The sequence below is a fragment of the Brienomyrus brachyistius genome, chromosome 8, assembly GCF_023856365.1.
Source record: "Brienomyrus brachyistius isolate T26 chromosome 8, BBRACH_0.4, whole genome shotgun sequence".
Taxonomy (NCBI): domain Eukaryota; kingdom Metazoa; phylum Chordata; class Actinopteri; order Osteoglossiformes; family Mormyridae; genus Brienomyrus; species Brienomyrus brachyistius.
The window spans coordinates 78,275-222,453 of record NC_064540.1 but is presented as its reverse complement, the minus strand read 5'-3'; the positions used below and the strand labels follow the sequence as shown (position 1 = coordinate 222,453).

Below are 144,179 nucleotides of genomic sequence, written 5' to 3'. Positions count from 1 at the left end.
TCTGTGATGCCTGACGATTTCACGTCACTCGGTAGCAATGAGCAAACCGACAGTTTGTTAGACAAATCAGGCCGGCAGCCTCGCTACCTGTGCAACACGGAGAGGTGTCCTTCCTCACCAGCGCGACACTGAAATAACAAGTCTGAGAGAGGCTGGTTTTGCATGTAGACATACAGTCAGAATCTGAAACTATGTAGCATCTTCACACCTCCAGAGCCACCAATCTGTCAATAGAAACTTTGCTTTTTTTTTTCATTCTCACTTAGCTTTTTTAAGTCCTCCTTGGGGATTTGTTACTTATTTGTTTGTTAAAACCAAAAATCAGTAATTCCACAAATGTCTTCATTTTATTGCCTTCAGTCAGTGTTAATTTTGAAAAAAAGACAATTGAAACATTAGTGGTTCCTCACAAAATGTTAACAGTTACAAAAATATCTGTCCACAATTCCTGTTTCTCAATATATGGGAAGAGACGTGTGAATATTTGTCTGCTGCCTTATTCTATATTTCAGCATTTCCCAATCTGGTCCTCGGGGACCCACAGAGAGTCCATGTTTTTGCAATACGAAAGATTACTGACAATTTTTGTTTCAAGACTGTGTATCTGTGGTTAACCTTTGTGCTTTTAGAGTTACCGTTCAGTGCTAAGAAAGTGTCTTTGGTCTTCCTGTCATTTGTCGATTTATGCTTTGATAAACGGACCCTCACATTCACCCATGAGTGCAAATCTGTCGTTAACAGTGTCTCTTATGTTATTCCTGCCCTTTTCCTTTTTGATTTACTTTGGCGCCTGATTGCATATGTCCTCCCTTCGGCCATGTCCATCATTTTGAGCGTCCTAATGCACATATATATTTGTTAAAATTTCCTGGCCTAATTCTGGACACACATTATCTTCATTTCTTGATTAGCAAGTCTCTTCTTCTGCCAACAGTGGTTAAATTGCTCCTCTTATGGACCTGTGTCTTCGTGTCTCTGTGTGTGGGTGTCTGTGTATGCTGTGGGGATGTGTGTATGGTGTATGTGCATGGCTGAGAGGTGTGTTTGCGGGGTGTCTGTGTGGATGGTGGGGGCCTGGGTTCGGGGCTTGCTGCTCCGTCCTGGGTGCGGTTGGTCTCCTGGGCACGGTTGCTGGCCCCTTTCTTTGGGGTGGTGGTGGCCCGGGGGGGGGGGCTCAGGCTTCTAGTTGTTCCTCACAAAATGTTAACAGTTACAAAAATATCTGTCCACAATTCCTGGACAGGACAGGGGGGGGGGGGGGGGAGACATACTGTCATGCCCGGCTCGTCCGCTCCTCGTGTGTGCCACGCCCCCAGATTGTCCACATGTGTGCCACGCCCCCTTATTGTCCACGTGTGTGCCCGCCCCCAGATTGTCCACATGTGTGCCACGCCCCCTGATTGTCCACGTGTGCTTCCCCGATCTTGCCCAGCTGTGTCCGATTATTTTTGCCCAGTCTCGTCTATTTCAGTCCGTGTCTTGCCCTGGTTTCTTGTCCATCATTGATGTTAGTTAGTCTTAGTGCTGTCTGCTCCGTCCCGATCCGAATAAATCCCCGTTTTCCCCGTACTTTGCCTGCTTCCTGCCCGCTTGTCAGCCCGTGCGCTCACCCGGCGAACTCTGACACATACTAGCAACTGTCATATGATAAATGAAACACGCTTTGTTTTTGTGTATGATCTTATTTCATTACATGTGCAGCAATGTAAAATCTATATTAATATTTGGTTAATGTATCTATAATACATTATAATGGTCAGTATAAGAATTGGTAAAGCATTCCAGCTTTTTCTAGCTAACGTGGCGCCCTAGGCGAGCATGACCGCTGGCGCCCCACATCTGAGAGAAAGTAAAATTGGCTGGCAAATCAGTGCCGCCTCAGAGGTTGGCGCCCTAGGCGAGCGCCTATGTTGCGTATAGGATTGACCGGCCCTAGTCATAAGGCATTATTGTATTGTAGTGACTACAATACTTAATAACTTCCAGTGAAGCTCTCATCTATAATGCACTATAGATGTCTTCATAACACAATACAAACCATAATTCTTATATGTATAAGTAACAATCATTATATGACAGTTTCAAACTTTACAATTGTATAATCTTATAATGCTTGTTATTAATGTACATTAAAACTGTTAAGGTTTGTTAAGATGTTATGGCATACATACATGCTGAATGTCCTACAAATGCATTATGAAGGTTTACTGAATGTTCTATGAATGCATAATGGATGCATTATGAAGGTGCAGTTATTTATAACCATGTTTATAACTTTATGCTTTATATATATATATATATATATATATATATATATATATATATACTGTGTATATATATATATACACACACTGTGTGTATATATATATATACACACACTGTGTGTATATATATATATATATAGCTTTATGAATGTGTTCATTGATTCTTATAGACATGACATTCATAGAGAGTGTTATCTAATATTTTTTTACCTAAAGTTACTTAAAATTAGTGCAACCGTTTCAGTCAGTTGAAGGAGGTTAGGGAAATTTTGGATTTTTCCCTCTGATTTTCATTTATTGTATTTTGTTCAATGCGCATCGTGTTTAATATGAATAAATTGATCAAATTAGATGGTGTCTCTGGATTGATTTGTGAAATGCAAATAGAGGAAGTTCATCAAATAAAATCCTATTGCTAAAGACCTTCAGATAAAAAATCTGATGACTAACAGGTATTAAAAATGTAAGTAAAATTGTGACATATTTTGTTTTTCAGGCAGGGAAGGGACTCTTTCGAAATACCAGATCGCATTAAAATATAATTACTTTGAAATTAAAAGGAATCCTTCAGCCCCTGCAGTGTGAGATTATGTGCAAACAAAGGAGGCTGTTTGAAGGAGAAACATTCTCCAGAAAAAATGGAAACGCATGTTCTGTGTTTTTCCACCACCCCTCCCTTTAAATGCTGCGACTGAAACTCATTTTGAACAAAAAGCCCCATAATCCAGGCCTTTTCGGAGAAGGTCCACCTGGTGCTGGATATGGGCAGCAGGGAAATGGGCAAAACGGAAGATGCTGCACTCAGATGAGAAGAAGACGGCTTTTGAGTTTCCTGGGCCATGCTGTGTTAGCAGTGCTAATGCTGCAACCGTGTCTCAGCTCAAATTTTGTTAATTCCACCTGAAGCTGTTTTTTTAGAGGATGAGCACAAAGTATAGGAAACATCGCAAACCATGCTGTGGAAGAGGTTCTCCTCTGACAACTGTACCTCTTATGGTTTTAAAAATCACTCAAGGATTTTACAACTATATATATTTACATTTAAAATGTGCCTGTAACGTGGCACATAGTTTCATTGTAATTCTCACTCTTGAAAAGGTTAACAGAACCTGAAACTGAAAATAGTTACAGTGTGGAACAGCTAATCCTCATTTATTGTTTGTGATTATTCAAGCCTTTGTCCTTGCATGTGTTTTAATACTTGAAAAATGCCTTCACAAATGATTTCACAAGAATGAAACTAAACAAACAAAAAGAAACAAACTGTGTTTTGATAAAATGAATTAATAAAACACTTTTTCGATGTATTGAAACCTGCCCGTATGTGTACCAGTCTGTCACCATTGAACTTTCATTTCCTTGGACATGCATTGAAACAAATTACACAGAAAATAATAATTGCCATTATCTAAATTCTTTTGTATTCACATAGATTAAGACTTAACATTTATGCTGTCATGTGTTTACTGATTAATTAATGCTTACGCTTTGCCAAGAGTAATTTTCTTCCAACGGTAATTCTGCATGGGGCAATTAATCATCCTAAAAGTAATCAGCATAGTCACAGAAAACATAAAGCAATGCCCCCCCCCCCCCCCCCCCAAGTCTACTGGATCTGTTTCCAAATACGAATAAATATTAGTTAAGGCTGCTTGATGTAGCAAAATATTGCATGTATGACTAATGATTCTGCTCATTTGCGACAATTGGACTGCATGGGGTGACATGCGGTTGCACTCGCAAAAAGCCACATGCACCGCATGCACCATGTGTCCGGAGATGTTGACACACGAGCTGCTAAGTCGGTACGCATGCGAGGTAAAGCTGCTGAAGCATTATTACATTGACCTTGCACTCAAAAGTGGGAAATCTTTACTACCACGCTAAGAAAAAAGATAAGCTAACAAGAATGACAAATGTGCAATAATGTCAAGATTCAGCAGCTGTCTTTTTTGGTAACTGCGCAGATAAGCTGTGCACTGCAGAACTGGGCCATTTCCTCTTGCAGGTTCTTCTGCTGTTTTCATTGTGGCGAGTGAACAGCACATATCAGTGATGTAAGTGGATGTTAGTTGTAAGGTGTTTTTCAGGTCCAGACCAGTATTATTCTCATCTTCCGGCGGTGGGGGCCTGATACAGTCACAGGGCCAGGTAGACGCACTACACACAAAGTCAGAGGAAGGCAATATACTAAAAAATAAAGACTTTGATGCTATTTTTGTCACAAGTGGGTGTCAGAAGATAAATGTCAGGGGCTTCAGAATTCAGCATTGAGAAAAATGGCTGTTCTGTGTTACATGTAAACGTCTGCTGGCAGTGGATACTCATTTCTTTGAAGAATGTGCATCAAAATTGCACATCTCCACTGAAGTATATGCATGTTTGTCCGAACATTTTACTTTTTAATAATGTAATATATTCTGCAGCAGCTGTATACTAAAATATCAGTAAAATGTACGAGATACATGATTAAGATTAAAGCCATCTTTTACATCATTTTGTGCAGAAACCAGTCAATTAGGTAAATATTATCAGAAAGTTGTTAGGAAAAGGGGTTAGAACAATCTGTTCCACCGAAAACACCTCTACCAACTGGTTTTAATGTAAAACATTTTCCCAGATGTATAATAAATTATATAAACCATTTCTCAAAACTACTTGTCCAGTTCCTGTTCACAATATGGTGGAATGAGATGGACTTCAAAGCCCATGATATTTCCTTGAGTGATATGAATCATCCATCCTTTCATCAATTTTCCAACTGTTTATACTGCAGGGGGCAGCACAGAGGGGCACATCCTCAATGGGATGCCAGTTATTACATGTCATAAAAAGAAATGCACTTCATACAGTGACATCCATTTTTATTCATACCCACGAAAAGGTTAACAAAATAAAGTAAAATGTAATGACCCAATAATGGACATGACAGATAAAGCATTTTGTCAGTATTTTTTGTTATACGAGCAATGTTTTACTGTAAGTGCATTTTCCTTGAGTACCTGGATCACAATAGCTCACCTGTGCTATACTGTGGAGCTTAAAGATAATAGTTTACTCTCCAGTAGGTCATACACATTCGAAACCTGTTCTGAGGCAACTGACCTCTGCAGATACGACGATGAATATAAAGAAAATGAGATTTCAAAAAGTAAATGTGTCTCTTTCAACTCTTGAGTAACTCTTGAGTTAATATTAAGGTTGTCGTGAATTTGGTAGGTGCTGCCAGGTTGAGGATACAAGTTGCTGTTCTTAACATCTGACAGATGGCTTGAGAAGCTAATGGAAAATCCAAAATACTAGAGCAACGACAAGAGAATATCCGAAACAATCTGGTATCTGGGGCTTCCAAAGCCAATATTAAACATCGACTCCATGACAGGAGACATGAATTCACTAAATCACATCATTAAAATAATAATGATAATACTAACAATGATTATAACTGTTTGTTACAGCTTGATGAGGCATATTTGATCTCTTTGTTCATGCATTCTAATATTTTGTTTGGCATTGAAAGGATAAGGCATATGTTGGTGCAAGCCCCACACCTCCTGTGGAATATGGTCATGTTTCCCTGTGTTTCGGGTTATTATTCGAGGATCCTGGGGCCCTGTGGAAATAGAGGTGGAATAAAACATTGCATGAAGTACCTGGGTATTTTGGCCAAACATCCCGCTCTGCTTGCCATGGAATGAGTTGGTCGTAGTGACACTTAATACAAGCAACCATGTGGTACAGCCAATAGTATAGAAGACAACGAATAGCGAAAGGTCTGTAATTGAGCCAGGAGGAATAGAATAATCTGGTGTGGGGGCTCAGTGGGCAGCCCTGTGGTTTCATGCCTCTAGCTGGGGGGGGGGTCTGATCCCCTTTCCTGGTTCTGCATGTGTTTGCATGGACAGTTCTGCATGTCTAGGGTCCTGAGAGGCAATAATCTGAGGCAGCTGTGCATTGGGCACAAGACAGTTTGATGGCATGCAAAGCCAAGCCTAAAACGTAAGCTACAGCATCTGAAGTGCAGTTTGGTTTTCACACAACCCTCAAAATGCATTTCTGGCTTTTACAAAGGTGAACATTTCCAAATCAGCGGATTTTTTCATTGGAATACACCTTCATTTGTATGTTATAGCTGGGAATAGTGCAGAATACCTTATGAAGTGATCTGACGGGCAGGTGACAGAGCTATATAATCAAATGGGGAAAAAAAAAATCTGTCCAAACTTTATTTTTCTTCACTTGCATTCTGTAACCTACAGACTACCAAGGGAGTTTTTTTTTTCTTTTTTCTTTTTTTGTGGGGGGGGGGGGGGGGTTGGTCAAAGTAATATTGATTTTTCATGCTGTTAGCTCACATAATAGAACATTTCCTCAAAGGACAATTGCAGGGATGAAGGCGCACACAGCAATTGATTTTGCCGCTAAACATAGCCTGAGAGATTTTTTTACATTTTTTTTTTATTTTGGAAAACATTTCACAATATGTTGTCTATGACTGGGAAAGCAGAGACTATCAGAAAATATCACGTCCTGACATTTGCATTTTACATTGAGGAGAGGTGATAAAAGCAGTAGCTAAGCTTCAGTCATTTTACGGAAAACCATTGCAGGGGCAGCACATTCATAATTTCCAGCTTCCTCTCACCGTGCAAAACCTTGTGGTGAAGTGGTGAGCATGTGATGTGAGTGTATGTGACAGTGTTCCTTGTGATGGAATGGAATCCTATCCAGGATGTACCCCAGCCTTGTGCCCAGTGCATTCTGGGATATGCAACCACCCTCACCTCAACAATGTATTTTATAAATGGTTCATATCAGTACGCATAATTTATAATTAATATCATGCCAATGTTAAGTTTATAACAAGGGTGTTGCTCCTCAGTATATGGATTCTCTACCTAAATTTTATGTATTTTGTTAAAAATATCCAAAGCATACCTACTTGTGAGAAATGACCCATAATACACTCAAAGACATGTAGATGACATGTGCATGTGACTCGTGAACTATTTCATTCTCTGGCTGATGTTTTCATTTTAGGGCTTTTCACCATCTCGGTAGCTTCTCCAATCTCCCTCACATCACCCACAAAAATGTGCACACATTTTTTTTTGTGACGAACACTGTGATACCTGTTACGTGAAATGAAAATAAAGGCGTTTTATTCTGTTATGTTCTATTCAAAATGCTAAAACCTTTCTCACTAAACCTAAAATGAATATATTTATTATTATCAATTGTTGCAGTTATACATTCGTAAACATACCCGCTGATCCTTATAAGTACTTATAACTATCTCTGTAATAGTAGAAATACTACTATTCAGGGTATTAGATCGGTAACTAAATACATTTTAATGGTGCTGTCTGTAAGTCGGTGCCATTAACAGTCAGAGCTACGATGGACCCCTTGGCTTGGGATCCATTCTAGTCACGCAGAACTAAACCTTTCTGACGTTTTTCCAACACTGGAATGAACTGTCAAAATAGAGGGAGTGAATGTGGTCCTCTCTCTTCACGTCACGCACAGACCAGGTCTTCAGAAACACCATTTGTTTGTATAACAGAAGTGTAACAGATAGAAATGTAATTTATTGTAATGGAAACAAAGAAATGTGGAAAAACTCATTTTTTATGTTTAAAAAGCTAAATTTAAAACACTTAGCAGAATTCCCATAAACTCTCCCTGACAACAGCTTAAAAACTAACTGACAAATGCCTAAAAACTAAAACAATATGAAAACAATGCTACACACTGGTAAAACCAGGGTTGGTGTCATGGGGGGCATTTGTGGGCCATAACACCCCCCCCCCAAAAGCCCCCCACCAAGGACACTGCCTTTTATTTTATTTAAATGACCCCACACCTCGGGCCCACCAAGATTCTGATTTATTCTGGCACCGACTCTGAGTAGAGCACACAAGTCCAGTCTTGTCTTAATTTTGCAGAAGTTTGTACACCACTAATTTATAAACCACAGGTATTACAGATATAGTCACTAAATATAAATTATATTAAATTCTATAAGTTATATTAACTTCTTTTAAAACTATGCTTCAGCTATTTAAGTCTATTTTAAATGACTCTTCCTTAGTATAGTGCCATGGTGAATCTATCCCTGGAAACACGGGGCACGGGACCCCATAGAAGTGATGTCAGTCAATCACCAGGCACACACCCCCATCAAGCCCCCAGCCCTGGAGGTGTGAGGTACCGACTGTGATGCCACCCCATCAAGCAACCATTCTACAAAAACTGCATGAATAAACTGGATGCATAACAGATCCCTAGGCGATGATAACTCTTAGGAATTATTTATTCACATCAATGTAGAGGAGTTACAGTAATGAGCGTCTTTAAAGATAGGTACATTTACAACTACACTGCAAGAGTAGGAGCACTACAGACATTAAGCACAATGCTTGATTGATTAAGTTGTGGCATAAATTTAATGAAATAGTTATCATCCCAGCAAAGAGACATGCTTCGTGTAACTGGGTATACAAAAACACGAAGTGTTTGACTCTATAATTAGTGCTCATCACCGTAAGAAAAATGACAGAACATAAAATAATGATTTTTTTTCTCCCCGAACATATATATGGGAACGTGTAACATTATTATTTCGGGTTTGTCTGTCTTTCACATTCTGCCGCCAGTTTTTTAAAGAAACAAACTGTAATTGTGCTGTAATTGTCCACATATAACAGTTTTCAACACTTATGGCAGTTAGTGATGGTACAGTATATGTGTTCTGCATTAATGATAACAGGATTAAAAACAGCAATGTTAACTAAGAGAAGCATTAATCGGCAACCTTTTAACTGTACTGTATTGTCTCTTTCAGTGACAAGTGTGCACAGAAACATGCTGCACTCAGGGGGTTAAATGCAATGGGTTAACTAACCTTTGATTAATAAAATTTTAAACTACCAACAGCCCCACCCAGGCCCCTGACTGTGTTAATGTGCCTCTGGCTGCACTGTTGCCCATTAGATATCACAATTTGCCCAGCTAAGGCAAGGGTCTCACTGGATGCTACCGTGGCTTCACACTTCCGGGGTTTGTAGCTTGTTGCCCACCCTTTTCCCACCAGGGACGGGCAATTCAGGTCCAGACCAAGATTTTGGTTCAGCATAAAGAGTCACAGAATACTCAACTGTCTAGGTGAAACGAAAATTTGGTTTGGACTTCTACTCTCTGTACCTGAACTACCCACCCCTGATTCCTACCCCATTCTGTTGAGTGTGGATTTCGCATGCTCCGCCCCCCTTGACCTGCGTGTCCTCCAAGTGCTCCACTTTTCTCCCACCATCCAAAAACATGCAGCGAATGGGTGTCCCGAAATTGCCCTTATTATTAGAGGAACTAACATCTTGTTCAGGACTTCCCCTTCCCTGTGCTGCCTGGGGTCCTGACACGCTAACCCTGACCCCATCCTAAGTGCTTTTAGAAGATAAATGGATACTTAGTCCATGGGTGCAGGGGCTACAGACTGTTCAAACCTCCACTCCTACCTAATTAAATCAGTTCTGCAACCATCATCTCTATGAAATAATGCCTGTACAATGACCAGATAAGTGCATGTGTATTGTTCTGTACATATTTAGCAGGTAAACAAATTTCATTTAATCGCTTAATCCCCCTTTAAACTAGATTATATCCACTCACCACAAACATCTAAAACAGTAAAGCTACAATAGGAACACATCCAGAACGAAGGGCTTTAAATGTCTAATGTCATATGCCTGCTTTTAATGGTCCTAATCTAGAATTAGAATCAATGTCTCCTTTATCCGTAAGGCAGATGCGGGTGACATCAAGACATGACTCTAAGGCTGCCATAATGCTGCTTATTTAGATAACTAAATACCGTTATCTAAATAAACATGCAGTCGCTGCATTATGTAAACCCATAAGTGAACTTGAAATGACCATATGCTCAGTGTGCTCCTTGTAGGTTGATATTTGTAAACAAAGCTTCCCTGTACTGTCTTCATAAATGGATTCAGATTTGAGCTATTTATTTTGGTTACGCTAACCCTACAATAATCGCAGCTCTGTGAATTCTCTGGTAATTGAAGCACAACGAATATTATTGCAATATGTTTTGCTTTAAATCTATTGCAACATTTTAAAGTAACTGACATTATATATAGGACAATAGATTTATGTTGGAATTGTTTTGATTTCCTTTCCCTAAGTGCATGGTGCAATAATTCAGTTTAGAACATCCATCCATCTTAAAAGCGCCTGTTATAGTCTGGGTCATGGGGGAGCCTGCAGCGTATCCCAAGAAGCAAAGGGCACAAAGCGTAGAGTCATTGAGGAAGGGATGGCAGCCAGTTTGCCTGCATTTTCAAATAGCAGCAATCCGGAGACTCAGTTCATAGATCAGTGCTGAGTTCCAGTCCACCACAGTCAAGCCCAAGTCAAGACTGTATTTTTAACTAATCAAGTCCAAGTGAAGACCAAGTCAAAGAGGGGACAAGTCAGTCCCTTACCGGAGCTGGGTAGCTGAGTCCGACACAAGGTGGTTCATTACCGGAGCTGGGTAGCTGAGTCCAACACAAGGTGGTTCATTACCATAAAAATATAATATACTGAGGTATAATGTATGGACAGTATAATGGTATGAAAAATTACTACTATTATTACTAGTATTAGATACTGTATCACCCACAAGCCTAAACTGACCCTGTTCATCAATTGTCACTAGTCTTCTCTAAAACCTTTAAACATAATTGAACACACACTGACATGGTCTGAATTTCGGACATGAAGATTAATAAAATACTGCAGTATTTATTTTTCTAACACATTGGCTAACTAGCTGGATAGCTATCACTAGATTACTATGTTAAGCAAATTTTGGCTGGTAAAATAGCTAACCATTAGCCCTGGACAAACTGAGAGAACTAGCATTTGCCTACATGCTATATTTATGTTTCCTTTCCGAATGCTGATAGAAATTGAAAGACCTGCCAACCACCTCAGTAATCAATGTGGTATTTGCACTTCACATTGTACTTCTTTTTACCTGATGTCTTGCACACAACCTTCTTATGGATCATGTACACAGAGCGAATAATTGCTTACTTGGCAGACATGATGAGGTGCATGAGTGGGCGTGTGTATCTTCTAAAGACAAGGACACTATTATAAAAAACTGGGGGAGAGGAGGTGCTATATCTGCATGCAGGCTACAGACAAGCACTACGGACTCGGGAAGATTTCTCGAGTCAAAGTTGTTCGAGTCTAGACCAAGTGAAAATTCACCTGAGTGCGTGGCAAGACCGAGAAAGTGAAATCATCAACAAAACGATCTACAGAGCTGAAGCTGGGGTTGATCACTGTTAATGGCGCAGATCTGAATGGTATTTATTCCACTCAAGCGTTTAGCAACATCCAAAGAGTGTCGCACTTAAGTGTTATGGGTGACGTTTTGCTGTCTGAATTAAGAGTAGGGAGGCCTTGACAAGGTCGCTGTGTATAAGGCAGCCTCAAGATGCCATTCGAGCAACAGACACGAGAAAGCAAATCAATAATGGATACAGAGCGCCACAAAAGGAGCTAGCTGAACATTTGTATTATTAGAAGTAGTACAGCATACAGCTCCGTGTATTATTATCTTAATCAGAAATAACAGTACAAACGGCCACTTAAAATGCACTTGCCTTCAAGGAAATATGTATAAAACTGTACATAACTAAATTTTATTACTAAAATATTTCTGCACCTCTTTCAATACAACTTTACGTTTAACATTTTAGTTACATTTCTTTGTTATTATTTATTCTGGTTGATCTTCTCTGTGTCGTGAAGGGAACTTAAACGACCAGGCAAGTACAGTACTGTAACGTCTCCCGTCCTAATGTAATAATCTCAGTAAATAGTCTAGTGAATCATCAGCAGGACTGCGAAGAAGAGTGTGAAAAATGCCCTACCGGAACTGTGATACACTGTGAATTTAAGCGAAAGGTAAAACATACACCGAAAGGGCGGGCTTGGGGAAAATTTGCTGTAATGCAAACGTAAACATCCATCTGTCTTCCACAGGCACTTATCCAGTACAGGACCTATGGAGAGCCTGGAGTCTATTAAAGGCATCCCAGGGCACAAGGCAGGAGAAACCATGGCACTCAACGTAGACCATACATTTACAGCAAAACCACTAGTTCATGTACCTGCTTTTGAGTTGTGGGAGGACATCCGGACAATTTCCACATATACACAAAATCAACAGGATTTGAACCGCCACCTTTGGAGGTGTACGGTTAGGCTCCCCAAAGAGTAATTATTATGTTATGGTTCTAACTGCAAATAATCATAGTCTATTCACTAATTGAGTGAATAGTAATTCACTTCTAGTCTGAACTCTCATGTTGTCTCAAGCCTGCTAAATAGACATTTCCATATTCCATCTAAACTAGGCTAAATTTACACTTTTTGTAATATTTCAACAAGAAATGATACCAACATTTACTCTGGAAGTCTTCCAGACCCAAGCATCTTAATCATTTTAAAATTCATTAGATTTTGCCTGAATACTGTAAATAAATTCATAATTAGGACAAAATAAGAATAAATTAATATTTAAGATGTTTCATTTGCCATATACAACATATGCACTGGAATACTGACTCATCCAGTCACATGGAGCACAAAGAACAAGTAAATATCTTAAATAAGTTTTAGAAAGAACTACTACAGAATTACTTTCAAAAAATATGTAACCAGCACATACTACCCTGGCTCCAGCAACGACTGAATCTGGTCAGCAGACATCTAATGAATCTCAGAAATCAATACAGCAGGAATGGCCTGCACAGCAACCAAACCAACGTCCTTGACAACCAGAATACAAAGGTATACAATCAGGATACTGAACTAAGGACTCAAGCCCCTAGCTAAAGAAACCAATGAAAATGTAATCTGACCTTTCCTTGACAACAAAAATTTTTAAACCTCTCATTTCATCTTTTCACACTGATTTTCCTAGTGAAGGTCATGGTGGCAGCATGCCAAGCAGGTCAGACCAAACCTTCCATACAAAATCCACAGTCTGTAGCTTGTCTAGGGGATCCCACACTTTCCCAAGTCAACTGGGAGGAATAGCTCTAGGCCTGACCTGAAGGTTCTGCCCAATGGAACATAAACGGAACAACTCCCTTAGGACCCGACCAGGTAGCATCCTTATAAGGTGCCCAAGCAACCTCAAGTAACTCCTCCCGATCCAAAGGAGCATTGGCTCTGCTTGAAGATCCCTCCAGATCTCCAAACTCAGAACGCAACTGCTAGAACATTTAGGCCCTTTGTACTTGCAGCTTTGCTGTTTTGGTCTTTACCCATAGCTCACGACCATATATGAGGATAGTTAAATAGATTGAGGAGAAAACCACAAGCTTTGCCTGATGACTTCTCCTGCTTCGCCACCACAGACCTGGGCTGAGTTTCCTGAAACCTTCTTGACGGTACGTTCTTCCCTCTTTTAACAGAGAACTTATGAACAACACAGGCGTTAAGAAGGCTTCGGGAAACTATCCCCTGCTCATTATCCGCAAAATTTCCACCATGAAACCAATCTGTTTGTCCTTCACTGTTCTATCTTGCCACCACTTGGGAACAAGATCCCAAGGTACTTGAACTTCTTCACTGCAGGCAGCCTCTTCCCCTCACCTGAAAGCAGCAGTCCAGCCTTTTATAGAACAGTACCAAAGCCTCATCCTTCCTACTGAGCACTGAACTGCTGAGTTGCTTGCTGGAGATTCTGGTTGGATGGGGCCACAGGTACCAAATCATTTGCCAATGACATCACCTCCAGCCTGCAGACCTCATGTCCATCCCCAAGAGCTGCACCTTGATATCCTGAATGTGGAAATCATGGACAAGAATGAAGATAAGACACGTTTACTAGAAGCCCAGGCCCAGTTACTTCATCCCTCTGTCCCTCTGTCAAATATGTGGTCACAGCTGAAAAAGACAATTTAACATTATCACAATTTTTGTAATGTATTTACTAAAGGGGAAAAAAGGAAATAACAGGTGTTCGGGCCCTGAGGTGGACTGGCGCTCCGTCCTGGGGTATTTTCCGCCTCGTGCCCCCTGTGTTCGGGCCCTGAGGTGGACTGGTGCTCCGTCCTGGGGTATTTTCCGCCTAGTGCCCCCTGTGTTCGGGCCCTGAGGTGGATTGGCGCTCCGTCCTGGGGTATTTTCCACCTCTTGCCCCTTGTGTTCGGGCCCTGAGGTGGAATGGCACTCCGTCCTGGGGTATTTTCCACCTCTTGCCCCTTGTGTTCGAGTCCTGAGGTGGATTGGCGCTCCGTCCTGGGGTATTTTCCGCCTCGTGCCCCTTGTGTTCGGGCCCTGAGGTGGACTGGCGCTCCGTCCTGGGGTATTTTCCGCCTCGTGCCCCTTGTTTTAGGGCCCTGAGGTGGATTGGCGCTCCGTCCTGGGGTATTTTCCGCCTCGTGCCCCTTGTTTTAGGGCCCTGAGGTGGATTGGCGCTCCGTCCTGGGGTATTTTCCGCCTCGTGCCCCTTGTTTTAGGGCCCTGAGGTGGATTGGCGCTCCGTCCTGGGGTATTTTCCGCCTCGTGCCCCTTGTTTTAGGGCCCTGAGGTGGATTGGCGCTCCGTCCTGGGGTATTTTCCGCCTCGTGCCCCTTGTGTTCGGGCCCTGAGGTGGACTGGCGCTCCGTCCTGGGGTATTTTCCGCCTAGTGCCCCTTGTGTTCGGGCCCTGAGGTGGATTGGCGCTCCGTCCTGGGGTATTTTCCGCCTCGTGCCCCTTGTGTTCGGGCCCTGAGGTGGACTGGCGCTCCGTCCTGGGGTATTTTCCGCCTAGTGCCCCTTGTGTTCGGGCCCTGAGGTGGACTGGCGCTCCGTCCTGGGGTATTTTCCACCTAGTGCCCCCTGTGTTCGGGCCCTGAGGTGGACTGGCGCTCCGTCCTGGGGTATTTTCCGCCTAGTGCCCCTTGTGTTCGGGCCCTAAGGTGGATTGGCGCTCCGTCCTGGGGTATTTTCCGCCTAGTGCCCCTTGTGTTCGGGCCCTGAGGTGGATTGGCGCTCCGTCCTGGGGTATTTTCTGCCTAGTGCCCCTTGTGTTCGGGCCCTGAGGTGGATTGGCGCTCCATCCTGGGGTATTTTCCGCCTAGTGCCCCCTGTGTTCGGGCCCTGAGGTGGACTGGCACTCCGCCCTGGGGTATTTTCCGCCTCGTGCCTCTTGTTTCCAGGATAGGCTCTGGACCCAAGCAGTACAGAAAATGAATGAAAGAATGAATTAATTCTAAGCTATGCTTTTCGACCATAGTACTTCTTCTGTAAATATCCAAAAATAAAAGTGGATGAAAGGAGTTTTGTTTGACAGATATGTTCATTTGATTAACCTGTGTAGCCCTGTACAGCCCTTCCTGCAAGCATATTTAAAATGATTTAAACTCCAGCGGAGGGTCTGTTTGAATCAAAAGACGGAGTACCATAATATCGCAAGAGTATCACTAGAAATTTATGCCAAAGAGGACTAAGCCTACACTAGGGGGCCTGATTTCAATGAAAATGAATGTGAATACATTTTTCGAAAATAAGTGTACATTTACTTTAGTGTGTGTGGGAGGGGCTAAAGAACATTTTAAGTGGATAAAACCCCCCATGAGACGACAGGGATGCTCACTGAACACGCACACCACACACGCTAATGTTTTCCTGTCATTTTCACGTCCCTGTTGCTGAGATCATTGTCTCAATCCTGGATCAGTTACAGACCTTTTACTATTTGCCGTCTCCTTCTGTACTATTGACTGCGCCATATGGCTGCTTGTATTGAATTTCATTGTATAGCACAACTCACTTTTCTTATCCGAAAACCTTTTTTTTTTTTTTCTCAAGAATGCTTTGTATCAAAACTGCCACTGAACATTACCATAATCCATCCATCCAACTTCCAACCTCTCACTCAGCCTAGGATCCCGGGGACCCTGGGTCTTCCCTGGGCAGTGCCGAACAACCTCTTGTGTTTTACACAAGATATATCTATGTATACTGCCAGTTTTTGAGTACCATAAATTTTCACTATCACAGTAACTACTGACATTTCTTTGGAGGTTAGAGCCAATCCACTGCATTAAAACGGATCTGCGAGAAGGCCAAAAGCTGGGAAAAGGGGATGAATCCAGAATGAAACGACTATATTTCTGTTGAATTAGCCAGCCGTGATTGAGTGCGCCAGTGTGCTTGTACATGCGCACTCTGTGTGTATTAAAGAGCACGGAAATTAACCAGGAAGCAAAACAGAGCCAGGCAGAATGCATTTAAATTTGCATAAGTGTCTCTCTCCTTTTTTTTTTTTTTACTACAAACAAATGCAATAAAGGGCACTGGTATTTTTGTTTTTCAGCAGGATGTTATCCTTCCAGACCCAAACAGACCCTTCTCTGTATAATGTGTAAAACCTGACGCGCTGTTGAACGCGAATGAATGTGGTTTATTCTGCCATTAAGCTGCGACTATTCCTGCCTCAAATGTCGCTTTCATATGAAGCCTAATGGTTGGAGCTGAAAGTGGTCTGCGTATAGAACGGGTCCCCATACTGTGTGCCACTCGTCACTGTGCTTAAATGTCATTTTTCTTTTTGCATTTTTCCACAAATCCACATAGTCGCGGTTCAAACGTACATATGTATAGTTTTCGTCATCGCATTTATTCAGCTTTTTTCTTTTTTTTTTGAGTACAACGATTACAAGAAAAATACCGGGTAACTTGCTCAGGGAAATGACATTTAATCCTGCAATTAAGCGAGATTTCACTTTTATTAGTTTATATTACATTTGCGTTTGCTTTCACCTTTTATGTAAAAGTGAAACATTACAGACGGGACATTTCGGTAACTGCATCATTTTTTTTGAGGGTGACGCACAACATACTAAATCTGATGTACGTTTCACTTTGTAGTGTAAGGAAGTGACTTGACGATAGCCCCTTTACGAAAGCTCTGAACGGTATTAGTTATATTAAAAAGGCTAATCACAATTATCCTGCTTTGAGTTACGGGAGTAAAGCAATAATGCATTATATTCTTAATCTTATCCTAATATATTGTCCTTATTAAATAACAACGTTAGTTTTCTGTGTTTATTTTGAGATTTTTATATTATCCCTGTTTCATTGACTGAGAAAGAAAAGCTTCTTTTCCATTTGTCAGCGTTCGTATTTGCTTTTTTTCGTCGTAGATTTTCCCTAGCATTTGATAAAGAAAACATGACGTGGAAATGTCAATGGAAATATGAGTAGTAATGTTTGGACAGATTTAATTTTCAGCATATTTAAATAAATGCTTTGCTTACACAGATGTTGATTTGAATAAATATTTTAGAAGAAATCTGTGTTAAAATATAAATAAATAAAATTCAAGGGTCTGATAATCGCTGATTAAGCGGGAAAATATTGCATATATGATAAATTGATTATCGATTTTCTGAATATCCATGAAAAAAACAAGCTTAAATTAAAGAAAGAAAACACTGCGCTCTTTTCAAACCAGCCTCCCTCTCAGTTCAAATAAATCCCATCATCTCCATGACAACAGTTGTGCTGGTAACATGGAAACATATTAATGTAAAACCATGGCAACGTTTTCCAATTGAATTAAGCAGCACCTGTGCACATTTCAGAGGAAGATAAAAGACAAACAGTACTTTCAGTTGGTAACGAACAGCTGTGTGTTTCAGACAGAAAATCCATGGTTGTGTCCTTCATGCGACTTGTTTTTTGTCTCTATAAAAATAAAAACCGCAAAATGTAAACGTGTCTACAAACGTACTTTTTACAAGATGATAAACCTAATGCTTTTAGAATTGTTATTATTCACATCGTGATAATCGTTCCATGTTTAGCCTACTCTATTTGAAATGCAGTTCAAAAACCTCAAAACAAAAGGTTACAGCAACTTCTATTAAAATATCCAGGAGATTAGTAATAAACTCATGCATTATAATGCATTTGCATTGCTTCACAATTCGTAGTACTAATGCAGCACAGTTCCAGTGATTTTATATTATTAAAGTGATGAACAAAAATATTTTGCATGAAAGAATACTTCATGAAACTGTAATTCATACATCTAAGTAAAAACAGGCGGTCTTGTTACATTATTTGGTACATTATTTCTGATAACCTGTGGAATTATTCTTTCATGATTATTTCAAATCAGAGGGAAAAAAAATCACAGATGTAAACATATACATTTTTCTTTTCCCCTTTATCTTATTACAAGTGATGATCCAATCAGTGTTCTTTTGTTTGCTGGATGAGCCATTCAGAAGATAGGGAACAGAGGGAAGGGTGTGATTCTGTTGAACCATAGTGTATTTCCTTCATATTTGTGCTACCAGGGTAAAGGATTTGAAATATTTGCAATCAAGAGCTTATATAGACTGGAAAATAAATGTAGTCTTAAGATTTTATGTTTTTACCGCCGGCCCCATTTTCTTCCATCTACATACAATTTGATCACGACACTTGGAGTGTCAGAAAGGGAAAGAGGTGATTTACGCAGTATTTGGCAGGGTTCCTTTAATGCGTTAGATAACTTTTTCCTTTGCGGATTTGCGTAACTTTGAGAACAGCAGACCAATTAGTTTCCGCTAAGTTTAGTTCCGCTAATTGTAAATCTGCTAACATTTTTTTCATTGGTAAAGTGACGCTCAAAAACGTTTGTAAACCTTAAAATCATAGATATTTGTTCCAGTCTGTTGTGAGCGTGCCTTTGTGTTGTAGTACTCGAGACCGGTCTTGGTCTCGAGACCGCTTTTTTGCGGTGTTGGTCTTGTCTCGGAATCGACTTTATATTGACTTGGTCTTGTCTCTGACACATAGAGGACTCCAGGTTTTATTTCAAGACCAGTCATGACCACTCATCAAAACGCCTCAATATTTATCGTGATATCCATCTCTTTGTTAACCCTTAGAACCCGCCAAATATTGGTAACACTTTACTTAAAGCAGTCATTATATTGCATTATACATACCTTCATAATGAATTATAATACAGTCATAGAGTATTATAACCACGGTTTCTGATGGACAGATGTATAGCCCAATAAAGAGCTGAGACCTTCTTTCCTAGTTCCAAGTAAATGGTTTGCAGTCCCCAAGCAGCATCAGTGAGGGCAGAATGTCATCATGGGCCAGAAAATAGGGCTTCTCTGATAAAAAGGCTCATATCTCACAAACAGAATATCACCAAAAGAAAATTTCTGCCCATGTTTATTACGGAGACTCTGCAGAATCCAACAATACCCAGTTGGGTAAGTCCTAAATATCCACTGGTAATCACTCTATTCCCACAGATGGGACTCCAGTACTAAATAGGCAAAACCTTTAGCTCTCTATGTATGTTTCAGAGCCAAAAACCAAACCAAAGCTAAATTCATATAATAAAAGTTAGTGGTTATTCTTAGTGTCACGCCCAGCTCGTATGATCCTCGTGTGTGCCACGCCCCCCTGATTATCCTCGTGTGCTTCCCCGATCGTACCCAGCTGTGTCTTGTTATTTTGATCTGTCCTGTCTATTTCAGTCCCTGTCTTGCCTCAGTTGATTGTCTGTCATTGATGTTAGTTATCATCTGATGTCTCCAGTCCTTAGTCGTCTGAGTAAACCCCTTTATTCCCCGACTTTGGCCTTCCTGCCTGATCCTTGCCTGCCTGCCTATCCGTGCGCCTTACCCACGTTCAGCGATCGTGACAGTTAGCTTCCAGTAATTTTATGTATTTATTTTTTTGTAGTTTATCGGTTTAACGCCAGCGTTAAACTTTGGAGTTAGAGGATTAGCGGTTATTGCGGCTAACTTTTTGGTTATCTGTGGCCATCACTGGATTTAAGTCGCAGTTATCCATCCATCTTCCAATGGCTGATCCAATACAGGGTCATGAACCTAGACCTCCGGAAAAGAACAGCAAAAATGGTAGGGGAACAGGCTGGATAGGATATCTACTGCAGAGCACACGCATTGAGACACAATAGGCAGAGATGCCTGTCCACCAACCTGCATGTTTTTAGATTATGGGAGGAAGCAGGATTTTCCAGAGGATGTCCATGCAAACACAGCCGAACATACAAACTCCAAACACACAGAGGTGAAATTTGAGCCCTGCCTCATATCACCCTTAAAATAGTGCTAATTGAAATGATGGATTGATTATAAGGCAAAGCCTGTTCGCCAAAAAACTACAAACTAAAATGAGCATAGTTTAATAAGGAACATAAAATGGGTTACACAGCTTTTAATGGACATGGTTTTACCTCTGAGCCATTACATGTTCTAGCACTACACAGTAAATAAAGTTACAATTACAACTATAATGAACAATGAAAGACAGCTTTCACAGAGACTCTCTCATCATTTAAAATGCAAAGAATCCAGTCGCAGATATCGCTGATCATTTAATATACCAGTGGATGAGGATTCTTTAAATGTTTATGTTTTAAAACTCAGAATTTCCATGTCATTTCAAAATGTTTGTCTGTGGAAGTTATAAAATATTTTATTTAGAAAAGTAGGAATAATAAACTGGCCAGAAAGTGCCCAAGATGAAAGTGCCCCAGCTCCTGCTTATTTTTCCATGTCGTAGCTTCTCCTCTTTCCCACGCCGCTTGTCCTTCTGCTTCAGGGCCCATAACAGAATTCCAGGATAGAGGAAGGGCAAGTTTTTGTTTGGTTCTTTTTTGTAATTTTAGGTTCTTCATGTCAGTGGCACCTCTGATCATTCTTAATAGGATTGTATCATTACCCCTTAGCGGCCAACCAATCAAAATTACCCAATCATGTTATGTTGCCTTACATTTAAAATGTAGCTCAGCTTATACTAGCAGTCCAAAGGCATATCGGTCCCTGATGATAGGCTGTCATCATGGCCTTATGCCTTATAATATCTAGAATAGTCTGCAGCAACCCCCCCCCCCCCCCCCCCCAGTAATATCTAGAAAAGTCTCCAGCAAGCCCCCCCCAACCGGGGTAAGTGGTTGGAAGATTGATGATTAGTTGATTACATTTTCTTAATGTCATTTTTATTGTCATTTTCTACACAAATGTCCTCAATTTTATTCCAGATCATACATTTAAATGTTTACGAACGCATAATTTGATCAGACCATCGCCGTTTATCACGAGGTGCATTTCTGTGCATTTCGACAAGCCGATTATTTATAATTACTAATAAGACCGGATGTCACTGTAGGGAAGCTGCAGTAAATATAACACTGATCACATCGCTATAATTGCCAAGTTTGTATGTGTGTGTACAAGTGGCAAACAAATATGATTACTGTGAGGCCACAGAATTCACATTGTCACATTGGTGTGCCGGACCTAAGGATGTGTTCAGTGCTGTTGGTATTTTCTCCTACTAGCCATTGTGTCATAAAATACAACCAACTCTGCAGCTTCAGGCATGATTATAGGAAGGGAAAATGTCTTTTGTGTTGTAAAGTTTTATAGCATACAGTAGTAGTAATGTAGATAAAGAAAGGAAATCTGAAATCACAGTGCAGGAAGTGCTCTTTGTCCCGTCCATAAAGTCAGTCCATTTAAAACTGAATTACCGCACGAAGTACAAGTGTCCATGTAAGGACCCCTTTGATACATTTCAAAGGAATGAAAGTTTTGTGTGTTGTGTGCTAGCTGTTGGTTTGAAATGGGCTGCGTTGTCCGTGTCACCAGTTCATGTTAAAAGTGAACCGATTTCAAGAGAAGGAAAAGCAGTTGGCACCCTTGAGCTCTTCAATGGCCAGCAAATATTCCAGTTCTAAACCTTCTGCATTGTTACACCAAGGTTGACAGACACACATTTTACAGTTTTGCTCAAAATCTTAATGGACGTGCATCTAATCACCAGAGGGACACTTCAGTCAAAGCTGGCTTGAAATGATAGTGCAGATAAATCATTTGGAATAGACAGTTCTGTTCTATCATGTTGTGGTGTTGCATAAATGAAGGACTGAATACATCAGGCAATTAATAAAATACAATTCTGGTTTAAGAATGTAATTATCTGAAGTGAAACATGAATAAAGCAGTAAAACTTAATTACAGGCCTTCAGATTTTGAAGCACTGATTTTTGAAATGACAGCCTTGGGTGAGAACTGATAAAAATAGTATATTAGAAAAATATTTTTTAAATAGTGTGTCTGCAATTTATATAACCAGTAGGATAAGTGGTTATAGAATATGGATACATTTCTGGTTGAGTGTGAATTCTCCTTCTGTGAGCATGTTTTGTTTATGGTTCCATTCAATGACTTCAGGCTATTGAGCCTTATGAACTGAGGGAATGTTGAATAGAGACCCAGGTGTTGTTGGGTAACCTTGGGTGTCCTTGGCTTTCAACATAGCAGTGTTATGCTTCTTTCCTCCATTGTACTCTACGTTGTCAATTAAACCAAGTATGGATGTCACTGGCAAGCTACACAGACAAGTAAATGTAAAATTTTCAGTGTTCTCAGCATGTTATAATTATAAGAAAACATAAAAGTAAGCATTTCCTGAGATGGACTGGGATCCTGTCCAGAGTGGCTTCTGTCTTGTTCCCTGTGCTTGCTGTGATAAGATTCAGATTCAGTGCAACCCTGGACTGGATAATTAGTAATGGAAAATGGAATTGTGGGTGACAAAACCCCCCCCATGAATTGTCACCTTATTGTGGTGGCGGGTGCCCCTATGATCCTAGAAGCTATGTTGTCAGGGCAGGGTCTGCCGAGGCAAATTGGTCCTAAGTGAGTGGCCAGACTAAGTATGGTCAAAATTGATGCCTATGACAAAGAAAATCAAGGAGGATGTTTCCTTGCCCAGATTGGTGAGACCAGCCCCCCCCCCCGGAAGGAGCTCGTATGTGAGGGCCTCATGGCTGGTGGGATAGGAACCTGAGCTGGTGTGGATGGTAGGGATATAGTAACTAGATATAGTCGGGCTCACCTTAACGTACGGCTCGAGCTCTGGAACCAAATTCCTGGAGAATAGTTGCACTCGACTCCACTCTGGAGTTGCCCATGGTGATAGGCACTGGGCAAGTGTGCTTCTACTTATAGCCCCCCTGGTTTGGTGCCAGTGTGTCGGAGTTTACGCCCGTGACCGCGAATGTCACCTTTGTGTCGGAGGACGGGCTCTGATGGTTGTTTGTGAGTATGCGTCAAACACCAGTTCAGAGTATCTGGCCTTCTTGGAGGCCTTGGAGGAGGTCCATTGTTCTGCGATAATGATAGTAAAACCTGGAAGGGTGTGATTGGGAGGAACGGCCTGCCTGATCGGAATCCGAGCAGTGATGGATTATTGGACTTCTGAGGAGCTGTGGCCGTGTGGATGTTGGTGCCTGTTGCGGTGGAAATCCCCGAACCGAGTGGTGGACATCAGCGATAAAGGGAGCCGTCAGGCTGAAGATAGAGTCCTTCCGAATTTAGTTAGCTTGGGGGGGGCTCCTTCAGCAGCAGACAGGTATCGGCAGGCCAAGCGCAAACAGCTCGGGCAGTCGCTGGGGTAAACACTAGGGTGTGGGAGGAGTTAGTTGAGGCTACTGAGAAGGACGATATTGAGTTTCAACCATGTGATTTGCTCTGTGGAGGAGCAGGGACCTTGCGTTAATAAGTAGGTAAACCTAATATACCTAATAATGGCCACTGAATGTCTGTTACATATGAATGTCTAATGTACTGGCTAGTTGGCATTTTCCTTCAGGTCATGTCATATGTAATAGCTGTATCAGTTATGTTTTTGCAGAAAACAACTGTAGAGGATAAATGCATGAATGTTTGTACAGTGATTCCATTCACTACTAAAATCCTGTGCGCATATTTAATTTTCTGTGTCACTGACAGGCTAGAGTTACATGGGTTGTGTAATTTTTGCTTGACATTATGCTTCAGAATCCTGAATGACTTGCATTACAATGCTGCACAAAACCGTCAATATCTGCTCTGATACCTGATATAAAACACATATTTTTCATTACACTAGCAGTATTCTGAAAGCTTACATCTGCTGATATTCAATATTATTCTGTTTAAGTCTCATTTTGGATGAGCCAGCAATCGACTAAATAATGGTCTTTCAAGCAGGAATGCTGTGTGCACTGGTGAACTAGCCACTTCATGACCCCACCTCTCCGGCCTTCTTGTTCCAGGCTGGCTGGCTGCCACTTTGTCTCAAAAGGGCCAAAGAATTGGTGGAAGTAGCGTGGACAGGAGGTAGACAAAAACATATGAACTGAAGTAGGTGCTTAGGTAACTTTTAACTGGGTTTACTGGAATTTATTGACTGGTCATTGTGAATAGCCACCAAAGGACCAGTGAAGTTCTCTTTCCTGAATTTATAATACGCAAGTTGACTGAGGTGATTAAGTTTAGATATGAATTTGAGCAGCTGATACTTTCAGTGCTCTCCTGTGAGCATTCACTACACACGAGTGTAAATATAGCAGGCAATTTTGTTGGAGCTACTGTAAATGGAAATAAATTTAAAATGCATAGCATTTTTTTTGCTAAAATAAAATAAAATAAAAGAGCAGCCATGTAAAATTTTTGTCTTTATAGTATATATAAAAGTACCAAATTTAAATAATCACAGCCCCATATTTCGTATGCAGATAGATGGATGGATATTTATATATTATTAATTGATGAGTAGTACTGTACTATTGTCCTGATTTGGGTGTGTAGCCAGTTAATCATTCAACCAGCAAGCTGCTGTCATTTATGTAGCTACAAAAGAGCTTCAGAAGTTTCCCTTACCACAGACAGCAGAGATCTTACCAGCAACAAAATGGCTGCCAGCCCCCTATTTAATCCCTGAATTATGAGGCACTCGTCCTGGGTAGTCATTGACAGCAATCGCTGATGCTATCTGCTGCCCAGAATGACCTTTATGATAAATATACCCACTGAATGACTTCCAAGTCCTTTAACAAAGGGGTGGACATTCCTGGCTGGTACACATGGTCCATTTAGCAAAGAAGCGTCATGATGAAGTCACGTGAATTCATTAGATTAATTAAGAAGCCGCAGGCTGTAGTGCTTCTGAAAGAAGAGATGCAACCTATCCTTCCAAAGGAAATGTGCAGGGAAATCTGAATGTAATAAAGGGAATAAGAAAAGCAACTCATCAAAGGTAACCCTAGATAGGTCATGAATGATAGTATTATATGAAGGTGTAACCAAGTTGTTATTGATATATTCAAAATAAACATATGGACCAACTTGATGTTGCATCTTCACACCTCCTGTTTCATGCCTGATGATAAAATTTGTCCAATAATTCAGCCCATCCACCTTCTATAGCCATTTATCCAGTAGGGGTCCTGATCAGCCTGAAGCTTATCCTAGGAAGTGCAGGACGTTAAACATCCTGGGCGGGATGCCAGTCCATGGATGGACACACATTCATACTATGAACAATTTAGAGACACCGATTCACTTAGCCTGAACTTGAACTGCTGAAGGAAACTGAGGCACCCAGGAAAAAACCTACATGAGGCAGTAGAGCATGCAGATTCTACAAGTACACATGCAGCATGACCAGGAACCAAACTGCCAGGCCTGGAGGTATGACGATACAGGACTTCATGCCCAAACTTCCAATCTATTAACTAAAATCACCGCGATCAGCCTTAAAGGTCCGTTAAACGTCGCTGCCTTAACTTTTTCCTTCAAGATATTGACTTTATTAAGCTGCCCGGATGGAAACACGGCAGATATCTGAAGGTATTTTACACTTTTCCCCCACAATAATAGCAGCAGGACAGGACAAGGGAATGACTGTCATTGTAGGCTGAACCCAGAAAGATCTATTTTCAGCACTCATTTGATAATAAAAACAGAATTTCAGAACCACTAAGCTCTAAGGGTTTACAAGATTAGTTAAAGTGTTGGACTGATCAGCTATAATAATATTACAGGGACATTGAACAAAGGTACATTTGATGTTGATACTGCTGAAGGTTCTTCAGCATCCACTTTCCATCTTATTTTCTTTCTTTGCAGAACTGGACATTTTAATACACTGATGGATGTGGATTAAATGTTTGTTATACATTATGATATCAAGAATATTTTTTTTCAGGCATTTTTAAGATTGAATGAGATTGCATGGGGTATTACTGACCCCCAAAATCTAATTTGCTTTCTGTCTAATCTAAAATATTTATATGAAATTTAATTTTATTCAAAGGGTCCTCTAATTTGTGTATAATGCAATCTTGGATATTTGATTTCATTCATGTTAAGGAACTTTTGTGGTTTAATCCAAACAAGTTCAAAGTGCTAGCCTTGTACAGCAAGTTTTCCACACAGCAGTTCAGCGTATTGTAATGTTTAGGTCAAACAAAGACTAAATTGAGACATTCCTACATGAAATAAATATTACCATCAGCGTTTAGGAACAAAGCAGAAATGAGATGCAAACTGTCTAACAATAAGCAGTCAAATATAGTTTAAAAGTCAATAAATTTATAATCATTAATATATACTCGGTAAGAGAATGTTGTTAGGCAGCTGGTAAAATGAAACTTAAGTGGGGCTGTTTGCAAAATGATTTTATATTAATTCATTTTTTTCAACATGTTTTCACCAGATTCAGTCACCTTTGTTTTGAACTTTTGTCTCCTTTCATTACACTAATCGTACCCTTCAAGCAGAATTTCTGATTATTTACATTTTCTTTATTTTTGTTACGTTTGCCTTCCTCTGACCTACTTCCGTTAATGGTCTCTTTTTTTCCCATCGGAGTACCAGTTATATTTTAAAACTCATAGGTTAGGTTTTGCCAGAGTAGAAAAATGGCAAAAACATGTACGAAAAACACGTATGAATGATTAAGAAAGGGGCATTAAAGGGACGTCCTGTGATTGTTTCTTAAAGGGACGCTGTATCTGAGCGGCTGGACCGATGCCACTGCCAGCAGTGATTTCCTCCCTAATACTGTCAGATGCAATTAAACCTAGGAAACTAGCCAGGAAGTCAGCTACAAGCAGCTTCCTCAGCCCCAGCATGCATATTAACTTTCATGAACAGTCCACAGAGCTTTTTTTTTTGACCATCGGAAGGATTGACAGGAAAAGCCTAAAATTAATAAAAACTACATATAGCCAAAGCTATATATAAGATTTTAACATTAAAAACACTTTAATTACTCCTACATCAATTTGAAAAAAAGTAACTACTTTAGATTGATCATTAAAGTTAACTAAGTTAACTTAATTTCTGTGCAATTCAGCCACTTTTTTGTACATTATTCTACAAGCCATGATATAAATGCCTGTTATGTCATGACGGGGCCATCATACATTGAGGAAATGCAGAAAATTCATGTCGTCTTTTGTCGTTTCCATGATTGGGGAGGTGGGTGGTGACCAGCCTGTCTTGATCGGACTCGCCAAAAGAAAGTGCTGCTTCAGCAGGTGGGTCCACATTTCTGCTGACAGCGAGCCAAACTGGGAAGACCCCCATCTATTGAAAGTTTTGAAAGTATTAATTTAATTAAAGTATTGTGAGATCTTAGGACCCCCATGCTATTCAAGCACTATAATGTTATAATATTTGATCTGGTTGCCTCCATGTTCTTTCATTCGCAGAGGAATTTCCCCCGTCTCGCTATTTGGTGGGTAAAAGGCTTTCAGCAATGAAGTTATAGTATTTCCTGTTGTGTTGACTTTCTTGCATGACATGTACTGGCATCCTGTCCAGTGTGTACCCCTGTATTGTACCCTATGTTTCCCAGGATAGGTTTCAGATTCACCCATGACCCCGATGAAGATGAGTGGTTAGAATATGTACGAATGAATCTCACTCATGAAACACTGAATGATGCTTTGCTGGTCTGCTTCTTGGGATGATCAGCATTTTTTTCCCGGCAAAGATTGTTCCATATCTACCTCACCTCCAACACACAAAGCGGGGAAAAAAGAAGACATCATCCTTACTATTATGTGTGAGTGACGGCTGAAGCAGCTAGGAATGCAATTTCCCACCAGAAATAGAAAAATATACGACTGAACAACCAGCCACTTTCTCACAGCGCCGTCCAGCAGAGAAAACTTTAGTTATTTTACCACAAAAGAAAGAACTATTATATAAACAGCAGAAATGACCACTGATCCTGTTAACTTTCTGTTTCTTATATCACATGAAACTAGTTGTGCAGTATTTACATGTTATTTCTTTGAATAGGCATCACGTGGAAGCGCATAAAAAGTTCCGCTTTTTATGTATAAACTGTGAACTGTGAGAATGAGAAACAGAAAGTTCCAGAGCCAGGGATTCATGTCAGCCTGATCCAATTCACTGATCTCATCCTCTGCCTCAGTGGCTGCTGTCCAAGAACCAGATCACTCCAGATCAACAATCCATTTTCAGCTGTGATCTGGAAAACTGCATGTTTGAATGTTTATATATATTATACTCTAGATGCTTTTTAATGGTTTTTTTTCATTCCCTTTAGCGACTGTGCTCTACTGTTATGCAACAGCTTACTTGCCAGAAGACATTATATCAGTTCAGCTTTGACTGACTGATTAAATGAGCTGTACATTAGATGCCATTATCTGGCAATCTATCATGCAGATTACCTCTGGTATAACTAGTACATATTCATTTTTCGGGTATAACTCATGATGCATGAATCCTTGATAAGTGCAGATTAAGCTTTCTAGCATATAGGACTATGACGCTCCCATAAAGGAGATGAAGAAAAATCTGTGGTTTTCCATCCACCGCAGATAAAAGTAACAATGTATAATTGGAGCACATTTAGTTAGATTTCTCCTTGATGCAGTACAACATGCAACTGAAATGGGAAGTAATGATATATAACTGTAAAATCTATAACTCTGTGGTTGTGTGTGTGTCATTGTCTGTCCTGCAATGGATTGGAAATCTCATACATGGTGTCCATTGCCTAAAACCTAGTCACATAATCACAAGTTCGTTTCAATAACGCATGACAGTACAATGTTATTAGCACTATAATAATGTTTTAAACTGATATCCATTCTCACCCCTATTAAAAAATATTATATATTGCACATAGTGGTCACATAGAGAATACTTTATTTCATAATAACCTTTTTGTAAGAAAACCTACAGCGTCGTGTTTTGAAAAGTGCTACGTGCCTTTTGTTTCCCTGTGCACCTATGCAGTATGAAGTTTTGTGAGGTATAAAGGTTTGGGCTTTGGAAACAGGCAACCTCTGTGACTTTCCCTGTAATTGCTTCTGTGACCTCATGAAACCCCTGTGATATCCAGTCAAATTTCTACCATGCAGGACATTTACCAATCCCATGTTAACGCAGTTGTAATCATGAAGGGTCTATGGGCAGAGACCCAGAGTAATGCCGCAGTCCAATGATATTTAACACAGAAAAGAGAAAATGGAATATTATGTTGTGTCAATGGATTGGGTGATCCGTGTGGGGAATTGGCAGAAGATTAAAAACATCTGAAACTATATTGTGACATCATCTTAATGTCAAGGGCTAAATAAAAGTCTTGATATTGAGAGTCTGAGTGTTTTTTTTTTTTCCTTACGAAATGTGTTTCTGACTCTTGGTCCAACACTGCAAGCAATGATTTCAAGCTTGACTTCAATCCATAAAAGATTTGAATATTCATGAATTAGTATATGAGTATTTTAATCAACGTTCAAATCAATTCGATGTCTTAAAACTAGCTCAAAAATTCAAGACATACCAATGGAGCAGCCGTGCATTGAGATTTTTGTGACTTGCTGCGTCTTTGTTGGTCTGTAGCATCTACTGGTGATAAACAATAAGATGAAATCATACTGCATGTTGGTAAGATGATGTCAAGGCAAATATGGAGAGTAGAGTACAATGCACCTACATTCGCAGAACATTTATCGCTGTCAACTAGGACCATTTGTGGAAAAAATATATAAGTACATGAAACCACATGGAAACGACTCAGTGCTGTTCCAGGGATCTGGTTTGCTGTTACGCAAATGTCTGTACAGTACATCAATTATTCTTGTTCTTGTGACAGCAATCATATTACAGAATCTTGTTCCATGGTTTATTTTACCCTTAGACCAATGTAATAAGCCACCTGCATTTGAAGTCACTGGGTATATTTGAATAACTCCTATATTTAACATACATGTGGTTACATAAAGAAAACACCTGTTGTTGCATATGTATGACAACGAAAGACAGATTAAAAACATCATCAAAGGCTTATTCAATATAGTAGCTCGAGGAGACCAGATCATCTACTACAACAAAAAAAATGCCGAGTGCATGGCAAGCTGTAAATGAGAACTGCGCGTGGTGATAAAATTGATCGCTTTTCACAATTTAGTAAGTTAGAAATCAAAGACAGCTCTCTATTTAGACAGATGCTGTGGAATTGTGGGAACTAATGACTCTACAGCCAGTTTAGTGACTCAACACAACTAACAAAAAAAAACTCAGCGACTCAACCTGACTGCTTCTTTATTGCTAATGACTTGAATCATCTTCAGTCACATCATTCACATTCTAATAAACAGCTGTCAGTGTAAAAGAGTGCATTCTGCAATTCTTCGCCCTTCTGTATTAAATAAAATGATATTCCATCGCAAATTGCACACTGCGGTAATCCATAATGTGGATGGAACATCTCTGCATAGTACTGCATTTGTGAATAATGAATTTGCAATAAAATTGCAATCAGAGCACTTAGTCTCCAGTTTGAATGCGAGCTTTAGTGTGAGTTGATTTGTTTAGAACATTCCAAAGAAAAATGAGAGGGAGCTGAAGTCACAGGGAGCAGGTGCTGCCAAAATGGGTGGAGGACAGCAAACGGGTGACTGAATCCAGGAGCAACGTGCTTTACTGCACGAGGGACTGTTTTGACACTGTGTTGCTCTTTGTAGCTATGCTAGAGACTCAGTTATCACTTAGAATGAAAGGTCACTTCATGGGTAATATTAAAGGGGGTGCCAATTTTACTACTTTTGCTTTTGTAAATGATTGCCTCATTATTTATAAATGTGCTCGCAAATGAGTCTTTCAGTAATGGAGAAATATTTCTACAGCTTAAACGTTGTTGTTAGGCAGTGAGGCACCAAAATGATAATGTGTCACAGGGGCCAAATGGCACCTCTCACATTTTTATAAAATTGTACGTAAGTCTGCACATGCAAATGCTTGCCTTGTGACAAAGAAGGTCACCCATGCAGGCGCACAAGCTGCAGGTGCAAGAAAATGCAACGCTTCCGTATAATGTTACTGAGAACGCGTGATGTTATCAGCAAAGATCTCCTGCTTATAAAGCAGAACAAAAGTGCAAGTTGAATACTTTCAGTGTTTCAGTACTTGACATGGGGATTGCACAGCTCAACCTAAATCACCCCCTGCTATTTTACAACCCTCCAGAGTTCAGGGGTAACTCAGCAAGACCGTAGATTTGGGTTTCGATGGTGGGGACATGTCTCTATTAATATTGTGGGAGCATCGTGTGCTTGGGGGGGGGGGGGGGGTGTTTGGGACTCATTTGGTCCCTACTGATGTTGAAACCTAACGAGGCATCTTCAGAGCTTTTTCAGGGGTTTAAGCAAAGGTTTACAGAGGCCTATATCAAAAACTCTGACGATCGTTCTACTTCTTCCATGACGCGGGTAATTTGGGGGCCCTAGGCAGTTCCTGTTCTGCCTCCAGCTAGAGCCAGCTCTGGGCATCTCTGTGTTAAGTAGCACAGCAGCATTGTGCTGTTGTTAACAGAGGTGAGATGGGGTTATTCTGAAGGCCTGAACTTGGAACAGACCAGAACCAGACAAAGATGGTCAACAGTCAAACATCCTCATGTGGCCCAAAGGATTTTTTTAATGCCAGGGATGAGCTTGAAACTGCTCTCTTACTGGTCAGTCACTGGGAGCTCAGCCGAGCAGCACTGTGTGTAAGTTGGCTGTTTGACAGGTGTGTGCTTCTGATACATTATGTACTGCATAAACACCATGGAAGATCGATGGATGGAAAACAAATGTTATTCAGACACGCAATTTATTTTAGAACCTATAATAATAAATTATAGTAATAGATGATGCATTTCAGTGTTTCTCTTTTGTATTTTTCTGCCTCCTGCTCAGCTTTTCTTACAAATGCTCATGGGGATACAATGTTAGAAGAAAGTTTAGTTTGAATCAGTCAGATGAAATCACATGTTTCCAGAAAGCAAAACATTTTCATTTGGGTTCAGCTTTTAAAACCTAATTTTATTACTTAAAAATCTTCCAATTTGGGGCAAGATAAAATCCCCCCGTTAGATGGCTTTACACTACATCCATCCATCCATCCATCCATCCATCCTCCAAACCACTTATCTGCCTGGGTCTCAGGGGGTCCAAGAGCCTATGCCATCACAGGTCACACTTTTTAGCAACTCCAATTAGCCCAGCATGTCTTTGGATGGGGGGGGGGGGGGGGGGGGGGGAACCAGAGAACTTGGAGGACTCCCTCACCATTGCAGTGAACATGAATTACTTGCAACAACTATTGGATTATCAGAGATGAACTCCCAAATCTCACCGAAGGCAAATTCCCCCCCCCCCCCCCAACTCAACATTTTTTACTGCATATACAGTAAGAAATATGTTTCAAATTCAATTAACCCTGATATTCAAGACATCCAGCCTTCAGGTTTTTGAAGGTTTGTCGCATCATGTGTGCATACAATGAAATTCTTGTTTGCTTCCTGCAGAACACAATGATTAATACAGCCCAATAAATGCAAGATAAGTACAACGGCCAGTGATAAATAACAATGTACAACAAATGACAGAAAGTAACACCACTGTCATGCATATAATATAAAACTTTCATGACTAAATTATTAATTTTATTATATCAAGCAGAATTTTATGTGAAGAAAACAATGTACATAATTTAAATATGAATATTGTAAATATGCAATAAACATATTTATTGAAGCAGGACTGCTGACATGTCGCATAAATAAAAAATGGAAAATTTGCTCATTTGTTTCACTAACTGAAAGCATTTTGGTTTGTATTCTGTCCATATTGTCTGCTTGACAACCAGCAAATGTTGATGTTCACATATTATTGGAAGATTATGGTTCTGTAAAACCATCCATTCCTAAAATGCACGCCATTGGCTTACAAAAAATCCAATGAATTTTGAAGTATTTGAATCCGCTAGTATTCATAACAGTACCAGTGATTATATTTATGACATCATACAATCTTGGAAAGTTGTTTACATGTAGATGAGAGCCTCTAGCTTTCTGTCTTTCTCACTTTGACAATTTAGCTTGACATGAAAAAATGTTCAGTTAAGCCTCTTATGCCAAGTCCTAGGCCTGCTGGTTAATCTGTTAAGGTTACTTCTTTTAGATATGAAAGAGAACTCCTAAAGAAATTAAACCAACTTTGAAATCCAGTTAGTTTTTATTGCTTTTCTTTACTCAATTTCTGTTAGACCAGCACTCCCATTACTTTGGGTAACACGAGGAAAGACGTATTTCTGGGTGATTGTATTATGCAGGAGGCAACTTGCCTCTTTTCAGGGGTAAGAGCACTATCATCTGAGAGATGGAAACAATTTCCATTAGCTAATTGATACTATATGCCGCACTTGTATATTGCTAAGACCTGCTAAGATGTGAGCTATGTAGACTGCTTTGTTCCACTAATGCAGTTCATAAATATTCACTGTTTTATCAAAGTAACATCTGAGGTTCCCCTGCCCCATTTGGTTTAATATCACAAAAAATGCAATGTAGCTTCATGTTATCACCAGTCCATATGTATACACACACACACACACACACACACACTCATGCACACATGTCAGGTAAACATATCCTTATGAAAACCTCTCATTAATTTCTATGAGAAAAATACTAACGTTAACTATGACCACCCTAACCCTACCCAACCCTAACCATAACCAGTAACCAAGCAAAATTATACAAGAGTTTTTGCATTTTTAGTTTTTTCATTGCAGTCACAGATTTTTATTAAATTGAGCTGAAACGGGTATTTCTCATGTTGTAGAGACATTGTTTCCCCATAAGGTAAGGAATACCCGCTCACACACACAAACACACACACACACACACACACACACACACACACATAAGCATGCACATACATGTCGGGTAAACATATCTTTGTGGGGACCGCTCATTCACACACGCACACACACACACAGGTATATCTTTGTGGGGACTCTCCATTCATTTCTATGAGGAAAACTCTAATCCCAAGATGATGACCTTAACCCCTACCCAGCCCTAACCTTAACCATAAGTAACCAAACTAAATATGAAACTTTTTTTTACTAGCATTTTTACTTTTTTGATTACAATCACAGATCTTTGTGGAGACCCAAAAAATGGTTTTTGTTACATTGTTGGGGACATTTGCTACCTACAATGTAATATAGACCTGATCCACACACACGCACACACACACACACACACACACACACACACACACACACACACTGCACATTCACTGATCAGTCATAACATTAAAACCACTGACAGGTCAACTGAAAAACACTGATTATCTCATTAAAATGGCACCTATCAGGGGTACCATTATATATTAGGCAAGTGAATAGTCAGTTCTTAGAGTTGATATGTTCAAAGCAGGAAAAATGGACAAGTGAAGATCTGATCGACTTTGACAAAAGACCCAATTGTGAAGGTTAGACGACTGGGTCAGAGCATCACTTCAAAGGGGATCTTGTGGGGTGTTCCTAGTATCCAGTGGTCAGTTCCGTCCAAAAAGTGGTCCAAGGAAGGCCAACCGGTGAACCAGCAATGGATTGATGGGAGTCCAAGGATCATTGATGCACATGAAGAGTGAAGACTAGCCTGTCCGAGAGCAGAAATGCTGAAAGAGTTAATGCTGGCAAAGAGGTGTCAGAACACAGTGCGTCACAGCTTGGTGCTTGTGGGGCTGCGTAGCTGCAGACTGATCAGAGTGTCCATGCTGACCCTTGTCCACCGCCGAAATCGCCTAAAATGGGCATGTGAGTCTCAGAACTGGACCGTGGGCCAGCGGCAGAAGCCGGCCTGGTCTGCGTAGTCATATTTTCTGTTACATCATGTGGACGACATTGTGAGTCTGTGTCATTTACCTGGGGAGGAGATGGCACCAGGATGCACTATGGGAAGAGGGCAAGCCGGCGGAGGCGGTGTGATGCTCTGGGCAATGTTCTGCTGGGAAACCTTGGGTCCTGGCCTTCATGTGGATGTTACTTTGACACGTACCACCTACCTAAACATTACTGCAGACTAAGTATACCCCTTCTTGACAATGGTATTACCTGATGGCAAAACTTCTTTCAGCAGGATAATGTGCCCAGCCATGCTGCAAAAATTGTTCATGAGATGTGCTGGACAAACCAGTCAAGTCCATAGAGGCCACGCCTTGCATCTCGTAAGACTGAAAGGATCTGTTGCTAACATCTAGGTGCCAGATGCTATAGGGCACCTTCAGAGGTCTCGTGGAGTCCACGCCTCAGAGGGTCACAGCTGTTCTGACGGCACATGGGGAACCTACACAATATTAGGCAGGTGGTTTTAATGTTGTGGCTGATCGGAGAACATTATAAAGTTTCGCCTAACTAGTACTTGGTGGGACCCACTTTCGCCTGCAAAATCGCTTCAATGGTTCATGAGTCGTGCATTGAGAGAAGCCATTCTGTACACCATTGTGCTGAGCTGTAATATTTGCACTTGTGTCCTTCCTATTTGCTTTAATTGGTCTGGCTATTCTTCTCTTATGCCTCTAATTAACAAGGTGTTTTTGGCCACAGATCCGTTCCTGACTTTTTTTTTGTCCATCACACCGTTCTCTATGAACTCGAGTCAATGAATTATATGAAAAATCCCAGGAGGGGGGCTGTTTCTGAGATACAGGAATCACCAACATCTGGCACCAGCAATCACACCACGTTAAAAGTCACTTAGATCATGTCTTAGCCATTCTAATGTTAAGTCAAACAGTAACTGAACCTCTTGACCCTGTCTGCTTGCTGTATATATTGAGTTGCCGTCACACGATTCACTATTTAGAGGAGCAGACTGTTTGCATTACAAACAGGTGTACCTAATAAACTGGCCACTGTATGATCGTCTGTATTACAAGCTGACTCAATCAACCGTTTACTGGCAATTTCACTCAAACCGTGTCTTGATTGTACCATGTTAGTCCAAACACATAAATATCAGATTTCAGATTGCTTTACAATAATTTAAATGTTGATGAAACTATTTCATTTACCAAGGGTCATTTCACCCAGTGAAAATGTTTGTTTTCAAATCTGTCTTTTTTTAAATGCGAAACAGCAACGTTGAATTTACGACTATCGGTAACAATGGATGGATTGTTCTGGAATTCCCCCAAGAAAATCTATGCCATGTGTTCCGTCTGCCTTTTTCAAAAAAAAAGAAAAATATATGACAGAGAAAGTGTATTTCGGTTCGAACTCCAGAAAGGAAAATACAGTCAGTACAAAACTGGGCAGCTAATTACAGTTTTGAGTGGGATCAGCCAAAGGGTCTGGGGGACTTTTTGATTGGCAGTTGTTTCAATACACGATTGTCTCAGAAGCAGCAAGGAAACACATTCTCAGCTTTTAAAGGTGGGCGGCACAGTGAAGTTAGTCCAGGTTCAAGTGCAATAGTGCCGCACTTTAAGGCTTCTTTGCTAAAGCATCCATTTTATTCATAACAGTCCTGCAAAAAAGCCAGTGAAGAGTCTGAACTTCCAACAATCACGCAGCCCAGATATTTTTTCCAAGCAGGCAGTTGTCTTATGAATAATTAATACTATATGAATGCTGTACAATCAGTTGCCGCTGTCAAGCAATGTATATGCTTGGAATGTTACGAATATGTCATCCGTACTAATAATTTTTTTCAACTTCAATTTGAAATTTAAATTTGTGCTTGATTTGAACTCTCCTGTCAAATAAGTCATCTAAAAGTTCCTCTAGACATTAGCATATCTTGTAAAGATCATTGGATTCTGTCTGCCCCTGTGGAATATGACCTGTGACCTCAGAGTGAGCTCAAGGGTCAAGTCTTAACCAAAGTGATTACTGGTTTGTCGAACAAGGCACGCCCCCCGCCCCATAGTAACATCAGACTGCAGAAGGTTCACTTGTGCTTCTGTGATACTGGAGACAGTGTTGCCAGGGTTACAAGATCTCTCTTGAGTTCTATTCTGGCTTACTCTTCAGATGACATAATTATACTGAAATAATTACTTAAAATAAAAGATGAACTAAATACATTCAAATGGAAAAGCTGTATTCTGACTAGCAGTGGGTCAATTAACCTGGCACCATCTAACCCATACAGCTGCACAGACAAAATGGAGTCATTTCTGTTTCGTCAGAAGGCGAAAATATTATGGCAGACAGAAGCGCATACGAGAAGATAGCAGGTAGTGGTTCTCTCATCCTTTCTTTCTGTTACTTTGAAGTCAGCTTGCCTTCTACTCCTTAATTTTCTCTGGTGCTTCAAAAGTGCAATTTGTTGTGTAGGAGTACAGGATCCAAGCCTTATATACTGGCTCGGTATGAACAGTGAACCAGTGTAAGTCGGCCTCTCTGCTTTCTTTCAAATACACGTGCTTGATGACTGTCACCCATTAACCAGAAAATGCTACTGATTTTAAAAACAGATGAAGACACTTTCCTCCTAGAAGATACACTTCCTCTGAATTGTCCTTCATAATGGGGAGCATGGAGCTTCAATGTCCAGCACTATAGCCCCATACTAATTGAATTGGGGGGTTTAAATCCGGCCGAGGGTGTAGATTTGAGTATGAATGGCAGGGACTGTGGGAATACCGTGTGTGCTTGTGGGGGGGATTTGGCTTGGGGGGGCGGGAGACCTATGCCCTTGGTCTCCTTTCCCCTGGTCTCCTGGTCCCTGTGCCAGTATGGATGCATAAACTCCCCCCGGTTTGGGGTTTCTCTGCTTATCTGGTCACTTGCAGAAATCCAAAGACTTGCAGTTATATGAATAGGCACAATAACACAGAAGAGACTTTGATATTGGGTGTGGGGGGGTGGACACAATAATTTAATTACAAAGGTCTGTTTACTGGGGGGATGAATGAAGCCTAACATCGCTCAGAACACCTCCACACCTCCCCCTCATCCCTTGCGGTTCCTACACTAAGGCATATTGAAATTGCCAGTAGTGTGTACCTTGTGATGGACCAGCACCTTCTGGAGATAGTTCCCCGGCCTTGTGTCCTATGCTGCCTGGTATGGGCCCCTTTACAGACAGATTATTGATGAAATGACTCCTGATATTGCTCACTTCCCTCTTCCACAACAATAGCTCTGCAAGACTGGATGGAGAAGGATTTGGAGATCTTCCCAAATAACTGACTATGGTCTTCAGAAAAACATAAAAATTAAGCACTTCTCAACAAACACAGAAGAAAGAAAAGGAGGTGGAGTGTTTAGGCCTTGTGGCCAGCAAAGCACTATCAAATTTACTTCCTGTCTTTTTCAGTTACGTTGTGTGAAAGTAGAATATAACACACAGCCTGGAAACACTGCTTCTCATTATGGGCGGTTGGCTGTATCTCAGATCATATGAAAGGTCATGTTTGTTATATGTGCCTTTAACATGTGTTAACAAACTGATGTCTGTAAATTGCCCATCGTGCATGACAGACCCCTTCTGACATCCCACCCACCGTGTCTCAAGCCATAAGCTCTCGTCGAGAGGCTCCAGACTCATCACAGTCCCTGTAATACGAAAGCAGGATAGAAAACGCATGGATGGATGGACTTATACACGTGTTGACAAATATATGTTCTGTATGTTTCTAAGGTCATCAAAAATACACCGTTTCCAAAAAGGTTATCATTAAAAGACTCGGACAATCTGGAGCAATCTCTGCACGCAAGGGACAGAGCCGAAAACCAATACTGGACAGCCGTGATCTTTGGGTCCTCAGGCAGCACTGCATAAAAAAACTGACATGATTCTATAGTGGAAATCACTGCATGGGCTCAGGAACACTTCCAAAAACCGTTGTCTGTGAACACAGTTCATCACTGCATCCACAACTGCAGGATGAAACTGTACCGTGTAGAGAAGGAACCATATGTACAGTAAACATGATTCCAAAATGCTGCTGACTTCTCAGCGCCCAAGCTCATTTAAGGTGGATTGAGGCAAAATACGGTCCGATGAATCAAAATTTCAAATTCTTTTTAGAAATCATGGCCGCTGCATCCTCTGGGCGAAAAAAGAGAGGGACCATCCAACTGGTTATCAGCGGATAGTTCAAAAGCCAGCATCCGTGATGGTATGGGGGTGCATTAGTGCCCATGGCTTGGGTAGCTTGCACATTTGGGAAGGGAACTATTAATGCAGAATGATGTGTACAGGCTTTGGAGTAACACATGCTGCCATCCAGACAATGTCTTTTTCAGGGAAGGCCTTGTACATTTCAGCAAGGCAATGAAAAATCGCATTCTGTCTGTATTACAGCAGCCAGCAGCATGGCCCCGTAGTAGAAGAGTCTTGACCCTCTCACAACTTTTTTAAAATATGTTGCAGGCATCGAATTCCAATTGAGCACATATTTGTCATAAAACAATAACATTTCTCATTTTCAACATTTATTCTGTTGTCTTTGTTCTATTTTCAATTAAATATGGGTTTATAAGATTGGTAAATCATTGCATTCTGTATTTATTTACATTTTACACAACGTCCCGTTTTTTTTTGTACATACAAATGACATTCACTGTAACACAAGCGTGTCTCGGTGGCAGACGGTGAACTTGGCTCTGGCTTCTCAAGATCAGTGCCGGAAGAGCAGATCCCGAAACCAGCCAGCCAATCAGATCCCGAAACCAGCCAGCCAATCAGATCCCGAAACCAGCCAGCCAATCAGATTCCGAAACCAGCCAGCCAATCAGATCCTGAAACCAGCCAGCCAACGTGACAAAGCTTTGGGCACAACGACCTTGGTGCCAGAATTTGGTCTGAGCACAGGTCTTCATTCACACCGAAGAAAATGCATCCCTCCAATCATGCATCCACCCGCTACAGATCAGCAACGATGCTTCGTTTCATTTAACATTCAGGGAATTCTGGGTCTCTCATGCTAGTCACATTATGGAGGGAGTTTTTTTTGTTTTGTGTGTGAGGCACAGTGAACTGCAAGTATTATGTCACTGCCTTAATGTCTCATACATTTTTTTTTAAAAACCCATAATTCAATATGGGAAGTGATTTTCTGAATTTTCTGTCCTGAATCAATGACGTGCCCAGAAGAAGAATGTGAGCCTCCGCAGGCTTACACTGAAATCCTTTAAATAAACAGGCAGTTAAGGTTCAGGATTAGGCACTCATCTGGTTCTGGCTGAGCAGACGGGTGGGGAGGGGTCGGGGTAATATAATTAGATTAAAACTGGTTACAAAGGGTAATGGCAAACATTCCCAAGGCGGCCACCATATACGAAAACATGAAATGGGTACATAGTGAATAGGACCAAATTACTTCCAATATTTTCAGATTAAAGGCGCACATCGGCAGAGTGACTCATTCAGTATGAACAACGTTAGAAAATTGCAGAATTTTTGTCGACGCACCAAAAACAACTGGCAGCCTCGCTGTTTATAACGTTTGGATCAAAGTGTATTTCTGCTTTATTGTTTTTTTTTTAAATAAGGCAGTTAAGTGCTGTTATTAGATCGATAAGTTTAATGAACACTGAACATGAGCATCTTAAAATTTAGCTACAAAAAAAAAAAAACATTTATTTAGTTGAAAAACAAAGAAAAAAATGATCAGGACAGCAAATACAATATCACGACAATATCGTGCAGTACACAGGTACCAATAAGGTTGTTGCGGACAGTATTTTATTAACATTTTTTCCCCTATGAAACTTATGGTATGTTGAGTGCCATTTTCTCATGATGTTGCATTGAAAAAAATCATACATGTTTCTTGTGTCATCAAAAACTAGAGAATGTCAGCATGAGCTAGTATCCGCAGCATATAAGACACTTAGCGTCTCTTAGCGTAATTAGCATCTCTTCTTTAGTTGTAGTAATCATTAGCATTCGGCATGTGTGTGTTTTTGTCAGTGCTGCGGGGCTCTAGAATAGGAGAACTGCACAAGCACTACACATTCCATTCCTATGAAGCCACCCCACATACCAAGCCAACGGTTAACCCTACACTCCCCCCTCTGCAGCAGGACTGCCATGGCGCAACCCCCCAGCATAGCTGCAAAGGTCCAGAGAGGAGTCGGCCTTTGACGTTTGCTGAAATGAATCTCACAGGTAAAAGCTATAGTATTAACGCGACCAAGAATTGCAACCTTGGATGACAATGACAATTAGCTACATGCACTAAGAGATGACATTTCTGTAGCAGTGACAGATTCCCGTTCTTAGTGGTACAGCCACGAAAGATACACGTATTCCTTGTTTAATTTCCTAAAGCCATGAAATATCAGTGAAAATACTGAAATACTCTGGATTATTAGAATACAATAGTTGTTTTTGGGTGAAACATGCAGTTACTTGTGGCATATTAGAGATATTATATACAAGATTATTATATTAAAGTTGTGTTTGCGTGAGGGTTAAAAGCGAACGTTTTGTATATGTTTCGATGATCTTTCACTTGACTGTTCAGATGTAAGTATAGCTTTCAAGAATATTGAATCAAAACTGATATTTTTGAAAACAGTGCCACATTATCCAAATGTAAGATAGACAAAACACAGCATGTTCACCACAAGATGTTGCATGATGATTTGGATTTTGTGGCATCTACACAACCCAGTGCTTTATTTCTTTTGAGAATCTGCTAGAAAAAAAAAAAAAGATTGACTCAATGAAATATGATAATTTGCGCGTTAACATGCTATCTGACAAAGATTTTATTTTATGAATTTCTAAACCCAGCACAGTGGGGGTAGCTGAAGCTTATTTCTCTGTGTGCAGATTTTAAACGTAATCTCTCATACCTCAAAATACATAATTTCCTGTTCCCCCAACACTCTGCCATTATCCTGTAGCTAAAAATGACTTTACAATAGTTCCTTGTATTATACGGTGAAACTCAGAAAAAGCCGTTGTTCCCATAAAGTACGCTGCCCAATAAATCATCTGCAGACATCGCACATATCCGACACAAATGTACCGATGCATTATCTGTGCAGTTATTAGTCATTGTTATTGTTTTGCAATAAACATGTTTTTTTTTTTATGTTCATGTGACTGGGTTCTCATTGTTCTATGAGGGCCCTTGGTTCACGGGACAATTCCAGCTAGTGTACTGGAGCAGAGACCCGCATGTCGCAGTCTCCCACTTAATGGAAACGTGGAACGGAAATGGAAACTGTCTCCTTCATCTTTTTACTGGAATATGTGAATGTGGTGACTCACACCCAGAACCCCAATATCTTACATGGGTTACACGTCCCCTTTTTAATTTTCATTGCGGCGACAATCAGTTAACTGTATTTTAACACATCAGTGCTGGAACAGACTACTGGAGTGGGCTTAGGTCTTATAAACAAGTCGCCGGTAGATTTGACCACAGTAACGCTACGAAATCTTTACACTGCAGTCCAAGAACCAAATGCAGCCACACTTTTATTAATAAATACCATACTTTAATTGCAGTCCAAAAAAGCCTTCTAACACAACATTGCTTATTTTAATAATGGTAATGCTGATTTTATCTATCGATATGACAATGGGACCATGATTCCATGAAACCCATGTCCTCTTTCTGTCCACCTGTCTTGCATATTACTTCTGCAGTCACACTGTGTTTGCAAGTGATCCCAAGAACCAAAACCAACCTAAACTGCATATTCTCAAACATCACAAGGAAGCCAAATTGACTGGAGGAAACAGAGGGAGAAGGTGTAAACTACACGCACGCATGGACACGCACACACACACACAAGTTTGTAATTATATCTTTGCGGGGACCCTCCTTTTTTCCTCTGCGGAAAACTCTAACCCCAACATGACGACCTTAACCCCTATCCAGCCCTTACTGTAACCATAAGTAACCAAACAAAATATGAGACTCTTATATTAACATTTTTACTTTTTTGATTGCATTCACAAATCTCTGTGGGAACCTGAAAAAAAATGGTCCCCACAATGTAAAAATAACACTGATAATGGTAATCATCATGAGCAAATGGAACTTAACATACCGTAATGGTAATATAAACCTAATGCACACACACATACACACACACACACACACAGATAGAGTCAGCGATCAAACCCTCAGCCCTGCAGGTGTGATGGTACAGCACTATTTATTCCCTGAGACACTGTGTCCTGTTTCATTTACACCATTCTCTTGGATTCATTTTTCCATTCATTTTGAGTATTTATGCATGGAAATAATGTAATTCAATGTTTTTTCCTTAATCTACTGCTCCCTTCCCAGTGAAGTGGACATTTGACTTTCACTGAAAATAAGTGCCATGGTGAATATCAGCATTTTCTTTTTACATTCGGGCCACAAAGCCGAATGGAAGGTAATTGCCAGTTACAATAAGCCAAAAACTAGGGTACAAGTAACAAAGTCACCCTTAATGTTCTTGGCAGAAAAACTCCGGAACTCAGAAAGATTATTGCTTGGATGCTAAGCGTTGATGTACAACTTCAGCATTATCAGCACCAGATATAGCATTACATTTCACACCACTTACTGCGTAATTTGCCATTATTATTTATCCTTGCAAATAATACCTGTTTAAAATTGTTGAATTTTAAATGATTTTAAATCAGTGTGCGAGGGGTTTTTCCTGTACTGATGAGTGAGACCATCTAAACACATAAAAATCACTTTTATTATTTATTATTTTTAAAAGCTATCCAGTGGACTTAAGAGCAAGCCTGTAGAGATATATTTGTAACTAAGCTGTTCTCGCGTTGCCTGTGATTTAACAGCACAGGTTTAATGTAAACAGGAAGCACAGACCAATCACAAGGTCCTGTTTTGCAGTGGTCAGCAGTCTGGCCCTAAGCACCTCTTTATTTTGATTGATAAACACATGTTTCTTTTGGGTTGCATTTCACCATTTAAAATGGAACGAAAATGATGGGGAGAGTCAAAATGATGACCTAAGCAGAAGAGCACTGTATCCAGTCTAAAATTACTGAAGAAGTGTTACTTGAAGCACTTAAAGTAACTGAACTCCAACCACAACATCTGAATTGGTCGAAAACTTTGCAAGCATGCCTCTATTCACAAATTGTGAAGCAAAACAGATCTGACAGTATGCCATATAATGAAAGGAACAGTAACCTATCAAACCAGTACCCTTGCTCAAAATATTAAGCAAACAGTGACACAACTGGCTAACAGATGGATTGTGAGAGGCAATCATCAGACAGCAGGAAACATGACTGATCAGTAAGGAAGCCGGATTGATCCTGGAGAACATTGTTTAATGGACTGCATTTATATAGCACTTTCCTACTCCTATGAGTAGTCACAGTTCTGTACATTTCAGGCCTCACATTCACACACCCATTCATACACCGGTGGCAGAGGCTGCCATGCAAGGTGCCAACCTGCACACAGAGAGCAATTTGCGGTTCAGAGTCTTGCTCAAGGACACTTTGATGGGGTCAGGAGGAACCAGGGCTCAAACCTGCAACCCTCCGGTTGCCAAACAATAGCACTACCGGCTACGCCTCCATCTACATTTTGTAAATAACAGACTCTGCAAAGACCTAGCACATGGTCAAACGTAATGTACGATTTTCACAGCGCTGGATGCTGGATTTTTTATATAAATTCTTAAGGCACATTAAAAAACTAAATTGCTTTTAAATATGAATGATGTAACTGGCCCAGCTTTTTATCATGGTTCTTTCCCTCCTAGTGGAATCAGTTCTTAAAACATAACAAATGAGATTATGTCTGTTTGCAGTATTCATTTGGCCTTTTGCTCACAATTATGACAGCATGGTGAGTCCCTACATATCATTTTGCAGGCTCTCTAAACGAGGGCACCCAAAGTCCCAAAATGGCTAATTTGGGGAAAGGGAAATTTGTCTAGCTAAGCCAAAAAATTGGCATGCATGGAAGGAAGCTCACTAGAGAAAGAGAGCAAGCACTCAAGGAGATGCCATAACAGCACTAACAGGATTGCTGAAAGAAGGGAACCCGAAAATGAAGAACTGGTCTGGTGCCAGGAAAGAATTGAAGCATTTATTCAGTTGGAAAGAACATTAGCATCTGCCCCTGCACTGAAATTGCCACACATGGGAAACCCTTTCCATTTGTGGTGCTTGGTAGGTAATCTCCTTCATCACTAGGACAAAGAGTCCCAGAAAGTTCCTCCTATGGAGCGATGGCCTAGAATCCCAGACGAATGTCTAATTCTATAAAAGGACAACACCACCATGTGACGATGGGCTGAAAAGACCAGGCTGTGAATATACTACATATCCTTTAGTAAAACTGATCAACTCCACCACCATCAGAAGCCATTCCTGGTACCTGAAAAGCAAAACAGAACATTTCCGACAGTAGTTTAAGACACAAGAACTAATGCAGCATCCTTCTTGGCTGAAGAAGGCAGGATGACTGGCTACTGATTCTGCCTAGAACTGGTCACAGAAGCAGATGAAGACCCCTTATTGGATGAGATGAGTTTGAACCATGACGGAGTTACAGTCGCATAACAAGCTGTGGTTGATGAACCACATGATACTGTGGCCCATGGAAAAAGGCCTAAAACAGGAAGTCTGCTGGCTGAGTCTTGTGCCTTGTTTATTGCTTTGGAGTTATCAGGACAAAAAAAATACTCAAAGGTTCTATCAAAAACTGCTATGCATATAGAGTGGTGTACAGTTCCAGACAACAGCAGATGCAAAGGGGAATCATTATAACAGCAGGGACACTAATTAGACATGCAAGTTATGCGATGATGCTGATTGTCACATACAAGTTATATTATTACAGTACAGTAATAGCAGATCTGTCAAGGTACTGTACCAGTCAAAAGTATGGACACACTAAGCTGTCTACAAAGGAGAGCGACAATGTCACATGACCTGGCCACCTGACCTAAATACAGCAGAAATGGGTTTGTAGGACTGAATGAAAAGCAGCCAACGAGTGTTCATACAATGGGTGCATATATCTGGGATCTGCTTCAGGATAGCTGGAAAAGCACCCCAGGAGGCCACCTCATGAAACTGGTGCAGAAAAGAAAGTAGAATCGGTCAGTCCCTGGATCAGTTGGGGTTAATTTGCCGTCCACTGGATTTGAACAGGCAACCTTCCGAGTCCCAACCCAGAGAGCTGCCCACCCCAACAATTGATTTTTTTTTTTGTTTAATAATTTTTGGTCAGTGTTTAGTCTCATTCATGTTATGTTATATTTTTTATGTCTTTATAATTATTCTAAAATGTAGTGAGTAGTGCAAAGAAACCTTTCCACAAGTAAGTGTCTCCAAAGTTTTGACTGGTATTGTATAACCAGCATAAATAATAGTAAAGAACCTAAAGAAGCAGGAAAAAGACATTCTATACCAGTGGTTCTCCTGCTCGGTCCTCAGGCCCCACTGCCCTGCTTGTTTTCCAGCTCTCCCTGCCCTGCACACTGCTGATTACCTGGATCAGGTGTGTTCAGTCAATCAGAAGCTGAAAGACAGCTGGGACTCGTGTGTGGGACTCGTGACCCCATAAAGCCCCCAGGACAGACAAAGCCGCTCTGAAAGAAGACATACTGATGCCCCAACCCCTGTTAGAAGAGCCATCAACAAAATTTGGTGATCAGCGGTCATTGTTGACACACCACAGCACACAACAACGAAATGTGTCCTCTGCATTTAAGCCATGTGTGACACAGCAGGGGGAATTCAGTGCCCGGGGAGCAGTACATGGGGGCAGGACCTTGCTGGTCGGGGATTCGAACCAGCAATATTTCAATTGCAAGTGCATTTCCCTAAATATTAAGCCACCACTGCCCACAAATCCACTGAGGGGTGAGTTAAATGGGATTACAGAAGTTATACCAATTGCTCTCACAATGTACCATAAAGAAAGACACAACAGACCTCCATCAATTACTGGCACACTGGCGAACGTTTATGAATACAGACAAACTTCTACATAGCATATAGAACTACCCAGTGGTGGATAGTTCAGGTCCAGAAAGTAAAAATCCAAACCAAGGTTTTGCTTCAACCAACCCTTTGAGTCCTCTGACAATGGGACTGCAATTAATGATGGATTTGGGATTTGATCCAATAATTCTTTAATACCCCACAGAGAACCTATTTTTTCATTGCCTGTAATAAACAATTTTTCATATATACAGAAACATCCCTTTCAGACAGTTTCCTCTTGCGCCCACAGTTACTCCTGTTGGCTTTTGTCCGTCCTTCGTGGTGATGTGCTGGCATTAGCCTGGGCACCATGGTTCTCTATACACCCCAAAGCCTTGCTGTCCTGGTCACAGATACGGCAGGGAAATGCGCACCAACAATCTGTCCACTTTTGAACTCTGATAAGTCTCCCGTTATGTATGGATTGCATGCACGGCTGTGCTATTGCTCTGCTAATTCAACCTTCACACTCTGCTCTTACTGATGGAATGTGCGATCAAAGAAGATTGGCCACCAGGTGGCAAATATATAGGCAGGAAAACCTCAAATACCATTTTGGCCAGTTTCAGTTTATTCCATTTGTTTCAGTTTCATTGTCCAACCCCTGTATGCACATGCAGGGAGGCGGAGCTTCCTTTAAGGACATTTTATAGTTTTCATAACATTTTGCCAGTTGAGCAAAAATAGGCCAATTTATGTGTACAAATGCTACATGTGCACAGTTTTTCCGTTCTTAAAATATAGCTATTTAAAACAAACGTTTGGTCATTAATACTGTATTCTGATGTTGCTATGAGGATGAAGGACTCACCAGGCCAGCTCTATTATGGGCCGGGGCATTGACAAGTAAAGGTAAACCTTGCGATGCTGAGAGCTGGTGAACATGGGTAACTTCCTTCACAGATGTCTGTGAAGTTCTTCTTGACCTATCATCATTGATTCTCGTTGGTTCACAGGGTCACTCTTCCTGAAAAGGGGTCATCAATGGGGGTAAAAACAAATAAATAAAGTAGAATCACTTCATTCTTCCTAAAAGCATTTCGTAATACTGCCCTGCATTGGCATCCCATTCAGGGTGTGTCTCGGCCATGCATCCTGTACTATTCCAGGCCCTTCTATGCTTGATCAGGATAAGTGATTAAAAGATGGATGGATGGAGTACTACCCTGTTATAATGTAAAATGCTTCTAATCTGTTTTTTTGTATTTATGTGCCCAGGGAAGATGGCCTAGAATTATAGTTTGGACAATCCAATCACGTTATTGTTTATATATGTTTTTCAGTTATATAGTTCACAATAAACTTAGCATTTCTTTTTCCTGATAGTTCTAAGACTAGGCAGGATTGTTCTTGGAACTGATGAGTTGGCTAATTGTTATTGGCTAGGATAAGTATTGATATGCCTTAGCAACAGATATGTATGAATGAGTGTGCCAATAAGAATTAGGAGCTCAGAGCGTATATTTGATGTCAAATAACCCGAATCCCTATTAGTCAAGAAGTTTGATCCCGAGCCTTCACAGTAATTGAATTGCATTATTAAAAGAGAGACATTTGCGGCTGAAATTGATTTTAAAATTTGTCAAGACAGCCAATGAAAGTGCATCCCTCGCGACTGTTTCAGCTTAGTTTTGTGCATCAAATTATTTATACTTCCTCAACAACTATATATACATTGTTAACTCCACATCAAACTCACACTGAATCCACTTAGATGGTTTCATGCCAACATTGTCTTATAATGTACTTTTGATTCGATTTACTGTCAGATACAGCCGAAAGTTTAAAAAAAAAAAATCTAGAGAGTGGAGGGTTGAAGATAAATGAAAACAATGGAATCTAGAAACTGCGCTGCACGTGCATGTAGTTCCGGCGTAACAGTAATGAGACTAAACGGCTTTGTTCAGCATTCTGCAAAACTGTGAGCGTCAAGATATCCGAAATTATTCATCGCAGTATTAGAGACAAAAGTTCTTAAGGAAAAAACAAAGGCAAAAAAAATAATAATAAATTGGAGAATGTCAAAATAGCTGAAAAATGCATGTGCAATAAAGAAAGAATTATATTTAAAAAAATCTCATGTTGAAATTCCACAACGAGAAGTTCCAAGAAGCTTGAAACCCGAGATGTTAGCGTTTGCAGGTGATCAGTACAAAACGTTGTATGCTTGTGTTGCTGTATTGTTAATGAAGTCGAAATAACTTAATGATTTTCTGTGTCTGAAGTCTTACGTGTACACCAATTCTACATTAATAATGATGTTTATACCGCTGCGGAAATACATACTGTAGATGAAGACATAGGATAAACAATACCGTGCAAATAATTCATATTTTAAACGAAACGGTTCTTTTATATGACGCATAATCGCATATGATTGCAATCTGAAAGTGATTGCTACTTGAAACTATGTTATTGTAGTACAATTTCTGAATAGCTGGTCTGACGAACGTCATTACATTTGCGGCAACTGCATTTGAAAAGAATCATTAGCATTTAGGTGACATAAAGAAACCATCACGGATATACATGCTCGATTCGTGCTGGTTTCAGATGGCGCTTCCCCGGCTAGGTACAGTCCCGGAATAATGTGAATCTCCCATTAAGGTGGACTTGCTCCCGGTGCAGCCCGGTGGCGCCCCTCCCCCTCCGTCTTTCTGTTCCTCCCTGTTATCAGTAGAGGTCGCATGGCATCGAGCATGGAAAGGAACAAGCCGAAGTGTAACTCCAGCTGAACGCATGGATATAAACACTCCTACATGACAAAGCAGACAGGGGACAGCGGGAAAATAAAAAACAAGACATGACCTGTCCGCAATGACTAGGGTATACGGTCCACCATATGGAACGGCAAAGTTAAAACTTAGATGTAGCTAACTTACTTTATTCGAGACTTATATTGTTACTGAGTGCATTTTAAAAAAACATTTTAATTTTCTGGGGAAAAAGAAAACAATTTAAAAAGGAATATGAATGCAAATATGCCAGTCAATTGAGCATCACTCGGTGCAAACCTGCTGGTGCTGAAATTAGACCGCGAACGGATGTGAGTAAAGGGTGCACTGAAAGACTCAACCCCCTTTTTCTTTCTATCCTTCTGTTTCTTTTTTTCGCTTAAACAATAGAGAGAGCGAGCTACATGCACTGAATCTGCTTTCATGCCGTCAGTCTTACGGACTCTGAGATGGACGTGAGATTTTATCCGGCAACACCTTCTACCGTGGGTTCATGTTCATTACCAACTGATTCAAGTTGCCTGAGCTCTTTGGACTATTACCACTGCAACAAGGTAATTAGGAAATAGCCGAGCTGCTGTTTTTTTTTTTTTAATTGCGCCGCGAGTTTTCTCTTTCCAAGCTGCCTGACGTCCTGCCGTTTATTTTCGTTATTATTATTACTATCATTAGTATCATGACTGTTTTAATAAACTATGTGTGTGACAATATGTCAGTACTCGTGCATGCAACGTTTGCTCAGTCCTATGCTGTCGATCGCGTCTGACATCGGAACCGAACTAAACTGCGAAGTGACGCTGAATGAGCCGGAACAGCGCGAGCTGTTTATGCGCGGATGAGGGACTGCGATGCGTTTCTCGGACCGATTGCAATTCCAACGAATATAAAAATGCCCGGAAACACTGGGCTGGGGTGTCGCTACATTCAGAAAATAATTAGTTTGTAGGTGGAACCTCTCGGGAGAAAATGCTGAGTGGAGTAACCGCCTTCTTTAAACAGTGTTTTTTTTCCGAAACGTTGTGAAAATACAAGGATCAGGTACAAGTTGCACAGCTTAACAGTTTTAGGTAAAACAAAACTCCCACTAATACAGTTGCAGGGTTTTAGTTTATGCGCTGTGTGGCATTTCCCTGTATGTGACCGATCGACGATTCAGTCACTTGTAGCGCACTTTACACGTGTAGCTAAAACGCATGTTTGAATCAAAAAGTTAGGTGCTTAACGTGATGTTTCCCTGCTCTTATTATACAGCCTGAACAGTTTATATAAACGCTTTGCTGTTTCTGAGTCAGTATCATGAAGTGAACGACATTATTTCTCAACCCTTATCGGACTTTAGATGCACATAAATGTCATGTGCAGCTCTGATTTCCGCAGATGCAATGGTGGTTTCCAGATTCTAAGAACATTTTATGCATTTAGCCTTACAGAAATGTGACTGATATTTTAAGAAATGTTCAATCATAGAGTTTACTCTTAATCTTATGTGGCATAAATTAGCACCGGGTTCCATTTCCTGTCAGCGGCTCAAAACAACTGGCTACTTTAGTTTACTTTTTAGGAATCGGAGCGAATCGTTAGCACCTCCCAGCTCCTCAAGGACAATGACAGAGACGCCGGCGACGTATCATGTAGCCCATCTAGGCATAATATACCATCTTTCCAATCTGAGTACGTAATGAAACGAGCCATGAGTTCACGCCGTAGTGAAAACGGGTCAGGTTACGTGGATGAGCTGCTAAACTTGTAGACTGGAATTCACGTGTGTATTTGTGAATGTTACGCCTTTGTCGAATTTTTTTCGGGTTTTTTTTTTTAATTACTTTTTATTTAAGATCTTACTGCTTAGGCGTTACTCCTCACGTACATGACTCGCTTTAGACTTACACACTAAAATCCCTCGGCCACTATAGTACTTTTTCCCACGTGTCTGATGTTATGCTCCTGCTTTGCGGATGATCCGCTCCAGGTCAGTTTGCGGAGCTTATTATTTATGTAAAATGGTGGGCGAACATATTGATTTTGCTTGTAGCTTCGTGTTTACTGGCCGGGATCCGCCCGACGGGTCCGAAGCTCCGTGCGGCTGCACCTGTCGTCCGTCCCATTTAATCTTTTTTATGAGTTTAATTTTGGACTGTAATAACTTTAAGAAAATAGTCTAATAAACAAATGTAAAGGTAAGATGGTGGTATCTTTTGACAATGCCCCCAGAAAATGGCAAACTTAGCGCTTACGTCTATTACAAATACTTTTATGCTATTCTTGCGCTACGGGATAGGAACGTAGGCCCAGACTCGGTAAGTGAGATTAATACTGAAATTCAGGAAATGAAATTATTTTAAAAAGGTTTTAGGTTATTAATATCTTAATAGTAAACTAACAGTGTAACGTATATTAGCGTATGATTTCCAGTTATACTACGGATACATATAGCAGTTACATAATTCATAAAGCACTATTTTTATCAATACTGACATGATTAAAATCGATTTAAATGTACAGTATGACATAATGCGTTAGTTGGGTGAGATTACGTTCCGTGCAACACGAACTTTATGCAGCTCAAGTTAAATAGAGGGACGGAGTTACGCTGCTTGAGGCGTCCTGCCGCTGTATGTGCGCATGCGTACAGACCGTAATTTTCTATGGCGGTAGGTTGCGGGAGCAATTATATCTGTCTTTTTCACTGCGCAACGGGATAAAAAAGCAGTTTGCGCCTACATTAAACATGCGAAGTGATGTGATTTTTGGACGTTAGGGAAAACCATGGTTTTGTTTTTCTTTAAACACAAAGTACACTGCATTTTCTAACTTTTACGCATTCTAGTTAATAATACTTTTTTTGCCCGCATTGCTCGGCATGCATTCGTGTTTTTATTTTTCTGTTATGGAATGAAACGTGTGCAGTTCGTATTAGTAACATAACAAGGAACAAATTATTTTTATAACAGGATAATTTCAGATGGCATTATGGAAAGAAATACTGCAGTTGTTTTCTGAGGGCATGTCTGTTGAACATGAAGAGATGCTGTGATGTTTTTAGGTCGTGAAGCACAATGTCTGTGTTGGCCTGAGAGAATACATGAAGAATTTTCCTTACCGTGTAAGCCATTAATGACACCTTTGTTGAAAAAGGGTCAGAGCTTTGTGAATGAAATATCTTAAACTTTTAATTTACCGTTTGGATCTGTGTGTCATTTATATAACATGACTCACTAAATCATGCTGGATTAAGTGCTCATCGTCAGGACCAACATTTTCTGAATTATAGAAGTCTTGTACTTCTTTTTTAACTACTGTATGTCAGAGAATGAGCAGTCAAAGACTGATTTAATTGCAAAGACAGTAACGGTGATTTCTGAGCACTGAGGCTGCTAATGGGAGATGCATTATTTCCATTATTTGATCAAACACTCTTTGAGGTAACGAAAAAGTATGTAGATACATTCCCTGTGTAATGTATTCCAATTTGACTATTCTGAAAGTAAATAATGATAAATGCATTTTTTGAAATGTTGTTAGAACATGTCACAAGGAATGGGCCTTGCATGAGTTTAATGTGTTAGCATGTTGACATTGGAGTATCATCAGGTTGTAAAATAGCTCAAAAATAGGCGCATAGTACAAATACTTAAACTGTGATTCATGGCTGCAGTTACGCTTTTTATTTTTTGTGCATTAGACCACAAGCGTGATCTGGTTATTCAGCTTTCATCACTTTACAGACAACTAAAAAAGAAAATACAGTATTTATTGTACTTATGAAACATCTGGCTAGCAATACTTTGTGTGTGGTTGGGTTAATAAAGCCTTTCTCTTTTCCTGCCTTCGATGGCCAAGCATCTGTGTTCCACCCTTTGTAGCTACCCGTCTTAAGAGCTGGCTACCATACAAAATAGCCTGCGATGATTTTTCAGTCTTGCGTTACAATAAATCAAAGCGTATATTCATTTTCAGTTGTGGTATAGCTGGCGGTACTTGTACCTGAACCTGAACCTGGAAGAATTGTTTTGCTCTGCAGATAGTAGCTAGCTAATTATTGTTTTGTGCGCACTAACCTTTAGATTATATTGTAGTTATTATAGTAACTTGCCACATTTGCACAAGTCTTTCTGTATCTTAAAATGAAACATTTCTTAGAATTGCTAAGCTGTGAGATTTGGAAGTTTAAACAATGTTAAAGCAATAACTAGGATTTTGTATTTTATATGAAATGTCTCCAGAGTCAATACTTATTCACAAGTTATACAGAAGTGCACATGGTAAGGTTTTGTTGTGTAAGGCTCCCACTGATAAAAAAAAGGTACATTTTGTTCTATTGATGCGTTGTTTTGTAAGATTCGAGTGCAAGAGTTTGATGTGTGCATACTGAATAATCTTGAGGTTCCTGTTGGTTAACTTATTCAGAAGTTGTGGGAGATAAGGAGGCCTCGGACTCAGTATGAAGATGTGTGTCATGTCGCAGTGGCTTGGCAGACCCAAACGCATGATGCCCTTGAGCTTCATGATGAGGCTGTGCGTGAAAGGAGGGAGGGACGTTGTCGATTGCATGACGCGGCCTTTACAGGACGAGGGGTCTCTAGTTTTCTTTTACAGCGAGAGCAACTTTTACGAAGAAGATCGGGGAACTGTGGGAATAAGTTAGTGGCAGTATAAGTTATTTTCCTTCAGCGTTTACTCTGCAGTGCGCTGGGACAGTGAAATAACCATGTATCCGCAAAATACAAAAAGAAAATCCATTTCTAGTAAGTTATGCAGACTACAAATCGTCTCCCTGCTAGCTGCTAGTAGCTTGTGGTCTATGCATTGATGACCACTTTTGTACAGTTACGTTACAGGGTCTTTAGTCGTCTGCTTATTACGATACGATATGTTTGTACTGGTTTTTACTCTTTGAGAATTTCTAGGTACTTAGTACTCATTGCATGTAGAATTTTTTTTTATTTGTTGAACGGAGACATTGCTCACCTGTATGTATTTTTGCTTGTATGTGTGTTTTTTTTCCCTTGATAAAATGAAAGAGATGGTTTTATTATTTAATGACGAGATTCTTCATCAGGATGTTGGTTCATTGTATTTTTCTGTAATTAATGTTTTTGTACTATTTTGAATAGGAAATGGGCAACAGAACAACATTTATGGAAATGTAAACAATTTAAATTCATGGTTGAATTTTTACAGTGCACGTGTAGTGTGTAGATAACTGGTAAGATAATGGAGGCTTGCAGTCTGCAGGTTGACTTGACAGGAAGTTCCGCATGTAAATGTGTTGATAAAATCATTCCACTGGATAATTACACCTTCTTTGGGAATTTCTCTTGTTTATTAACATCTTAATAGAATAATTATCCAGCAGATTTAGTAGCAAAATAATTATGCAGTACAGATTGTTCGACATTATGTTAACACCGTACAGATTTTTTTTTTCCTTTTTTTTGTAATTCTCGAACGTTTTCACACTGGTATTTGCCATATTAGGAATGGAACATGCGGCTGCTTCCTGCTTGTTATGTATGTCATCCATCGGACATTATTAAGTAGATAAAAGTGCCATAATATAATTCAACCCTGAGCTTATGAATAGGCCTGCTTGAGACAGCCTGATGAATTTGATCGTTATGTTTCCACCTGAATTACATATTTAGGATTCTGGGGACAAGACCTGCTGGGTTTAATAGCTCTCTGAGCTCCGGGGTATATTGAGAAGTGATACTGGTCCATGTTCAAGGAAATTTCGAACAGTTGGCATTTTCAGGCGTTATTGTGAACAGATTGGACTGGGGTTTCCCTCCAGTGGCTAATTGGATTAAACAAAGGCAACTTTCTTGCATCTGCAAGCCTCCCGTGTTTCCACAAAAAAAAAAAAAAACAATTGTGTGAGGATTTGCTCTCCTTTGGACTGCGGGCAATCCTCTCTTTCCTTACAACGCCAACCAAGAGCATTTTTAATGTTATTTCATGAAAAAATAATACCATAATTGACATCAGCAGTTACAAATTATACGTAATCGTTGTCGTTTCTGACAGTTTAATAGTGTAGAATTAAAATATACATCGTTGGGCGCACTCTGCTTATACACTGTAAATATAAAGGCAACTTTCGAGAGCAGAAGATGTGAGTCATGAATCATTCTTGTCTGTACGCTGGGCCGCATATAACCACTGTCAGAAATTCCATTCCTCAATATAAGAGTTCACTTTTGTGCATGTGCTGACTAGATAATGAGCTGAGAATGATTGAGTGTGTGGGAAGTGAGCAAGTTAAGCAGCGGATGGCTTGGAGGGTCCCGCATCATTTTTTTTACCATTTTGAAGTCTCATCCCCTGGCTCGCAGGGCTTCGCTCATTTCAGCACACGGAGTGATGATTTAACAGGCTAAAAATAACACCAAGCTTGTGTAATTACTGTTAACCTTGTGCTGCTACATTCATCTAAAATAAGGTTTGGTGAGGTCTTTGTTAATTTCGGTGGTAGGCCACTAAATTTTATATTTCTTATGAGTCTAAATGCCACGGCTGCTTCTATAAAGATGCCTACTGCATACATTTAAACACTACTAACTTATAATATTACTCTATAACTGAACTTAACTGCACCTATAATGATTAATTTTAACATAGATGTTCTCCATGTTATAAAAAAGAAGCATTCATTAAGTACTGGAAGTTCTTACATTTTGATATATACCTTCCTAAATGTACCATTAATTATTTTGTATATGCATTTTAAATAAGTAGAAAATAAAATGCATTTTAACCCGCAAAAATCCTGTCGTCTTTTCAAATCCCCCACCACTCTCCCCCCAACACACACACACGCACACACACACACACACTTTTTGTCGTGACCTGGGCTACAGAAAATAGGTTTGCTATTTCGACATGACTGCAGTTTGCCACAGAGAAAATGCTAATTAGGTAGGAATAATCAGGCCCGGCTTGACTAGCTGTGCTGGCGTTTACCGCAGTCATTCGTCTGTTTCTGCTGACTGAGGAATCTGTGCACCATTGCTATTCATAGTTGGGCAGAGTGAGTCCATTCAGATAATGGAGAAAGGGTTGCAGTTAGAATAGGCTGCAGAAAGGATTCACTCAGGGTTGGTTTTTTTTTGTGGTTTTAACGTTAAAAACGTTTAACTCCTCCATATTTAAGAATTTGAAAAAAGACAACAGTTGTAGGTTGTCGTATTTTTTTTTTTACTTTACAGAGTATTGCAAACATTTTAAATATCAAAAGTATGCAGGTTTACAGGTCTTGCTGCTAATTGAGACTTATACTTACAAAAGGCCATTTTTAAGGTTTAAACCATGGCAACAACATGCGTATGAATTTGAATGACTTTCTCTTTTACTGTATTACACATAAAGAGCACAGGCTACTTTGCGTACGTGTTTGATAACACTTGATAAAACTATAAATAATTAATACTCTGTATTAAAGCTAAATTGTTAGAATAAAGCCCATAAATGTTACAGTAGTGACTGGGTAAATTAAAGGGCTCGGTCCTCAAATGTATTTCTGCCATTGAAAATGAAACACTGATCTAGGACTCCTCATATACAATACAGAATTAAGAAGCACGTTTTAGCATGTAGAAATACAAGGGAAAGGAAAAGTGTATCTGTCCTGCAAAAAGGTGTTTGGAGTAGGATCACGGCATGTGTTCATTGCACCTTGGGTTGCTAGTTGAATTTGTTAGTCAGAGTTTGGGACAAGTGCAGGGGACCATTTGATTTACTGAATCCCATTGTCCTGTCACGTGTCAAAGTGGAAACAAGAAGCCAGGGCAGAATAAAACTATCATGCACAGCGATCTTATGTATGTGTCTGGCAGTCTGTGCTTACTGATAGAGCGACGCGCTTGTAGAGTGTCAAGGCAGAAACGAGCTGTTACGTATTTCATGTGTAGATAAGTCTGCTACTGCAGTAAGGAAGTATTTCTGCTTTTGATAGTCTGATTTGCCCTTTAAATGTCAAAGGCAGCATAATCACTTTTCCCCCCCATTCTTTCCTCACATTTACTGCTGGAAGTTGTTACTACTTAAACTTAAGATTCTGCTTTGTTTTACTCCGAAAGATCTGTCTGAAAATCAAGCTGTTTTTTTTAATTTTCTCGTAACATCGTTCTTGTAATTAGCTGTTCAATCGTCTGACAGCTGCGGTGGTTTTTTTTTTTAGGAAAAGTGAATATTATTTAGTGAATAAATTCAGCACGTGTTGTAATACACTGCTTTCCTCTGAGTCGTCATGTTCTCACGTGGGGAACCAGGACGGCCTGCGTGTTGAGTTTCCCTTTTGAATCTGCATTGACTTAACTCTGTCGTTCATGGTTCACTTAAGTTGAGTGACGGAGCTTTGGCGGGGGGGGGGGGGGGGGGGATTGGAATGACCATTAATTATCGTTCAGCTTGAAAAAAATAATTAACTAACCGTTCTCAGATTATGGCCTCCATTAATGCATTTTCTGAAAAAGCTGATCATTTTAATTTGGGCAAGATATATGGATGTTACTATATATGTGGTGAAGCTTGTTTTTTTTTGTTTTGCATCCCTAAGTATATTCCGGAGGGTGATGTTCCACATGGGATAGATGATAAGATAAAATATTCTCAGGGAAATGGTTTTATCCCACTATAGTACAGGACCAGCTAACATGGGGAATTAATTAGCTTTTTTTTTTAAAAAAAAAAAATAATAATAATTGTTTGCACTGTACATTAATCCGATCTGGAAAAGAAATCCTTAAAATGGACAATCAATCGAGTAAAAGGGCCGAGTCTAGTGTTTAATGCCGCATCATTGGCGCTGAGGGAGATAGCAGCGTACTAATTAGGTAACTTGGCAGACGGATGAGTGTCTGCTGTCTGCAAGTGGGCTGTTACTTTGACGGAACCTGCTTCAGCGCGACTCCTAGTATATAAGAGCTGTGGCCCTGTGGGGCTTATGGATCGTACTCTTAGCACAACCTGCAGCCAAATACTTCACAGGCTCTGCCAACACCTACTGAGAAGCTGACTCCTGGGTATCCCATTAAGTGCTCATTATATTTGGTAATAGTTTTTTACTGCTAGGCAGAGGAGGAGAAAGAAAGAAAAAACTAATTGCTCACATTTGCATATTACCAACCATCTGCGTCTGTTGAAATGCAGATGCCCGATGTCCACACTTTAGCCCCCCAGTCGGCGGGAATGTAAACATTTCGTCAACGTTTTTTTTTTTGCATATCATTTATTTGTGGGATTTCTAACACAATGCACACAGACAGGGCACGTATTAGTTATTTATTTTTTTTCCTGGAATCGTTGAAGGTAGCAGTAGTTGTTAGAGGCACGATTGTAATGATGGCTGTGGCTTACTTCCTGGTAGACGGAAGAGACATTTAAGGTGAGGTAGCACTGATAATAAGTATAGAATGAAGTCCAAAGTCAGGTTAAGTTTTTAGACGTAACATGGGTCCTTTTTAAATGCGCAGTTCTGCGCTATTACAACTGAATCCCTTCGTTGCTTTGGTAAAGTTTGTTGCAGATGGGATACATACAGGTAAACTGCAATGCAAATAAGCTGATTTAGCATGCAGAGCATGAAGAAAGGGTTTGGAAGATTCTTTTTTCCCCCGTGGGGAGTGTGTCTGTAGAAGAGGCATACTTGATTAAAACGTAGTTCAGAAACCTAAAGTACTGGTTCATCTTTTGAATAAGCACCTCTGACACGGGACAGCAGAATGCTAACAAGATGATTAACGATTGGCCCCTTGTCTCAGTAATTGGGTAACTTTAATCCGCATCTTTAATCCAAACCAAGTCCTTGTCAGTTCTTTATTCCCTAGAGGTTTGTTGTTCGTTCGTTCGTTGAACTTCACAAACTGTTTAACTAAAATCAAACTAAAGTGATTAAGAATTGTGTCACCAGCTAGACAATAAATGTTATTTGAAAAATGGGAGAAATATTTTTCCCCTCAGTGTCTCACAAAGATGTGAGAGGTTTTAGCGGTTTTGCTGTTTTTGTACTTGTGCTGACACTTTTTAATGCCTAACATTTTTCAGAAATCAAGAGTGCATCGCACAGGTGCCCCGTTATGAGTGATATGAGATGTTAGTTTCATTATTACACAGGGGCTGCTTTTCTTTTTTAGTTGTTTGAGGCTCTGCAAAGTTTAGAACATTTCCTTCCTTTCAAGCTACTTGCTTTCAAATGGTGTCAAATGTGAGTCTTGGCCACACGCTGACACGCTCAGTAATTTCTTAAAATTTTTCTCTGCTCTTTTAAAAGGTATGCTAGCTTTTTACTTTAGAGTGTTGATTAATGCAAGCAAATGCTTTAAAACATGTTCACGTTCTATCTCCGTCTTAGCCTGTAGTTTTTGTTTTATTAGAATGTACACTGGCATGTTAAATAGGGTCATTTTGTTACGCATGATACGGGTGATATGAGGATGCGGAGATGGTCTTCAGGACAGAGTTATGAGACCCTTCACAGTCCCTGCTGCTCCATTTACTTCTGTCATCTGTGCCTCTGTTCTGTAATCAGTCCATCCAGCAGATCCAGTGACATGAATGAAACGCTGTCATTTTCGTAACGTGCATTTGCCTGGCTCATTTCCAGGTGAGCAACTACTGTATGACCCCAGCAAAGAGATGCTGAGGCACATAAAATTGAATCTGCCACACTCTAGCCACCGAGTGCCGGTAGACAAAACGACAAATAAGTCTCCAAAGTGCTCTTTAAAACTCTTTTTTTTTTTTTTTTTTGCACCAGCAAAGTGACTCTCCAGTCCAGGATTGCAAATAAATGCTGAACCGGAACCTCAGAGTATAATTTCCCATTTCTTTGGGTTATATGGATTTTCCTTTGCAGAGGACTTAAGTTTAAATCACTTCTGACAGATCAGGACTGAGGTTTTAATATTGTCTCCTTACAACAGAGGTCATTACTTTTTGATATTGTCGAGCCATATTTTTCAGAGTAATCACTTGCTGTCTGTGCATGACAACAACAATGACCAGATTAAATGTTATCTGACGTAAAACCTGCAAAGTGTGAGAGTTTGTAATACTTTATCTCAGCATGTTATCTGGACTTGATGTTAGGGGCTCTGAAGCTGTAGATTGAAGAGCATATACTGTTTTGGTGTCTAGAAGAAAAGTACATAATCACCTAGTTTCTCCTAATTGTCATCCGTGTTGTTGCTCCTATTTTTATTGCAAAGTTCCTTATGTGGAGCTGCTCCATAACTACTGCTCAGGATCATTTTGGATGGTAGTGAAGAAATGGGGGAGAAAGGAGGGAAAATCAAGGAGGGAAATGCTGCGGGGGGGGTGTTCAGAGAGCCGGAGAGTCGGGGCAAACATCAGTGTTCTTCTGGTCTTCAGGAGGCCTGTGCTGTGCAAACACACCCTGAAACGGCCAACTTCAGCCCAGCCGTCCCCGGCCAGGTCACAGCTCCTGAAACACCCCCCCCCCCCCGCCCCCCCCCCCACGTTCCCCAGGCGGAGGCGGACAATGAAATTAGTCACACATATCAAATGGGTGATAAAGTTAAGTGAGGGAGTCCATTGTTATCTGCAGTCCTTATGGCCCTCCCCCGGTCCAAGCCGTGCATGCACTGACGGTGGTACTGCCCCCCCCCCCCCCTTACCTTCAAAGAGAGCAGCAGTGCCGCAGTGTCACTGTTCTGTTCATATTCTATGACTAATGTATTTGGTATGTATGTATTTCTACTATATATATATATATATAAATAACATTAACAATATTAGTGACTAGGCACAGTGGCCGTTAGTGTTTCTTGTCGTCCCATTAGTGGCCTGATGTCTCTGTACTAATAGACTATTGAATCCCTTCTCCTCCTTGAGTCCAGCCTTATCCTTCTCATGCGACGCTTCCATTATGGAAAAAAGATGATTAATTAAAAAGTGTCTTACGCTTGCAGCACTTAATGGTGTGGGGGGGGAGAGAGAAAAACTTTAGAACATGTGTACTGCCTCAAGCGGCACTTATATCTGACAGGCCTGTACAGTCTGACATGATCCCAGCGTGAAAGGATTTCAATTAGGTCCAGTAACTAAGACTGACGAGTGGGACGACAAGGACGGGGGTGGGTGAGTGTTTTCACCTGCTATCTTCAAACAAATCTTCAAGATATGTGGCATATGTAGAATATGTCTGGCGTGACTGACGTAAAGGTCACTAGGTCTTCCTAAGTCTCAGTCTTTAAAAACAACTGCATTACTTCAAAGTTGTCCTAAATGTAAAACTTGTTATTTTTCCCCTTTCTCTTCTTGACTGTTAAGCACACTTCTTAAATTACCTCAGAGGCCCAGTGCTCTTGAGCAGACAGACCACCGCTGATCCTGCCTGTCGACGTCATTCATTTACGGAGCAGTAAATCGTCCATTTTTAAGAGGCAGAGGCCTGGGTGGGTGGGTAGGTGTAGATGCTGTTTGTTGTTTCTCGTTAAAAATAGCTTAAGGAGAACATTTGCACCGCTCTGCGGTGTGGTTTGAAGACGACGTCGTCGATGCCGCCAAGGACGGCAGATTAAGATGTGTTTGTAGCTTAGCTCCTCACATGCTTCCTCACATGCTAATGCTGCACCAGCATGCTTTGGATCTCCTTACAGCGCAGGAGAACGCTGTTGTTCTTCCCAGTGCCATTCCACCGAGCGCATTTCAGATCCATCTCCATAGCTACTTCCCTCTATAAGAAAAATAATGAACTCACTGTCCTTGGAAGAAAGGGGGGGGGGGAGAGAGAGACCAAAAAAAATCACCTGTAAACATGGCAACTGTTTGAGGTGAAAGAGGTCATGTAGTATTTAGTGAAACACAAGCATGCCATCTGGTAGAAATCATGATGTTTTATTAACTAAGATAAAGTCACTACTGTCTAGGGTTACCCACTGCTATGCAAGTAATTAGGGTGACTGTCATATACCTGTCCAGACAGAGAATGACATTTTTTTCTCCCTGCGCAAAACGCAAGGGTTATCAGGACAACAGCAGGCATGAAATGAGTTTCGGGGCTTCAAAGGATCCATTCTTTAATCTATTGATCCAGTATGTACTTGTCTGGCACGACAGTTACCAGCTTTTGACAAAAACGTACATTAAAAAATAGTAGTTGTTATTTTTTTTAGATGATTATTATTATTTTAATTAACTTGCAGTACTTTCACAGAAAAAGTATTGTGTTAGGGTTATTCTTTTCCTGGTATACATCATTGTGTGAAAACTGTAGGGAAATAATCATCTAAAGGCACCAAAACCAATCGAAACGCATGAGACTGCACTTCGAGTGCATTTAAAAACCTTTTGTGCATTGTTGCTTTTGTGGACGTGTATTTTTTTTTTTTGTGCTATATTGATTGATGTATCATTTACCTGTTTTTGTTGTCGCAGCTATTTTTCTGTTGTCGGTGTCCCACCACATTCAATACTGATTTTAATCAGACGCTGCCTTTTCCCCGTCAGTAAGTTTTTAGGTGTGGAAAAATGCTCTAGAATTGATGTGGGCTTGTTGAGAATTAGCAAAAAGTACGGCTGAAATTCTTGGATGGGAATATTTCGCGGATCGTTTGCCAGACTTGCTCCATTTGTCGCTTCTTTGAGTATATATTATAGTTTGTGCAATCATTTACAAATATTGTACACTGAGACACAGTGACACGGTGTATTTTCAGTCTACTAACCCAACAAAATAATCAGGAAAAAGCATGGAATTTAGCACTCACTGAGACTGAGGATCATCTGTAACTTTTAATTTTCTTCTGGAATAAAGGCGGCGTTAGTACGAGTGTTTGGTTCATGTAGAGAGGCCCACGGTGCTCTGCCCTTACCGTTTTCAGCCCTCTGTGTAGTTAATGATCTGTGAGATGCACCTGCTTTAAAAAGATTGCGGTCAACTTGCTGTAGAATCTTGGACATGCAAGATACAATTTAAAACCTGCAGTGGGCATTTTCTGAGAGAGGGAGGGTGATGCATTGGTGTAGACGTTCGATTCAGAGATGCGTTCGGATTAAAAGTATACGGAGTACACTTGCATTTTGAGGGCTAACATGTCAAAACTTGCATGTCGAGAAGCCAGTCTTTAGAATGCATACGCTGATATATATAAGCAGAGGAACATGGACAGTTCATAAAGGGCAGGTTTAAGCGTTTGTTTGCTGGCTATCTGCGGTAAGGAAACATGGGTTAGGTCATCCTCGTTGGTTTCTTCCCATTGACCTCAATGGTATGTAGTTCCTGAACCATGGATTTGCTGTAATCCTTTTTCCTATTATTGATAGTTGGTTGAGTTATAAATTGTAAATGAGGCATGCGTGATTTTGATGGGCCAGGCTATATTGGAAGAAGTGACATAATGGTGGAATAACAGGCCTCTCAAAGTCTCGAATGTTCTGAAACAACTGTAAGGGTTATGCGATGTTTTACTTGTGGTCTACGTGTCTGTCAAGGGATTTTAGAGCAGGCCGAAGCATTCTGTAGGGTAAAAGTGAAAGCGAATATTATAAGACGTCTTCATTATCATTTGTTTGAGATTTATTTATGTTTCATTTTTGTCGTACTGCCTCCGCCAGGTTACAGTGTTTCTTCAGCTTTTGGTATTTTGTTGACTTTACAGGGACGCAAAATGATTGTGTTTTTCAGGGAGGGTTGCATTTTATTACAAGCCCTCAGGAGTAATAAAAAACGGACATTATTTTTTATTCATTGTTTATCTTTTATTTCTTGGAAAATGAACGGTTGAGCAAAGAAGAGGAAATGTGCGACAGAGGCACAGTGAGCGATATGTGTATTTGCAAAGGATCTATTTATTTAAATGTTTTTTTTTTCTTTCTTCCGAAGTTTAACTGCTGCTTTATTTCCATCTGGCCATCTGCTTGTGGAAGTAGCTCAGAGAAATATGAACCTGCCATTCTTTCTGAGAATTGCAAACGTGTGAATGACATGTTTCACTTCAATACAACATTTATAGCATTTAATTGCATAGAATATAATGCAATGTGTGCAGTTTAAGTTACAAATTCACAACCTGGTTTATTCTGTCAGCTTGCACTGCGAGGTCATTAGGTAGCTGTATGTCTGGCTTGTACCGTGACTTTCACTGGGAAACGCAGTTTGTGGTTTATGTAGTGCTTATGAAGGCATAATACACTGGTTATTAAGGCTTTATGACCTTATTGTATTACCTAATTTATGTGGTATGAGCAAATGCATTTTAGAACCTATTAAAAGGAAAAAGCCCATAAGAGGAGAGGAAGGAAGGGGGTAGGGCTCTGGCAAAACGCCCATTTCTGGCCCTCAGTGCAGTCATAAGATGTGGTGCAATAGAAAATAGGACAAGGGTTTTTTTTTTTAAGCCCAATGATAAAAATCGCAAAAGGCTTGTTTAGCAAAACACATAATAGCTAGTTTTTCTGGCATCCTCTGAGACAAAAAAGCGAAAACACCTATCGGCAATATCTACCAGAGATGAAGCCAGATACACTTCTGTCGCTGTTTATCTTTGCGTGTAAACATTTCAACTGCTCTGTTTGTTGCCACTTACAGTGAATTCAAGGTGTCCTTGATATCCAGGGGAAGTTAATGTACCTTTGAATGATTGTACACAGGCATGTTGAAAGTAACACTTAAGGTGATTAAACATTGTGTTAGATGCTGAAATGCAATAAAAGGTTGCGTGGAGGTTAAATTAGAAATATGTCAGAAATGTGTGTGTGTGTGTGTGTGTGTCTGTGTGTTCAGTTTCTTTCCCTCTGTCATGAATTTCATAACAAGTCCTCTTGATGTGGCTCCCAGATAAGTCTGACTGCTCCCTTTGGACTCTTCAGCAATTTTTATCATTGAATAACAGAGCAGAGAATATCCTGGATTCTAAATTCTACCTCTCTGTCCATTATTACTTTTCTCTGTATCATCAGGCTCACTTACTCTTCACACACATGGATCATCTTGATTAGTTAATTTTTTTAATTTAATTTAATTTTATTTTACGTTATAATGGGGCAATGTGCACACAATGTGAAGCTCTTTTTACGAGCCGTAATTGAAAAACAGTTGTACGGCCATTTATTGACAGTACTTGGTAATCCGCATTATTATTGCAATTTTGGCATTTGCACATTTATAGAGGCTGTTTGCAGTTCAGGTACAAGTATTCAACATTAAGAGGTCCTTCTAGGTTGCAGTCCGTCTTCAAATGACAGTTTTGTGTTCTTGGCGCGTAATCACAATGTGTGCATGTGTTGCACATAAATGCAGGGGTGTTGACAAAACACAGACATCACCATGAGCAAAGGACTTCAGCTTTGATGTAACATCGCAATTACAAATATAGCTACAAAGGTGAGTAACAGTAAGCTGAATTGGCAGGATGTGTCACCTACAGAAGAGGTTTGACAGTTAGCATATCGATATGTGAGTTTTAAAACCTCCAGAGTAATTTCCTGTCAGAAGTCGCTAAATTTGTTAATGTTAAGGGAAGCTGTCTAAATAATGACAGCATATCAAACATAAATAAACTACATTGTCAGGGAGTAAGAATGGACACAAGTCCAAGCTCTCCAACAGAGATTTAACGGGACAATTACTAATACGTTTGGAAAAAGTAAGAGGAGCCATCATGGCACTATGTGGGGAATCCATAATGGTTTGGGAAATGATCTCGTGGTACGAGGCGTGCAGTCGTGCCAACACTGTTTCTATATTCCTGTCTGATAATGGTCCCATACATACTGCTAAGCAAATTCAAGAGTGGCTTCCTGAGCAGCAGAATGAAGCTGAACAGCTTCCATGGCTTCATCAGATCTGATCGGCACTGAACAGTTTTGGGCCACAAAGTAGATGTCCACTGTTTTCACCCCCCATTGTTAAGTGTTTCTGTTATGTCCAACCCCTGTCTGTGTGTGTGTGTGTGTCTGTGTGTGTATACACACACACACACACACACACACACACACACACACACATAAAGGATTGTAATTATATCTTTGTGGGGACTCTCCATTCATTTCTATGGGGAAAACTCTAATCCCAACATGACGACCTTAACCCCTACCCAGCCCTAACCTTAACCATAAGTAACTAATTTAAATATGATTTTTTTTAAAATTTCTAGTTTTTTTATTGCATCCACAGATCTTTGTGGGGACTCTAAAAGTGGTCCCCACAATGTGAAAATAACAGGTTTTTTATATCATGGGGAACATTTGGTCCCCACAATATAATATAAGCATAATCCATAGACGCAAACACACACACACACCTTGCATTTCTGTCCGTTACTTCATGATGCATGTCAAACAAAGGCTGGCTGGACCATCCTCAAGGTTAACAGTTTTGCTTGGGAATTTATGACATCGTTTAAACAGATAACCAGAGATGGTTATCACAGTATTTGCTTGATATGGAAATCGTCAGAGGAGATCCTCTGCCAAGTGGGTTTCTGACATAATGACATTTATGCTAGCTGTTGGTTATTAAAATATTCTCGCGGTCCAATAATGTTGTTATACCTAAACAGAGGTTTTCTCCAAATGAAAACAGCAGTTGATGACAATTATTCCCCCAGCAGATGTACAAACACACAAAGGAGCCATGTGGCATGGAGATTTTAATTTACTGGCAACAATTACCTGTGACAATTTAATGATTCTTTTAAAAATGACACAGTGCTTTCTTGCAACAAGCTGTCAAATAACTGAAATTTAATAAAGACGCTGTCTTCCTGTTGGTTCTCAAAACGTCCATATCATGCTCAGTTAAATAGTGCAGAAAAAGCTAAACAGATACATGAAATGATTATTATTGTGGAATTATCGATTTAAGCTTGTAAAGTGTATACAGCGTGCAAAGTATATAAAGTGCAGAGTTCAAAGGTTTCTATGGTAAACCTGCAAAGGAGCACGCAGCCATTCTTCTGTGAGTTAATAATTCACCGACTCACATTTGCATAATGAACCCTTTATTTTTTTTAAGTCCTTCTGAATATGATATATTTATGTAGATGTTTTTCAAGCGTTTTCATATTTTCTTGAAACCTGGAAATTTGTCATGTGAAAATGAACTGTCTAATTTCATAAATCAGTTGTCACCTGTTTGTTTTATAATAGAATCCACATATGTGGGCCAGAATAGTATATGAAATTCTCATCATTTCTCATCATGAAATTCTGGTCATTTTTCAGTTCTGCTTTTTGCACATGGTAACAGTTTGGTGGATCATAAATGCTGAAAGTTGTGGACGACACAGGATCACTTAACTAGGACAGCCTTAGTCACGAAGGCAACGTTTGATGGAGAAAGACACTCGATTCTGGATCGAGAGCAAGTTAGACTCCATAGCTACTGGCAGTTCAGGTTCTGTACCTACTTTGGGTGTAATTGAGACTTTGCCAGCAGCATGTGTGGTGTACAAGAATGCCGCTAGCACTCCGAGCAGTGGTTCCACATTTTCTGTATGACATTTATTACAGGTTCCTGTGTGGGTTTTATGTTGATTACTTCCGTATACCTGATTGACATGCACATGACTGGCTTTCACCTGCTCCTTCAAGGAGCCGAGTGTCCAGAAGGCGACACGACCGGGTCCGTGACAGACATGAAGAAGGCGGTCCGTAAACGCTTTTCAAGACTGAGGTCACATGCCTGAGGTCACATGCCCCCTGTGCCACATTTGGGGCAGCGATGGCTCCTAGCACCCATCACTGCATTTCTGCATGATTAGTGCCCAGCCAAACACACTGCCGTTTTGCCCCTGTCACGTGACGAGTTCTACATTTTAAGCCAACATAATGTTAATCCCTTTAAAAAACCTACCTTCATGTCTTCAGGCGTAACCTTTCTCCAGTTCCCAGGAATCCACGAAGAGAGGAAATCTTGCCTATGAGATGGAAAAATGCCCACAGGGAGTTTGTATGAATCTGCCTGCTACTGACTTGAAAAGGCATTAAGTTGCATTTGATCTAGATTCTTACTGCAGTAAACGTGTTAACTGATTGCTGGTTTTAGTTTGGCTGCAGTAATTTCTGTTTAGTCTGTCACTGCCTACTGTTTATCTAATTACCTCATTAATATGTAAACTTGGGGTTTGGAGTCTTCAGGATGTAATACTCTTTAGTGTCAAAAGAGAACACATTGTGAATTAATAAGGCCCTTTTAGGAAAAATGAATTCAGGGCATATTGACCCAAATAATGCAAGAATGCATGACAGGGTTACATTTTTCACCACGATTCCCTGCTAGTGCAATCGTGTTATTTCTTTATTTAGGTTCGAGTCAGTTAATAAACAGTCACGCGAAAAGCTAAACGTGTGAAACTGTAAGCTGAGTCACCCTGTATGTGAGTCAGATCGGATGTAACTGTAAATCAGTAGATAAATGGTTTTGGTAATGCGTGAACATTTTCCGTTTGCTTCTGTGCACAGAGCTGCTTAACACAAAGATTAGGATGCCATCCTTGGCCATTTTGGCTGCCGAAGGCATATGGTTGTGTAGCAGTTGAGAAATCATTGTATCTGCTGCAGTTGCCTGGTTGCGGTAATGACATCACAGGCACCTATGATATCCCAGGCAGGAAACAGAAATGAAGATGACATGGACGTGGGATGCTGAGCTGATGCATGACCATTTCTGCGGATTGTTTACTCTGTGAATTTATAATAAAACGTTTTTGTTGAGTCGTACTGGGTGGCTTGAAACTTCCTTACAGAAACCTTAATGAAAAGTAATGCATGCAGAGCAAAATGAATTATTTGGTTTTCAGTGGGTCTTTGAGTTTGACGTCTGATTTCTTCTCCATTTCGCCTTCCCCCGCATAAATTCCACATAGATGGTCTATGCATCAGATATGCATGGTGAGAAACACTAGGAGTTCATTTAAACACACAAACAAACAAAAAAAACAACTAAGAAAACACATAAAAGACGTAATTGTCACATTTGAAAAATTGAGGGTGAAATTACTTCTCTGCATATTCTGCTGATTGTTTTGCTGTGACTCATGACTCATTCACACCTTTTTTGTGTTTTTTTTTTCCTTTAATTGGGCGTCGAAGGACCCAGGCATGAGAAAAGCAGAAATTCTGACATCCATCATACATGCACATTTATTTATTTCCTCAGCAGGGACAAACAGTTGTGTCTCAGTCTATTCTCACTTTCTTCTGTCTCCCAAAAACGTCTTAACTCACGTAACACCCTCACATTTGACCAATTACCGACTGCCGGGATGTTGTCGGGTGATGCCTTATCAGTTGGCTTCTACCTAGAGCCCTGACGACTCACTTGAGAAACTACATCAGGTGCCTTCAAGCCTTTCCTGGTTGCCTGCACACCTAAATTTCGATTAAAACAATCAGGGTCAGACAAATCCTGGTTATTTTTTCCACTGCATTCTGCTGTTGTCTCATAGCTACTGGTGAAATATGTATGTCCCCAATGGCGTTTTCTTTGGACAGAAAGTTTTCTTTTGTGCAGGTTATGCGCACAGACCGATTCTCACAGTCAAAACAACAACGCCTTTGTTTACATTGTGTTAAGTCACACCCCTCAATTCAGATGAGCTCCTTAATGAATCAGCATCAAGCACAGAAACGCTCTTTGTAAACCAGAGGCTTTCTCTCCGATGCACGTGAAACACGTGAGGTTATTTTCTTACACGGCTAAACCAGATTTAATTCTGTACCCACTGCTGCGGATATGAATCTGTAAAAAATGTCCCACTTTGTGCCTATTTGACAAATCTAGTTTTGGTCGCCATGGTGGTGCAGTGGTTAGCACTGTTGCCTCACACCTCTGGGACCCGGGTTCGAGTCTCCGCCTGGGTCACGTGTGTGGAGTTTGCATGTTCTCCCCATGTCGTCGTGGGGTTTCCTCAGGTTTCCCATCCAGGAGGTCTGTACCATTTCCCCTGCGTTTCTCCACAGTCACTGTTACCATGCAATGTGTATGCAATATGATAGATGGATATTTTTCGATATAATGACGGAGATGCATGCTATTGGCACTTTCATTAGACTTAGTTGTTGGCTGTTTTGGGCATTTTGCTGTAAACACATTATATACCCATGTAGATATCACACTTAGGTCAATTCACACCCTATGTATTTGTACTTTGTGTAACATTTCAACTTGCAAAAATCCATGACTTCGTCTGAATATGTAAATCTATAGCTGAATCTGTTACTGTTCAGTCTGGCTGCTGCCGTAATGCGGAGATGCTGAGAACATAGCGTGGTTGGGCTTCACAAAAGTGCTAAATTAGTAGCTCTTATAAATTGACTGCATGAAGCCACCAGGATGTTTTGTACGCCCTTCTGAGATTTCACATTTTCACTCATGCAAGGTGACTCACAGACTGTATTCAAGTGAAAGAGCTCTGCTACTATCTACATAAAGCATGCAACACTTCCCCAACTCACCTCCCTCATAGGAGAACAGAATGATAGAGAATGTTTGATGACTGTAGAACACCAAGTGGATGCATGGTTTTACGGTAGACATTTCGTCTTCAGCTCTGGGGGTCAGAGCACAGTTTCTGGGGTGGAGAAAGAGGGTCATTCCCAGTTCTCCATGAAATTTGTGAAACACGATCAGGCAGAATGCCAGTCAAAATTCAACGCAGCCCCAGTCTTAAGTGTTTTTTTTACAGCATACAGAGGGAGAGAAGGTTTATACACCAAGCTGGATGAGAGGGCAAAGACCACAGCTGGCAATGAAAAGAACGATGATGGCACATTTATGTTTGATTTTAGGTAATCATGCTCTCCGCTGCCCGGTCCCTGACAGCCTTCCGTCTAGCTTTTGTTGAGGAGTGAATCCATAGCGCTGTTGATGAATAGGGTGCCAGGCATCTCATTCTCATCACCGATGTAGCTGGGCTTGTCCGGGAAGCACCTACGTTGGCTGCAGATGCACCTGCGTCAACTCATGCAAATCGAGCAAGTGGAAACCTTGCGTAACGACTGCGCAACGTGGGCCACGCAAAACGCGGAAGGGAGGAGAAACGCTTAGAAAAAGAGGTGTTCAACCCAAGGAAGCAAGCTGTTTGAAATGTCGTTGGAGAGGAGAGAAATGTCAAAGTGAAAATGGCAGGAAGTGTGTCAGTGACAAGGAAAAAGCTGTGAGTGGTACTCTAGAGTGGAGAGTAAAAATAGGGCATTGGGCAAGACAGCCGGAAATCAGTGGACTGTGGCTTGTAGTAGGAATGTCTTCTGGAGGCCAGAGATAAGAGACTTAACTCTCTCCTGTCTGACATTTCAGCTCTCTGGCTTTTCTGTGTGTGACCCCCCCAATGCCTCAAATGGAGGCGACTAATGCAGTTGAGGAAAGCGGTAAACTCCCCAGAAAAGAGGAGAGGGGTTATCTCCCAAAGTACAGGTATTTCATTCCCGGCCAAGCCATGACCAGCTTCTCAGTGGCCTCCTGGATTTTATTTTGATGGAGGACCTGAATGAAGCCTCCGGCGTGGACAATGGGGTTCCCAACACCGAGGCCCGCCTTTGGTCGCGAAGCCGGTAAACATGCAGAAATTGCGACTGCATCTGCAGTGTGCATTTATGTGGCACAAGTGGGATAATAAGCACCATCTTATCCAATAATCCTGTACAAAAGTGCCAGAGGGAGCTTTGGGTACCAGAAATTGTGTCTCCAACAGCTTCATGAGGCACGGAGTGTATGGAGCGCTGTAACGGACTGAAGTCACAGGAGCTGCAGCAAATTACAAACATTTGTGGCTTTCTTAAAATTCTTTCCAAGTACACCTAATTTCAGGCTATTTGCAGGTTTTTACTTTTCCTTTTTTTTTTGGATTAATTTGCCGATGCGATGAATGAAAAATTGTAAGCGGAATTTGACAAGTGTTTTCACATGTCATTATCCAGGGCAAGCAGCACTATTGTGGCAAAGCAAGCCAGAGATTTGAAACAGGTTTGAGGTGCATCTGTTTTTAATCGATTTAATGTGGCAAAACTTGAAGCTTATTGGAACTGCACCGATTCATGTAGAACAGAATTCAGACAGAACCAGAAATGGTTTCAGATCTGGGGACAGTGGCTTTGAAGTGCTTTATTGCTGGATAATGTACCGGTTGGAGAAAAGGGATACAAAATATTTTTAGTCGCTATCAACATAACCACATGTCTGTCCTAATCTGCACATGCAGTTTGCTTTTGATTTAAAATCTGACGAAGCCTTTCATCAATCTTCATGACAGAATATGTCTAGGGAATTTTCCAGATGGCAGGAAACCTCAGAAATGTTTAAGCTATGTAATGCATTTTATAATTTGTTTTCTGGAAAAAAAAAAACTCATACTGCAGAAATGATGAATCTTAATGGCTGAAATATTCTCTTCTGCAGCCTTGAAGATGAAGCACCATCATTTTCTCTGTAATAACACAAAAGAAGCGAATGGAACTAAACAAACTTTAGAATTACTAGTGCTGCAGCAAAATCCCCTTTTGTGCTATTATTGTATAATTATTCTATTAATATTATCATTGTCATCATCATGGCCATTATGATTATCATTATGTTTTTCTAGGCCTGCAATAAAACCATCTGTAGCCTTTGAGTGACAGACGGAGCCCGGTGTAAATTTCATTTACCATTGACGGCGTGCTCTCGCCGTTACCCATCGCAGGGAGGCTGGGTTTCATTACATGGAAGCTCGTAAATGAAAAGATGATGGGGCGGTTTCTGCTGCGTCCGTTTAATCTGCCCCCGTGGCATGCCATTAGCTAGCTAATAAGAGCTGTCCACAGAGTCGGGCGAAGGGGAGGGCCCCACCTCTAACAAACCCTGACACACTCGTTAGTGAGCTCAATGCTCTCCACCTCGTGCTCCGCCATCCCTTCACCCCTGTAGTGTAGAACATGACAGCATCTGACCGCAGTCCTGTGTTCTGTTGATATAGTAACAGGCTATAAATAAATGGCTGAATGAATAAATGAATAAACAAATAGGTGGCACAAGGCCATGGGTGGCAGTTCTGGGCCCCCTTCGGGATTTCCGCCTTGGCACGGCTTCCCCCGGGTATTCCGAGGAATCGGTGTCTCTAAATGGCCATGTTGTGTTGGGCTTCCCTTCCTTCTACTCAGGCTTTCCGTTACCTGGGCCGGTATAATCAAGATGGGTAATAATAATAATAATAATAATGTTCTCTAATATGCAGCCTAAAATTTAAATGATAAAATTTAAATTGGTGCCAATTTGGACATGAGTATACATATATATGTTTATCAATTAGCACTCAGACTGAAATGTACAGTACCAGTCAAAAGTTTGGACAGACACACACCCATATAAAGGTTTATTTTGTACTTACTACAATGTAATATAGTTATAAAGACATGAAAACTATAAAATAACATATATAATATCATTTACTGGCCAAAAAAGTATGAAACTATGTTTGTATATATATATATACACACACACACAGACTTTTGACAGATGCTGTACGTTACATATATTGTATGATGTATTATGAAGCACTTGCAGACAAAGGGGAAATATGCCATAGAAATAATACTTTTATATGCAAAAACAGGTAGATGTTCACTATTTAATAATCAAAGACATCATCAGAATGAATATGGTCATGTGCCATGGTATGTGGTTCAGATAACAATGACTGCTTTGTGTGTGTGTGTATTATATATGCATGTATATATATATATATATATATATATATATATAAAATTCAAATGAAGAAAAGTTGTCAACACAAAGATGCATAATTTCATTTATAATATTTGTCAGCAATAACTGTCCACAATAATAAGTTGAATAACATAATATAGATTTTGCAGAAAGCCTGCTAGCTAAGATACTTTATAAGCATGCCACATTTGGTTGCTAGTTTGTTTAGATAGGCTGTAAAAAGCTAATTTAAATAACCCAATATTTATATATATTTTTAAAACTGATTATTGGAACAGTAATACTTAGAAAATAAAAAGGCTGTTTTAATCTGATGCTGTGTGTTTCTTTCATGTCCTTTGATTTCTCTGCTGTTAAAGATTAGACAGACCCAGATTTGAGTTTTATGCCGGCTCATTTGGTGTTCTGAGTATTTTAAGCACCAAAATAAAAAAGGACATTTATCAGGAATTCCCCATTTTAAAAATAATTACCGCTTTCGTACCTCTTGCTCAATCTCAGGGCTGTTTAAGTAGGAAAGAAGAAATCCATTTTTTTGTGTGCTAAGGAGAGAACGGAGATCATTATAATCATCTGTGAAGGTCTGGCAGAGCTTAACACTTGGTGTGCCTTTAAAATGGCAAATATAGTGCTCTGAGGCGCAGGAAGTTCAGACAACATGTTTGTAGAGATAATGTTGGCAGACCTACTGACTTTTTCGCCGGGACTCCCCCTGAGCAAACACCAACGCAAACAGCGCAGGGTGAGCTCTGCAATCACACGGGCAGTCTCTGTGCAGCACCTCACAGAACAAAAGAGCAGGAAAACATGAATAGTTAAGGGTCTTTAATAGCACAGCAGTAAAAGGGCCGGGATTGCTAATGTCTACCTCTGTTGTTTTAGCGGCTAACTGGAGGTAGGCCTTATCGAGCCTGTTCCTTTCCTTTTTCAAAATTCCCTTCACCCACATGTTCATTTGAATTGTATCAGTGCAGTGTGAGATTTCCATTATGCAAATATAATTAACTCCTCTGCTTAGCCGTTTTATATTGTTACAGGTAATGTAAAGCTGTTACATCAATAAGTGTTTATCCATCTGTGTTTCATAGCTATTATCCAGTACAAGGCCGAGGGGAGCCAGGAGATTATATAACTGGGGGTGCTGGACATCCTAGTTAATATGCCAGAACAGTATGGGCACCAATTTCACTAAACTGTTTTCAGACTGAGAATAGATTCTTTAGACTGATGTACGGATCCGTCGGCAGCGCTTGAACCCCCAACCTTGGTCGTACAAGACTGCAGTGTTAGCCACCGAGTCACCATTTAGTGATCTAAACTTGAAGTAACACAACGGTCTTCATTTGGAAATCTTAACACCAAGGGACACTGCGACGAAAATCAGAAACGTTACATGTTGTTTTGGATACATGTAAGGAAACTTTGGCATAGATTAAATAACGAAACTGGTCACATGTTGAATGGGCAGTCGGAGTTCAGTCATCTTCTGACCCATTCCCACTGGCCGTCTGACAGCTTTTTATAAAATGTAAAATTGTTACGTTTCAGCCGGGCACCCTCTGCCCCCCTTTTTCTGGCAAGGGTTTAAATTTCAGTTTCAGTTTTACTGGCAGATGCAATTGTTTGTGATTGTGTACGAGTGAAAATGTGAATCATTTAACAGCGGTTTAGAGAGAAGCCAGCATGCACTCTCACTGGTTCCCCTCGATATCGTCGAGGAGGACAAGGACGTTCAGCTGGGATGGTGTTATCTCTCTGCTCTCAGTTACATAATCCTTCAGCTCACTGGGAAGGCGGTCAGCTGGCAGATTGTGCAGGCAGTTAACCGAGAGCGTAAGGACTATATTTAGAGGCGATGAATAACTTGACCTAGGAGATGCCTCTAAGGCAAAACTGCTGCACTTCATGCTCAGATTCTCCATCGGGAGTAAATTGGCGGGAAGAGGAATCCGAGGATAGGACCAGCTTTCCAAGATAAAGTGCGGCTTTCCCGCATGATAATAGCTCAGTACCCGAGAACACGGCGGGCCTCCTACCAGAACATTTCTGAGTGCAGAAGCCAAACGTGATGGAATCTCTGGAAATGTGTGCCGAGCTCTATTAATGAGCGAAATGAAACGCGGTGCTTCCAAGTACAACGGTTTTTACAGCAGTTACAGCTACCATGAAACAGGGATGTAATTCAATAAAACTCCAAGGCTGTGAACATATCTCTTCGCATGAAGCACATTTCGTTTAGGTACGACGAGTAATCGTCAGGTGCACTAGTATGAACGCAATTACATGTCACTTTACTAATTTCACACTGGCGGAAGCTGATTTAAAGGTACGGAGCGACGCAAAATTACGTCGTTAAAATGGCTTCGCCTTCAAAAACGGACGCTGAAGCCGCCCCAGTTCTGACAGTGGCGCAGTGGAGTGCAGGGCCCGTAAGCTGTGCCAGTTTTCACAGCCAGACAGCCCAGGACCATTGAGGAAGACCCCGGGGAACCGAGGAAGGGCGGCCTTTGTTTACATACTTCTTGTAATCTCAGCTTGCGTTGACGTCTGACTCATCGGCGATCGGTCTCCACAGTGCCGCGCAATATGAGGCATCCACCTCCGTAACTCAATGGTAGACGGCGGCAGTCCCAGCGTGGCAGCGCCCTTTAAACTTACAACCGCAGCAGCCACAGCGGCACGGCAAACACTTCAGCTGCAGCCCCGTCGCATTTATTAACGTAAGACCGCTTGGCGCTTGATCTCGCGTGCTTTGCGCGTCGCTGCCAGGGTGCTAATGATCCCTGATCCCTGCATGGTGGATGGGAAAAAGAAACCAAAAAGAAATCGCGACTTGTAAGCTGCTAGCTTAGCATGTGCTGGAACTTCTGACTATGACAGCGCGTACAAAGGCGCCTCATTTTACCCCTGACACTTGCTGTGAAAAACTGAGAGAAATTTCTGCAAGTACGACATCGGATTGTTTATCAGGGCCCACAAGCGCAATGCGCAGCATGAAGTAAACCACACTGTACATAGATTGCATGCTGATTAAAAAAATAACACAATTTAGCAAACATTTAAGCACATGTGGCTCCCATTAACACATTAATAATAATAGCAGCGAGACTGAGTGGAAAAAACACTGAGATGTTTGTTTGGCTATCGCACACAGTCCATCTGCAGTAAAATAAATATATTTTGCCTAGTAAAGCATTTACCTTTGAAATTCTGTGAATCATTCAAAAGCCTGCGATGTTGGTGGAAGGAAACTGTAGTGAAAGAAGCATTGCTTGCCAGTTTGCGTTATTTACATTTTTTCCTAATAAAAAAAAAATCATCTATGTCAATAGTACAATGGACTGAAATGGCCACTGAAATGTTGCAGACGGAGGATTTTTTATTAGCATCTGTAAAATTCAGTCCTTTCTGCTCAATGTCTACCTAGCTGGGGGTACTGATCATTTTCACTTATCATATTGTTGTAGCTAGACGTGGAAAGCTCTAGCAATGTAGAAACAGGTTCTACAAGGGCTTTCCAAATGTTTTACTTCAAAAATCAGGTGCCATAACCTTTCTGTAATCCATCCAAAATCTATCCAAAAACGCATAAACAAAACTGCCTGACAAATATCCAAGTCTATTTTCAGAGTCCAAAATGATCGACATTGTTTAGAATGTTACAATGTTTTTGTTTATAGAGCTGTCCTATCCAGCGACTGTTTTAGTGATTTTTTTTAAAAGCAAAATCATGTTGCCTATTTCCAAGTGAATGTTCCCTGCATCCTTGACCAGGATAAGCTGGTAGAGGATGAATGGATAATCATTTACATTCGGCATCGACAGCCATCATCACACAATTCGTATCCAAAACACGGTACACGGTCAAAAACAGGAGCAAAAAAGTGAACGTTAGGAAATGCACAGTACAGCACTTCTCAAATCAACTGCTTATAAACTTCCTCAAAGAGTTAGCATCAATATTTGTAAGTATTTGCAAGCCAACGTTTCGAATCGCCCTGAAAATATTTTACGGTTTATTTAAACGGTAATAATGTATCCCTGAGAAATAATGTTACTCTGAGTACCATTCACAGAGTATTCGTCTGCTCCTTCAGCAGGCGCAGTCTGAGTATGTGAGATTAACCATTCTGATTTGGTCGACCTCTCTCTCCTTCTCAGTGATGATATATCCATCCATCCATTTTCCTATCCCGGAAGCTATGGGCACGAGGCAGGGAACAACTATATATAAATGATATACATATGATATATAAATATCAGCGAGTTCTGTTTTGTTTTGCCCATAGCAACACAGACTAAACTACTGACACCAGCACAGACCTCTGACAGAACACTGCCTGTTGACTTTTTCCTTTTCGTTCTGCTTCCTGTCTAACGCAGACCCGTATTCGGTTTGTCTTCCCAGTCGCTGCCAAAATGGTGGCCGTATCATCTTTCCCGCGTTTCCCTGCCGGATCGTGCCGGTTTCGCCCCTGCCCGATCCTCATTATCCCTGAAAAGAACATCATCTTCCACAAGAAAATGCTCTATTCGCTTCCCCCAGCTCCCATTTGCCGTTTCACATAAATGAATGTCAAGAGATCAAGAATTATTTATACAAATGTGCGGCTGTTAGAGATCAGCTACTCGCTAGCTCTTCACATAAACGGCGAAATAGCATCATGTTTACTTTATGTCTAGCTGATGTAGCTAAGGTAACAGACGTGCTATGTATCAGAAATGGCCACATGGATGTTAAATCATGCAGTAAGTAATAAACGCTTGGAGCAGCATGGAGCTTCTGTCTGTCCTCTTCACCCTGTCCTTCACCGAGAGCTTCAGTGCTCTTTCTCTTGAACATGGAGCTCGATGTCTCCAAGGCTCCATGTGTTAAAGTGCAACCTAGAAAAATTACTTGTCTTGCACATTGGATGCTGAATGCATGTTTCCACATTTTGGTGGAGGCCTGTACTTTCCACAGGTGTCCCACGTGCCCTCTGATAGTCCTCGGCTTTTTGCACACGAAGGTGCAGCTCTGCAGTCCCAAAATGTGTTTGATGAGGCTTGTTCCTAGTAGCTCAAACCAGTAGGAAACTTCGCTGAGCTTTCCAAAGGAACAAAGGATGTCAAATATCGAATATAAACCTTTTGATTTCATAAAGATAAACATTTATGCAGAGTGCAGTAATAAAGCGACTATGAAATTCATATTTGCATTAGGCCGAGCATATTTTGTTTTGCTGAAACCGTGCATTCTGAGTTTGCCTCCATACAATGCACACACGCATGGAATCCGGAACCTTCCCCAGTGCAGGATCTAGAAAGCTTTAATAAATATTTCCTTTGTTGGCTCCATTGTCAGACTCTCTAACAATCCGCCATCAGTTGCTGATGTCAGGAGGATTGGCGGAGCTGAGTGTATCCAACTGACATCATATGTTAGCGGCTGACACTGCATAACAATGCAGCTCCACTCGGGGAAAAAGGAATATGAAACGCATGCAAATAAACACGTCACTCCATGGTTGTGTTTCACGTCCAATAGGACCTGCAAAGACACACGCTAGCATGCATTCATACTGCATACTTACTCTACATGAAACCAGCCAGTTTAAAATGCAAATGCTACACATGCTAGTACAAAGTACGATTAGCATATTGTTCAGTGTTGTTTATGCTCATAACGATAAGCAGGTAGTCATAGTGACTTCGATGTAAAAGGAAGCAGCATTAAGATTTGCTGCAAATCTGAAATCCCTCTTTCTTAACAGTACACATTTATCATTGATAATTATTTTCTAAGTCTCTTTTTCGGTTTAATAAAGTTTCTCTCCGCAAAAATAACAGATGGTAAAAATGCTCTCAGCAGTAACAGATTGTGCACCTCGATTTTAATATGTGTGCAAATCCAGTCTCTCCCTCTTGTTATGTCCCTGTGTGTCTGTAAAACATGAACCAATCCCAAATATCAGCATTTTTTTTTCCGTTCCCAGTGCGAATCCAGTTTGACCAGTGAACTAAAGTATGGAACCGGTATCTGAGCCTCCAGAGTGCGTTCTGTTAGTGGTGGCAAGGGCGTTGCAACAATTTACATAAGATAAAATCTTAAATCGTTTGGAAAATGGACAACACTTGTGTGTCCACAACTGTTGTTGTACTGATTATTATCATTTTTTGTGTGGCTGCCAAAAAATGCTGTTTAAAAAAGAAATCCTAAACTTTTATTAAAAATAATGTCCTTCCAGATTAAGTGAATCCCTGTGCTGTGCAGTGAACAAATGTGGCAGTCAATAATAACAGAAGTCAGTAATTAAGTCATTATGAACACATCAAAATGCTATGCTCTTTACAGATTAAAACTAACATCTTTTCATCTTCTTCATAATTAACATTATTGAAATGCATATAAAACAGGCTAATGCATATACTGTCATATACCCCCCCCCCATTCTCCCAGTGGGCTGTGAAATGCTGTTTGAGGACCTCTCATCCTTAGAAGTTCTCTGCGCCAACCCATTAACAGCAAGGTGAAAGAGCATCTGTTTGTTATGATGTCTCTAAGCACTTCTGTGTGGGTTTGCTAAAAACGAGAACAAGGAGCCATGGTCCCCGCAATATCACAGCGGTGGAATAATGCAGTCGCATTAACCATGCGGCACAGGGGTGGTAATGGGTTTGTGTGCCTAAGATTCAGCCATTTTCTCACCTCTGCCAAGATTTTATGCCTGCACTCCGCTCACCCCAATTTTGAGCTGAGTTGCAGGGGAGATTCTGGTGCCGTTCATCCATCTTGAAACTGCCTGTCATAGTGAGGCTTTCAAGGGACACAGAGCCTGTTCCAGGCAGCATGGACAACAAGGCAAGGGGTCTCCCTGGACAGGAGGCCAGCACTGCACAGGGGACACGCTACGGAGGATTTGGCGACATCGCATAGCCTAACTGCTTGTCCTTGGACTTGAGGTGGAACCCGGTGAAATGAGAAGGAACCCTTGTGAGATCGAGAGAACATGAGAACTTCACTCACATAAAAAAATATGTATTTAAATGCCTGTGAGGTAAAAGAGCTGCCCACTGAGCTGCCATGCCATCCAGTGTAAATTACTTGTTAAAATGTCTTTATTTTTGGAAAAAGTGAGATTGCACTATAAATTGACTTCCTGGAGCTGACACTGCCCTTTGCGAACCACTGACACATAAAGAGGGGTGAATATGGGTGATACAAAAATATATATACATTAAAAACGTTTCTGTACACTCTTTTGTACTTGGGTAGAAATGATTTACTGGTCAAGAGTGATGGTACTTAACCAGCTAGTTATAACTTACTTTCACCTAGGTTATAATTGAGCAAGGAAAACGGTAGCTGATACGGGCTGACCTGCCTGTCATGACATTTGCGAACTCGCATTTTCGCAACGCATGTTATTGGGATGGCTGGACATGCATTCCTGCGACTGCACCTTTTGGGTTCACCTAATGCGGATTTCCCCCAGAGCATGTGACCAGGCAGCAGCGGGCACCGTGATTGGTGCCTCCTCTTGCTGTCCTTAGCTGTGGCGTTCGATGGCCTGACCATGCACGGGGCACTCGGGCATTGCGCTTGTCTGCGGCTCACTGCTGAGTCTGCTTCTCTGCAGCAGTTTCGGCAGGGCTGTGAAATTTACAAATAAAATAAACTTACAAGAAGGTCGTCCCTCCGTTCGACGGAAGGTAGTTTTGTTATACACCAACGTTTCCTCTTATCACCTGCTGTCCTGGTGTGAAAATCTTTCTCTTTTTTTTCTAAACCCATTTTCACCTGCAATGCATCAAAGATGGACGCGCCCCTGAATGCCTGATGAGATAATGCTTTGAGGAGCAGTGTAGGGTCTGCCCTCGCAAACTGAAGGCTAAGTAGCCAGAACGCTATGAACAGCAACAACAGCGACAGAAAAAAAATATCACACAAACAAACAGTTGTAGCACAAGCTAATTCATCTGTCGGTGGTGTTACGATGGCCGGGCCGAGTCCTGACTGGCGCGGTGTCGCTCTGAGTCATCGAGCCTCCCGCCGCTAAGGCCCACGGTGTCGGTGCCAGAGATCCAGCAGCTTGCTGTTGCCCAGACAAGAGCGGCGAATTAGCGGCGCATTGTGATGCACTGTCGGCCACAGCCAGGCCTGGGGAAAAAAAATAAACTACAGAAAGCCCATGACTCTTATCACCCCTGGCTATGAAGTGTGACATATTGAATTTCCTCCCCCTTGAACGAGGGGTTTGGATGTCGATGTTTTGTTTTCAGATTGTTGTTTCTTTTCTTTTTTGTCTGTTTTTGCCTCCGCGTCAGGTTTTATTGTGGCTTTGTTTTATGCTTATGGGTCTCTGTTTAGACGCAGTGGCACCGAATAAATGCAGGATGCAGCGCAGAGAATGAATGCCGGGTAACGCAACTGTTATCACTGACAGCAGGGTTGCAGTGATGTGCAGTCCAGTGCTTGGTGGAGCTGGGGCCCCTCCCTAACACCCACCCCTTCATTTCTTCTCCCTCTCTCCACAGTGCAGATTCAGTGTGGCTGAGCGAGGTGTTAGACTCCACAGCACATTGCCAGTGTGCCCCGACCCTGATGGGAAAAGACTGCCCTCTGCTGGGGTGAGAGATAACTTCCCCAGCTTGTTGCAACCGTAGCGGGGCCACTGGGAGCCTAATCCGTTCTGCCCCAGTGGCCCGGCAGCAGTGGGACAGCCTGTATCAGTCACTAATTGACTCTCCCAGCAGTGTTGCCTCTGGTCCCCCACCGGAGGCTTAATCCAACACGATTCCAGAATGGAATCACACCAATACGACAATAGATTGCTATTGATCTGAGGCACAAAAGCTGGCACCACTGACCTCACTTAGCTTTTTAAACCTCATTGTTCTTCACGTTGGGTTTGCTTTAGCATTTTTTTTAACGGTCCTGAATGTATCATTCACCTCGACTGCTGTGATTTTTCACCTTATTCAGTTTACGACATTTAAAAAAAAAAAAAAAAAAAACAGGTTTTTAAATCTTGTCTTAAAACTCATTTTTATATCCTGGCATTCCATTCAACGTGAATGTGTTATTTTAAAAATATTTTTATTTATTTATTTGTTTTATTTTTTTTGTATGTTCTGTTTGTCTATCAGGTCGTACTTCTCTGTTTGTCCAGCACTTTAGTCAGCTGTTATTGTTGTTTTTAAAGTCCTTTATAAATAAACGTGACTTGACTTGACATCAAAATGTCAGATGACGACCGTAGTCAGTGCATCACATTCTCAATTAATGTTACTCAGAGACCAACAAATCTGAATGCAATAGCGAGATCTCTGTTATGGGTCCCTTCGACTTACCTTTATGCTCAGAATACAACAGTTACTGTTTCCCTGTCCGCTAATGATGCAGGTCTCATCTGAAATGACATGGGGCGAGAGAGAAAAATGAGATAATCATGCACCCAAATCTCCAGTCGGAGCTACAAGACCAACCTGAATGTTTTTTTTTTAATAATATTGTGTCAAATATCACTTTTAATGAGGTCAGGGAAAAAGAAAAAGAAATGTGTCAGGCTTGTGCCTAGACTGCCGCAGCCGCCTAGCAAACCTTAAATTATAGATGCCCTCTTTAAAACTAAGGTATGTAGAGGCACCACTAGTTACTCCATAACAGGCTTCTCAAACTTAGGTTCTGAACCTCTGTAGGGCTTGATGTTACCTTCCAATCAGCGCCTGATGTGATTGTGGCAGCCCAGCCATCCAGATGGGGTTTAGCCACTAATCGGTTACTTACAGTAACCAGGTCACGGCTGTTACCAGGAGACATTACTTTCCTCAAAGATGCAAGGTCAGACCTGCTCTCCCAAACTGTAGGAAATCTACATATAAGGGGACTTCTAGATGTCTAGAAACCTGAGCATACACTGTGTACAGAAACACTCGTGCCAGAAAGCTTACAGGGGGGGGAACGAATGCTTTTAGAGTTCTGTTGAGGGAAACCTTTAGGTGACTTAGTCTGTATGTTAAAAACAAAAAATTTCACCATAAACAGCATAACTGACACATGGGGAAGTATAGTTACAAATTACCCCAAAGAATTGTAAATTTTGTCAGGGATGGATGATTTATATGGCTAATCTTACTGAAAGTGGTAACCATATAGCCAAGAATATATGCTAATTACTCTACAAGTACAATAGACTATTGTACTTTTTGTGCAAAGTCTGTATTGAATTGTATTATATTTATTATATGTAAAAATTATAGCTTTTTTAAGCAAGCAATGGCATGTTTATTTGAATTCTTAAGTACGCCACTGGATAAAGAAGTATTTTCAAAACGGTTAATTTTGAATTTTTTTAATTTACTTACACAATGGCGTCTTTTTTTCTGCAGATTAAACACGATCTCGATCTCCTAAACATGCACCAGTTGTGTCCGCCAGGGGTTAATCCAGAGAAAGACACTGGCACATTGGTTGCGGCTTCCGTTAGAATTTCTTCGCGTCTAACGTACAACGAAATCTCGAGTAGAGTGTCTGGCGCATTTAATAATGCCATGACGCAGGCCTGAGTTTTTCCCTCTGATCCTCATTGTGCAGCTGGCACAATGCAGGCACATGAAATGGCGAAGTAATTCCATTTTCCAAATAGTCATTTTTTTATCCTAATTACTTGGAAGTGGTTTTCGAATGAATCTCTTATCTCCTAAGATTCAGCTCCTGGATCTGAATAGACTGTGTATTGTTGATGCGCTCCATTTTTAATTACAATACAGATTGCATTGATATTTCAGGCTACACGTCCACGGTCTTGTATCAAGTGAGGGGCCGTTGACAAAAGAACGTTCCTGATCCTGCGAGACAGGAATTGTGCAATCTCACCAAAAATTTTATAAACTCTTATCTTTTCAGAGCGTCTGTAGAATTGATCAAAATGAGCACATCACTGTAGGATCATTATAGTACATAAATAATTATTAAACAAAATAAAACTAAATTTCCATTATGCATCTACCATTTGCTAAAGGACGCTGAAGATGCTAAACTTGGAAATACTGAGAACCTTAGAATAAAGCTTGTAGCATTTTTGAGCTTATAGCAGGAGACAACATTTGTTTGGAGAGAACAACAAGAAATGGCAAAAAAAATAGACAAAACCACATAAGCCTGGTTCCTCTACCTGTGTGCTTTGAGGACACAACTCCATTTAGGATTATTTTGAAATCGTTTGAAGACGTGCACCGGCACTGTAGCATTAAGGCAGCTAATTATATGCTCAAGGAAACCAGAAGATTTTCCATGGCTGTTATCAGATGTTGTGGCGAGCAGCGGCGCAGCGAGGTAACTCACAGCCCTGTTACGCTCACCCTGTCACCTATCTTTTCATCTCCGTTTGCCGTGTTCAGTTAAAAGAGGCTTCTTTGCTGCTTCCTCTCCCCTTGCTAAATATAACCTCACTCCGGTGCTGTTGTCTTGCTTTCTCATCTGCAGTCTGCGTGCAGCTTGCATTGTTGCGCCCTTAATTCACATATACTTTTTTGTCTTCTTGCGAATTGCGTGTTTTTTTCTAAGCCTGCACTCTGCGACTTGGTAGGACCTTTCAAAGCGTGATGTTTGAAACACAGCAAGAAGTGTCTTCTGTAACCGATCGAGATTTATTTTTCTTACATTCAGAAGGCTGCATGTTGCTTTTCAGAACTTTCAATCGGTAGCTAAAATCTAAAAATAAGTAACACTCCTTCAAAATGTTTTTACGTTACATTATAGCAGTGTAACATTTCTTGGAGATTTGATCATGAGTATAATGGTGGAATCAGGAATCATGTTTAAAGAAAAATATTTTTCGTATGTTACTATCATACATGTAATTGAGGTCATGCCTTGAAAGAAGAAAGATGTGTTTGTTTTCTATATGACTGTTCAAGCGAGCTGCTTTTCATAATGGCGGTAATTTGACTTAAAGAGGTGACTTTGCAGCTATTATATGAACTAGACGTGACTCGCTGAAGCGGAAAGATTCTATCATAAGCTAAACTTTTGACCCGCCGGGGCCGTGTGAATGGAAATCACCACCGCATGTCAATCTGCCAGCCTTGGGTCCTCCCGTTCCCCCCCCTCCCCCCCCATCGTCTCGACTCTGGAGAATTGCGTAAAAATATACCAGCGGAGACACGGTGGAGTGAGAGAGGGGATGACCTGGGCGTTTCGATGTGTACATGTATGCAAGTAGACGTACCTTCGAAGAAACGCCTACCCAAGTTTCTGCATATGGGGAGATAGATAAACAGATGTATGATCCTGGATGGGTGAGTAGATGTGTGATACGGACTCCAGGTGGCAGGAGACATTTCTCTTGAGTTCGTAAAACTTTGCGAGTTCTTCACAGAAGCCGGAGTTAATTAAATTCTCCCTGTTGGGGATTGTCTGATAAGTTTCACAGCTCCGCTTTGCATTATTGAGACTTGTAGTCTAACAGCTGTGTTTGAAATACCCAGCAGGATTGGGGGGTATGATGACAGGGTGAAAAAAGAAACAGGGGAGAATGCTCTACAAGACTCATGGCGCTAATGGACATGTAAAGAGGCAGTGTGTCACTCGGCCTTATTTTTCACAACTTGACTGCATATCCGAAATATGTCAAAGTGCACAGCCCAGATTGCCTGGAGTGTGTGTTGTATGTGTGTGCTGTATGTGTGCTATATGTGTGTGATATGTGTGCTGTATGCGAGTGATGTGTGTGCTGTATATGTGTGTCCTGTATGTGTGATGTGTGTGCTGTATGCATGTGATGTGTGTGCTGTATGCGTGTGATGTGTGTGTTGTATGTGGGTGATGTGTGTGTTGTATGTGTGTGTTGTATGTGAGTGATGTGTGTGCTGTATGTGTGTGTGTATGCTGTATGTGTGCTATATGTGTGCTGTATGCGAGTGATGTGTGTGCTGTATATGTGTGTGCTGTATGTGTGTGTGTATGCTGTATGTGTGCTATATGTGTGCTGTATGCGAGTGATGTGTGTGCTGTATATGTGTGTGCTGTATGTGTGATGTGTGTGCTGTATGTATGTGATGTGTGTGCTGTATGCATGTGATGTGTGTGTTGTATGTGGGTGATGTGTGTGTTGTATGTGGGTGATGTGTGTGTGTGTGTTGTATGTGAGTGATGTGTGTGTTGTATGTGAGTGATGTATGTGATGTGTGTGCTGTATGTGTGTGATGTGTGTGCTGTATGTGTGTGATGTGTGTGCTGTATGCGTCTTCTGTGTGTGTTGTATGTGAGGGATGTGTGTGCTGTATGTGTGTGATTTGTGTGTGATGTGTGTGCTGTATGTGTATGATGTGTGTATTGTATGCATGTAATGTGAGTGTTGTATGTGTATGATGTGTGTGCTGTATGTGAGGGATGTGTGTGTTGTATGTGTGTGATGCGTGTGCTGTATGTGTGTGATGTGTGTGCTGTATGTGTGTGCTGTATGTGTATGATGTGTGTGCTGTATGTGTGTGAAATCTGTGTTGTATGTGTGTGATGTGTGTGTTGTATGCGTGTGATGTGTGTGTTGTATGCGTGTGATGTGTGTGTTGTATGCGTGTGATGTGTGCTGTATGTGTGTGATGCGTGTGCTGTATGTGTGTGATTTGTGTGTGATGTGTGTGCTGTATGTGTATGATATATGTGCTGTATGTGTGTGAAATCTGTGTTGTATGTGTGTGATGTGTGTGCTGTATGCATGTGATGTGTGTGCTGTATGCGTGTGATGTGTGTGTTGTATGTGGGTGATGTGTGTGTTGTATGTGTGTGTTGTATGTGAGTGATGTGTGTGCTGTATGTGTGTGTGTATGCTGTATGTGTGCTATATGTGTGCTGTATGCGAGTGATGTGTGTGCTGTATATGTGTGTGCTGTATGTGTGTGTGTATGCTGTATGTGTGCTATATGTGTGCTGTATGCGAGTGATGTGTGTGCTGTATATGTGTGTGCTGTATGTGTGATGTGTGTGCTGTATGCATGTGATGTGTGTGTTGTATGTGGGTGATGTGTGTGTTGTATGTGGGTGATGTGTGTGTGTGTTGTATGTGGGTGATGTGTGTGTTGTATGTGAGTGATGTGTGTGTTGTATGTGAGTGATGTGTGTGCTGTATGTGTGTGATGTGTGTGCTGTATGCGTCTTCTGTGTGTGTTGTATGTGAGGGATGTGTGTGTTGTATGTGTGTGATGTGTGTGCTGTATGTGTGTGATTTGTGTGTGATGTGTGTGCTGTATGTGTATGATATGTGTGCTGTATGCGTGTGATGTGTGTATTGTATGCATGTAATGTGAGTGTTGTATGTGTATGATGTGTGTGCTGTATGTGAGGGATGTGTGTGTTGTATGTGTGTGATGCGTGTGCTGTATGTGTGTGATGTGTGTGCTGTATGTGTGTGATGTGTGTGCTGTATGTGTATGATGTGTGTGCTGTATGTGTGTGAAATCTGTGTTGTATGTGTGTGATGTGTGTGTTGTATGCGTGTGATGTGTGTGTTGTATGCGTGTGATGTGTGCTGTATGTGTGTGATGCGTGTGTGGCTCTGTAGGTTATGACTCTGTGCCCATGATCAAGTCACCAGCTCAAATCTTTTGGTCAAGAATGTGACTTTATCATAGGGCTCTTTAAGAAAGGGGGGGGGGCTTCTTGCAGTGCATTTTTCAAATTTTCATTTGTTCCACTGCCTACCAAGTCTAATAACATAATAAGCTCAGTACCCCAGTAAGCTAATCTTACCTGGACCTTGAGTAAAGAGAAGCTACTGTCACTGGTATTGCATGCACAAATTGACGCTTGAATACACCAGCAATGGTATGGAAGTGCGTTTTCTAGCTGAGAAACATGAATGTATCTGCATAGACTCGCCTACATCTTTCAGGTAGCTTAAACCTTAATCATCCATTATATAGTGTATTCAAATGTAGAACTTAGATTATCTATTTCAAAAAAATAATAAAAAAGTCTTTATACTGGTTGCCACTGTGGTTCAGGAAAGTGCAGGGGGTTTGAATTCCAGCCTGGCTCTCATGTGTGGAGTTTGCATGCTCACCCCGTGGTGCACAGACATCCTGCAGTACACTTAGGCAAAATGGCATCCCTAAACTGTCCTCCGCATGCATGACCTGCATCGAGCTGCCATCCCATCCAAGGAGCTCCCGCAGCGAGCCGCGTGCTTCTGTGAAGGGGACAGAGAGATGCTAGCAGCAACAGGAAATGTTTCTCCAAGTCTGCTTGCCAGGTAGATCTGAGCAGCTGTGTTTGTGTTGAAGTGAGGACCAGACGTGGTCTTTGCCAGGATGTTCTAATGGGCACAGATGGTGGGAATGGCAAACGGCTAAAGTTTCTGTCATACAATGAGCGTCACGTGATCATGCAGTTTGCAGTCTTAATTAATTATCCGTAAATATGGCCAATATAACCAAGTCACACTCAGTTAACCAAGTAATTTCACATTTAGTCCAGCTATCAACGGCTTCATATATATTCACATTTGATATAACAATTTAGCTGTCCAATAATTTCGTGCATTGTCACTATGTAAAATAATTAAACCGTCTCCTGAGTGATTCCAAGCTGAGGTCTAAACCCAGACTGTTGACACAATCCTTTTCCAAAGACAAAAAATGTGTAGTTTGCTCCTTGTAAACTACAGATGGAAAGTCTCTGCTCTTTACTTATGTTCCCAAATGAAAAGAAAACTGCACACTTAGCTTGTATGCTGATAAATCCTTTTCTTTACCCGCCTAGCTTTTAGTTAGCAATGCAACACGCTTATCGAACCTGAATGTTGTTAGAAAAAAACATATGGGCCCTTTTCAAAAATTTAAGACAGATACTGCAGTGAAATGATTTGCAAGCATTACCGGTAGTCTCTTGAAAAGCAGGCTTTAATTTAAGCATTTTGGCAAAATAAAGAAAGCCAAATGTCTTTCTTTTGGCCTTTCCTGGAAATTATTTAAGGGGAAAAAAAACACTTAGTAAGTGGTTTTGAAAGTTCCGCAATCTATTTATTCAAGTCCTATAAATATTGCATGAGTCCTAGATTTACTTAGCTGTTAGTGTTATTTGCACTGTGTTAGTGTATTATTTTAGAGTCATGCCATGTTTATCACGAACCATGACCTACTTCCAGTTAGCGCCTTTCATTCTCGGTAATCTGTGATATCTCAAACTACTGTCCCAGCTGAACAATTACACTGCACAGCAGTCCAAATCGAGATGTTTGCAGTAAACAACGTGTGTAATTAACACTTAATGAACCCCTTTTCTGCAGCGAAGGGGCAATTAGATTCGTAATAAGGAATATTGCTTCAACACCAGTCAGGCACCAAGTAACAATATTGTCCTGCCGAAAATTTCGCTCCTTCGCATTTCGCTCCTTACATGCAGACAGGGATGAATTCGGAATTAAATACGGGCCTCTGGAATTCCAGGGCGGTCTCGGATGAATGCCCAGGTTTCAGATGTTCCTTGTTGGAGCATTTGAAATCACAAGACACTTTTTAGAGAACTTGGAGAGGTCTTTAATTAAGCTCCGCTGAAAGGAACAGAGTAACTGCAGATAGCACAGAGAATCCCATGCAAACCAGGTAGAAAGAGAAGACAAATAAGATGCAGAATTGTTTGCTGAGATGACCTAGATCCCAGCCTTTTGTTTTTGGTGGAGCACCAATCCTTTCCTGGAGCTTTGATGGGGTTATGACTCGTGTTTTCTACAAAGAGTTTTCAAATGATTGCTCTGGATATTGATTTGACTCTCTGACAAAGAACAGGTGGATCATGTTGACGAACGCTCAGCCAGAATACTTGAGAATTTAGCTGGGGTTTCTTGGCTCAATCCTGCACTGAAACGTGTCCTTTGCACCTAGCAATCTTCAAGTAGTAAAAACGTTCCTTCATGGAAGTCATGGCAGATGACACGGTACATAATGCCGACCACCTTCCCATTAATGAGGAGGCCGTGCACATCCTCTAAGAGCGCGATGGTTAACCAGATCAAGAGAAAGGGAGAATGTGACAGTGAGATGAGTCAGATTAATTTTGCTGTAAGAGTGGTAGGGGTAACCAGATGGAGCAAATTAGGGAGTGCAAGAAAGAGAGAGACAGAGAGAGAGAGATTAATTTTGCTGAAAAAGTACTTTGGGAAACCGGATCAAGCAAATGAGGGAGTGCAGCAGAGAAGGAGAGAGATTAATTTTGCAGTAAGAGTGCTATGGGTAACCATATCAAGCAAATGAGGGAGTGCAACAGAGAGAGAGGGAGACATTCATTTTGCTGTAAGAGTGCTATGGGTAACCGGATCAAGCAAATGAGGGAGTGCAGCAGAGAGGGAGAGAGATTGATTTTGCTGTAAGAGTGCTATGGGTAACCATATCAAGCAAATGAGGGAGTGCAGCAGAGAGAGAGGGAGAGAGATTCATTTTGCTGTAAGAGTGCTATGGGTAACCGGATCAAGCAAATGAGGGAGTGCAGCAGTGAGAGAGATTCATTTTGCTGTAAGAGTGCTATGGGTAACCGGATCAAGCAAATGAGGGAGTGCAGCAGAGAGGGAGAGAGATTCATTTTGCTGTAAGAGTGCTATGGGTAACCATATCAAGCAAATGAGGGAGTGCAGCAGAGAGAGAGGGAGAGAGATTCATTTTGCTGTAAGAGTGCTATGGGTAACCGGATCAAGCAAATGAGGGAGTGCAACAGAGAGAGAGGGAGAGAGATTCATTTTGCTGTAAGAGTGCTATGGGTAACCGGATCAAGCAAATGAGGGAGTGCAGCAGTGAGAGAGATTCATTTTGCTGTAAGAGTGCTATGGGTAACCGGATCAAGCAAATGAGGGAGTGCAGCAGAGAGAGAGGGAGAGAGATTCATTTTGCTGTAAGAATGCTATGGGTAACCGGATCAAGCAAATGAGGGAGTGCAGCAGAGAGAGAGCGAGATTCATTTTACTGTTTTGCTATTTGTAAATTATAAAGCCGCTCTCTGAAAAAAGCCTTTGTATGCTTCTCCCTGAGACTGCCCTTGGTAGCCAACCATTGTTCAGCACATGATATAATGTAGGCAGTTTTAATAGATTTAATGGAAACCGCAGGCAAGGTTCAGTGGCTTTTTATCAAGAGACCACTTTATGACAGGCTGACTATGAGGGGGTATCGCTTAAATAAATGAAATACTTGATATATTCTGAAAGCAGAGGTCACATTGAGCAACACAAAAGGCAAGTGTTGTCGAGAGAAAGAAGTGTCCTGTCAGTCAGTGAGTAGCAAGTATCCATCCCTGCTTCGAATGTCTTTGCAGTTGTGCTGGAGTGACATACACTGGCTTTAAGAAAGTAAGCAGGTATTGCGTTTATCTTCAGGAACAATTAAATCCTACCAGGCTAAACACAATGAAGTATGTTTCGTGTAGTGAATTAGACTGGCACATCGCATGTGTTTTGAACGGTAATTTCTACTCTGATAAGCGATCTTATTCTGTGGTCTTACATGTTGAAAAACCCTGACAATTGTGGAAATATAGACATCGTGTTTATATTTCGAAAAAAACAACACGTTTAAAATATTGGTTATGTGACTTTTAAAGTATTAAAGTCTTCCTGGTATATAATTATACGCAGCAGCAGTGGATTTGATGTACACTGTGTCCTGTTTGTCTGAGTAACAACAGTTGCCTGTAAGTGAAGTATTTGTGTTCCTTTCCATCCTAAACATGTAATCACCCTCCCCCCTAATTTATGTAAAAAGTTAGAAATAGATGATGCATCTATCTTTTATACCATTTGTCTGATGCACAAAGAGACAAAGTCTTCTTTCTAAAAGAAAGCGAAAATTATCAAGAATGAAAAGAATGATGAAAGTCATGATGGGCTGATAATCTTCTGCTGCTCTTATTGAACATATAAAATCTCAATAGCTATATATTAACCATATGCACATTCAGGGACGATAGCTTTTAGCAGGTGGGGCCCACTGTAGCCCCCTAAACTCTCTCAAGGGTAGAAGAGTTGTACATTGAAAGAAGCATTTCTATACACCACTTTACTGAGCTGTTATTTTTGCACCTGTGTCCTGCCTGTTGTCCTTAAAAAGTCTGGTTATTCTCCTCTGACCTGCTTCATTAAGAGAGTGTTTTTGTCCACAGAGTTTCTTCTCCCTTCTGGATGTTCTTTCTTCATGCCACTATTCTCTGTAAACCCCAAACGCTGTATTGCGTCAACATCCAAGCAGATTTTTGGCATTTCTGAAGAGCTGAAAGTACCACATGTGGCACTAATAATCACACCATGTTGAGAACCAGCCGCTCCAATGGCCAGTCGAACAGCAGCGGAGGCCTTGATGCTTCCTACTTGCTGTGTGCAGGGACGGATTATGGGATGTGTGGCCCCTGGGCAAAACCAGCACCACCACAACCACCACAATTCAAGGGCCCTTGGCAGCCAAACGCCCTCCCTATAGGGTCAGGGGCCCTTGTAGGCAGAGGATCAAAGAATGTAGGCCCTCTAAAATAGACAAACGAAAATACATTGTTGATAAGCGTTGCACATTGTTTTGGGCTAGGGGCCCCACGGGCCCCCTGCACCCCAAGGGCCCCTGGGCAGCGGCCCCGCTGTGTGCATTCAGCCGCATCCACATGACTCGCTGTTTGGAGGAGCAGCATTAGCCAGTCGCTGTACTTAATAAACTGGCCGCCTTACATATTAGCATTTAAAGGATGTGCTAAAAAAGTTAAGCCTCCCCGGCAGCAGTTTAGCGTATTTTGAGAAGTGTGGCCGTGACCTATGACCCCCTTTGGAGAGAATCAGGAGGGAGGTGGAAGTCAGCCGGCCAAACTTGGCACGCTGACTCGGCCTTTTTCATGACTTGGCACTGTGACTCATTCCAGCTACAGCTGTGGAAAAAATTAAGAGACCACAGCGCAAATGTTGTTTCACTCAGTTCTCAAATTCTGGGTCTGGGTCTGTGAATAATATATATATATATATATTGCAAACTGCAGCCTGGGTCTTCTCTCTTTCTCATGAATGAAGGGCTTCTTCCTTGCTTTATGGGACTTCAGTCCTGCTTCTATGAGCCTGATATGAACTGTCCTAGCAGTGCACTTCACACCTGCACTTAATGCTTCCCATTCCTTTGGAAGGTCACTTGAGGTCATCATGCAATTCATGAGAAACTGTCAGATAAGTTAACGGTCATCTCTGGCATTAGAAAGTCACTTCTGCCCTCTACCTGGCTGGTTTCTGGCCGTTCCCAGTGTTTCCTGCTTCACCTTATTCCTGTGTACTGCTGTCTTAGAAATGTTGAAGCTGGATGCGACCTGCCGCTCAGTGTGACCTTCTGTCAGCAGCCTCACGATTAAACCAGGATTTTAAAATGCAGATTTGTTTAAAAATATAGAGTGATCTCTTACGTTTTTCCACTTCTGTATGTATCAAATGGTGTATTCTCTTTTAACTTTCAGCAACTCTGTACATGGTCCAGTCCAGATAGCAGTATCAATGGTAAATGGACTGCATTTATATAGCGCTTTTCTACTCCTACGAATACTCAAAGCACTTTACATGTTATGCCTCCCATACACACATTCACACACCGGTAGCGGAGGCTGCCATGCAAGGTGCCAACCTGCTCACCAGGAGCAATTTGGGGTTCAGTGTCTTGCTCAAGGACACTTTGATGGGGTCAGGAGGAACTAGGGCTCAAGCCTGCAACCCTCCGGTTGCCGAACGATAGCACTACCTCCAGCGTCACCATCTTCCTCCGAGCTGTATAGAAGCCTACAGCTATTCCCTTTAATTCTGCTGTGTTCTTCGTCCTTGAAAATGGTTGAACCCCGTTCTTACTCTTTGTGCTTTATTGATCGTGTCCCTCTTCAGACTCCATTGCTGCCGAAATGGAAAAGTCCGTATTTAATGTGCTTCCATTTACCATTGTGTTTCTCATCTCGTCACAGCAATACAGGGCCGGCGAAGTTTGCGATTAATCCCGAAATGCTGCTAGACAAACTGCAGAAGCTGAGCAGCCCTCAAGTTGGGGGAGTTGACTTTCGTTTTGATGGGTTTCATTTCAACTCTAAAGCATTTCTTGAGCTGGGCCGCGGGCTCGAGAATGTTACTGTTCCTGGCCAGTCGTTCATGTTTATCATTACCTGCCGTCAACAGTCATGTTTGTGGTGGCAGTAAAGTGGAGCAAGGCCTCTTTCACAATCCATATGGGCATGTCAGCATGTTAGACTCCATTAACATGTAGAACAACACAGCTGAACACGTAAAATTACTCTCACACAAACATCTGTAGAGATCACATGCAACAAAACCTGTCCCCTTTTACCCAAGCAGTGTCTGTTAGCCTCTTCCTGTGTGGTTGTGTAAATTTTCACTGATTATACATTTTTTCGCCCAATTATGATTTTCATTTGACATCACTGATACAGAAAGAAACTTTTGTGTTGTTTGTCGCCTAGTCTGGTTGTTAATCTTTTTGCATGCAGTCTATAGGCTACAAAACAGCAATATTGTTTTTGTAACATTCTTAGGTGTATATGTACGTGTATATACATACAAATACATTTATATAAGTGAGTTCACATAAATCATAAATTACTCCATAGATGATCTTCATAAATGTATCAAATTCATGTTAAATACTGTATTTCAATACAACAATCACTATTCTCTTTGGAAATGATTCAAATAATCCGACACTTCAGAGCGACTGAATTTGTATATTTTATTTTCTCCGTTGCGTGGAACAAAGGGTCAGGCAGGCTTGCTGATGGTTCCCTCGAGGAGATGCTTCGCAAAGATGAGACAAAGTCGAAAAATGTGCGAGAGCGGATTATCGGAAACTGATGAGAATGCCGAAAAGGCCGGCATTCCGAGTGATGGCCCCGTTTCTTCTCGGGAGCGCATCGACGGCTGACATGCTCAGGAGGAGAGGAGATGCGCGCATGTGGAGAATCGATGAGGGCCCTTCGTTAGTTAGCATGCTGACAACACCGACAGAATTCCAGAGCCGGTCGGTCTACATTTTCTGCTCCCGCATTTTATACGAATCAGAACAAAATTTCGCTGATTTGGGATTGCTCTTTTAGTTACTAATTTCTCCTCAGGGACCAATAAAGTCCAATAAAGACCTAATGACCTATAATTGATACACAATACAGAGGAATGAGTAAACAAAATATATGCATTGCATTGCTTTAGTTGGTAGCATTTCTCAGCAACATTTGCTTGGTTTGCTTTATAATTAGCCCACAGCAAGCTATTTCATTCTCTAGTAGTCTCTGTCTGGATGGCCCTGATGTTGGGGTTAATCTGAGTGTAAATTCTCTAAAGAGATTTCTGCTGTCTCTGACCCCATGAAGGTCCCCAGGTCCCATGTGATTTATGTAGCTGTCCTTGTCACCTCCCTGTGCACAAGCATGGCACCCAACCCAAGTAGCACTTTTGATGCCTTCTATCCATAATCTTCCTGACCAGCCTAATTATACTCTCAGCGAACTGTAATTACTGACACCTAGAAAGTCAGTTGAGGTTTCAAGCTGATAAAAGCAATTAGATTTGTGTTTTATAATCTCTTTGTGTTGCTTCTTTATTTATAAGACTCTGATTAGAAGTTTCAGAGTGTAAGTCCCACAAAGATCATTGCGCTTCTGCTCTTGGCCTGAATTCTCAGCATTAATGTAATCTCTGAATATCCCTGGGTAATTGTTTTTTTTTTTTTTAAGCAGCAAACAATATCAATAATCTCTTTACATTTTATTTTATTATTATTATTTTTTTTTTTTGCAGTTTGATGGTGATAACATGTACATGAATGAAAATAACCAGGATTTTCTCTCTCCTAATCAGGTGAGTGGGTCCGTTTTCTGCTGTTTCAACCTACCGTTCCCCATATCACCACCTGATTTAAGAGTGTGATTCACCCTTCCCGCAGCCCTTGTTCAGAAAATAGCTTTGCCACAGTGCATTTCTGCAGCTTTTACTCTTTGTGCTCCCATCGCTGCATGGCATCCCTCATCGTCTGCTTTAAATGCAATACGGTAATTAAAAATCCCAGTTGAAAATTCCCTCTCCCGATGAGCTGCCCTTAAAGGATTCTCTTTTTTTCTTCTGCTGAATTTGAAAAGAAATTCATCGTGTCCCTGACAGCAAGTCCAAGGCTGTTGCCTGTGCATTTCCATCAACATGACTGCTGATATCGACCATACAGAAAAAGTCTAGAATCTTGCGGTTACACAGAACAAAACAAATGTACATATTTAGATGTTTCTGAGGATAATGATGTAATACGTTCCCCAAGAATCAACATAATCATCGCTGCGATCGAAGTCTTGCATTGTTGTCCTTGTTGTTCTTTATATTACAGTATGAGGAGGATATTTCTTAAAAGTGGTGCCCAAAGTGAGCGAAACCGAATTCAAAGGCAGAGAGTTCTTTAAACATGCGCTTGCCCTGAGCCAGTTTCTAACGGTATCTAACCACTCCTGGCCATGTGTAGGAGTGTGCTGATTCCGTAACAAGCGAAACGCTCAGAGGATTGAATTTCAGAGTGACCTTGCTTTAAGGATTGATTGCTGTTCATTTTAACCCACATAGCCGGAGAATTGAATTCCATTTAAAAATACCTCTTACAAACTTACGACACACACACCCCCCCACCCCCCGAAAGCCTGGTGAGTTTCAGAAAAATATCTGAATAATATGTTGGTATGCAGAATTAAAAGGGCATAGTGATCTTGATTATTGGATGCAGGACCACTGCAACGTGTTCTTAGAGCCAGAAGGGTTTCCCAGCCGAGATGCAGCCCATTCAGCCTGCCACGTGGTTTCATCCCTGCATTTCCCCAGCAAGATTACATGTTGCATGAAAGGGAAAATGGTAGCTCTCCCTTGTGAATTGTCTTTCAGCATCTTGTACTTCCAATATATATCATATAGATATTACGGTAAAATGCAGTGTGAAATGAAATATATAATCTCTGCTCACAGCGTTCAGTATCAACACTGAGACAAAACACGCTGCTTTCATGCAACTGAACTTAAGCCTCCATTTTGGCAGGTTTGCCATCACATAAAGAAACGGAGAAAATGACTCACTTTGTCAACCGAAAACTATAAATACGTAAAAAAAACGTGTTCACCTTTTCATAGCGCTAATCATGATCGTCAAGCCAGTTTATTACTGAACATGCACAGTTTGGTTGGTTATATCTGCCTGTTCGGTTCCACTGCTGGTGCTGTCCAGGGCTGTTCACAAATGACAGCGTCCAAATAAAGCAGTTGAATTACATTCTTGATTGTTAACTGCAAAGTTTAAGTTCATTGATTTACAAAACCATTAAGTCTGAACATGCTCAGTATGAGCTGCTCCTGGCCTGTTGTGTTTTTAGATACTGTTTCTTTTATTGGTTGTCCTTGAAGGACATTTAATCACTAACTGCAACAGGGCTCTCGTGGTCACACTTTTCCTTATTATTGCTAACGGTCCAGACTGCGCATTAGTCTGGATTATTTTGCAGCAATTTTCCAAAATACCCATATCGTTGAAACGTTGATGAGATTGATTAACACATCCGTGTGTTCAAGCAAGCCCATTAAACAAGATTATTTGGTTGTGGATAAAACCTAGAACTTCCTAGGGATATTACAGGAGTTAAAAGGCATGAGCTAAACATATATTTGTGTGGACAAATTGTGCTTTAGACTTCAGTAAGTGTCTTTGCCGTTATTTTTGAACTGTGCTTTGTGATACATTTGGGGGAAAAAATATTCATCTAAGAAACTTACCTGTTAGCCTCAAAGCAGTTTTAATTTATGGTTTTCAAAATGTTCTGAAGTTGAGTTTGATGTGAGTCAATAATATTCCTATAAGAGTATATATCTTAAGATTGGCCTGTCATGGATTTAGATCTATATTTGAATTTAATACACAAATTAACAGGTATTTGTCTTATTTTGACATAATTTTTGGCGCATTTTTTCTTCCATGCCAAATACTAAAGACAGTATGTTAAACCTTAATTCAAACAGCTGTAATATTTCATAAGATCTAAATGTGTGACTTCATTACTGCTAAGTCTGTTTAAACATACCCAGGCAGTTTGGGATTGTGTCCAATATCTCCAGAGCTACACAATTAAAATTGTACAGAAGCATCTCTAGTTTTTAATCAGTTTAGCAATTCTATTGAAAAACTGAGCTCCTTTGACCTGAATGGTTTAACATGCCTTTTACGATATTGTTTTATATTCTGGTATTATGAAGTCTGAATTATTTTATCACTTTTGGCATGCATTTTGGCTGACAGATTGCTGAGCTTTTAATTGGAATGTAGCTTATTAAATGATAAATACTTTCTCCAGGATGCCAAACAGAGGTTTTGATTGTATTAACCTTGAAATAATCCCTTCTTAAATGAATGTTAAAGTTGCAATTTACTCAGACCCAAAACCACAGAGTGTAATTGCAGGGTGATTAATGCATGCATGTGGATGCCTCTTCTATGACACATGCGTGAGTGTAAGTGCCAGGTCCAATGTGATGCTTCTGAGCATTTCTGTCTGCACGCATTCAATGCATCAGACTGAAACTGCTGCAGTTGTGCTGTTATTGTGAAACCCAATCACAGGAAAATGCAGGAAGTTAGAAATTCAGATCTGCGTTGTCTTGGTCCCAAAGTGTGCAATCGGCCACGTGCCAGAGGGCTTTAAAGGGGACGGACGTCGTTTATCAGCTGACGTTTTGACAGTTTACTTGATGATCCGAGATATACCAGGCTGTGAAAGAGATTAAAGCTGAGATTGGTCTGAAAACATTAAATTAATATCAAACAATATCATTGGGTTTTCTAAAAAAAAAGTTTGAATTAATGTAAGAGGGCAGTGGGGGGTAACGGCTCTTTGCCGGCGGTTTGCTTTGCTCTTTGGCTCCATGATGAAGGGGAAGCAGGTAGAGGTGTGACACACGGGCGTATGGTGGCAGGGCGGGTGAAGCTCGCACTCAGGGTTCTCCATAGCTGGCACCTGTCTCCCTGTTTTCACTGAACCGCGGCCCAGTTCCGCCACAGCAGCGGCCGCTGTGTCGCTCATACGGAAAACGCTTCTCTGCTGGGACGCGGCCAAGGAGCTGAAGGGCAGCGCTCATACAGTCAGGAAAACTGAAAGGCAGAATGTGTATGACAAACCTGCAAAAATGCAAAAACAACCCCTCCTCCCGCCCCCCCCCCCCTCCCCATTGTCTTATCACGCTGTTGCCCAACTGGCCCCTTTGTTATCCTTCAACATGGGCCATTGTCTGTGTGTGTGAAAAATATTTCCCATTATTTACACTTGCTCACCTAAGTAATGCTTTTCCAAATTAACTTACAGGGCAAGCCCATACAGTTGTAATTACATCAAACGGACAATTAATTAACGCGACTTAATTAATCATCACATGATCGGCGCGCAATTTATATTCATTCGATAAAACGCATTCTGTCGGCATGGGCAGGATTCCGAAAGCTACCGGAAATAAACACGGGGTGAGACTTGGTGGTTTAACTGATCTCACCTCCATGTATACGGGCCTGTTTGTGATAATTAGGTCTCATGTTCCCCTTACGTACGTTTTTGCTGCAGACGTTACTGATATATGCATGATTGTTGTGCTTCTCTGCCTCAGTAGCCTCTCCTAAGTTATTGAGGAATTGTGATCACTTGTGTAATTATTACTCAGCTGTACTTTATGAATCGTTTTGTTCACTATAGTCCACTGTTTGTCTCTGTACGTCAGTAATATTATACACTGTTTATGTGCTGAAAAGCAGCCAGAGATGTATGATGAAAGCAGAAGCACAATTCAGGTGTTTGGGCACCTTCATTAAAAAATACAATGTTGAAAAAGCAAAAGAGGAAACAGAACCTCTTACACCAATAAACCGAGTTAATTTTAAAATCCCGATGGATTTCGTCCTTGCCCATTCACTGGTGATGACTGATGTGTGACATATGTCCGGTCAGCATCTGGAAAAGGATTCGCCTCCACAGCAAGCGTGTAATTATTTTAACTTCTCTGCAGTGTCGATAAGCAAGACTGTTTACAGCCTCTGCAGTACAATTATGAGTTTTTTGGGGGAGGGAGGGGGGCTTCAAACCCATTTCTCTGAGTAGAATAAACATGTCTTCTTCCAGACTTTCTCCACTTCCTGTCTTAACAGAATATCTGATGGAAACCAAAAGCTGGGCCACACAGGGCTGATTGTGAGTGAAACTGAGTGCGATCGACAGGAAACACATTGATTGAGACTCAAATCATCGGCTCATTTCGCTGATTAAAACTGCCGTCGCTCTGAGTCACTTGTTTTAGCCGTTTTCCTGCTGTTTTGAGTTAAACTTATGATTGTAATTTACAACTTCCTCTCGCTGTTTAAATCCCACTGTATGTGCAGTGGATATTCAAAGCGGCCTTCTGTCTCGTTCTCTGAGACCGGGGAATGTCTCCGGATGCCCCGAGAAAGCGCTGGATGGAATACTAGGTCATCACAGGGCACTGACAGAGAGGGCAATGTAGAAACACCAATACAGTTACCCGAATTTAACGACGGGGGGGGGGAGAGGGGGGGCCTTGGAGGGAAACCACCCAGACAATTTGCAAACTCCACTGTGTCAATTTTGGACTCAAACCCGAAGGGCTGCCTTGAGCCCTGACTTGACACAGCATAATGCCCTTCAAAATGACTCTCTAAGACTTTCGCGGACAATCCTGTAATTCACCGCTGTAACACTGAAGCTATCATAATGCATGCATAATATATAACATGCATCCTTGTGTCTATTCATCTTCCAGCCTCTTATCCCAGTTCGGGTCACATAGGGGTCTGGAGCCTATCCCAGGAGGCACAGGGCGTGAGGCTGAAGAGCACCATGGCCAGGATGCCAGTCCCTCCGGGGTACAGTATGGGTACGGTGCCACCCACGGGGTGACAGTCCACCATACCGCCCATAGCAAAACATTCTAAATGTTTTACGCCTTATCAGACGTGCAAAAGTACCAGTCAGGTGTCCAAAATAGCTTTTCTTTTAACTGCCCCATGATTTTAGTATTACACTGAAATTTTTAGCTTTTGGAGCTTTTCGACAGGAACCAATCCGGACCCAAGCCGCACGGCAAAGAGAGACTAGTTACAGCGCGGTACCAGCTCACTCCAGCTTTCCACTGAAGATGGGTCAGCTCCGTAAAGGCAGTGTCGGGTTTGGATAGCAACAGCGATGCGAAACGGAAGAGACCCTTATTTACTGCTCATACAGTGTACATCATGATTTACTGTATGCAATTATTATTATTTATTTTTACTGCATGCTAATTTCAGTTAGCACGTCTGTGAGAATTGTTGTGTTATGCAAGCATGAAACACTAGCAGGATTAGCATTCACTTGCGTAATTTTGCATTATGAATAAATTTGGTTTATCTGGTCTATAGTACTTTTTTAAATAGGAATTTGGAAATTTTCAGGTTCCAAGTTTTCCAGAATGCATCACAATGTGTGAGACTAATAATGAATAATATATAGAATATACCTTTGTTCCTTCAGATAATCCATAAATAATCCAGTATCTCTGTGCATTTCGACCAATCAGATGGTGGTCACGCAACCAGCTTGGTTTGATCATTTCGACCAATCAGATGGTGGTCACACAACCAGCTTGGTTTGATCATTTCGACCAATCAGATGGTGGTGACACAACCAGCTCGGTTTGGTCACCCTTTTGGCTCTGTTGTAAGCAGGACCATGGCAGTGAGGTTACAGATTGCGTACGACTCGCAAACTTTGGAATGGAAAACCACCAGTTTGTACTTTGGCTCGGGGACGGCCTGGTTCTTGGCGGCGGTGAAAAAGCGTCCCTTCGTTAATGTTTTCCTCGGCACTTATATATCATGTCAGTGTTGTGTAGCAGATGGGAAGCCGATAGGAATGTAGCAAAACAAACGACAGTCAGAAGTCAGAACAGTAATGTAATACACCTGACTGTGTCCATGCAAGAAGCATTTATGGAAGTCAAATGGTGATTAAGTTTCACGGCTTTTATTCAGTGCACACGCTGTCCACAATGTTTACGGGATCTGTTGTGGTTTCATACATTGTGGAAGGTGCAGTGTGAGGGGCGTAACCTTAGAATAGCTGACAAATGGCCATCAGTAGCATCCGAGGAGTAAACTCCACAGCTTGGTCTATGGTGGTTCACAGTGAGGCACATGGGAGCAACATTCTGCCGGGGAGCTAAAACGGAGGTATGAGGAGGCGGTGGCAGGACGTCCCATGTTGGGCGCAGCAACATGCTGACAGGACAACTTTCGACGTGACCCGTGACTTGGTTTGACTGCTGGAGATAAAACGGTTCATGCGCTTCTACTCTTAATATGTTTCTTTGCACCTCCTACTGCAAAGTCAAACTTCACACAAAGTTTTCTTTCCTTCAGAATATTTGCTGAGTGGGCGTGTTTTTGACAAGGGCTGCTGAGTGATTTAAGTCTGAGATTTTTTATCTTTGTTTTTTTTACTTCCTGTTCGATCGAAGGAATATATACCTGACCCATGATTGCACGTTTAACACTGCAGGTAGGGGTGCTGAGGATGTTTCAGCGCCCCCTCTTGTCGTTGGCGGTAATGCAGTATCAGAGTACTGTACGGCTGCATCCTCATGCCTACAGCTAAAAACAAAAAAAATCCAGGCTATTTTTTTTCATGCTTGTTACGTTGCTGTTAGCTACTGATGATACAAAATAACTCTAAAGTCTATTGGTTATTCCAACGTACCGCAACCTGTGCTCAGGACGTCTTCCCACGCTTGTGTGTAATGGCTCACGCTTTATCTTCTTTGAAGTCCATCCATCCATTTTCCAAACCGCTTATCCTACTGGGTTGCGGGGGGTCTGGAGCCTATCCTGGAAGCAATGGGCACGAGGCAGGGAACAACCCAGGATGGGGGGCCAGCCCATTGCAGGGCACATTCACACACCAATCACTCACACAGGCAATTTAGCAAGTCCAATTAGCCTCAGCATGTTTTTACACTGTGGGGGGAAACCGGAGTACCCAGAGGAAACCCCACGACGACATGGGGAGAACATGCAAACTCCACACACATGTAACCCAGGCAGAGACTCGAACCCGGGTCCGAGAGGTGTGAGGCAACAGTGCTAACCACTGTACCACCATGCCGCCCCTTCTTTGAAGTCAAAAATGGTAAATTTAGTGTTTTGTTTGGTCCATTTTTTTGGTGGGAAATGTCAGGAGAATGAAAAGATACCCCTTATCTGATTGGATAAATCTCAGTCCAGTAATAAGACAGGTTGGAAAGCACTTATGGCTAACCCAAACCCTAACCCTCACTTCCCGGCTCCAGTATAAACATATAAAATCAAATCATAACACCAAAACCAGCTAATGTCCAGTCTGGTGGTGAAGCCAGTCTATCATTATCTGTTAGACCATCCCTCCAGATGGTAAAGATGAGGTCTGATCCTTAAGTCACTATGGAAACTCAAAGTAAACCCTTAATTGCATGATCACTGATAGTAATGTGTGGATGCATGAATAGCCTCATTTAAAAGTATTTACCGCCAAGTGAAAAGGTAATTATAACGACCAGGGATTATAAGGTGTAACTGATCCTACCACTTCCAGAAACACAGAAAGATGAAGTTTGCTGCTTGCATGTCGTGCACCGAGGTGGGTGACTCCGTGTGGCCGCCATTAAAGCCCATGTGTGGATAAAACACAACTGGGAATTCGATGTGGGCTCGCTGCTCGAGGAACGGCAGCCATATCGTGCAAATTCTCCTCGTCGCCACGGCGGTCCGGGAAGAAAGAATAACGGGATAAGCAGACAATCTGAAAAGGGCTGCGTTTCAGAGCTGTTGCAGAAAGACAAGCAGAAATTGCCGAGATTATTAATAGATAAATTATTATCAGGAAAACCTGTGTAATCACAGAGCTACTGCACCTATTTCCAATTGACAGCCAAATAATGACATGGGAGGATCCCATCGATAGCAGCCTGTGACATAAATGATTAAGGCTGATGAGAAGTGCAGTGTGTCAGGTTGCTTGTTTACTATGTTCTTTGATCTCCATCTGATTAATACAGTAGTACTTTTATGTATATTACATACATGCATACACTCAGTGGTCCCTTTATTAGGTACACCTAGTTAATACTGGATACATGCATACACTCAGTGGTCCCTTTATTAGGTACACCTAGTTAATACTACATACATGCATACACTCAGTGGTCCCTTTATTAGGTACACCTAGTTAATACTGGATAGGACTAACTTTTGTATCTAGAACTGCTTCAAAAGTAAATGAATGGTGGTTTCTCCATACAAATGTTGTACTAAGTTGTTGCTTTCGTGTTGCTTCGTTCTTGTCAGCTTTAACCAATCTGGCCGTACTATTTGCCCCGTCATTAACAAGGTTTTTTTGGTGAAATGCCATTGGCTGAATGTTTTTTTGTTCACCGCGCCATTCGCTGTTTACCCTAATCACTGTATTGTGTGAAGGTCCCAAGAGGGTGTCTGTTTCTAAGATGCAGGAAGCACCAACATCTGGCACCAACAATCTCACCATATTCATAATCATACAGATCTGGGGTCTCGGCCATGCTAACGCTTACACACACGACAACTGAAGCCCTTATCCCTGTCCACATGCTCTATGTATCCACGTGTAGCCACATGGTTTTTTTTTACTGGGTGGAGGAGTTGGCTGTCAGTCTTGACTAGCAGGTATACTTAGGAAACTGGCCTCTCGGTGTATGTTGCCTGCATGAAATGTAGTGTATGTACCCCTACATGGAATGGAGGGTGGGGTCACCTGTTCATGACCCCATGCTGATCCTCTCCGTGACGATAAGCAAAGCAGGGATCTTCATAGCCAGTACCTCTATAGGAAAATCCAGACTGTTTGTATTAGGAGTGTAGTGCTTAAGTTTTTTTTTTGTTGAAAGACCAGTGTGTCCCCTCGAGGACCCACAGACAGTCCGTTTTTGCTCCTTCTCAGCTCGGTAGGGAGCTGGGAGGGAGCAAAAATTTATACCAAATGTGTGTCTATGAGGAGCGGATTGGGAAACACTGCTGTAGACTGTATGTAAATCTCTAAGCAAGAGACAGGTCTGACCTGATGTGTGTGCTCACAGTTGTATGCATTACTTATTTGTGAATATTTTCTTTGCCCTTGAGATTTACCTTCTCCCTATAAGGGCATGAACAGCATCACCTTCTGTTTCTTTCCACATCCATCCATCTTAATTTTCTGATAAACCGAATGTCGGCTCGTATCCTTTTATCCCCCTTTCTGTTGAAACCGTAAACTACACCGCGCACATTCAGGAAGTGCATTAGGTTCTGTGACACATGATATGTAAGAAAATCAAATTATGGGAGATCAGGAGAGTTATAATGGAACTTCATTCATCTTCATTAATCCACGGTGCAAGTTTATCAGTCATCAATCCTTAGATACATATGTACAAGGTACACAGGCTGCCTATAGAATATACCGTGCAGACACTGTCTATACAGTATATACTGCGTATTCAGAGTGGAACAGATACCCTGCTACACCTGAGGAACTGTCCTCTACATTCAGTCCTTCAAACAAAAGTTCCCTCAAGACTAGAGAGAAGTTGCAGCAATGCTCACAATACTTGAACCCTGGCAGACTCAGAAGTTGATGTCTGGAACACACTGAATGCAAGAACACAATGACATTGTGAGCGATGGTGGAGATGTGGGGCTCCCATTGGACACTGACAGCACGCTGCAGCTCACAAAGCGCCCACTGTTTACAGCAGATACTTTTGTTTCCTTCCAACAATTATGAAGGAAATTGAATATCAGGAAATGTTCGTTTTCTCGTCCATTAGACCAAACAATAACGGCACCCTTGAAAGCCTGAAAAAACATGGTCTTCAAAGTACAATCTAGTACATTAATCTTTAATTTTTATCAGAAAGTAGGTAGGGAAATCAAATAAAATTGCTGCAATTTTTAGTGACTATCTTCAAATGAAGGCACAATTAACCGGCATGATTTTTTCGTTATGGATGCATGGTCTGATTTATAGCATTTGAAATCTCGTAAACCCTTACATGTTTTTATCCATTATAGAAAGTACAAAACAGCTGCATTACCAGAGGAGAACATGTATTATATAAATATTAATGAAAAAACATGAAAAAAACATTAAACCCAAACTTAAAAATAACCATGATCACCGCTAGCGATGTTGTTACAACATACAACAAAAAGAGCAGATAAAAGTAAACCACCATTCCTGAGCATTTCCTTTCTCTGAAGTAGCTAAGGAGTGTTTCACAGCTAACGAACAAGGAAAACTGGCAGCCCCTAAGAAAAATTTGCTTTCATTTCGTCTTGCTCATTTATTTGCTAAAAGTATTTATTTTCAAGACAAACGGCTGGTCTGCAGTGGAGGATATCAGCCAACACAGAGATGATATTGAATTTATTTCTGAAATGTTTAAGAGCTGACTGTTTGATTTATACTGCAAGACATGAATCATAAAAATTCTATTAAAAACCTCTTGAATTCTTGACACTGGAATATTTTTTGTGATGATTAATATGACTCAGTCATTATAAACAGAGTCAAGTCAGATTGCCTGAGACAGAATTGCCTTTAGTTCCCCAATGAATTTTCAGGAGAAGACTTTCATATTCCATTATACATATCTATGTCTGGATGGTTTTAGCTGATAAAAAAAACAACTTTCAAATGCCCATACCTGTTTAAAAATGTTACAAAGATTGAAATTACATCTTATGCTAAAGATTAGGTTGAATGAGTTATAGGTTTTCAAGAGATTGCGACAGGAAACTGTCGATCTTGACCTTACACTTGGGTTACACCATATGTTAATAGGAAATAAAGCCAAAAATGTGTTCCCACTGACTAAATAGCATAAGTAGAGTAGACGAATTGGGTAGTAGCTGTTACAGATGTGGAGGGGTGGCTCTGTCTCATCACAGGCACAGTTCGGACAGGATGTAGTAACTGTCTGCTACCTTTAAAGCAGACTGGGGTGATTGACGTAGCACTGGATGAGGAGCCAAGGCAGCACCGGGGGGGCAGTTAGAGCTGCCTGCCTATTACTGAACTCAGAAACAAAAACGCCAGCTTGAGAGACACAACAGTAGTTTGCTGTTTGGACTTTAATGTTACTACTGAGCTTTGCCTTTTTTTTATGAACCCTATTATTTTCTTACTGGGTATTTAAACGCACTTTAAAGAGAACATATAACTCATTATTTGTCTTACCTTCACTATGACTCCAGATAGAAACTTTCCAGAGATGTGTGTTGACAATTTTCATCTCCCCTTCTTCCAGAACTACTCTGGTCAGGGTGGGGGAGGCGGCGGAGGTGACGAAGACTACGAGATTCCTCCCATTACCCCTCCCAACCATCCGGACCCCTCCCTGCTGCACCTGATGGACCCCGAGTCTGCCTACTTCTGCCACCCTCTGCCCCACAATGGGCTGATAAACCCTTACAACTACCCAGAGCTGCCTGCCATCATGATGTCCAACATGCTGGCCCAGGATGGGCATCTGCTGTCCAGTCAAATGCCCTCTGTAAGTCACCTCGGAATCCCTGCAAGAATAAGTGTTAATTTAGCTTAGAGTATTTAAGTCTGACCTGCTAGCACGTTGGATCCTTGCTAATCTAGTTCTTGATTCTCCCATTTTATAAATAAAGTCTCAAATGAAAGTGCCTTTGTATTTAGAGTCAATTGAGGCTTTAAATGCTAATTAGTAACGCATTAGAAGACACGATGAAGAAATCAGTGGGTTTTTTTATTGTGTTTATGAACAAAGTATCTGTTTGCTGGAAGCCTGACCACTTACTGTGACAATTCCATGGTCATACGTTCAAATCCAGACAAACAGCCCAATGATTACAAAGGGTGAGAACCCTGACTTGTTCTGTAAGTATTTACTATTGTTTTGTTATTTTTTAACTTTACTGGGAAAATAAAAGAGGCAAAAAGTGTCTCAGTTATTTGGCTTAAATGAGAAATGGAAATCTGGACGAGCATTCATGTAGCAGGACAAATTGTTCTGTTGTGTTTTAAGCTCTGTTAAACTCTGAGAATAAATAGTCAATATAATTTGAGCTTATGATCATTTTATATTAGTCCTAAATGAACAGACCTAGAGTCCAAGAGGTTTCATGGCTTAATCAGTCACCCAGCATTAAGTGAGGAGATCCAGAAGCTACCGGAGCTGGTCAGTCACCCAACATTAAGAGGTTCAGAGCTTCCTGGAGCTGGTCAATCATCTAGTGAGGAGGTCCAAATGGTTCCAAGGAGCTGGTCAGTCACCCAACATTAAGAGGTTCAGAGCTTCCTGGAGCTGGTCAATCATCTAGTGAGGAGGTCCAAATGGTTCCAAGGAGCTGGTCAATCACCCAGCATTAAGAGGTTCAGAGATTTCTGAAGCTGGTCAATCATCCAGCATTAAGTGAGGAGGTCCAGAGCTTTCTGGAGCTGGTCAATCATCCAGTGAAGACGTCCAAAGGGCCCTGGAGTTGGTCAGTCACCCAGAATCAAGTGAGATCGTCAACAGGTTCCATAAGCTGGTTAATCACCCAGCATTATTGGAGGAGGTCCAGAGCTTTCTGGAGCTGGTCAGTCACCCAGAATCAAGTGAGGAGGTCCAAGAGGCGACATTAGCTGGAAATGTGATTAATTGGAGATAAATGTAATAATAAATAGGATTTCTTATTACCAAAATCTCTGGGGCTGTAAGGTTCTTTTATCAAATATAAATGAAGTGGCATAACGGGGGGAGCAGGAGTGAAAGAAAGAGAAATGGAACAGAAATGAACACTCTGCTTTGAGATAGGCATCTGATGTAAACACCCAGCTCTGGACTAAAAGCATGATTATCAAAGTTTTAGCAATCAAACAGGACTGTGGAAATCCTTCCTTTTTGTGCCGTGTACCTCTCTCGGGTTTGAGGGCTTTGTCGCAGGTCAGTCTGCCTGTACAAGGCTGCCATTGATTTTTTTTTCTAGAAGCTCTCCGTTGCTTCCTTGGAAACCCTTCATGTCACAATGGCTCTAAGAGGTTCCGAAAAAGAAAGGGACGCGTATAAAAACAGGCAAGTGTGCACTCCTTCTGTCAAGAGTCATGATATCAAAGTCACAGAGTCATGATATGTGCTGGGAAAAACAGAATCGCTCCCTTTGATCCTTGTGTAAAACATTAGCGGCATGCTAATTGAGCTGCAGACTAATTTGCCCTATTGTGGCTAATGGATCCCATCGCTTGCATGTCAATCACACAGGTGGGCGCATTCGTTCCTGCGCCACTGACGTGCGTGCCGCAGCGCACCCCGGTCTTCTCCTTGCAGCATTTTCACAATCTTACAGATGCCTCCTCTCATATGTCCCATTCGTTCTGGATCTCAGTGACATCCCGGTGATTGCTTAACAAGCAGCAACATTCAAATCAAACAGTGAAGCTTCATGAGATGATCTTTAAGAGGAAAGAAAGGTTTAACCAGTCCATGCAGTGCAAACAATTTAGGGTTTAAAGATACACGTATCGCAAGTCTTTCTGTGTCAGTTTTGTCTGGTACATTTAAGTCCCTTAAAGTCTGTATGTGCTTCTCTCATCAAAATATTCACACAGCTACAGCTGGCTGTAGAGGGAGAATAAAATATCCTTCCATTCAGACTTGGCTTTTGACTTGGTAATGCATAACGCAGGCTTATGTGACCACAATGACCATTCTTCTATGTATGTAATTACCTTGGTTTGAAGGGAGGACGAAATATTCACAAAACTGGAATTTGGTCAGACTCAGGACTGGAATTTCGAACTGCACTTCCATAAATAGCAATGGGACAATGAGCTCGTCTTGCATTGTGACTATTTATGGTCGTGCTATTCTAAGGTCCAAATCCAACTCTTATCGAATTACTGGTCATTTATCCTTTGATGAATGAATACGTTCTTTGTGAATATGGTCTTTTTTGTCTAATTTTAACATTGCTGATAATTACCCTGTTCAGAATATTAAAGCGCAATGCTGGGAAAGTTGAGGTTATTTTAAAATGGAGCGGCGATGAAGTTCCCTCATTGATCATAACGGAATCTGATGCCACTTTTAGCTGCGGATTATGCAGAGTGATCACTGTCAGATACCCTTCAGGAATTCAATCACAGTATGTTAAAAAAAAAAAACTCTAAGCTGCCACTGAACTGACTGCTCGTTGTAGATGTTTACAAACTATTTCTACACTTTTGAGTCTTATGTCTAAAAACAGGCAGTATATCACTTTCAGCTTAAATATCAGTGTACTTATGTTTCCTTGCCTCATTCTCATCTACTTTGGCCAATCTTCCATCCCTAAGGACAATAAAACACTCAATATATAATTATGAGAGATATTTTAGCCATTTCCATTAAAGCAAAAGAATTATCAATAGCTGGGGTGTCAGAAGAATGTGGGGGGGGGGACACCGGCCTAAAACTAATATTTGATGTTAAATGTGGGGGGGGGGGCATGTCTCCCTCAGATTTAATGGTGGTGACGCCCATGATTAATTGTGATCTAATCAGTAAATGTTTAGGGCTGAGACTGTGTATTGGATAATCAGTAAGCATCATTCATGGTGTCGATAATAACGATATAATGACCAAATAGAGAATAATAATTTGGGGAAATAAATTTTAAATGGCACGATGCATACATCACCCATAGTTCACCCATGGTTCCGTAGATAGCTTAACATGCTCCTAGTTTTTACAGCAGCAGCCTTATATCAGGTGAGCGATCAGGAGAATCTCTGTTGTTGTGGTAGAAAGTCAACACCCAGTCTGTGAAGACTTATTTACTTGTTTACGTTGGATTTGGGTCAGTTGCGCTCGTATCGAAATGTACATCACTCACCGGGCCGGGAGCCGGAGGGAGTCCAAGCAGTCGTTTGATGAGCTACATCCACCGTGACATGAAGCTGCATGCATTGCATGATGAGTGTAAGATAAGCCTCCAGTTTTTACCTTCATCTATTAAACATCCATCCAGTACAGGGGCACCGTGAGCCTAGATATTAGATGGGCGATTAGATCATAAGTGAACAGCAGTAAATACAGGTGTAGACGACCACCAAGACATATTGCGATCTGATCGCTCAAACCACTTGCCGAGGTGCCGTGGGCTGCATTTGACCACATATCTTTTGTAGTGGAAACGCTAATGGGTACTGATGCGTCCCCAACAAGGACGTCACAATAACTGTGTGTGAGGCCATTTGGCATTTGATGTAGGCAGTAACAAAACCTGAACACAAATAGTCAGCCAGACACCTTGGAGATGCTACATGATAGACCCCGGAATGGGGGGGGGGGGGTGACGTCTCCCTCCCAATATTAAATTTGACCTAATTAACTCACCAATTAACAGTACCTTGTCTTTAATTGATTAAGTTTTGCCCCCTCTCTCTCTTCTGCGTCATTGGATACAGGTGCAAATGACGATATGTTGCGACTGCCGTTTGTGATCCAGGTGTCCAAGACGCATTTTAAACCCAAATGTATATCGCCTCACTGCATTTTTAGCCAGGGGGAGGAAATCCGTGCACACTTGGGGAGTACAAACAAACTGCACTCTGCAAACTGAGAACAGGGCTGGAATCAAACCACCAAATCTGGAGGTGAGAGGCTACAGTGCTACCCACTTAGCCACCGGCAATTAAGCCTCGTTTGTATAATTGATTGAATTGCATAAATATGACTGAAACTGAAGGTGATTAATGATTGCTGTTGAATGATCGATATCTAAAAATAGAACATCCATTTTCAAAAGGGGTTGGACTTCACTGCTGGCTAAGTTGCTTTTCCCTCTTAGCTCCAGCACTAAAACCTTGTCTTTAAATGAAAAGGATGGTAAATAATATCAGAGCAGAGTATGATATCAGCCTGTCTGGTGCTAAACTAGACTAATTCCCAAAGACAAGCAAAACCGAATGAATCTGCCATTGCAGCCTTCAGCAATTTGCTTAGTCTGAAATGTTCATGTAGAACATTGTAGAGTATCCATCCATTTTCCAGCAGCTTATCCTGCAAAGGTTTCTAAGGTAGGGGTTGATAATGAAGTGGATGCCATTCCATCGCAGGGCGCACACATACAATTCTGAGCTGCTGATTAGCCTGACGGCATGCCTTTGGACTGCAGGGAGAATCTCACACAGCTCGGGATTAATCTACAATCTCCATAAACACGGCAAAGGCAGGAATTGAACTTCTAGCCCTGGAGGTGTGAGGCAACAATGTCATCCAGTGGACTATCTATTATTAAAATTGCAACCTCCTTTGGGAAAACCAAATAAGATTAGCTCAGCTAAAAAAAAAAAAAAAAATTATATTGTGGGAACATATCAATAAATGAGAAATGAGAGTCGATGATATGTACGTTTTAATGGCGAAAAAAAAAAAAGAATTATAGTCTTGCAGGAAGGAAGGCGTGTGACTGTCCAGAGCAAACAGCCTTAAAATTCCGCATGTTAACTCTGTGTTTACTTTTAGCTGTCCTGTTCCGAATGGGCCCAGTAATAAGTGTCTTACAGGCAGAGGATAATGTCATGGTTCTGTAACAGAGGTAAACCTAAAGGAAGAATGAAGGAACCGGGTCCTATCTCTCCTTAACCTTAATTACATCTAGATTACTTTAAAGGGGAACCATTAGTCTTTTAGCTTAATTGCATCATTTTAGCATCCTCTAGGTTAAAGGATATTTTGCCGTTTCTAACGCTAACTGCGGAACAGGGGCCATGACGAAAAGTGAAAACACACTGCTGGTTTGCTGCAGTAAGCACTAATTGCGTTTTCTTTAAATAAATGCTTTTTCGAAGGAAAGAGCTCAGTTCAGTTTGCTTACCAATCTCCTAATACTGCTGTGTAAAATGTTTCAAGGTTAGAAGTTTGCTGGAGGAAACGCTGCTTTTAATCTTGATGGTTGTTGTGCAGAAACACATTACTGTAAATTATTCTGAAGGATACGCATATAATTATCCATTTCAACTTTCAAAGAGGCAAAGAAAAATAAAATTGTCTTTTTTTCCTCTTTCTGTATAATAAGACAATATAATACCTGAATAAGAAACCTGGACTTTAAACAGCTCTCTTCCCACCTTTGCAATTATTTATTTTCAAATAGGCCTTCGGGGTAATGTTCCATTTTCTTATTTCACACTGCCTATTCTCATAAATGAACCATCATTACAATAAATCATTGCACAAACAGAGACTTGTGCAAACCTCTGAAAGGTCTAAAGATTTATCTAACACATTCATGTTTTCCACTTCCCCGTTTTAGTACTCCTCTGGTAAAGCTAGCCCAATAAAAGCTGCTATTAATATTTCCTGTTGCTTAGCAACCGCGGGCAGCAAGTAATAGCTTTCTCTGGAAAAATAGATGACCGATAAGAAAAAAATTCAATTTTTTTATTATCTCTGGGGAATAGGGGCCTTATTTCTGTTGCAATATGATATAAAACTGTAGAGCTGTGTATTGAGAAATGTTTTAAAGAAATGAAAGTTCTTTCCAATTTCATTTTGTCAAAAAGCTTTTCATTTCTGACTCACAACTCATCTTCCTTTTAATGAAGTCAATTAGCCTTAAGAATATGTAAGTCAGGGGATGAGATTTAGTTTAATTTCCCCGTTAACAGCTATGCTTATGGGTGATGTCTGCGCTGTGATGTTACATGATTAGTGTAAACCTGAATGCAAATATTTGTATTTTAGCCAAAAAAAAAACGAAAAGCAACGTAAAAATGAAGACGGGATTGAAATTGGCAGTAAGATGTTTGGATGAGGCTCTGAGGCAAATTAAAATTAAATAAATTCCAGTTTCTGTCAGGGATTTGCAAGCCTCAGATGGCCCTACAGCCTTTGAATGGCCTGTTATGATGAGCGCTCACATCCCATCCCGTATTCAGATCAAACGCGGCTCTATGTCACTCGTGTAGCTCTGGGAAGCATCCTCCTGCAAAAGCCCTTTTTTAAATATAAATTTATTGTGTTACAGTATGTACAGTGTACCAGCACCAAACTGTTAATTAAAAAAAAACAAAAAACGTACAGAAACGTCAATGGGAGACACTGGGCTCCCTGGGACACAGTTACGAGGATCGATGGTTTTATAGCACATTTAGTCATGAGCTTCCGCGGCTCATCACTCAATAAAATCCTCTCCGTTGTGAAAGGACTGGTCTTAAAGTGTTTGCCAGCTCGTTCTGAAACTCTCTGAGGAAGCAACTGCACATGAGACATGGAAAGACCCAAAACAAGCTTTCTCAGTGTGCAAATCGTTGGACACACACTGGGTACGCGGTTTTGATTTCGTATGTGCGCCGGAATGGACCGGCATCCTATTCAGGTTTTATGTTTTTTATGTTTTGCTTCCTAGGATGGACTCCTGGCTCAGCCTGACCTTATACTGGCGAAGGAAGGAAGGAAGGATGCATGGATAGATGGATGGATGGATGGATGGATGGATGGGTGGATAGATGGATGAATGGATGGGTGGATGGATGTTATTATTAGCAGGCAGCTTGGTGGCAATGTGTGGGTCACAGGGTGAAGCTTCTGTCCTTCTGTTTGAAAGGATGGTGGTTCAAGTCCCAATCTCCAGCCCGCCCCCTTTCCCTTTGACCTATAAAAAAAAACACTTGAGTGAGGAGGAGCCAATCAGACGTTTGCATTTCCAACCTCGTGTCACCCTCTGAATCCCAGTGAAGCCATAAATGAGAGAGAGATGAGTCTGGCGTCCAGCAGAAGGGAGTTTCCTAACATGACAAAAAACACACCGCGGGAGAACAAACGGGCCTGGGAATGAAGTGTGCAAATGATTTAATTGTTGCTGAGCATGTCGCCCTCCTCCACTGAGAAAAAGAGGCACGAGGGGGCGGAACTTACATGACTGGAGGTGCCGTCCTCATTAGGGAGAAATCTCCGCATGCAGTGTCTTTCGGGCCTACACCCCTTCAGTTTACAGCTGCTGCTGCCGCCACTCCTGCTTTTTTAAAGGTATTTGCACCTCATGGCATCGGGCTCAGCCCAGATCTGTTCTTTCGTGAAACAGGAGGCAGTTGTTTGATGTCTCTTGACAGGGTGGCGGCCCTGACAATCCCGGTAATGAGGAACGTGAAGCACTGCCAAGGGGCACGGCCAACTTGTTCAAGCACGGAGCGAGGTCTGGGGTCTGGAAGTGGTTTGGCAGAGCAACTGTGGGCATACTTGTCATTATCTTCACAATATGAATATCTGCCACACAATGTTTAATAATCTTAGCTGCTCATCGTATAAAGTTATCGGTACTGGCTGCGTTTTTGTAATGATTAGAACAAGCGGAATTAGAGGTGAGGAAATGACTTGCATAAATAAAAATGGCTTAATGTATCATTCATGTTCTGGATTTCGTGTTATGTTGCATGCAAGCCCTATATTTATTGGCTGGCTGTAGTGAATGGTATGAAAATAAGATGCATAAGATGAACAGGGTAAATATGCATTGCTGTGAAAGGGAATCGCATGATAACAAACACTGGATTATATTTAAAAGCTACAGAGTGCTAGTATTTAATTATAAAAAGAACAAAAGATAAAGTGTATTATGGGGAAAATAATGATATTTTAAATAAAAGGCTTTTTTTATCAGTGGAGTTAGTATTGTTACAAAAGGGTTAGGGATATTAAGTACTAATTAAATTAAATTAAGTGGAACCACGGAATATTCATAAATATTCATCTTAATTGCTCATTTGAATGGAACGGAATAGAGTATAACAACTGTTGTTAATGTTGAGGAATAATTAAAATCGGCCAACATGTTCAGGGAAACCAGAACGGTTAAGCAGCTGCCTACCTAGAACGAGCAGTGCAAATAAATTATTAATTACTCCAGCAGAGTTCAATTTGGAGGAAATTAGCGCTATTTGCGAAAGGAGGTAAGATTTCAGTTCTTCTGAGCCCTACAATTGTGGGAAAACCTCCATACTGCGCATCACGTATTAATAAAGGAGGGTGTATTTTCAGGAATTTTTTTATGTCCCTCAAAACATATTGTGTTTCGCTTTGCTCTCACGATATAAGTGCAATATGAACATAACTAATGAACGCTCAGAGATATGTTACTATATTGCATTGCGTGTGTGGTCCTATATGGAGGTGTAATTTAATGTAAATGACTTTTGGCAATGTAGGTGGCCCTAGCTTGTTTAGAAACACTTAAAACAGCGGACTTATAAATCCCATCTGTTTATGCTCAGCATTCCCAGTTTATACACATCTTGTGGGGACAGGGCAGGTCTGAGTGCAAACAGAAACAACGGCAGAAAAAAGTGTCGGCAGTGATCTCCTTGGGGGTGGAGAGACGCCCACCGTGGGGCCCGAAGCGCGTCTGCAGCTCCCTTCCCCGGTATCTGCGTCGCGGCGGAGCGATAATTAAAGCCGCCGCGGCCCTGGGCCTGCGGGGATAATGTCCTATTATTATACTCATTTGTTTCAATTAAATGCTCAGTGATTTTTACAATAGCGATCGTGAACCTGGCAAGTAAGCTATTAGCCTCAACAAGATGTTTCCAGTCCCTGGGAGTTAGGCTGCGCTGCTGATGGTGTTTAGAAACACAAGCCTGTGTTTACTTAACGCTGGCGGCTGGGTTGAAAGGAGGGGGTGCCATCACCATCAAGCGCAATAAGGCAAAAGGAGGGTATTTACTAACAGCCATCTCCGCAGTGTTCATGCCTGGGCTCGGCATTAAATTTCGCCGCGTGTCGTCGTCGTCCCCCCCTTGTATATACATACGCGAAACATTGTTTAACTAAATATCGGTACCATTTGGCGTTAAAATCAGCTTGTGGGAAATTCTTGTAATAATATATGGACCGCTGTTACATGCGATCTCGGATGACAGTGTTATTGAAGGCAGCGCATGAGCTGTCATAAACAGGAACGGGAGGACAAGCAAAATGTATACATTTCTGTGGCTGTTATTGTCTGTTGCCTTTTGAGCCTTGAAGACTTGCCCGGGGACTTTTAATACCGTTCTCCCACAAATATGGTGCAAGCTATGTAAGGTGAACGGATCGGAAAAGGAGGACCTCTCCAGTGTCCTATCCCGCATCGTTGCAACTTAGTTTATATGCTTCTAGGTTGGAGGTGTGTTATGAAAGATCAGAGCACGCGAATATTTGCTTAACAGCCTGCTAATTAAGGTGGGTCCATACTGTAGCTCTTTTTGCAAAGATGTGTTTATCAGTGGCAATGTGAATAGGTAACAGAAGTCATTCAGATTAAATTAACACATGTACGTAACAAAAAAAAAAAACATGGTAAAAACAAATATTCCCTTTTGATTCAGGTTTTAAGGGTATGCTTTCAAAATACCCAGCATTCGGGGACGTGCACAATATTTTTCAACATTTCTTCTCAGGGATACCATTTGTTTGCTGTCATCGTTGTTTTTGAATACAGCACGTTTTTTTTCTTCAATAAATCAAAGGTTTTATCTCACATGTCCTGATTTTCCTCCTTCACAGCCTGGGTGTGCATGGTGGAGGTGCGAAAGGTAGAGTGGGTCATGTTTCATGTCTGAAATACAAAAAAAAAATAAAAAATGTTTCTTATGCTTTAAATTAAATCAAATCTCCCCTGAGGCAAGATGGAGAGAACAAAAGACAAGTGGAAATGTGAGGTTTTCAATGGGACTTAAAATAGATTCGCTTTTCCCCCTTGTCTTTGCCGTTGAAGTTAATTTGATATACACCTGTTTCCCATTGGCTCCTGCAAGCGAAGCATTATTAGCCAAACAAAGCAATTTGCCTGGACATTAGCTCCTTTTGTGGTCAACACTATAAAACAATTAGCGTGCACTGCTATGGCAACCGCTGTGTTTGTGTGCCAGCCTCCCTGCTCACTTTATCTCCCTTTCAAAGGATGTTAGGAAGGACTCTTGTGTCTCTCAGCTGATGAAAGGCTACAGGAAGCCACAACTTCTCAAAAATTGAGCTAAAACCAGGAATTTTCAGTGCATGTATCATTCAAGGGCAAAGAATTGTATCTGTAAAATTCCCAGGTGTCATGTTTGTCAGATGACAACTATTTTTGGGATATTATTTCATGTATAATGCATTTATAATATTTGTATCTTTTCTTTAGGAAAATAATATTCAGTAAATATATAAATAAGTCATACAAACCTCCTCAGGATAAGTGGCTGGGTGAGGCATGGATGCATAAATAATTTATTCTTAATCGCTGAACAACTTACTCTTATTACCTTAATTGGTAGATTGTGTTTCTCCTTGCAACCTTGTACTGGGCAATGAGGTGGGTGGATGTGTGGGTAGATTGGTTTTGCCTTATTTGCAGGGCAGCCCCATACAGAACGGGTGATAAAAATGAGCAATGTTCTTGATCATTCAGACGGCCCCTTCGTTGACAGCTAAGGGGACAGGGGGGTGGATGCTACGTAAATAGACTTGGTTTAATGATAGTTTTGGCTTCCCAGCCTCATTACTTAGTATTTTATTTCAATAGCTAGTCGTGGCCGATTACAATGGCTGGGGATCTGGGTGTGCATTACAGCTTCCTTTCCAGTCTTTGTTAAGTACTGATCCAGCAGGACCTTCCAACTTCATTTTATTTGGACAATGTTAATGCAATTACCCTTTTTAACAAATTAACAAATACTTGTGCAGCTATGATAATTACTTTGTTAATGCCATTGTTTGGCTGGCTGAATCATGGGTATTTCAAAACAATAACAGTTATGGAAATACCCTTTGTTTTATTTCTGGCTGTATTTTACCTTTTAGTGTAGCTACAAGGCACCCCGGATGATATATAATCAATCATCTGCCCCTTGGACGAAAGTACATAAGAATGGCATTATTATTTTCGTAGACTGCTTTGGGTAAACGCCGTCAGGGGGGGTTTCGATGAAGGCAGAAATGAAGGTGCTCTGTTGTTATCTGTGATCCACAGCCTTTGTGTTTTTCGTTAAAAAGCTGTATTTGCCTTGTGCCTGAATGAATTTTATGCTTTGTCCAAGTTCCATAGCAATTGCTTGGAAATACAGCGTTCAGTTATTAGGCATTTTGCAAATGTGACTGTTTACCAAACAACAATCACATTTAACAAATCGCCAAGTTTAAATTGCTATTTTTTTTAATGTAAATTTTATTACATTGCTAACAAATTTAGCTACAAACAAATCGATTGCTTAATTTAATAGCACTCATAGAACACAGAACTTATCACAGGAAAATATATAAACCTCTATTTGTGGTAGCATATGAGATCTCATTATTGATATCGGGAACTCAACACACTTGAATTCTTCATAGGTATGAAACACTCACTGAAAAAGTCATGAATCTCTTTAACTCAGCACATATTCCTAGGAATGGGAGAAGCTCGACTTTTTAATCTAGATTGAAACACTGATTTAGTGCCTGATCCTCCAATAAAATTGGATAAGATGTTCGGTAGCTGCAGGGCTCTCCAGGAGAGAACTCTGCCACCAGTTTGACGGTTTTTTTTGTGATCATCTGACTGAGAGATAATCTGCTCTTTGTGAATGGAGCAGTTGCGAAGGACTTTGAAGAGCTTTCAGTTAAACACGAGGGAGCCGCGCCATTCAACATGTCAATAGTAGAAACCTATAAAAACATGTCCGTCATGTTTAAATTCTGTGCTTTTATGCTGGACCAGTGTAGCATTTGCAGATAGCTGGGAGGTTTATTAAGAACTTGCAGCAGCCATAATGTAACGGCTTGTAAATATTCAGTCTTCAGGTAACACTTGACTTGCCTCATGTAAAAGTCTACCGTTGGTAGCACTGCGTTTTAGCTGACAAGGTGCCAGCCAGGGTGGTCTGTATCCAAGGAAACTGAATAGGCTGGGGGTCTGCATGGGCTGAGTTTTCTCCTGAGGAGAGAAGGAAAAAGTGGGTGACTTGTCCAACCATGCGTAGGATTGCAACTGGGAGCAAGTGGCCTGAGGGAACCCCCCCAATTTTGTCCTTCCCTGGCCCTCTAGCGACAAGGGCGAGAAAAGGAGAATTCTCCCTTTTAAACGCCACAGCCTTGACAGTAGACAATTGGGAATGAACAATTGGTAAAGTTCGTCTTCTTCTCTCACCCAGATCCAGGAGATGACCCATCTAGATGGCTCACATTATGATGCCGTCCACCACAACCCCCTGATAAACAGATCACCTAGGATGCTACCCCACCACATGAGCGCCCTGTCCCAGCTGAGCTCTCAGGTTGGCCTGCGAAGTGCTATTGCCCATGCATCCCCCTCACCTCCAGGAAGTAAATCCGCCACGCCCTCCCCCTCAAGCTCCGCCCAGGAAGAGGAAACCGATTCCCATTTGAAGGTACTGGTGTGGAAACTATTTTTTTTTTTTTGGCTGTGAAAGCGGCGATGAGCGTTGGCATAAAGGGTTGGGCACGCGTGGGGCAGCATATTCACGAGCAGCACCATATGCATATTGAGCTTTTCCATGGTGCCATTCTGGTCTGCGGAGGATCTGAGTGGCCCAAGAACCTGGGCAAACGTGGGGGGAATATCGTTCATGATCAACAGCTTTTTCCCGGCACAATCTAGCAACACATGATCATGAAGGATTACATACCGTATGATGTATGATCCTTTTTGGTACGAGCCATTGTAGTCAACATCTCAGTTATCGGTTAGTATTATTTAAAAAATTAAATCGTGAATTTCATTGAAGACATTTTGGAGTAATTATCAATGTAGCTACCTAGTTGTCAGACATCTCGCATAGAAAAAAAAATGTATTTTTCTATTTCGCTGATGTGTTGTTACATACTCTGATCTGCGGCTCTGAGCTTGTAGTTAGTTAGTAGTTGCCTTGGATGAACTATGTCGCTTTTAGTGTGTTTCTTTTTGATCCAGCCTGAGCTCTTAAATATTTAAGCATCAGAACCATTCTGATACCAATTTAACCCCCTGACACTCCTGAATGCTTCTTAGAGAGATTTGTTTTAAGGGGTGTTTATGTTGAGAAGTAGGTTGGGAGAAAGATATTTCTTCATTTGACCCTTGAAGTAATAAGCTATTGATCTTCGTAGATTTGTCATGATCGGGAGAGAAAAACGGTGCCACATCAAGCATGTCCCACTTTTGAGAAAAGCACTTTTTTCCCCCCAGAAAAGTATCAGCGTGTGTGCAGTTTTATAAAAGGGACAGATTCTCTTCACTGCAGGGATCAAATATAACAGCCGACGCCGCTGCTGCATTTTAGCCGATGCAGATTTGTTTCTAAAAGCAGCGCAAACAAGATTGACTCAAATTCAAATGAAAAAAAAAGTAGATGTTAGCTTTGCTTTAGTGAATCATAACAACCCTCATTACAGATTACCGCTACAACAGTGCTTCAGCCTGTAAGTACACTGAACAACAAATAGGGAGAAGGACATTTTTAATGCACTGTAGTCCCATACTATTCAAAAGGTCTAGAGTATTAGAGTCTAGAGTACCACACATAAGCGGAGTGTGGTGTTTGCGCTTGTGGGGGCAGCACTGCATCTTGCTTACCTTACGTGTTGACGCACGTATCTGATGCACACATAACCTTGTCATTTTGTCTACCTATTGAGTACCAACAAACCACTTGTACCACTTGAGTACCACCAGCGCAGAACGTGTGCCGATTAATTGCAATTTCGACTCAGGGCAGTTTAGAGTGCCACGTATGATGTCTTATCCGTATGTTGAAGGTATGTGGTGAATGATCCGTCCATCCATCTACCAAACTGCTTATCCAACTGGGTCACGGGGGGCCCGGAGCCTATCCCAGAAGCAATGGGCACGAGGCAGGGAACAACCCAGGATGGGGGGCCAGCCCATCGCAGGGCACACTCACACACCATTCACTCTCATACGCACTCCTATGGGCTATTTAGCAACTCCAATTAGCCTCAGCATGTTTTTGGACTGTGGGGGGAAACCGGAGTACCCGGAGGAAACCCCACGACGACATGGGGAGAACATGCAAACTCCGCACACATGTGACCCAGGTGGAGACTCGAACCCGGGTCCCAGAGGTGTGAGGCAACAGTGCTAACCACTGCACCACCATGCCGCCCCCTGTGGTGAATGATATCAATTTCAATTCTAATTATGATTCTATTAGCTCTTTGATATATTCAGCATGTGAATGAACAGAACAATAACTCAGAGAGTACATAATTTGTATGTACAAAAATGCAGTTTAATAATACAGTGGAATACTGTGCTTATTTTTAGGAAGATATGGTATTTTTAATGGAAAAACATGTGGAATCGTGAGATTTTGTGGCATATTATTGCAAAAACGCCATGTAGCTTTTAACATGGTTTTCGGAACGACAGCTATGGATGCAATTTTTGCGATATATTTTGGGGACTTTATATTTTCCAGAATTATGTATTTTAACAACTGAAAATAAATCCCTGAAAGTGGCAGGAGAATGTGGCAGAATTGCTGAAGCTCTTTAGCATTTAGCCAGCCAGCCATCGTTTAAGACATTCTATTCTTCTGTATTTAAGTTGGGCCACATTCTCTGTTTCTTTTAGGATTTAGCGTTAACCACTGTTCGACAGAAAAATGTGATGGATCCAAGCTATTTACTGCCAAGGGGAATCGGGTTTCTGCAGTTTTCGGAAAGCAAATTCCCATTCAATTTTTGTATTTTTCTTTTTAACATAGTTTGGTTCGAATCATACTTTTACACAGTCCCATCTGATTAAATTGCCTCTGATATAGTTTGCATAGTGATACGTGTGTGGATCAATTGACGGCATAGTCACTGCAATTAGGTCAAAGTAAATCAGTGTGATGAGAGCAGTATTTAATGTGACTCACACAATCCGGTGTGGAAGAGCTGTTAAAGCACCAAAATAGATTAGCTGGATTTGCAGACAGGCAAATTGTTAGATCTTAAAAACACAGTTTTAGTTCATTAAGCCTATTGAAACCAAGTTTTCAGTGGTGCCTGAGGGATATATATCAGGGTTGAAAGAAAGTAGTAAAACCATGTTCCCTTGTTGTGCATTCACTCTTCTTCCCACCCTTGTAGTTTAAGAAGCATGCATCTTAGCAGATTTCTCATTTTGATTAAAAGTCTGGATGGGGGCTGAATAGGCTTGTGGGAGTTTTACTTATACAAAAGTCTTCTGAGGGCAGAATGAAAAATGATTGGTTCAGAGAGATAACCAATTAGATTGTAGAGGAGGTTGGTCCAAGCAACCAGAGGAGGCGGGACTAAGACACCTGATTGTTGGCCCTGTGTCCTCTAGTTGCTTGGACCAACCTCCTCTACAATCTGATTGGTTATCTCTGAACCAGTCATTTTACTTTCTGCCCGCATTTTTGTGTAAATAAAACTCCCATGAGCTTTGGATATCCCTGTTATCAGGCTCTGCAAAAGCCCTAGCAGCCTTGTAGCATCAAAACACATGTACAGCGGACGAGCAGGTTGCATTTGCAGCTTAGTCATTTTTAAGATCCTTATGAGCTTCTACTGATTACCAAAATTAGCATCCAACACAGGCATTTACATCATATTCCAAGTTGAATAAGTGATTAGCAATTTGGATAATTAACTGTAAGTTGTTAGTTTGACACTTGAACCCGGAACCCGAAAGCTCAGCCTTTAATGTCTGAGCCACTTGCATCACTGACCATGTGTTACAGTTATGCAGATTTGTGCATTACCATCAGCTGCAGCAGTCCTGATTTGCCACGGACAACACAGGTCATGTTATTATGACATCACAATTATCACAACCAATCAGCGTGGCCCAGCTGCTGTGAGGTGGCCAGTATCATGCCCAGCTTTATGATGTCGCACATTTATGAAATGCAATGGGACCATCCTGTTGGGGACGGGCCTGCATAAATATGAATGAACTTATACCCCTAAATATTTCACTTACGAAATTTGGCTTAATGACCACCTGAAGGGTTGTAGCAGCTAGGTGTTCTCAGGATTAGAACCCGTGACCTTCTGGCCTTACACCATTTGTATCAATGAACACTTCACTCTGGTCGGCTGCGTTATATTTCTGACTGTACATTCAAAATAACCCGCCATGTTTTACGAATAACAAACTGTCTATAAAAATGAAGGCTTTAAACATAATGTTTTAAATAGCAGTGATCAGCCCAGCTCATGCAGCACCGGTTCTAAATAAATATCGGGACAGTATTCATTAAGTCCTTGAGATTTCCCTGGATAATTTGGACCATGAAATATCAGTAACTAATCATTGTTCATTACAACGTAATATTCCATACAATATAGCACACAATCGATTCCAGAAATATCTCCGTGTTACAGTTTTTGAATCGTAAATCAGTAATGTAATTAAGTGTAGACGTAGACTGTTTATCCCCAAAGAAATTCCAAACCTCCTCAGAATGTATAATGCATTAAATTGCTGAACACTGTCCCATCATGGTTTCTGTTCACTAATGATTAGAAGGTCCTCTACCTGGGTACTATGAGCAACCAGACGGACATGTGAGTGTATATTGCATGCTTGTTAGACAGGCCTACTGCCTACAGGCCTACTGTTATTGGGTCACTGATCATTCCCTCCCTCCCCCCCAGATCACCGGGGAGAAGCGCCCCTCCTCGGAGATGATTAAGAAGCCCAAGCCCCAGAAGAAGAAGAAGAAGAAGGACCCCAACGAGCCCCAGAAGCCTGTCTCGGCCTACGCTCTCTTCTTCAGGGACACGCAGGCCGCCATCAAGGGGCAGAATCCCAACGCCACCTTCGGGGACGTCTCTAAGATCGTGGCCTCCATGTGGGACGGCCTGGGGGAGGAGCAGAAGCAGGTGAGATGCGCGTCCCCTGCCATCACGCTCACATATTTCCCTGGATATATCACAAAGCACACCCGCTCACGTAAATTTCTATAAGTAAATTACGTGGTGATTTTATTTGAATGCTATTAATCACAGAAACTGTGAGGGCATTGAACAGCTCACAATAAATGCTGGGTTAGTTGCAAAGATCCAAATTATGTTAAATTGTGTCACATTTCTCTGCTTCACGTACATCAGAGGTACCGCGAGCGATGCCTTGATGTAACCACTGAAAAATGCAGACAGGGATATTCCATCAGTCGACGACAGACTATGTTTATGAGCTATCTACGCTTAACTGGTTGAATCGCGCATCAAATAAAGGAATCAGATTCCTGCACCAAATGCTGCTGGGATGCATTAATCCATCGCATTACTTCTGCGAGTGAGCCCCCCCAAAGCCACTTTATGGCAGGGGCTGCATATCCCGCTGAATGCAGTGCATTTTTATCCTCCCCCAGTTGGCGCTCTCACAATGAATCTTCATTTCGCTCCTGACACCCTCAAATGTGAATCCCTCATTTCCTGTCTTTTTATTTATATCTGTTGCCTGGTGATTTGATCATGCTGAGAATATAAGATTCACAATTGCCTCATCCTTGAATTTGCCTCAAGGACATCTGTTCAGGAAATGCAGGCATTGTTTGTGAATCTTAACCCTTTCAAATCTGGTGATCTCATTCGCTTACATTTTCATTGCTAAGCATGCATGTTTTTTTTTTTTATCCACAATGTTTAATTTCACTGTGTTTAATTACATCCAACCTAAATTTCTGCACATCAGTAAATCTGTAGATGCTACGTAATTTTAGCCAAAAAATTATATTAGGATTCTGTAGTTTATCAACGATTTTCTTACATATGCAAACGAAGTTTATTCTCTGCGCTTTTTAACGTGCATGTCAATTTTTATTGAAAGGTTTCATCCAATTTCATCATCAAAAGACACCTCTTTTTCTGACGGAATTATAAGCTCTGGGGAGATCAGCGTTTTTGTGATTTGCAAATCAGTATTTTCTGATATCGGTATCAACGGCCACCATACATTTGCTATTAACTGACTTCTCAAACCCTTTTAAAATTATTTTTGGTTGCAAATCAGCTCTAAACATCTTTGTATCATAACCCACAGTTTCCGGTGAATCTTTGATTAAGTTCTTGCTGTCAAATATGGCCTATTATTACTATTATTACTATTATTACTATTATTACTATTATTACTATTATTTGTATTCTTATTATTATTGTTCTTGTTGCTTAAATATCTGATTGATGTAAAATTCTGCCCTATAAATATGAGGAAGAGCTGTTATAGAGTAGAGTTGTACAGTCCTCCTTAAGAGTTCCATCCATCCATCTACTTTCTGTAACCGTGTGCTCTATTCGAGGTCGGGGGAGGGGGTGGAGCCCATCCCAGAGGCTGAGGGCCCTTCAGAATCCCACGTCCTTTAAATCAAAGAAATAATTAAATATCCCATTTCATAAGAAGGAAAAGTTGGCTTTTTGCTCTCTGAGCTAAGACTGTGCTCAGGGTATAACGTTACCTTTAAAGAAGTTTCAGAACAAAGTTATAATAAATTTTTAACACTTTTTCCCCTAAATGAACTCAAAAAATGAAATAAAAGTTAATTACCCAATAAATGAAATTGCTGGCAGTTACCTGTAGGTAAGGATTTAATAAGCTGACTCTTATGCGGTGGTCTGCCAGACTCTGACTTCTGTCTTCAGTTTCTTCTATCATCTTAATCATTCCATGCAGCACTATTGTGATTTACTGTTGCAGCTGCAGCCAAATGTGTTTTCAATGAATTTCCAATTCGGAATACTCATCTGGCCCTGTGGGATAAAAGGCTTACTTTGAAATATAATACGCCTGTATTCCTTTGAAGTTGGTTACAATCTAACAAATGTCACCTGCAAATATTTCCTATTTCGAATTTGCGCTCGAGCGTTGAAGGGGTTTTCATGATGGTTTAAAAAAAATGGAGGCAAGCTTGTGAAGTCTAGCAAGCTTCACTTTCATGAAATTACTTTTTTTTTGCATAAAATGATTCTTTACATGGCTTATATGTTTAATCTCACCTGTTTCATTACCAGAGGAGGAGATCTCACACCTTCTCACAGTTCACTTCTTTTGATCAAATCATAATTGATCGCACGATTACGATGCTAATTTTTTCTCTCTCTCTCTCGAGCCCCAGGGCAAATGATTAACAACAGGTTTCAGTAGGTAATGACGCAAATAGCTGTTATTGTAAAGGATGGGGAGACATTTATGCTCAAAGAGGGTTTAAGGTCTTTTTTTTCCTTCTTCCAAATGACTGGGAATGGAAGTGATTTGGGAGTGCAATGGAGGGTGATACCATTGAGCAGGGGGTGGGGGTGGGGGGGGGGGGGGGTGAAGGCGTAGCTTTAACTCCTTACAGCTCAGCGACTCCCAAAGCTCCTCTTTCTCCCACTGTAGGCATGAACAGGAAATGGGGTAGGAGTATCGCTCTGGGGGCGTCCGACGGCTGCCGGTCAGTTTCTCCTCCAGTTGTTGGAGGTCCTATATGGGCACAGTAATACAGTTTTTCCCAACCCAGTCCCTGGGGATCCCCTCCCAGTCCACGTTTTTGCTCCCTCCCAGCTTCTTGCCACAAAATCCACATTTTTGCTCCCGTCCCTGACTTTTGGGTTGGGAAATGCAGTAATGTATGCAGGCCTGTATCTTCTCAGAAGCATCTAGCATCCATTCCTATGCCTTATAGCGGAAGGATACTATTATTAAAACAGTACCACTTATCCTGAATGGTACAGTCACAGCGAGGCTGGAGCTCAGTCGTATTATTTGCAGTTTCGTAATGGTACAAACCTATATATACATAACTAAAATTGCTAAATAACTAAAATGTGGAACAAATAATATGGAATTATTATTTGCTGGTATAGATATTCTATAAATAGCAAACGTGTTAATATTGGGTGTAAATTTAAATGTCAGGAGGCAAGAAACCACACAGTGCACAGTGATTTAAGTGAAAGAGCAAGTTATGAAGTAAAACAGCAAAAGGAAACAGGTGAATCGTTTAGTTACTCATTATAAAGCATGTCATTTGAAGTCCACCAAGATCACAGTACTCATATCTACTCTTGAAAAATGGGGCAAATGGCCCATTTATAGTGTTGATATGAATTTAGGTCAGTTATTTGATTCTTTTTTCCTGACTTTTTTCAATTCCCAGGGGAGCGCAACTTTTTCGTCCCTGACCTCCTACATGTTCGCATTAATACGTTTGTTGCTGATGATATTGGTGTCGCAACGCTATTTCATCTTTTGAAGCATTAGGTGCGATTCCCATCTTGCCAGTGATCAGTAGCCGAAAAATAAATCACGTATTCAAGCGCAATTTATGAGCGTCACCTCGCCACGCCGGCATCCCTTTGGCAATAAGGCGGCGCGCTTGTCGCTGGGGGGCACCTGCCGCTAAACAGCCTCTGGTAATTGTTCTTGCCTGTGCCAGTGGGGTCTGGAGTTATTGTCTTCTATAATTAACTGGTTATCAAACAAGAACCTTTCATTAAGGTACAATTACTGGCTAATTCTTGCGGGACGTCTCGATGTCAGGATTACGACCAAAACATATGCGCTTTGCAGCTTAGTCATTTTTAATGTGTTTCCGACCCTGTAGCCTGGCACGGCTACAATTTCTAATGAATCCGCTCACTTTGGGATAATTAGAGATCCTTAGGCATGGTAATTTGCTTAGAAATACCAAGCTTTCTATGAATCATTAGCTGTGCTAAATTAATTAGAAATTAAAATTGCTGGGAGTTTTTTTTTCTTAAAAGAAGGAAAGGTGACTTCAGCCAGCATTAAAGGGATGAGAGAAGAGAGGGAAGGTTCTGGATTTTTCTTTGGAAATATGAGTGCTATCGAAACTGGATCCGATATAAACAGCCACAGTGAGATGGGTGAGAACAGTATGTCCTCAAAACAGCACCCCCCCCCCCCGCCAGACACACACACACACAAACATATTTCACTGCCTTTCTTTTATTCTCTCACTATCTCTCCACAAATGTTACGTTTTCATGTGTTGAAATCTGAAAAAAATCCTGTTAACAATCCATAAACCAGGATCTCTGACCACACAGGATATGCCCAGGTTAGGGGTTAAAGGTCAGCAAGCCTCTGCTTCCCTGCTCTCACCGCGACTCTCTTCGTTTTCTCTCAGGCATACAAAAGGAAGACCGAAGCAGCCAAGAAGGAGTACCTGAAGGCTTTGGCCGCGTACAGAGCCAGTCTGGTTTCCAAGGTAACACGGGTTACGTGTTTCATATACAAGGGTCAGTGCAGATATGGTGATGATGAATTAGATGGAGCCTTCTGACTAAGTGTGGGGGAGGGGCCTCACCAGAAGTAGGAAGTAGGAATCGTGCCGAAGTGGCGCTGTTCACTATGCTGCCCTGTATTTGTGCCTGTCAGACAGTATAAGCAAATTCAAACCTCTGTGTAGGTACTCTTACATACCTCTCTGAAAAGAAGGACAGGCTAATAGGTTAGTAACTACCTGTATATTCAAGAGGCTCGTCATTCAGCTTTGAATTGCCACACTTGTCATAGACAGGTTTCTGAGTGTCTTGGAAAAGATGATCTCCTCCTCGAGAGTGAGAGTTTGGGTTAGGGTTACAGTCGTAGAAAACAACCGTGAAAATGGCGGTGATTGTAGCTCTGTCTGTCCTTTTTCCTTTGAGTAGATGCCGAATAGATTGTCCGTGATTCTTCAGTGACTTTCACGCTCCAAGTGTCTCTATCATTTTGTGTTTTTCTTCACATTAAGGAACATCACAAGCTGATCGTCAATTTAGACTTATTTCAATAATTATATCCATCCATCCATCCATCCATCCATTTTCCAAACCACTTATCCTACTGGGTTGCGGGGGGTCCGGAGCCTATCCTGGAATCAATGGGCATGAGGCAGGGAACAACCCAGGATGGGGGGCCAGCCCATCGCAGGGCACACTCACACACCATTCACACACACATGCACACCTATGGGCAATTTAGCAACTCCAGTTAGCCTCAGCATGTTTTTGGACTGTGGGGGGAAACCGGAGTACCCAGAGGAAACCCCACGACGACATGGGGAGAACATGCAAACTCCACACACATGTGACCCAGGCGGAGACTCGAACCCGGGTCCCAGAGGTGTGAGGGAACAGTGCTAACCACTGCACCACCATGCCGCCCCCCCCCCCCCAATAATTATATGTAAAAAAATGTATTAGCCTGATTTCACCACGATACACTTATTTTGTTTTTTAATTACAAGCACAGTAGATGTACAAGACCAGTGTGAGGATCAAACTGCATTTTGTCGATTAAAAATATTTTAGTTATGAAGTTAAAAAATGTACGAACATTTTGAATTCAGGACCCCCCCCCCCTCATTACATCCAGCTAATTAATTAAGTTGCTACAGTGCAGTCAGACGGGCAATTAAGAAATTAGACATTGTTAATTCCTCGCCTCTTACAGCCTCAAATTGCGTCAGCTTGCAAAACCCGATCCTGTCCCTCAGTCCCTGCAGCTGCCTCGTGTTTCCTTTTAAATCTACAGAAGCCAAAAACTGTAAGAACTATGATTATATGCTGGATGGTTTATTCATCTGCTGATGCAGCCTGTGGTTCATGCGACAGTGTCTATTAAGGACCAGTCCCCTCCGTCATTTGCCGTAATTAAAAATCCTGCTCAATTAGTAATGCAGACCCTCAGCGGATATTTCAGACACGTTTGCCGTCTTAATAATGCGCGCAGAAGAAATGTAACGTGTGACTGTGTCTTGCGACGAAAAATACAAAAATACACACATTAACATATTATGGTTTTTGTTTAGTAATTTTAATTGTTTCAAGGGTTAAAACTGGAATCTGATCTAAACCCATTACAATAATAAAACCTTTGCACTATCTTTTCTAATCAAGTATCCTCCTATGCATCCATCTTCTGACCACTTGTTCCGGTCAAGGTTATGGGATCTGCGATAGATCCCCAGCAACACAGGGTATGAAGCTGGGCTACAACCTGGATACCTCGTACACTGTAGTCTAACGGCCTTATTTAAGAATTGCTATGCTGAAATGACTCAGCAGAATTTAATCGATTATGTTGCAAACTGCTTGAGTGCTTTCGTCTCGGTCTCAGGTTTCCTGCTACATTTTTCATACGCAGATTCCACCAGAACCTCCACAGTTGCTACCTTACTTTTGTGGCTGCCTCCCTGCCCTTCACATCTGGACAGCAGACCCAAACCAGCTATGAAACAATTAGCTGGATTATAATGCACATGCAGTGAATTTTTATTGAATTTATTGATATTGTAGCTGATATGAAAGGTTGCATCGATGGTTAAACAATGCAATGCTGTCTTTACAACATGACCCAAATAATGGAGTAAGTCCTATTTTGGGAAAAAGGCTGAGTTCAAATATATTACAACTTTTTAAACGCTCATTTATTGTTTCTGTAGCTGCAGCAAAATGGTCCACGGCTCAGCTAGACTTCCCTGCACCATGTACAATACCGTCTAGAAATAACCTAATAATGATCTACTTTAATGTGTCCTGTCTGTGATTCTGCTAGAAGATTGAATGACAGATGGGCAGTTATCATTACTTAGGATTCCTATGTGCAGTATATGCAATTTGATTAATGTGTAAATATATTTAAACTACACGACTGAACAAAAGTTATATTTAGGGTAAAATAAGACTGCTGCTCAAACAGAGCAAAGAAAAAATAAATTCTCAATGTGTTCATTGTATTTCATGGTTTATTTTTTTTTCATGTAATGACTGCCTTATGGGGCGTGACCGTGACCGGCAGGTCGCTGGTTCAGATCCTGTGGCTTGCAGTGACTTGTTGACCCCGCATTCGCTATTATACAGATAAATGGAAATCAGCCTTAGCATGTTTTGTTCTTTGGTAGAATGGCAGAAATGGCGATATTATACAGCCAGTATACGGGGATTCGTAAATAACTGTGTGCTGTACTTTTTCAGAACTATAGCGACCCCCCGGAATCAAAGGGAGCCCAGAGCACCCAGCCATCACACATGATGCCCCCCAAGCAGCCCCTGTACAGTGTGCCTCCCCAGCCCTCCTCTCCGTACCTGGGCCCAGGCTCCTTCCCCCTGGCAGACCTGCAGAGCTACGGGGGGCCGCCCCGCCACAACTTGTCCCGGACCCTCAGCCAATCTCAGATCCTGTCCGGCATGAACGCCTCGCCGCCCGCCTCCTTCCAGATCAGCCCGCCCTTGCATCAGCAGCTCTCGCTCCACCAGAGCGCCATCCTCAACCAGCCAATCCGCATGCAGCAGGTCCAGTCCCAGCCAATCATCCCCCATCAATTGGGGCTGCAGGCCCCCCTCCACTCGCCACCGCCGGGCCAGCAGGTTAGTTAGCATATATTAATAGTATGCGTGAGGCTGCTCCATCAGATGTACACAGGACCCAGATATTCTCAAATCTGAACTGAAATAGCACTCGATACAGTCATAGCCTTTTGCGAGTCTGTTCCACTATAATCACTGGGCTGTTCCAGCTGCCTGTCTTGTCATTTATTCTATACAGATGTGGTTTGAATGTTCTTCCATCCATCTTACATAACTGCTTATCCAGTACATGGCTGTGGGGAGCCTTGTGCCCTTCCCAGGACGCATAGCATTGCCCTGGATGGGATGTTAGACTATCAGTGGTCATGCAGTCATGCACGATCACAGACTAACAGCAATTTAGAGATCCGAGTTCATCTAACCCCATATTTTGGGACCGTGGGAGGAAATGGGACAACCTGGAGGAAACAGATGTAAACACAAGGGGAGTATCTCCACACACACAGAACCGGGGGTGGGAACCCAACCCACTGCCCTGGAGGTGTGCGATTACCGAGCTACCCACAAGGCCACTGTGTTACCCACAGATAATTCATAGTTCATAATTCTGTTATTTAACACAACCTAAAGTGCAAGCCGGCTGATTAAAAGGGTGGGGACAGCAATCGTACGTTCTCCTTGTGCTCTTGTGGAGTAGAACTGGATTGGTGAACCTGGAGATGTCTAACAGAAGATCATTACAAGCCTATACTCCAAAGCATGCCGTCCTTTTTTTCCAGGGATTCCCAACAATCCAATCTGATTACCAGAACAGTGTTGGCTCCCAGTCCCCAGGGACCCCCAACCCAGTAGCGGGACAGAATCAGGAGTGGGACAGCGAGTACTGCAATCGTGAGTGTGGGGCCAACCTCTGCAGGTAAGGGGCCAGTGACACAGGCAAACGCTCCTCTGCGCAGTTATAACTGCGACAGTTTTGGCAGTAATCTCCTGCTCATTATGCAGTGAAGGATCTTTACGTAACAAACGGATGGACCTGCTTTTCTCACTGCTGCTCCTCATCTTTATTAAACTGAAAGGTTCTGGACGACATGCAAATCCATCCTTCCAGAGCTGGAAGGGAAAAATAAAAGCGAAAAACACGTTATTTGGATCTTGTTAAAATGAGTATATGCTGAATGTATTTCTTTATATGCGCAACACTAGGCGAAGCTGACTTCAGTAAGCTGTCAAAATTTCCTTAGACTGTATCTTCTAAAGTGCCTCTAAGGGCTTGTCTTTTTGGAGAAATCTCCGCAGCCTAGCCTTTGTTTATGGCTTATAGATTGAATGTTTTCAGAGTGAAAGGAGCCAACTTGATGTTTTTCAGTTGGTCGGTGATGGGTAACCTCTTTTTAAACAGAATACTTCAGTGGGGTAGGGGGCTACCACAGATTGACTACATTTTGTTAAAAAACAAATTGTTTAATTTCTGTTTTGTTCATTTTCGTTTTGTTCATTTTTGTGCTTTGTCCTTTTTTTCCAGCAGTAGCATGACAGCCAGGGACAAGCCACTCTACCTCACTTAAGGCCTGGAGACTTTGAAAAGAAAAGACACCAGAAAACCAGCCCCCCCCCCAATCACCACCCACACCCCCCCTCCAATATTGTTCCTGCACCCAACAACTTCAATATTTGCAATTTTGTTTGTTTTTAGAGGGACTTCATTGCAAGTCCTGAAGATTACTAGTGAGCGTCTTATTTTGCCAAGCACTTAGAAAATACTCCCCAGGTATTAGAACCTCAGTACAGCCCTGTCGCATCGCTGACATGGAAATCCTCCTTTGGGGCTTCCTTCTGGGGTCATACAGCTTTAATATGTAAAGTGTGGTCAAATCTCTTTTTTACCGCTTGATCATTTTCACCGTAGTATTTTATTTATTTCTTGCTTGCCACGTGCTTTGCCATGGACAGTTTCTCTAGGGAAACACATAAAGATTCCCCTTTGGTGTAAGAGTGGCCTCTGTGAATATAGTGGAAACAATGGAACAGAAAAAAAAATTAAGATAAATAAATGGAAGATTTTGTAATATTAAAGACCTGTTAAGGTTTACCAATCTGTCACAGTGTGATTGTAAATATCACTTTTATGGGATCAAATTGGGATTCTCGAGTCCATGGTTGATTTTCTTCTTTTAACCACTAGCTGTAATACCATGGTTTGTATTTTCATTTGTGTGTGTGTGCGTGTGTGTGCGTGTGCTTTGTGACATAAATAAATTGTGCAGAAATAGTTTTTCAGGAGGACTTCACACACTAAAAAAATGCATTAAAAATTGTGTTCACTAGTGTGCTTCTCCAATCAAGAGTGGAATCAGGAATTATGTGTCTGGAATGATCATTAAAAGCAACCCTGGCACATGCACTCTGACTCCATGATTCATCAGGCCTATGGTGAACCTTGGGTTTCCATATTTCCCCATTTGATTGGCTCTCGGTCCCCCAGTCAAAAAACAGAAAACAGAAAAAAACTGGTTTTGGTGATTTTTTTTTTTTTAAGTTAAATGTGAAAGGCTACTACTACTACAAAAGTAAAACTTAAAAGTGGATTTATAGTTTTCAGGTAGTTTTGCTTGGTGTTTCAGAATTGTGTTAATATCATACTTTTTTTTTTTTTTTTACAGAAAAAAATAATAATGCATTTCATTTCTGAGATAATTTTATATTCACTGTAGCATTTTTTGGGGGAGAGGAGTTAAGTTTTTGGGGAATGGAAAAATGAAAACATTGTGTAAAAGTCTGCCAAAAGTAGCTCATTTATCTGTAAAGCCGGTTATGATTATTAATTTGTATCTTGTAATTGATTATAGTACTTTTTCCCCACAATTTGCCCATCTTTTATTTAATTATATTAACTGGTTTCCTATCTATTTATGAACAGTATGACAAAATAACTTTTTGGCTTTTTAACAATGGTGCATTATTATTTTTTTAAATCTGTGTTCATTCGATAATAATGATTATTATTTTTACATTTCTTGGTTCTGGTGTTTATGTTTCCTTGCCAGCGAGTTCATTTTTGTCATAATGCTTCTTTTATTTCAATTGTCCGTAATAAAAATGTTAAAAGTGTATTTCATGTTGTCATGTATATTTTCTGTACGTACAGTTTCTGCGTTTAATGCAAATGATAGTTCAAATGTGTCTTAAAATGTGCAAGACGTAGAATAACAAAAAAAATGATTTCATATATCAATAAATTTCAAAATTTAATGCAATTCTATAAACCGTATCAATTACTACTCCTTCCTGCTTTTATTGTCATGATGTATCTATGCATGTTTGACAGCCCCTGCAGGGTGCAAGGTAACACTTTCTGCAGACCTCTCTATATTACACCTTCCTTTCGCTTCTAGAACGTACCACACTTTCAGAGTATCATACATTACTCAACGTATTTTCATCATTGTATTTTTTTTTTTTATAAATTAGAAATATTGATGGTATAAAGGTCCTATGTGGAGCCCTTTGCTTCAAACATGAAATGTACTTCATTATACATGGAAGAATGATATGAACCAATGAATTCTTTAAGTGTTTGAAATCGACTTTCCACATAACACTGGAAGCTATAGGCCTATATATGCCGTTTTATTTGTTTTTTTCCCTGCTAGATTTCCATACTACATAACCCTAACCCTAACTTACAGTTTTTGCTAACCATTGGCAACCCAAGCATCACGATTCATATCCGATTCCCAAGCAATGTACATTTAAACATCCCAGAATCCAGTTTAATTTGAACCTCCACAAGGCTGATTTAGTTTAATCAGAAAAACATGATTCTTTTGCTCAAACCACATACACCAAAAGCAGGTAAGAGCAGCTTATGCGTTACGAAACATTCAGTCAAGACCACGCCAAGAAAAAAGTATGACCGACTTAAAGTTACTACACAGTTTGTAACATTTTTTGCAAAAAAAAAATTGTTTGACTTTGGTCTGCTACGGTCATATAATTTTCCGGACCCTTGTTTCCATTTTAGCCAGGTGTACGTTTGTTTTTACTAAGAAACTTAAGTAAAAACTTAAGAAGGAAAGGCCAGCGGCTACATCGGCCTCAGGGAGACCGCAAGATTCATGGGCTGAGGCGCCGAGTGTTTTGCAGCAAAAAAAAAAAAAAAAAAAAAAAAACAGGAAGTGTAGGCGGTTTTGACAAGAAAAGGGTTTCAGCTTCTGGTTATAAAAGTATATATTTATTTTTTTCCCTGTGTCTATGTTTAGATGCTGCGACATAAAATACTTGAGAAATGTCAAGCGCCACGCGGTGAGGCGTAACCTGCGCGCTCTCGCTTTCGCCGCGCGCCCTGCACGTCACGCGGGACGCAGCGGCGGATCCCTTCGCCATGATTCCCGCTTTGTCAAGTGCGCGCGAGTCGTTTATGTGTAATGCCGGCTGTAGTTGCCGCTGGTTATTTAGATATTGGGCTGTGAATATCCAGGGCTCGAGTTACTGGCTGGGCGCTGCGCGACAAACATGCATGAAGAAGCTGCATTTATCTAACCCTGGGAACTCTTATCACCTTGAAATTTACCGCACTGATTAAACATAAATACATGCAAGTCAGAAGCATTTAAAACAATGTAGAAGAATACACCTAATTCCAGTATATATAGTCTGATGTACCTTAGTTAAGACTTAAGTTCAGACCGCTCAGTAAAGCTCACGTTTTCACAAGTGCTAACACTGGGACGCATGTGAACCCCTTCGGCCAAAACCTTAAATTGCATGTGCAATGCTTCGTACTTTTGCTAAATCAGTTCATTCTACAAGAAGTGGGCGTTAAAGTCTGTTTTTCTTTCTTTTTTTGTTACCCTAAACATAGTTACCTTATCAAAACAAGTTAATTAGTGGGAAAGAAGCGTTTTCCATTTTGGACAATTGCTTTGTCTCTCCATTTGGAGCAAGTTCATTGTCAATGTTTTAATTGAAAGACTCAGTCTAAAATTTAAATTAAAAATGTAATTACAGTGCATACAGATATAATAGTCGATTAATCTGATGATTAATTAATTGGCTAACAAATTATAGATGTTTTTAATTGACTGATGTGTAAATACAGGCTGATGTGTATAATTGCATTATATATAGTCTGATGAAACTGATAGGCAAGGAAATTTTGTAAAATGTATTCTTAGAAACTGAAAAAAGACCTTTCATTCTGTTTTCTATTTGCTGTGAGGTATATCAATCCCATGTTCATGCGGATAGACCACTGTTCTTGTTCAGCCTTTGCAAAAACAGAACCTCAGCTTAACACTGCTCCAGTCATCTCTGGAGAATGACTGAAACAGAGAACCTCAGACAAGTGCAGCGTGAGAAATGATTGGTGCTTATACAGCACACGATTCAAATTACTGCCAGCATTGTTACCACTCAGGACTAATGCAACACAGACAAACTGGGAAAAATATGATCGAAATACTAAAAATGTGCAATACAAAAAGGATTTGCAAAAGGATTAATCGCATATTTTCTTAGTTCGATATTGGTGCTTCTTCCCTGCAAACATTTAGTTTTTTTTTCCTCTTTTGTGCATTTAAGGATTTGTTCCTTGCCGCAGTTTATAATTCTTGTACAGTAACTTCAAAATTTCCTGTCCCCTCTTCACCAATATAGAGAATTGTTCTATCTGTTTATTTACTTATTTATTTCTCATTCACATTATGTTTTTACAGTGGCACCCAACACCCACACATGCACACATACACAGATACAAAACACCCTTCTAAAGTAACTCATAAACAATCAGAAACAAGGAGGGATGGAGCAGGGAGTGAAAGAGAGAGAGAGAGAGAGAGAGAGAGAGAGAGAGAGAGAGAGTGTTGAGCAAGAAGAAAGAGTGAGATTCAGAGCGACTGCGGGGGGAAGGGCTTGCGGGCCATTGGGGGAGGGGAATATGCCTGAGATAATGGGTTCATTTCAGAGCAACTGCATGGGGGGGGGGGATTTCTGAGTCAATGCAACAATACACTGACAGAGAAGCAGCCCCAATTTACAATACAATCATCTCCGCATAGCAGCACTGGATATCTGCCAGTAGAATTTGATTCAGCCGTCCATCCGATGATGTTGCTTATGTACAGCGCCATGCAGACCAACATGCCACATCTATTCCATGTGAAATGAATATCCGCGCGGTTACCAGCGGTTACCTTTATAAACAGGTAGCACGACAGTGGGCATCGGCTTTCGATTACGCTGCTTGGTGTCTGCACCACAGAATTTGGGATCGCCTTTAGGTACCACCTTTCTGTAGTCCTCACTAATGCGATTTCGATAATGATTTTAATGTATGAGTGATGCTGTTCCAGTCCTGTAGGATATAGTGGGTAAAGAAAATGGATGGATGAATGGATGGATGGATGTTCCTATCATAATCGTTTCAGCAGCTGGACCTATCCGGCTTTCTCTCACCCATTGTGAATATAATCATATGAATTGTACATTCAGGCTTGGCAGTAGTAATCTGTGACGTGCAAGGAAAGGTAAGCAGAGGCGGAGATTTCAGGTCCGGAGAGTACAAATCTAGACCAGGATTTTGTTTCAACCAACCATTTGAGTACCATGTGACTGTGACTCTTTATGCTCAGCTGGTTGGTTGCAACAAAATTTTGGTCTGTATTTGCACTCTCTGGACCCGTAACCTCCACCTCGGGTTATAAGGCAGCAGAGCTGCCTGCTTCAGCGTGATAGTCGTCCGTTGACCTCCTCCACACAGCAGGTAGGGCAGATGTTCCTGATAAGGGACCTGCGACCGCTGTCATATACACAGGACCTGCGGTTTCCATCCAGCTATAAGGTCTGACTTGGGGGGGGGCATGGTGGGAAGTTGTCATGTATGAACACCAGAGGTGTGAAACAGACTCTAGCTGTTAACTGCACCCCGGAGCAAACTACGCGTGTCATGCCCCACCCCCTCCTCCCCCCACCACCTTCCACACAATCTTCAATTACAATTATACTGAAAAAGGTAATCACACGTTTTTTTTACATTGTAAAATTTATCTGAAAGAATCATCACCTTTATTTAATTTTGGGTCATGAGTCGGAATCTTCTTTGTTTTGGCCTAAGCTGTCTGAAAAAGGGGGGCAATACAGGACATTATACTTCTTAATTTAACATCCATCCATCCATTTTCCAAACCGCTTATCCTACTGGGGGTCCGGAGCCTATCCTGGAAGCAACGGGCACGAGGCAGGGAACTACCCAGGATGGGGGGCCAGCCCATCGCAGGGCACACTCACACACCATTCACTCACGCATGCACACCTATGGGCAATTTAGCAAGTCCAATTAGCCTCAGCATGTTTTTGGACTGGGGGGGGGGAACCCGGAGTACCTGGAGGAAACCCCACGACGACATGGGGAGAACATGCCAACTCCACACACATGTGACCCAGGCGGAGACTCGAACCCGGGTCCTAGAGGCGTGAGGCAACAGTGCTAAGCACTGCACCACCAAGCCGCCCCCCTTAATTTAACAATTTAAGAGATTTTTTCGATACACTGTATTATACTGAATCGTGTATATGGACAGCACATGCTGTATATACACACACACACATATACAGCAAAGCGGATTATGACGAAAAGTGTTTTGGTCATTCTTCATAATTATCAAGTAGATATTTACCGTCATCCTGCAATGCGGAACACATATGGGCATACTCAGCTATGTGGCCGTGTAAATTTGCTTTCAGAGGAAAAAAACAGTGAATGGGTCACATTGAGAGAGTTTTCCCTGCACTGCTGCCTCTGTAATATCCTTGTATAGGAGACTGACACAGCCTCATCGCTCAGCATTCAAATCACAGCCCTCTCTCCCAGTAACGTGCGGCCACTTTAAAATTCATAACTACATTTTGATGAATAAAAGCGGACTGATGGAATACTTCCACTGCGCTTACTTGAGCAAAAATACTATTCGCTCTGGAATATTTAATAACCTTGAGCTGACTCTTTAATATATACTTTAAAAAGCTGCTCAAAAAGCAGGCCTTAGCACAGGAGCATGGAGCCGAGAAGAGTCCTGTTAAAGTTGGCAGATTCCCCTTGCGGTGTGATTCCTATTCCCCCTCCCCCAACTGATCTGAGAGACAGTTTCAATTGGGACAAACTAGCTTGATGGATTAAACTGCAATGAATAGCAACGCGATTACGGCGGAGCCTCTTTTATTTTCTGTTTTGTCAGCGGTTTGCTGGCAAACGCCGAAACGTGTGCTGGAAGGAGTCTGATATCTTCGTTGTTGTAGTAGTTTTTTGTTCTTTTTTCCATGTGCCACATTATATAGAAGTACGATGTTTCCCACTGTATCCAGAATAAAACCGGGTGTTGATTTCGCCGAAAATACGCGAGGCACCCAATTCAGCCCGACAAACAGCGCGCCACGTACTGCACGCAGATGGACGCAGTTTCCAAAATTATTATTATTATTATTTTTACCAATTCAATCAATTTTGATTCCGGAACAGACACGCCCACACCGTCACCATGCCCCGGGATTATAAACTACAGAATCTACTTATCCTTGTGGTTTGTGCGTGCGTGACCGGTTACTGTAGCATTTACAAAGCAATTTTACTGCAAAATAAGATCAAATAAGCAACAATTCAAAACATTAATAATTATTTTAAACAATCTTACAGGTATTAAACAAAAATCCATGTCAGTCTCTCATGGAAATGTTTTAGTCTAGGATAAAACTATTTACATTTTTCCCCCTTATTTATGTTTTATTTTTCACTGCACGGAATTACAATACAACTAATAAATTGACCCTATGTGCTTTGTTAGAGCAAAGATATATCTGATGTCCCTATTGCTTGTAAATAACTTAGTACATACTATCACTAACTTGTGCTTTTTAAAGCATTTTCTTTTCTTTTCTTCTGCCATAACCCGCGCTAGGATAAAAATCGTAATCACTGACCTGTGCTCTTATTTAAAACATAAAATAGAATTATTTCTGCTAACGTATGGAAATAGGTTTTCTATCCATCTTTTTTTTCGCTTCTCTGTCTCGTAGGTCTTACTCTGCATTTGTCTTGTTTCAAAAATTGTCTTGTTTGAAAAATCGAATGCGAGGATGAGAAAGAGTGCGTGTACGTGACCACGTATAGTGGGATGTCCTGGCCTGATTCAGGTCATGTTCAGTCGGCTCTCCTCTCTCACCGCGCTCATTGTTCAGAAAAATGAGAAGTGGAAGAGAGACCCCTGGTGGTCATCTGCTATATGTCCCGTCGGACACTTTCATATACCTAAGAGACTTATTTAAAAATATATATTTACACTCAGTGACAAAAAAGTTAAGCACCTAGAAGTAATGGTCCAATTTGGATGTGATTTAGTACACATGCAGACCAGTATGTATAGAAATGATTCGATTTGCAAGGAGCTGGCACGTCTGGTCACCAGACAGAGGATGCCTCGAGGACGCATTAGACAACATTACCAGCTCTTGATGGAGTTTTATATGGGTCACATTGTGGGTTTGTATGAGGCTATGTGGTCGTATCGTGCAATTGCCTGGCATGTGGGGCAGGGAGATGTCACAGTCGCCCGATTTTGGATGCAATGGGCACCTGAGGGCACCCACACGCATCAAGAAGGTTCCCGTCACCCAAGGCAGACCACACCAAGGAAGGATTGTCGTATTGTACGCCCAGCATTACAGAACCCCATGACATATGCGTCTGCCATCCAGACACAGGTATTGGACTCTCTACAACACCCTGTGTCATCCTGCATCGTGTCTCAAAGACTGACATCAGCCGAACTCTGGGTTCACTGTCCCATACGTAAGCTGCTGTTAACACCAGTGCAGAGACGGCTGCGATTGGAATCTTGGTTCTGCATTATCACAGATGACCGTCGTGCGCGTGTATGGAGGTGGTGAGGGGAGAGGACTGATTCTGCCAATGTTGTGGAGAGACACACCGGCGTTACTCCTGGCATCATGGTTTGGGGAGCCATAGGGTATGA

General features: G+C 41.2%; 1 protein-coding gene and 1 long non-coding RNA gene across 10 annotated transcripts; one reads left to right on the top strand and one right to left on the bottom strand.

The window, feature by feature from the left end:
• Window positions 1-50,482: 50,482 nt before the first annotated feature.
• tox2 (TOX high mobility group box family member 2) lies at window positions 50,483-137,267 on the top strand. 8 transcript variants are annotated; one of them, XM_049021910.1, is made up of 10 exons: window positions 50,483-50,717; window positions 83,345-83,437; window positions 97,603-97,662; window positions 109,207-109,452; window positions 122,040-122,276; window positions 126,520-126,747; window positions 130,995-131,075; window positions 133,825-134,217; window positions 134,937-135,073; window positions 135,683-137,267. In XM_049021910.1, the coding sequence occupies exons 1-10, from the start codon at window positions 50,613-50,615 to the stop codon at window positions 135,720-135,722; spliced, it is 1,620 nt and encodes a 539-aa protein (XP_048877867.1). In that variant the 5' UTR covers window positions 50,483-50,612; the 3' UTR covers window positions 135,723-137,267. The 8 variants fall into 8 exon arrangements, with proteins under 8 accessions (XP_048877867.1, XP_048877868.1, XP_048877873.1 ...); XM_049021909.1 differs by having other exon boundaries at window positions 50,484-50,717; window positions 135,680-137,267; XM_049021911.1 differs by lacking the exon at window positions 97,603-97,662 and having other exon boundaries at window positions 135,680-137,267.
• LOC125747134 (uncharacterized) lies at window positions 73,193-77,569 on the bottom strand. 2 transcript variants are annotated; one of them, XR_007399176.1, is made up of 5 exons: window positions 77,347-77,569; window positions 75,521-75,608; window positions 75,312-75,369; window positions 73,771-74,066; window positions 73,193-73,550 (listed from the first exon to the last, which is right to left on the bottom strand). It is a non-coding gene; the product is annotated as an uncharacterized LOC125747134 (long non-coding RNA). The 2 variants fall into 2 exon arrangements; XR_007399175.1 differs by having other exon boundaries at window positions 73,952-74,066.
• Window positions 137,268-144,179: the final 6,912 nt, after the last annotated feature.

Coding starts and splice junctions, on each gene's coding strand:
- tox2 (XM_049021909.1), top strand. CDS start 50,613: ATGGACGTGAGATTTTATCCGGCAACACCTTCTACCGTGGGTTCATGT. Junction 97,663..109,206: donor ATTTTCTCTCTCCTAATCAG/GTGAGTGGGTCC, acceptor CCCTTCTTCCAG/AACTACTCTGGTCAGGGTGG. Junction 134,218..134,936: donor CGCCACCGCCGGGCCAGCAG/GTTAGTTAGCAT, acceptor CTTTTTTTCCAG/GGATTCCCAACAATCCAATC.